Genomic DNA, 136,697 nt, shown 5'->3' with positions numbered 1-136,697 from the left:
TTTATTTTTTATAAATACATGACTGTTCTTTCAATGGGGTTATGTACAGGAAACACATTGAAATAATAAGGTTATTCTTCCTTTGTTGTTTGACGAAAAAATATGGCAAAATTGGAATGAAACAGAGCATGGAGAGCAACACAGACAAATAAAAACACTTATCAAACAAGAGTTTGTAACAAAATTTGTGCGTAATAAGACGATCATGAGATTTATTATTGTTTCCACATTTAAATTTGACCAAGATTTTGTGTTCAACACATCATAATTAATGACCACCAAATTTAAGACAAACATTATTAAAGGAGAAGTTGATTCCCCCGAAGTTTTGTTAGATTTGGAAGAAAATTGTTTGCATTAGCTGGGTTGACTTAGTGGATTACCACAGGAGGCCATGATTATTCAGATTTTATAACAATTTGGGCGGGCAGGAGGCTGTGGGGAGCTTGCCACACAGTGATGTCGCCCGCACCTTTGTTGCACATTTGCCGATGCTATAGCTGTCATTCTTAATTGGGTAAATTATATGCTGAATATTAAAGCCAGCCAGCCGCCATTCAATGCTACCACGAGTGTGCTAGTCAGGTTGATGTGATAACCCCTGTGTACCCATATGCATCAGAAACCCTACGGCCTTGGTGCTGGATATTATAAGTGAATGCGTACACATCTTTCTCTCTCCTGCTGCATTCATAATCAGCAATTTATTACACTCCCGCGTATTTCTCGCCATTACAAAGTCACCAGCCTTTCCCCGACAATCAGCGCCACTGAAGAGCCAAACAGATGGAGGAAATATATCATCAAGAGGTTAGCCAAATTTCTAGCGGTACAAAGGGGCGATTTCATAACAGGCAGACATGAAATTTGAAACCGTCATGGATCTCAGCGGGATCAGACAACAGTCGTTAATACACCACGCACACCAGCACTGCATACACACATTGCACGCATTGTATGCATGCAGCAGTTCAATAGCGCTGACACAGCGAATAGCAGTGATGGGGCGTGGCTTATTAGTGGTGGGAGTGTACCTGTTTGTGATTGGCCAACGGGGTTGTATCTCATTTCGCAGGAGCGGTGACTTTTAGTCAGAGCGGCGTTTGTGAAACGACGGACTGGAATTAGAAGGGTTGTATTCACTAGTGCACGTAGAATGACACATAAATAGTTTTATTTATAATACTGGGATATGGTTAAATGTTGGGGTTTTTAAGTGTGAACTTCTGTACTACAACTAGAATGCTTTTTATTTACACGAATGATTAATTTTTAATAAATAATTATTGGCCAATATCGCATTTTTATAATAATATTCATGTTTTGTTTTGGTTTTTTTCATTCACGGGGGGGGGGGGGGGTACTTTGTAAATTTTCTCTTGGTTGAAAAAAAAATAATCAGTGACGTGACTAAAACTATATTTTTGAACTGCAGTAATTTGTTTGACTTGAAAGCGACCACATTGCGGTCAGGTCACTCACAGTGGGTGTTTGTTCAAAAAAGCACTCTGCAGTGACCAGATCTGTCTCACAATGAACTTCAGTGGGAAATTGTACATTTTTGAGTGGTCATGAAACCGCAACTAAAATCTTTTGTATGAAGATGTAAATGCCTTGTAGTCTTTGCTCTATGCATGGAGGTAGCTCTATGCTTGTAACAAGCAGGTAGCGATGGTCACTGCACTGGTCGTCATCAATTTTGAGTCACATGTTTGCTCTGCCCACAAGGAGCCCCCCCCCCCCCCCCCCCCCCAGTGGTGAATGAAAATTATTGGAGGCGTGGTGCGCATGCGTACAATATCTCCCCGTCATTGTATAAACTTGACAGTGGCTTGAAGTTGAGAAGATACGCGGTCATGTTCCTAAGTGTGACGTCATTTCACTGTAAGCCACACCCACTTTACACAAACTGGCTCAAACGATGACCAGAAACCTATGAACTGAACTAGTTTTTTGTCTGTTCTTTTAATGATAAATGCAAGAAATGTTTTATGTTGACTTGGCTTGTATTAAAGCATGTTTTAAGACTTGAAATCACTATTAAACTTTAAGTCATAGACAAATTATTTTGATGGATTTGTGGAAGACTTTTAGCAAAATGAGGCCTGCATCCCGAATGGAAGAAAAAAACACCCTTGTTGTACAAATTGTGTGCTTTCGGAGACCTCAAAATCAAAATTAAATACTGAGGTCTCGAAATCAAATTCACTAATATTTTTGTGAGAAATTACTTCTTTCTCAAAAAATTCGTTACTTCAGAGGGAGCTGTTTCTCACCATGTTATATTACTACCAACAGCCTTTACTCGTTACCAAGAAAGGTTTTTATGCTGATAATTATTTTGAGTAATTACCACTAGTGTCCAGGCCTTTAACTGCAGAGCTAGCAGCATGTGACATAAATGATTTCGCCAACCAAGTGGCGCGTAGAAGGATGACAAACGAGGGGCAACCGTAATAATATACCACCGTGCATGCCCAGGCTTCTGCATGTCGATTGGATAGATCACGGCTCGCCCCTAATCAATAGTGAACAAATTAAAATACTACCCCGAGTACACAAGTTTTACTATCTCCAATTTGATTGCGGCGGTGAGCGGTAGGGGCAAATAAAGATTGCATGACAACTGGAGCGACTACCGATCGATAGTCAAGTTACGGTGACGATGCACTCTTTGGGGACAGGGTTTTTTTCTTGCTGGGAGTTTTCTCTCGAGCTCTGTATACCACCTTCTTTTCTGTCGTCCTTGTTTGCGTTTTTTTTTTAGTAATCGTGTAGACCTATCGAATACACACACACACAAAAAGACGATGGACAGAATTAACTGAAACTGAGCTTGGAAACAGAACTCTATCTTGGGCAAACATTGAGCACCAATCTGATGAAATGTTGGAGCGATCGATAAGTTAATTTGATTCTAGTTTTAAAATAGCCTCTATTTTAAAAGAAAAATCAAATTATTTCCTTTGAATGGCTTGGACGTAAAGTTAATGTCAAAATGCTGATTGACTGAATAGTTGTGCATAATGTACATAGGTCCACCTCAGTGTTTTCATGTCTTTGATTGTGTCGAGTTCCGTGGTGAAAACAGGGGGGGGGGCTAAAACATACCCAATGTCATCACCGCTCGTCGGTATTATTGTAACGACAGCATCGTGTCAGTCTATGTTGTGTTGGTCTAGTGTTTATATAAACGCAATCGAAGATGTTACAAGCTCGCGCATGCGCCCAGCCTCTTTAATCTGCTGGGGAAAACTAGAAAGCGCTAATTCTGTGGGGAAATTTCATCTAAATTCAATCAAATTTCATTCCGAAATCCCCGACTGACAGGCAGGATTTTAGAAACAACCAGCGCATTTCCTGTTTCGCGCTGGGGAGAAACAAAATTCCGCCCGAGGCCAACCATTTTTTTTTTTATAACCGAGGCATCAACTTTGACATTTTTCCCCCCGTCGGCCGTCAGGCGTTGTGAAATCACGGGAGACGAGGAGTCCCAACTTTACACAGAGAGCTGCCGAATAGTAATATAGATGAGAAATTATAGGCCTACTCACCCGCAGCCTGCACTAATATTAATATATTTCCCGTGTGGGGTATATTTCTTGTCAACTTGCAGTAATTTTTTTCATCTCCTGAAAAGACGACAATGCATTTGTGAAGCGCCCTCAGGGGTCCATCTTCGTACAGCTGCTGCTTCTCTCCTTCTTTTGCCCGCTGGCGACTTGATGGCGATAAAAACACGATTTTGTAAAATAAGAAAATATGACTTGGATATAGGTTTGGCTTCTCGGCCCATGGGGAACTCCTTCTTAGGGAGAATTGGAAGGTGGATAGGGCATGGTGTTTAGCTATTTGTTTAAAGGAAACTTCTACAGCAGCGGGGACAGTTAAAAGAGAGAGAGAAAGAGAGAGGTAAAAAAAAGGAGAAATTAATGACAAATGATTTTGGAAAGGTTAAACTCGGCCCATGAAACTCCTTTTAGGGGATGTAAGATTTGTGGGCCATGTTGTTCAGCTGTTCGTATTAAAGGCAACTTCTTTACAGCAAAATCCAGTTAAAAGCGCATTGAAGTGGTTTGAAACTACCACAGTTGATAATAGAAAGGTATAACAACAAAAAATATACTAAAAACGAAATGAGGAAATATGAAGAAAATAAATAAATAGTAAACTTACGGGTACAACCATGAGCAAATATTTTACACAAGGAAAGTACATACATGTACATGATTGGATTAAAACATGCCAAGTAAAGCTTGTTTATTTTTTCTCTTCTTTGTTTGTGTGTGTATTTAGTAAATTAATCGCTCATGTTGTTGTTTGTAAGTTGGTTTGTTCCCATTCATACGTTCTCCGGTTATCTTGTTTCTTTCTGTCCATAGGCTGATTACTGCAAGCCTTTTCTTTGACTGATACGCTATCACATTGTGTATGCATTCTGTAATGCTGTGTTTTTGACTGCAGGCCTATGTATACAATGTGAATTTAATTTATTTTCCCCAACGTGATTTGTCTAAAAGAAAAATTACAATTACAGATGACTAATTGGCACTCGTCATGTACTGCAGATGTACCGTTATTCATTGTAAAAAGTATTCACAGTTCCTTACAAAATAAAGAGAAATACACACAGAAAGAAAACAATAGTATGTGCTTTCTTTCGCCCATTGTCGTCCTTTTGAATTCGTTTAACATAATGAAACCTTTATTCAACTTTTGGAACCTAATAATATTTACAATGCATGCGAAACCGATCAAGCTAGAAAACCCACCTCAATGTTGAATAAAACCACATAAAAATAATATACCATTCCCCCCAAAATCCACCAACAACACTTTTATGTTTCATGCATGACTTACAAAAGATGTAATTACAGTTGGATACAAAAAACGGTCCCAGGATGTGTCTTTTTTTGCTGGTACCTTCTACTGTTATTTTCGTTTTTTCCCCTACTGTTTTGCAACGCAGTAACTAATGTTCCACGACATAGTCCATTAAGTTATCAGACAGCCAGTGATGGGGTCAAGAGTCAGTGTTTTGTTTTTCTTCCCTTGAAGTTGAGTGGAACAATGTTTTCTGAATGGTTGATTTAATGGTAGAAACTTTTATGCCATGGATCCACAGCATTATGCATTTCAAAAGGTAATGGACCCTATTGGTAATTACACAAAATAAAAACTTACTCGGTAACGAGCATTGGAGAGCTTTGATAGTATAGTGGGAAAAGGTGATTGTATAGCCCACACCTTGAGGTGCCTTGAGGCCTTCAGCCAGGAGACTTGCATAAAAAAACACACATAATGAGAAACGTCTCTCAAGTCATGTAGTTTTTGAGAAAGAGGTAATTTCTTACTCAAGATTAAAAGACTTCAGACCCGAAGCCTATTTTGGCACCTGCTGAAAGCACACAAAATGCAACAAGGGTGTTGTTTTTTCGTTCACTATTCTCTTGCAACTTCGATGACCAAGTTGGGTCTAAATTTTCACATTTTTTATTTTATGCATATATTGCGGGAAACCAAGTGAGAATACGTGTCTTTGATAATTACAAAAAGTGGCCATTGCCTTTAATATCAGTTGCAAGTAATAACGATAAATCCCCGTTTTTTTTATATTGCAAGATTATAGACTTAAAATCTGACTTTGCTTGCTTCCCAGATATTTTCCACAGACCCTTTCAGGTATAAAGCGGGAAATTACCATAAGTGCAAATGACACCTTTCAAATAAGCCAAAAGATCGATGGCTCTCTTATTTGCAGTAGGAAGTGATGCGTCTTGCTCGGGCAATAAACAATACACGAGTTTGCAGAGGTATTAGTACATTGCCATGGTAACCGTTGGAGCAAACTATCAATTGACCACAGAAGTCCTGTGATCCGACGCGCACTACAGCGGCTACCCATCACTAGACAAATAGCAGGGGGAAGTACAGAGCGTGGCAATACAAATATTTGTTATTTTGAGAGTTTATGGCTGAAGGTGGGCTTGTATGTAAGATGATAGCGCTTGCTGATATTACTCTGTAAGGTGAGATCCAGCCCACCTATTTGGTTTACCTCTTCGGGAGTTTTAAAAGAGTACATGAGGAGCCCTTTGAATGATATATGATACCAAAATATCAATGAAACATTTGCATGTACCAGATCTGACAAAGGGGTGGGGAGTAAAGCACGAGAGTGCGAGCGCGGGGAAGAGGAGGTAAGGTACAGTACGAGGGTGGTATCGGTTTGTCATCGGGGGGGTTGGGCAAAAACAATATGGGTTGTTGTATCCTGAAGCTGTTCTCTTGCTGATCCTGACATCTGAAACTCTGTATGCAAGAAGAAGAAAGAAGAAGACGAAGCAGAAGAAGAAGAGGAGGAGTAGGAGGAGGAGGGGAGGATGAGGAGGAGGGGAGGAGGGGGAGGAGGAGGGGAGGAGGGGGAGGAGGAGGAGGAGGAGGAGGAAGAAGACGACTTGTTTTTGACTTTTTAACTGGAACTTTATTGTCTAAAAACATGAGCTATTCCACTGAATTTATAACGACCACAAGAAGGGGAATTGAAGGGGATGGAGGGAGTCTATGATGGAGTTATCAAGTGAGGAGGTTGCCAGAAGAGATAGAGAAAGAGAGACAGGCACAAACCTGACAGATATTGCTTTTTTATTGTGATATGCGCCGGGAAGCCATTTGGTAACCGTAAACAAAATAGAAACACCACCGGCGTTTCCCCGCCGTAACCATGCGGTGCACTCGCAGTGTTTTCTCGGTCATCACCGGACACTGGGTAAACAACAAGTCCGGGGGAAAAATGGGGGAGTTATATTAATAACCAAGCCAGGGTTTTAAGTTGACAACCTCAAGGTATTTTCCCATTATCGTCTGACGTGTCCCTTTAGGTAATGTGTTGTCAGCTTGGGATGCGAACGACAATAGGAACACATTAACAAATTGGTATAGATTAGTATCGGGTGATACTCTTAATTATATTGCACTGGGCTGGGGTAGGAAAATAATGCACAAGTGGGAAATGAAGTATAAACAAAACAGCTTTACGCCGAGAAAGCTTTTTGATTACCAAAATAATATATTGGATATTACTAATCACAGTATCTGTACTATCTGTATATATCAAATGTCAAATTTGTATGTAAATTTTTCACTGTAGTGGACATCTGTAAAAATATTCTATACAAACTACTTTTTGTTTACAAAGCAACGCTAATAGTAATAATTGCTTTAGAATCTACTGATAATTAGCAAACAAACAGGAAGATTTGTTAATGGTTGCTTAACTGTGATAGGAAACTAATTTTAATATACTACGTTAATTTTAGACACAAGTCTTACGTCATCTTGTATATCAAACTGGAATAGATGCAGGTATAGGATTTATGCGTGTAAAGATGATGTGTGACCTTTGACATCACATGTTTACAAAATAGCCACAGAGCCCGGACTTCATAACAGGCAGGATTTGTAAATAGCTCAATGGATGAATACATTACATTTTAAAGCACTGGACATTATTGCTAAATACTCAACAAAATGTTAGCATAAAAAGCCGTTACTTGTTATCGAGCAATTGAGAGCAGCTGTTTAGTATAACAAAAACATATTGTGAGAAACGGCTCCCTCTGAAGTAACCTATATAGTTTTTGAGAAAAAGGGAAACATTCTGACGCAAATATTAAAAAACTTTAGGCCTGAAGTATCTTTTAAGCATGGGCTGACACAAATTAATGTTTGGGTTTTTCTTTGTACACGTACATTCCCAAGAGGAATTTGGCGTGTTGACTGAATCATCGAAATTCATGAGATGACCTAAAACGTTTCTGATAGAAAAAATGTACAGACTGAATGTGACATCAAGTTTTATGTTGTGAAAAAATTCGCACTGGGAGGTATGAAACATACTGGCATTTTACACCATTCTAATGTGAGGTTACATCAGACCTTTTTCCACACTCAAAAGTCTCTAAATATTGGAAATTGAGTTCATCTCAAAACTGAATTCGTCCTTGTCCTTTCATTTACATATTAACAGCTCCGTGATCATTCGATTGGTATAACATTTTTGCGTATTGGGGCGGTCTGGTTTTACGAGCATTTCAAAGCTAACAGAACACCTGCAAGCTGTGGTCGATAAAACCAATTAGAATATCCACCATTGTCTTTGGAATTAATGTCATGAATGACCGATTCTAAACAGGAAGGTACCAGCAGAAAAATAGGACTTCTAGGACTTCTATACCTGCATAATGATCTATTGATTCTTGAATAGCACTGTGTTATTTATAATAATATTCGGGCAAATAATCCACAAATGCATCCTGTATACAAACCTATAAAATAAAGAAGAACATATAAAAGTAAAACAAAAAAGGTCGCAAAAAGGTCTGTAAAGTAGAATAGTCAAACGACAATGTCAGCAAGTAGTGCATGGTGAAATGGTGTTTGAAATGACAATAATTGGATCAAACATCTTCTGCAAGTTGACTTTCAGGAATATAAAGTAGAATGTACAACGTTATTTTATTAATTGAGTGAGAAGTTACCTCTTTCTAAAAAGCTACGTACATAGGGGGAACCGTTTCTCACACAGGGGGAACCGTTTCTCACAATGTTTTATGCCACACCCTGAGCTCTACATTGCTCGTTAAGTTTTTATGCTAAACAATACTTTTAGCAATTATCAATAGTGTTCTGCCTTTATACGCTACTTCTGCAAAACAAAAATCAACACGGCATTGATTGTTGGATTCAGCCTGCTTAACATCGAGGGGTGGGGTGAGATCTATAGTGGGAGTGACAATTACTAAAGAACACCTACTAATACCAAATCCATCATCACGCATGCAAATCGCTCCGTCTCTCCCATTACTGTGCTGTTTCCTCACATAAAGAGCTAGAGAAAGCGAGGTGGATGGGACGGATGCATTCACAGTTTAAAGTGCGCCATTGATCCTACCGTTCCATTTCGAGTGGTCATTACGTCGGCATATCGTGTGCTTGTTCACAGGCGGCACGGGAAATCCGAGCTTAAGTCAACACCGTTATGAGAGAGGGCCCCGTACAAAGAGTGTGGATGGATGGCCATTGCTTCCGATCCGAGCACATGTTTCATGCATGTATGTAAATTGATGTTTCTAGAATAATCATAATAATGAAGAACAAAATACAGGCTTGCTGAGTGTGCTCGGTGGTCAGACCGGAACAAAAGAAACGGCGACGACGTGTGCGAGTGAGAAATTTAATAATCCCTATACACATCTTGTGTTGGTTGCTTTATACTAGAACCAAGGATTCGAAACTGTAATATTTAACAAATTAGGACAAAGAGTGATTCATGAATGAAAGTGATCTTCATGTATCACAAAATGAATTCATTCAAAGGCACTGGACACTATTGGTAATCACACAAAATAAATTGTAAGCATATAAATTACTAAGTAGCGAAATTATTTCCATCCCTCAAAGTATTATTTCGTCCCTCAAAGTATTATTTCTTTCCCTCGAAAAGTTAGGCGTTCCCAGGGAAATTGTTTTGTTACCTCAAATTGTTTTTAAAAATTCAGGTAAACAATGTTTGTGCTTTGCTGCTTTTTGTCTGCTTAAAGACACTGGACACTATTGGTAATTGTCAAAGACAAGTCTTCTTACTTGGTGTATCTCAACATATGCCAAAAATGACAAACCTGTGAAAATTTGAGCTCAATTGGTCGTCGAAGCTGTGAGATAATAATGAACAAAAAAATACCCTTGTCACACGAAGTTGTGTGCTTTTAGGATGCTTGATTTCTAGACCTCAAATTCTATATCTGAGGTCTCGAGACCAAATTCACGGCAAATGAATTCTTTCTTGAAAACTACCCCACGTCAGAGGGAGCCGTTTCTCACAATGTTTTATACGATTAACAGCTCCCCCATTACTAGTTACCAAGTAAGGTGTTATGCAAAAAGAATTATTTTGAGTAATTACCAATAGTGACCACTGCCTTTAAGCAGCTCTAAGAATTGGGTCCAGGATTATCATTGAACTGATTGACTTTTCAGATTTGTTTCAGGACATAGATCCATTTACAGACGTCCAAATAGAGAGATCCCATCGTTAAGCTGCAGTGCTAACAAGATTTGACATTAAAACAACACCATCCCCCGTTCCTCCATCTAGAAATAGTTGAGATATAAAAAGGTTACATTTATTAACTCCGAACGGCGTCATCAATAATTCAATGATAAAACCCAATGGACACTTCATCATTCTGCAATTTGTATCGGCTTAAAGCCATATTAAGTATATTACCAACCAATTATGATATCTGGTAATTCTATTACTCAAATTTCTCGCCAACGTACACAGGATTGGTATTAACTATAAAAACAAATTTTAATATAAAAAAAAATCCAAATTTGATACACCAATCCTCAAGAGAAAGGTTTTCAACGAAATCCTGTTATTGTCAAGAATTATAGACTCTAATAATCAGCATAACTGCAATTGAAACAAGTCCTCAAGGAACGTGCAAAAGTCCAACCCAAATTATAAACCAGTTACTGAAGTTTTCACAAAAATTAGACCTCGCTAATTTGATGAAATTATCTGGTTGGTTGGACGTTAGTTTTTTAAAGTTTTTTGTCTAGTTTTTTTTGCAAATACGAGGAATGACATCATCCAATCAACTCTCCTGCAACCAACTCCTCTAAAACAACATGTAGTTTTTTTTTACATTAATAAAAACAAAAACAAAAATATACAATAATTAGCTTATTAAATCATTAGTTTAACTGCCAATTAGGGCTTACTGTAAAATTTAGTTGCTGAGAGATAACACACTAAGTACTAATAAGTCATTCCAAACGATAGTGACGATTATTTTTGGTTAAAGGGAAGGTACACGTTTGGTAATTGTCAAAGACCAGTCTTCTCATTTGGTGTACCCCATCATGTATAAAATAACAAGCCTGTGTAAATTTGGACTCAATTGGTCATCGAAGTTGCGAGAAAATGATGAAAGAAAAAACACACTTGTGTGCTTTCAGATAGGAATATAAGACTTCTAGTTCTAGGGGAAGAAGTATTTTATTATTGTATTGATAAATTACCTCTTTCTCAAAAACTACGTTACTTCAGAGGGAGTCATTTCCCAAAATGTTTTATCCTATCAGCAGCTCTCCAATGCTCGTTACCAAGTCAGTTTTTAAATTAATAATTGCTTTGAGTAATTAACAAACGTGTACCTTCCATTTAATTCAGTGACCCATTTCCCCGCAACTTCCGCTGAATGACATCGGCCTGTTCTCTTCCAAAGCAATGTTGTCTATTACTTCAATAAATAATACAGACAAACAATACAATTCCAATAATTACATTATGAAATCAATTATTTGGTTAGCAATTAGTGCAAACTGTATGATTGGTTGCACTGAGAGATAAGACATTAATAGGTATACTATTAGAAATTGCTAAACGATATTCCTGATTATTTCTGATTAATTTTATGACCTTTTTTCCACACAGCTTCCTTTAATTTTGTAAACAAGAGGTATGACTTCAACCTAGAGCAATGGTGTCTTTTGCCTTTTAATATAAAAACAAACAACAATTCCAATATATTACATTATGAAATCAAAAACTCAATTAATTATTACTGTTATAAGAGCGATTGCACTGGGAGATAAGATAAATATTAATTAGTCATTACAATCGAAAATAATTCATATACGATTTTCTGATTAATATTATGACATGTTTTCCTGTAGGCCTCTACAATTTCCTAAAAAATATACAGTTTCTCTTTTAAGTAGCATCACGTCCTATATTCAAGTAATACATATATCACCGGGACAACACATTACAATTCATATAAAATGGACATGTTTTCCACTTTAGACGGCGTGTTCATTATATATAGCTGCCCCTTTCGCCAGGCCGCCGGAAAATCGAGCGTTTGACAAACATCACTTGACAACCTTTCCCCGCAAGTGCCATAATGTGGCTCTAATATCCAGAACATTTAATCACAGCAAGTCTGTAATGCATCGCGCACTGATCACAGAGCCACACTATTTCTGTGAGTGACTACAGTGAAATTGATGATGGGCCCGAGCTTTTGTTGTTCCCAGAGTCCCTTTTTATGCTTTTTCGTGAAGTGGCATTCCTCGGTGAGCCTAGTAACCAGACCACAGAAACCTCCAAGATGAATTTCTCTCTTTTGTGTTTGACAGGGAATTAATCGCTGTTACATTTTGCCAGGCACAGATGGCATGCTTTGTCTTGCTCCTTCAAGTACATGAATAGAGTGCTCCGGACACAAACAAACACACACAACAAAAAAATACTTGAAGGACACGAGTTCTTCGTCGGGAATGCAATTCATTTTTAGAGTATTTATAGAATGTCTCCCACACATTATCTGGTCGGAATTAAATGTGTTTCGTGGTAAACAATCTTCGACGACAAGGGATTTAATTCAGTAATACCCCATGGTAACACGGAGCGATCTTCGAAGAGGTGGTGGGGGAGGGGGGGGGGTGTAATTTCATTGGTTTGAATGGTTTCATTGCTGTTTATGGATAAATTATATCAATCTGGCCAAGGATACTTTGTCTATTAGTATATATATATACATACAGAGTGTACCATAGAACATGTAATAAATATTGATAAGAGGTTTGTCAAGGCCATCGCTGATATCATGTGAGAATAGAGACTTTTGTTAATTCTCCAAATTTGGAAACATGAATCTGTTATCAATCACTCCATAAATATTCTTTGAGACAATTATTTAGCTATAAAACAGAAAAGAAAAACATCATGGTCTGCCAATGGTAGTCCATAGCGTAACAAGATGCAGGTTGTGCAAATAAGTAGGCCTAATTATCGTGTACACAATGTACAGTTATGAACCATAACTCTAAACACAAAAAATACGATGCAAGTATTTCTATAGAAAGATGTGGCTGATTTTTCTAGAAATCATTGAAATATTATAAAGCATTCTATCCATTTTATCACTTATGAATATGTGTGTTTTTATATCGAACACATCTGTACACAAACTCACACAACCCTCGCCATCAATACACACTTGAAAGTCAGGCCACATCAACGGCGGTAGGTCTCTTCCCGCGTTAAATAAGCTGCTGAATATTCATGAGCAGAGATCCAACCACTCGTCGGACCTGACACCCCTCCCGTCATGTACTCCATAATGCTTGAGTAACGTAGAGGGCACTTTACATGCTTTTTAAAGGCACTGGACACCTTTGGTAATAAGACCAGTATCCTCACCAGGTGTATCTCAACATTATCAATAAAATAACAAACCTGTGAAAATTCAGGACTCAATATTGGTCGTCGAAGTTGCGAGAGAATAATGGAAGAAACAAGTTGTGTGCTTTCAGATGGCTTTAATTCAAGACCTCAGCTGAGGTCTCTTTTTAAATTAAAATAGTTTAGTGATTTTTTAAAACTTCTTTCTCAAAAACTACATCACTTCAGAGGGAGCCGTTTCTTACAATGTTTTATATTTTCAACCTCTCCCCATTACTCGTTACCAAGTGAGGTTTTATGGTGACATTTACCTTGAGTAATTACCAATAGTATCCACAGTGCCTTTAAGGTAGCGATACGCCTGGCCGGAGTCACCTTGTTTCGTTTTCATCACAGTGCTCTGCCCGCGTCGTCATTTTCTGTGTTAATCTGCTGAGCTAGCTGGGCATGACTTTGAGCTCCAGTCATCCGGAAAGTGTCGTGGGGCGTGCAGAAATGGTGATGGATTTTTTTGCTCGCTGATCATGTCGGGAATTTTTCTTGTTTTGTTCTTCTTTATATTGGCGGGCAAATCAAGTGTGAATTGAGACAAGAGCGACGACATCAGATTTTTTTTTGAGGAGAATTAGTTTTTGGGGTGTGAAGGTTTGGTCATGGGGTTGGGTAGCCTGCAGCAAGGCCAACCTGTTAAAACATTGTACCGTTTGCATCATAGAGCAAAGGCTCCATATACGCCAATCCCCGTCCTTGCTTGTGGAAAGTGAAACAGGAAAGTAAAATAGATTTTAAGTTCTGCTGGTGGTCTCATGCAAAGCAACAATGCAACATTTAAGTTAATCTCCCACACCATGCATGGCAACAATTATAATGAAAGACACCTCTGATATTTAGGAAGGCCGTCTATAGATCTTCCCCAAGCTTCTTCAAAAATTAAGAATTCCCCCTCCGTGAATAACTTAACATAACAAAACAACTTAAATTTATATTATTCCATGAAGATCATAGCGCACATCATGAACGATTAACACGGGAAAAGGTGTTTTTTTTTTAGAACTTTACGAAGAATGTAGATATACGCAACAGATTCCCCAAATGACAGTAGAAACATTGTTCCTACCATTGGAATTTGGAGAGGAGGGGAAAATAGTGGTGGATTTGTTCTTATTGTTTATGTACTTTTTGCCTAATTGGTACATTGTTACGCCATCTTTGTCAAAAGAGAAGCAACACTGCATTGGGAGCTAAACATGTGCTGAAAAAACAATCAGCGTATAAACATTGATACAGACAGAGCCTTGATGAAGATTATTCAAACACCTGATGACACATTTGCCCTTCATGAATATTCATGTTGGTTGTTCCTCAAGGTGGTGGGGGGGGGGGCTTGTGTGATGAGACATCTGCTTGTTATGGTATACTGGTGATTTGGGTCGTTCTTCATACCTTGATGTCACTCTATAAACGCGGGGTTTGAGGTTTCATGGCGTGTGAGGCTTGCGAGAGCAAGCCCTCTGCAAATACTTTAAAGGCACTGGGCACCTTTGGTAATCGTACAGACATGTATTCTCAAACCAACTGTGATCGCAACCCAACGTATGCGTAAAATAACAAATCTGAGTAAATGTTGACTCAATTGGTCATCGCAGCTGCTAGAGAATAAGTTACGAAACAGCCCCTGTTGCACAAATTGGTGTGCTTCCAGACGCCAAAAAGGGGCTTCAGGCCTGAAGTCAAATATTTGAGTGAGAAAATTACCTCTTTCTTAAAAACTACATTACTTCAAATGGAGCCGTTTCTCACACATTGTATACTATCAACAGCTCTCCGTTGCTCATTACTACAGTAAGCTTGTATGCTAATATTATTTATTTTGAGTAACTAGTGTCCAGTGTCTTTAAGGTGAGTTTAGTTTGCATTTCAGCAGAATGTATTCGTCCAAACAGTTTTGTTATCAAAGGGTCAACAAACATTTTCTAGATCATCTGAAACCAAACAGAGGCCAAGGGACCATCGCCGCTTCTGCCCTTGTCTTGGCTTTAATTAAAATGTTTTTCCAATGGAAGTGCCCTTTGCTAAAATGGATATGGCCTCAGGTCTTAAATGCCTCATTACTTTGTCCCACGCGATCAAATGACAAACAAGTACAAGATATTAAAAAAAAAATAGTGGATAGAAATCAATACTTAAAGGCAGTGGACACTATTGGTAATTGTCGAAGACTAGCCTTCACAGTTGGTTTATCTCAACATATGCATAAAATAACAAACCTGTGAAAATTTGAGCTCAATCGGTCATCGAAGTTGCGAGATAATAATGAAAGAAAAATAAACCTTGCCACACGAAGTTGTGTGCGTTTAGATGGTTGATTTCGAGACCTCAAGTTCTAAATCTGAGGTCTCGAAATTAGATTCGTAGAAAATTACTTCTTTCTCGAAAAATATGGCACTTCAGAGGGAGCCGTTTCTCACAATGTTTTATACTACCAACCACTCCCCGTTACTCATCACCAAGAAAGGCTTTATGCCAATAATTATTTTGAGTAATTACCAATAGTGTCCACTGCCTTAACACCTCCTAAGAGACAACAACACTGGCATGGGTCTTCCTGTTCAGGGATCGCCCAAAACAAATTGCTGGAAACAGGACATGATCATTTGACTTGAGAGGTTTGACACTAATGAAGGAAAAGTGAATTTGTCACAATATTCTTTTTTTTTGTTCCATCAAAGGCTTAACTATTTAAGAAGAATATCAACTCCTGCCATCAGCTCAATTGTAATAATTGCATTTCATAATGTTTTGTCTTATAGCCAGTTACCAAAGCATTACTGGCAAAATTAGCAAGTTACAATTTACATAAAAACAAGTGTTTTGTTTTGCTCTGAGGTGCTTGCATTATTGAGAAACGATTGCGTAACACAAATGCAAATTCTTGTATTTTCTTTAATTTTCTTTAAATACGTCGACAGAAGACAAATTTTCTACGTCTGTTATTATACAATAATTTTAAAGTGAAGTATTTATTATTCTGGCAGATAACAGTAATTAGATAACCGCATACAATAGCGTCACCGTATCCCCGGCATATAAACAAATAAGTATGATTGATAAACAAAATGAACAGATAAACAAAAATAATGTTTATTTGTTTAAACAAAATGAACAGATAACAAAATGTTAATTTGTTTAAACAATTGAAAAAATTACCAGTTGACAGAAAGAAAAAAAATCAAGGGAACAAAACAAAGGGCAGATACCTAAATAAATACAGCTGTTGTTATTTACACCCGTCTGTTTAATGTTCTAATTGTCTGTATCTATTTTTCAAAGTTTGTTATGTACACTTACATAATTGTTGGCATATTAAATAGTAGGCCTGAACATGGAGCGATAAATGAACAAAATACGCCCCAATGCGTCTAAGAATAAGAAGCATTCAGTTTACATGTTGAAAATTCCTGCTGTGTCCCTGTACAGTCAAAAAAAAAAAAAAAAAAAAAAGGCTCATTGGGCCATTAACCACTACTGGCCAATGGGGGCATGTTGGTTTAAGGGATACGTGTGTGTGTTTGTTCGCATTTCGGAAGAAGAGCGTTGTGGATTTAACCTAGTGATCTACATTACAGTCAGTCACAGCCTACACACGTACTACTAGCAGTTTGTTTTGTATAGGCGTGTGTCAACGAGGGGTATTGCAGTGGCTGTGAACGGGGAGTGTTTATTTGAACGCTACCGGGCTCGATTATTTTCTCTCTGGTAAAGAATTGCCATTCTAAAAAAAAATGATTTTGATTAAAGGATTCCCTTTTTTGAATCGATTTAGAAAGAATTAAAATCGAAATTCCCAGTCGAAAAGCACTAAGACGTTGGAAATTTTCATATACAGAAACAGAACTCCATATTGGGCTTCTGTGTATGTGTAATTCTCAAAATATGTCTTATTTTTTTCTTCTTAAGGATTCCCTTTTTTTTGGTCGATTATGAAGAAGAAAAATCCCCATTAAAAAGCACGACGACAGTGGCAAATTTTGTAAAGCAGAAAAATAAAAATTGCCCACCAGGCGCTACCGAGCTTCTGTGTATGTTTGGCTCCATTTGCATACAGGGCCGAATTTCATAGAGCTGCTTTTAAACACAAAATTCTGCTTAAGCAAAATAATCCATGCTTATTAAAGGCAGAATACCAGCCAAGACTCCACTCAATTGTTATGCTAAGTAAACAATAGCTCAATACCAGTCACAAGCAATGTATATGGCATGAAATTTTGGCCTGTAACATGTGTAAAATGAGCAAGCTATTTTCGCACTTAACCAATTTTATTTTGCTCTCTGAAATTGGGCCCAGATGTCAAGGAGCTAGACAAAGCACAACATCTGCTTTGAATGTGTAAATTGGTTTGCTGCTTTATTTTAGTTATGCAGTCAAAATATTCCTGGTCCTTGGAAGATTTTTTACATACACACTAGTGAATGGTTACATTTAAATGCAGAAGTCAAGGAGCTAGACCAAACACAACATCTGCTGGGAATGTCGGATGCGCTGCTTATTTACTTTGGCTATTTATTTGATTGATTTAATTGATTGATTAGCCAGTTGCTGTTATACACATGCAGTCAAAATATTCCTGGGCCACTGATGATTTTCACACACACACTTAAGGTAAAATGCCCGAGCAAAACAGGTCATCCCAAATACAAGATTTTTATTTTCTATTTAATTCTACACAACTACCACATCTTCTTTACTTTTTCCCCCATCGTTGGATGTTTGAGTTTTTAAAGGACTTTTACATGTAAATGGTGTAGCTGCTGAAATCAAGAAACTCGTGTGCAATCAAGGACATTTAATGTTTTCATGAAATAAAAGATAGGAGAATAAAAGACTAAGAAATGGGAAATAATCAACAGCAGTGTCACATTCTTTTAAATGTCACCATCCATTAGAGTGTCTTGAATTGAAGTAAAATATGAAACTATTTCAGAAAATTGAACAATGGTATATATTTGGCAGTCATATGCCTACATTTAGAGGGGCATGTTAACCAATTCTATGAAGGGCCATCTTTTAATGAAGACTTGTCTTTTACTCAAGGTGAAATTACCAGAAAGAGAGCATCATTTAAAAGACATTTCCCACACCACAACGTTTCTTTTTATCTTTCTACGAATGAACCAAATTTGGAGAAAGGTACGAGTGTGCAGAACGAAGCCAAGGTCAATCGTGACGGAGAAGGAAGTATTTTTTCAAGACATCAACAAAAGGTTTGTGTGAACAAACGTGTCGTGAATAGAAAGAAATTAAGCAATTTAAATCAAAATTTGTGAATATTTAAAGGGCTTGCAAAAAAGACGAACTAGTTAATCCGAAAACGGACTTGGCACACTGCCAACTTCAAGTGGTCAAATTGGGTCTTAACACTGATGTCTAGTTTTGAATTAATATTTTCATTTATTTGTCTCCGTAAAAACTCTGTATTATGATTGAATTCCCCTTTTTTTCCACAACAGAATTTCATTATTGTAGGGTCCAACACAGCCCTACATTGGAACTAATTAAGAGGTTGACTTAAAAGGATATAATTGGCTGACCTTATTTTAAAAGAAAATATAGAATGACGTAAAACTGGTTACTAGGAGCCTTTGGCAGTCTGGACCTTGGCCTTGATACATTCAAAAATCTAGATTTCTTTGAGACTTTGGGTAAAGGCTAATTAAATCACCATAAAAGGCAACCCCATTAATTTTCCATTTCTGTTTGTATAAACGGTTGCCTCAAAAGCAATGTACGTCGCTCTCTCAGGGTGAGGACAAAAACAAAGCAACTAAATAAATTCCCCAGTGGATTCACGCTATGCGTGGTTTTGTCCCAATTCCAAAGTAAACTAATTTACAGGGTATTTGATGTTTCAAGACGTGATCATTTGACTTGAGAAGTTTCAAAGTATGAAAGAACAGTGAATTGGTCACAATATTTTGTTTCCAACAAAGGCTTTATGCTTATGTTGACAACTGTTTTCATGATTCCATGTGAGAGAAATGATTGTGGGGCTCCAGCACGTGACAAATCTATGTGATGTTCAAAATCCCAGGTCAGAATTGACCCGGATTCTGGTCCCAGGGGCCAGACCTAAGTTCTGGGTCAACGTGACCCAGAATCCGTGTCATTTTGAACTGAAATTTGGTTGAAAGCGGTGATTTTAACTCGGATTCCGGTACACATTGACACGGTTTCCGGGTGCTTGGACCCAAATCCGTGTCAATTCTTTCCCGGAAGTTTTTAGAGTGTGAACCAGCTTTTCAAAACTTTTCTTGTTCATTGTTACCCCGCAAACATCTAGACTTCTAAATGTTGCTTGATGTACATGAACATTTTTTATTCTTTTGTATTCTTACGAGGCACGGTGGTTTCTGAGCACCAAAGGTTCCAAAGGGCGTACTGAATGTGTCCCTCAAACCTATAATATATACGCAGAGGATTGGATCAATTCCTACCTTCAGCTCTCCTGTGTTTCTGTCATCTTAATATCTTCTTCCTGTTGCCCCTCATCAAAATTTGCCTTTAGCCTTGTTTGTGGCCAATTTGCATACCAAAATAAATAAATAAACACAACTCAAACGGAGATATTTGTTCATATTCATTTTCTGTTACCACTCACATTTCTATGTTTCTGTAGATGTGGTAAATGCAAAGTTGCAGACTGTGAAGTGGTAATTTTCTAATCAAGTTGAACCACGGTTGGACCACTAATTTCTAACGCCATGGTTGAAACATGGTTGTGCTGATAAATAATATTGGAGACACACAAGAGTTACTAAGCTGTTCACTCAGGCATGAAGTGCCCTCTGGCCATCATAATGGAAAGCAGATCAGCAAGCTGTGTAAGTTGGTCAAGTGTGACAAACACATTCAGCAAAGCTAATGTGCTATGTAACGTACACGTTTCAACTGGCATGTTAATTGAAACGGCCAGTGTGGCCTCATATCAATGCAGAATCATTGAAAAACCCTCTCTCTCTCTCTAGAACGAAAAACTATAAATAATAGCAAACATGCGGGTACAACCTAGTATTAGGTTATCTGAATGATTTATACTAATTTTTAATTATGTTTTTTGGGCGGCAATTTTTTCACTGCCGTTTATCTGCATAATGTGCGCTTTGTCTATTTGTTATTGTGTAGCCTTCGTGGTTTTAGTGTGGTTTTAGTGTATTTTTTGTAATTTGAATGTTTTTAATACTCGCAAACCAAATTGAATTTCATATGTGAATTATATGTCTTTGTGACATTAAAACAGAATGAATGAATGAATGTATGATACCTCTTCTGAGTGAGTGTTGGAGCTCTGAAAAGAGCCGGTTTGGTCTCGACGTTTCGAACAGTACACTCTGCTTGTTTTCAGGAGACAAATTAAATAAAATGGAAGGACTATTACGACTTTACGTTCAGTTCGTATTTTAATTTGATGATGTTTCTCTGTTGGAGTTGGCAAAAAATATACATGTACCTGAAAACCACAGCTGGACCTCTTGTGTTGTAAAAGTCAAACCGACATGGAAGTGACATTGGTTAAATTGGTTAAAGGCAGTGGACACTATTGGTAATTACTCAAAATAATTATCAGCATAAAACCTCACTTGGTAACGCGTAATGGGGAGAGGTTGATAATATAGTTTAAAATAATGTGAGAAACGGCTCCCTCTGAAGTGACGTAGTTTTCGAAAAAGCAGTAGTTTTCCACGAATTTGATTTCGAGACCTCAGATTTAGAATTTGAGGTCTCGAAATAAAGCATCTAAAAGCACACAACTACGTGTGTCAAGGGTGTTTTTTTTTTTTCATTCATTAATATCTCGAAACTTCGACGACCGATTGAGTTCAAATTTTCACGGGTTTGTTATTTTTATTCATATGTTGAAATACACCGAGTGAGAAGATTTGTCTTTGACAATTACCAATAGTGTCCAGTGTCTTTAAGGGTTAGATTGGAACAAATTGAACAGCAATGTCTTTGTCACTCACAGACAAAAACGTGACAAAGATCGAGATCCAGAAAAAAAAACAAGTTTTATGTTCAATGTGGAAGGATAATTACTTCTCGACCACAAGGATACTGAAATAAGGAGTATATTTTCAGAATAAAACAACATCCAGCATGTCCTCGACATATTTTCACTTTACCGTCACATTACACTTTTCCACGATTTCTCTGATTCACACTGGATATTACATTCAATTTGATTGAATGTTCCCCGAGCAAACCAAGCTCTGTGTCAAAAAGCTTTCATTGTAGCTGGGCCAATGATTCTTCATATCTGTCAATCGGGAATCTGTAATACTTCATCTACATTTCGTAAAGTTCTAAAGACTCACCTTTCCCATGTAATTGCTTTCAAATGATCTTTATGAATTAGCGCTTTATAAATTGTTATTGTTATGTACTTGTACATGTATGTCTTCAATACAAAGGAAAAATAATATAAATACCAAAACACATGTCCATGTAACTGTATGGCTAATTACTGGTGCAATAAACACATTTGCAACAATGTTCATTCGACCAATTTGGCGATTCGGGTCGGTGATCCTTTCATTGCAGCACTTTAAAGAAAATACAGAAATTATACTCATCTCGCGAGATTGCAATTAACAACCCTGGTGTTGTTGTGGCGAGCCAATGATCCGTGCCCGGATTCATTTTGTGTGTAACATGTGCATGTAGTTCTTTAAGGAACTGGACACCATTTTGTAATCGTCAAAGACCAGTATTCTCACTTGGTGTGTCCCATCATTATGCATAAAATAACAAATCTGTGAACATTTGGTCATCGAAGTTGCAAGAGAAATGAAGGAAAAACACCATTGTTGCACAACTATGTGTGTTTTAAGATGCCTAGAAAAAGGCTTCAGGCCTGACAACTTTTAATATTTGAGTGAGAAATTACCTCTTTAGAACTATGTTACTTCAAAGGAAGGAATTTCTCACAACGTTTTATACAATCAAAAACTCTACATTGCTCGTTACCAAGTAAGTTATTATGCTAACTATTATTCTGATTATTAACCAATAGCGTCCAGTGCCTTTAAACTGACAATTGATGGCTTTAAAACGGACAAAGTGGCAGACTAATAAACGCACGTTGTGACTTTTTCCTCACTTTACATCCGGATGCATTAAGCGGGAATCACCATGGTAACGCAGTGGTGGATGCTTACAGCGTGTACAACAAGCAGTCAGGCGTCACAGATGAGGAGGTGCCTGCCCGATTCTTGTCCCCATTAATACATGCTTTCGGAGAACCCAAAGATTACACAGCATTATATTTTTGTTAAAAGGTTACAAACAAGAGGGAACAAAAGCTTGACGTTTTAAAGGGGTTGTACAGCGTAGATATTCGGAAAAGTTTTTATCACCGTTTTTTTTTTAAAGAGTCTGAAGTTAAATGAGGGAGGTTAAATTAAAAAAAAAAACTGTTAACATCAAATGTTTGTGTTTAATGTTTACAAACAAAATGGTGTTGTGCTTATTTATCTTGGTAAGGGTAAAGACGATCCTGTTTATTTATCATTTTGATTTACTTTTATGATCTTTTCCAATGGTCTTTTTTTAATATATTTGTTTTTTACAAGGTTTGTTTATTTCTATTTTGATTTTTTTGTTTGTTTATTTATTTGTTTATTTATTTATTTAGTTATTTATCAGCTTAATGATATATATTTATTTGTTAATTTGTTATGTATTATCAAACCTGAATTAGCTTGCCGGATTACATCAATTTCGATTGACGTCAAGTCAATTTTTTGTTGAGAATTAAAGTTGAAAACAGTCCACAATTTTAAAGTGGTTATTTGTCTCTGCATTTTCAGGTTTCAACCAGCCCCAACCTAACTCAAACTGGTTGCAAATTGGGAGGATGTGTGGTACTGTCTGTCTGGCAAGTCTCCCCCCCCCCCCTCAACTGTCCTGAACGTTGGGGGTCTGTGACAATGAACATTCATGATTGCCTCCAAGAAAACCGAGCTGAGGGAAAACAGGAGGAGGGCACACAGAAAAAGAGCACACTATGGCTTGGCTATTATCTATCTAGGTCAGCCGCAGATCAGTCCCCGCGAAAAGCAATCAAAAACTGTAACACTCGGGGTGACGCTATTACATTACGGCTCTCGGTGATTTATATATACACAAGATAGGCTTACAGGCAACCGTGGGTTTGTTTTCGGCCTCTGATCTGCTTCTTTGCCAGGGCAGGCGACCTTATTTTTTCTTGGCTGTGTTTGTCCAAGGCAGCTGCTTGTGTTACGCGCTCCCCCCGTGGTGCCCGCGGGAGGCAACACCGCTGCTTCCCTCCATACGTGGCTTTCCATACATTGCTGGATTAGAAGCTAGAACCCGCTTGTCGTTAACGGCTTTCTAGTTGTGTTTGCTCCGTGGAGCGCATCGCGATTGATTCAGCGATGGAGAAGAGGAGCGTCCGGGCGGCTGGTTTACTCGCCACAGCGTAATCTGGATCAGAGCTGGATATTTGATATGTTGGCCTAGCCCTGCACTGCGTGTGTGCTGCTTGGCATCTAAAATGATGTGGGTGTGTGATAAATATATAATGTTATAATGGGTTCCTTTCTTGACTCCACCCACACCCCACCAAGGAGCAATTGCTTCATGATGAAATCGGGATCCTTTCTCTATGATCAAACCAACCAAAATCCCGATTAGGTGGAACTCAACCACGTGTTTCACTACAATAACAAGCAAACCGGTTAATATGGGTGTCTGATTCTTACATGGATCCGTTGCATGACGTCATGCCCACACAACAGTCGATGAAGAGCTATCATTGGTTGAGAGTAGTGTGCAGCGCGCACAGGCGTGCACGTTTCCATGACCACAGCGGTGGCTGCCAATGCTGGGGGTCCATTGTTTAATGGCAAAGATGGCGGCCAGTGCAGGGGGTTCTATTGAGGGGTGCATAATGCGACGTGGTGCCTACCTACGCCCCTTCCCAAATCATCGGCCAATGGAAGGGAGTCCATTGTTCGACAGTTAAGATGGCGGCCGTTGCACTTGCAGGGGGTTCTATTGAGGGGTGCATAATGCATGCAACATGGGTGCCTTTTCCCTCCCACTTCCACACACTTTCTTTATGTATAGCAGCAAGACCATTGTGAAAAAAACAAACCCAGCTAAACAAATTGTACTTTTGCAAACAGTAAGGCAAATATCAATTATTTTCCATCACGGAGAGGCCCGGGCCCAATTTCATTAAGCTGTTTATCTGTAAACAAACATTGTGCTCACTGTAGCCTAAAAATGCGCGTAATCAAGCATAAATGTATTTCAACATGATTTCTCAAGTTAGCGCAAAATTTCTAGGCGCGCATGCGCGTTCACCATGTATTTGCTGTCTTGCGTCACCCATGGTGCTAACCGCAGGTGGGGGGGGGGGGGGGGTTAACCAGCATTTACCCTTGCTTTACGGTACTACAGCTTTATGAAATAGAAATTCTGCTAAGAGCAGTTTGTAAGCATAAACCGGCTGCTTACATGTTTTATGAAGTTGGGCCCAGAGAACACATGTAAACTGAACCTGCTTCCTAACCATCCACCTACAGATAATATGCAAACAGTGAAATAGAAATCCGTATTGTGTACACAGCGTAACAGGTAGACCAACAATGCATATTCGTTTGTGGTTTGAGCGGAGTGCTCAGCGATCAGCATGAATCACCCAATATCATGAACAATATTTAAACGTAGCAGAAGAAAGTCGTTTGCACACAATGCAACCGCAGATGGTGATGCGGATTTTCTTGTTGTTTTTTTGTCTTTGATGGATGATGTAGGCCCTATGCAGCATCTGCTGATGTGTGGTTTCAAAGTCGCCCTTCAAAATTTCAGAAAAATTAAAAAATAACAAAAATGTCTTTGTTTGAAGCAATTATGGCAATAGAATACCTAGTTAGCAAAATATGTTTTAGGAACTCCTCATGTCGTCAGCAGGCAACGCATATAAAAATAACTATTATACAATATAATAATTGGATGCTTGAAAATTAGAAAATATTATAACAGGGTGTGGAATCTGGAGTATTCCCACCCAGTGAAGTGGAAAAGCCAGATTTCAGTTTTCACAAAGTGATTATATTCTGCAACAATGCATGAACGAAATGCATTCAATATTAATTGCTAAATTGTGACCCACACATTGATGACATTTGTCTCTCAATAAAAACAGAAAAGACACGAAAACCCATCAACCCAACACTCTGAACCTAAAACAAAACCTTTTAAATGCACTGGCAAGACCAGTGCAGTTTTGGTGCACCCCAACATTTGCATAGCATAACAAATCTGCGAAAATGTTGACTGATTGGTCGTCAAAGTTGCAAGATAATAGTAAAAGCAAAAACACCATAATCTAGTTGCACAAATTGAGACTTTCATATTCCCAATACAATGCTTCAGGCCTGAAGTCAATCATTGTGGGCGTCGGTTTCCCAATGCAAGTTACATCATGGAGGTAGGATTAGATGAACACTGCACATATGACGCGCACGGTAGAGACGCACTCCCTTTGTTTGCGTGCAATTTGACCCAGTCAAAATGGCCGACCGTTGCATGCATTGCATTAGACTTGTGAACAAGTCGTTAAATGTCTGTTGCGGTGATAGCGTTCCGACTCTACCCGCGATATTCTCCTACTGCTGTCACGACTACGGTCCCATTTAATGGGGAGTAGAAGTCAGCAACCAGCAGTTCGCCCCAGAGCAGTGACAACTCGTTTATTTTACCGCGTGGGACCATTAAAGGAACACGTTGCCTTGGATCGGTCGAGTTGGTCTTTGAAAAGCGTTTGTAACCGTTTTTTATAAAATGCATATGGGTAGAAAGATGTTGTAAAAGTAGAATACAATGATCCACACAAACATGCCTCGAAATTGCGTGGTTTTCCGTTTACCTCGTCGGCTAACACGTCGGCCATTTATGGGGGTCAAAATTTTGACTCCCATAAATGGCCGACCGTGTTAGTTCGCACAGTAGAAGGAAAACCACGCAATTTCGAGGCAAACTTGTGTGGATCATTGTATTCTACTTTTACAACATCTTTCTACCCATATGCATTTTATAAAAAACGGTTACAAACGCTTTTGTTTTGACCAACTCGTCCGATCCAAGGCAACGTGTTCCTTTAAGGACTTGTCCACAATATAGCATTGGATAGTCTGAAGAGTGATATCAATACAAAGGGGGGGGGGGGGGTCTATATTAACTGATGGGTGAGCGTCATTTTAATCCATGTTGAATAATTGGAAAGAAGCAGTCAAGATATAGGGGTGTGGTTAAAACAAAACCCACTAATTTGACCCCAAAATGGCCGACCATTGCATTGGTAGGCTGCAGAGTGACGTAAATACAAGGGGCGAGTAAAATTATTCATCCATTTTGAATAATTGGACAAGGGAGAGGCAGTCAAGAGTAAGGGTGTGGTTAAACAAACCATGAAGCACTTATATTGATGTGAACAAAGATGCACCACTGCTGTAGATTCCATTATACAACTACATCATTTAGATACATTAAAATCGACTCTGAGTGAAATACTAAACTCCATCAATTAGTGATTCAAATCAACTGTGAGTGAAATATTAATGAGAACACGTCCACGACCCTCACTTTGCAAAAGAAATCACAGAATAACAACTAATCACTTTGGATTAGCCCAGAAATTATAATCTGAACAAAGATTTGACGACACGTGTGTGGCATGGCCCCCTTCATCACTTTGACAAATGAACTAGAAGCAAGCAAAGCCTGCAATCTCGCATAATGTCAATTGACCATCTCAAGCAAGCAAGACGACGCCGTCTTTCTCTCCGGACAAATCTTGCGTTTTGACGGCAGGAGTAATTACTTTTTTATACCCTTCAAACTCCCGAGACCGTAAAATATGTTGGGATAAATCTTCTGGCGCCAAACCACAGAGACCCTTTACTTACGCACATTTTCTCTCACAGTTGAGTTCATCAAAAAGGACATGTATTTTAGTTTCTTGGTGGGGTTGACTGTGGAAGATATTGTGCGTTTTAAAAATTAAAGGGATGATAAAAGTTAGTATCTAAAAGAGTTAACTTATGAATATGGAAACATACTTTTAAAACTGTTACAAAATTAGTGTTATGGATAGTGTGTTGCTACATGTTTTGTTCGTAGTACTTTGAAATTATGTTGTCACTATGCATAGAACCAATCTTAACACAACATGTCCATTAGAAAAGTGATAAATTTTCATTTCATTTCATTGACACATTTGTTTTCATTGCTGCCCTACGTTTGTCAATTAGATTCAAATTAAGAGCAGTTCACAGTAATAGATAGTAACTTAGGATATGAAAAACATATTATGAAAGTTCACCTGATTGATATAAAAAAAATATGCCCTTGATTGATTGATTGATTGATTGATTGGTTGGTTGATTATTTTCGATCGTATTAATGCTTTGCAAACCCTTTTACTTTTCGTGTCGTACTCTTATGATGATACACATGATTAACATCTCTTATATCGTTGCAGTACCCGCTGCCAAAACATAGGATTCGAACTGCCTCTAGCTACAGGGCCATCTCGGTAGTCTAGTTGGTAAGACACCGCTCTAGAATTGCAAGGGTCGTGGGTTTGAATCCCACCCGAGTAACATGCCTGTGATATATTTTTTCACAGGACTCGGGAAAGAACTAAGTATACAGTGCTAACACACATCGGTGTATGGGTGAAAAAAAATTAACATCTCTTATAATTATGATATTATTATTATTGCACTAGGATTGCTCTTTTCCAATGCATGATTCTGCTCTGAGAGAGTCCCCGGCTTTGATTCAATCCAGAGAGGCACCTCAGGTGGCAACCTGACCTTTGACCCAACCCTTGTGGCAAATGTTTCAACCGCAAGACCACTGAACTTGCCCCATGACGAAAGGCCAGCTTGCTTCCTGTAATTAGTTCGGGGCTCCTTAAAGGCAGTGGACACTATTGGTAATTACTCAAAATAGTTATTAGCATAAAACCTTACTTGGTAACGAGTAATGGGGAGAGGTTGGTAGTATAAAACACCGTTTCAGCCGTTGCTCTCGACCAATATGAATAAAGAAACTGTCTTATAAGAACAGGTGCAAGGTCGCGTGTCACGCCCATGAATTAACACTTTTTACCGGTCATAAACAAAGGTTTATACACACCCACGTGACGCGCTCTCCATCAATAGGAATAGCAAAACTGGCTGAGGTATTTATGAATACATGTTTAACATGCACTTTCAAACCATTTTTGGGAAATTATTATTATTATGTTTTAAAACACCGAGACTTATTTCATAAAACTGGAAATGTGTAGTATCGATACCTGAATGGTAACATCACATCAAGTCTAAATGCGGAATTTATCGTTCATATTGCAATTTGCTATTCAAGCCCACATATTTCCTATAGATTGAACATGAAAGATACGACTTCTTGGCGCTATTCATTCAGATAATTATAACATACAAAAAGTGAACCCCAAACCACTAATCAAACATCCTTCCACAATCTTGATTAACATAAACTCTCTGTCCTCTTCATCAGTGCTATTTGACATAATTGTGTACTGCTATTCTCCTCGCTACATGTAATACATGCATCACTCACGTACCCTCGATGGCCAATAAGTGGTTTACACACAAAGGCAGCGCGTGCGTGCCTTTAATATTCCAAGCCGACTCCATATTTGTGTTGTCAAACTACACCATAGATCCTACCTTCGATTGCTTCAGTAACCTACCCAAGCTCCATTGACTGAAGGCCATCACATTAAAAAAAATGAATAATGATCTTTAAAAAAATTACACGTACACACGTAAAGACAAAACAAAATTATACGAGTGTTCGGTCTTATATAGCATGGCCACCATACATGCATTATTGACATAAATATTGCTGCTATAAGCTTATAACATCCCTCACGCCTCCCGCGTGCATACTCCCCCCCCCCCCCCCTACCTCTCTCCTCTCCCCATCACAAACGAACGTAAGAACATAATCCTGTTGCCTGGGACAACCGTTGTGGGATCATACTTCATTTAGGGCCTGCACAGGTCCTCCCCGCAATAACCAGCCAATATATCAATTTGCTATGCATTAACGCTGAGTCGATAGACTCTGAAAGCTTGTAATTTCCAGTAATATCCGAGTCAGATAGAATTTAGAGGTGGGCGGGGGGGGGGGGGTAGCAGTAGAGATGTGCGCAGGGCGTCGGTGTATTAAGACGACGAATGCGAGGGAACTGTGAATGACATTTTAAGGCAAGGCATGTAATTCGAACACTCGGGCCGGCCATTTTTACTTCATGCTTCATGAACCGTAATTACGACGGAGAGAGGCACGCCGTCTGATTGCCAGTGGTGACTGAGCCGTGTAATTGTTTGCCGAGTAAAGTTGCTGTCACCAGATTGAAAGTGTAGTACCGGCATGATGCAACATTTACTGTTGTTCTGCACCCCCCCCCTCCCTTTCCCCCGGTTTCCCCATTTATCTGTATTATGTTTGTAGTCCGTTTTGAGGCTGTTGATGGCCAAGATAATAACTGCATTTATTGATGAATATGAAATGTAATTTTGGAACGGGTTGGAAACAAATACTTGCAGCACTTCTTAGAAAGTGATGAATTTCAAGAAGAGGTTATTAAATCTACACTTAAATTTGGTAATTAATGGCTTTCTCATTATTTGTTGATGATTTAGGTTTTCCTGACTAAACACTCTAGAATAAATGTTTATAGATATATTTTTTTTAAACAAAACCTCCAAAAGAGAAAAACCTTAATGACGCACATGTAAATTATTGATAAAAACAATTAAAGGTAAAACTCTTTTTGTATTAGCACTTACTTTAAAAAAAATGTTTTCAAAACGGTAAATTTTTTGGAAATTCCATAATCTTAACGCGGCACTCATACCGTTTCCAATGAATTTTAAATTTATGGTCACCCGAGAAAAAGACCCAAAATAAAATAATAGGGTTAAATAACCACTGAACAAATTTATGTAGGCCTAACCAAAAAAAAAAGTATTTGTATCCGGCCACATAAACTGTGGCATTTTTAAACATTGAAGATGCCGTGGCAGTAAAATTCATCTCTTTATAAGCGACCCCAACATAGCCTATCCCTAAAATATCTCCTGCTAAACGAAAATTCCTGAAAAAAAGAAAAAACTTCCAAACATTTGAGATACATCTTTAACGAGCCAATTTGATTTATAAATAGACCGTATAAAGTAAGAAAAAAAACAGCAACAAAAGGGCCAGACCAGGATTAATGAATTCATCAATACCCTTAAACAAATCTACGCAAAATGAGACTATGCATTAATTTCAATAATTAGACTCTCAAGGAGAGTGCATCGAGCTCAGGTCACTTCTATGGATAATTGACCATGTGAGCAAAGGCCTTGGATACAACACAGACAAGACACCCCCAAGCCATTAAAGGCACTGGACACGTTTGGTAATTGTCAAAGACCAGTCTTCTCGCTTGATGTATCCTAACATTATAATGCATAAAATAACAAATCTGTGAAAATTTTGACTCGATTTGTCATCGAATTTACAAGAGAATAAAGAAAAAAAAAACATTGGTGCAAAAACTTAAAAGGAACTTTTTTTTGAAAAGTTCATAAATCCTATAAACCGCACATTAAATGTTCAAAGTCTGCACACCATTGACAAGGTCTTCAAAAACCGAACTACCGCTACCACTAATGTGACCCAATTGACCTTGGCTTCCGCTTAAAGAATTGAAGTTGAAGTTCATGTGCTTCATTCAATCGACAATTTGATGATATCATTCAAGAAAGTAGTTTTGTAATTAACAATATCTAATAATTAAATCTAACTGTTTATTTATTTTTCGAATTTCAAGTGTGTGAAAAATTACCTTTCTTTTACACTCCATCACGTAAAAAGGGTGTCGTTTTGAACAACGATTTGTAATACCAACAGCTTCCCATTGCTCTTTACCAAGAAATTTTGTTATTTTTGAGTAATTTCTTAAATGTACGGTACATGCGTGCGCACAGAGCAGTCACTTTAGGTAGCCAATCAGCGCTCCCCTTCCAACGGTCAGTGACGATAGATAATATCGGCGCATAGAATAGAGCCAGCTTTTGAATAAGTTATTTGATAAAATTTTCAAATAAGACCGACAGCAAAGTTTTGCACAATTCCCTCTGTCAGATTCTGTCATTTGAAGTGAAGTACCAAGGCCGTCCAGACGGGAAATCAATTTGACAATCAATTCTAAAAAAGTCCACAACCTTCTAAATCAAGAAGGCGGGAGGCACGCTGTCAGGTTGTTGTTTACCACTTTTGGAAGTAGGTCTCATTTAAGGATATTTATAGCCGCCAGAGAAACATTACAAAGAGCAGTTTGAAGAGGGTCATACCAGGGCGAGAACAACATTTAAACTCACAGAAGATTCATTTCCAAGGTAAAGCAATATCATAAACTATCATCTGATTAAAAATTCTTATGTTTTGAAATCAAAATAAAACAACAATTACACCAATAGAAATTCAACTTATTTAAACTCTCTCTCTCACCCGTTTCCTAAACAAAGGACAATACTTTTCTAGTTACGATGAATTTTGTAAAAATTAAAATGTTTTGAAATCTAAACAAAACAAGAAATTATGCCAATAGAAATTCGGATTATTAAAAAAAAATCGTCTAACCTTTCCCTCCACAAAGGACAACAGTTATTTTCCAGTTACAGATGATTTTTGTAATAATTCGGACCGGGCACGTTTGTACAGTATTCTCACTTGATGTATTCCAACATAAGCATAAAATATTAACAAACCTGTGAGAATTTGAACTCAAATGGTTATCAAATTCACAAGAGAATAGTGAAAGAAAAAACAGCATCGTTGCATTACTTTGTGGGCTTTCAGATTCATGATAAAAGTCTTTTATTATTTCAGTGAGAAATTCAAAAACTACGTTACTTCATCAGAGGGAGCTGTCTCTCACAATGTTTTATACTATCAACAACTCTCAATTGCTCGTAACCAAGTAAGTTGTATGCTGAACAATATTTTGAGTAATTACCAAATATTGTTCAGTGCCTTTTTTTAATTATGACATTATCCTGATATGGGAAGGTATCTTTAAACAATAAACCAGATGTGTGCATCTGCTTCTTGTTGTTGTCGCCGGAGCTAGTGTTCACCCAATCCTTGTAATAACATTTCTCCGATTTCTCTTTGGGAATAGAACTGCAACTTTTGTATCCCTGTGACTCATCCAGTATCTGTCCTGAACACTCCCCTCCTCCAAAAACACAAAGCCAGAACCCTCTCGCTTGAAACCTTTCAAAGGCCCACGAAGGACAGAGAAATGAAAAATACACTCCCTATACGGACGAGAAGGCATGTACATGTACTTGTATACATGTTGACTTGTATGTGTGTACATGTACATGTACAATACATGCGTACTCTGTACCACTGTACACACAGTTGTGCATGTTAAATAAAAGGAGCCTTATAATTCCAGTCCGTCGTTTCGCAAAGGCTGATGCAGACCACTGCCTTCGCAAGGGACTGTCTCTGATTGGCTTGTGATCACTGAAAGGGGGTGGAGCTATCTAAACCACTGTAAACGTACGATGTACTATGTACATGTACAAATACACTATCTATTGTACATTATACATGTACAGAGCTGATGCAATAACAGTGGCGCGGCAACGTACAGCGTTACAAGCGGTAGGGGGGAGATAACTTTCTTGTACACAGCAACATAAAAAAAGGAGAAGTTTGCATTATTCATGGGGTAAACTAGCTGTGGCTGGCTTGCACAACCTTTCCAATCTCCTTAATTACATAGTGTGCAGGCAGTGGGTCTGATGGTCACAGATTAGTTTGCCTGGGTGCCTAATCATTGACTGCTTGTACAACTGCCTGACCTATGCACACATAAATTACTCCGTGTGCAAGGACCTTGGGTATATGAATTCATGCCCAATGCTTGTGGTGGCGGCGAATACTCGACTTGTTTGGCTTGAAATTGGGGGCCAGCTGGAAAGAAAATTATGTTTCTCAATACTTCCGATTGAGATTATTGTGACATCAAGTCATGGGCGTTTACTTTTTGAGAATATTTTTCCCCATGTAAACTGGATCACCATCTGGTAAACAACTCCATGCGTGGCACTTGTATTTCTTAACTAGTAACCGCAATACTTTAAACAAGTCAGGAAGACATTTTGGTTCCACCATGGATCTAGGCTATGGTCACAAGCTTCAATTAAAAAACATAAATCAACAATTTATTTTGTGAATTTACATCGCCACACTATCTGCACACCACATTGCATTCCATTACACATGGCGTCATACCACAAACACAGTCATTATACCACTAATTACATTTGCAAACCCACAAACCATATATATTGTAAATATTAAAAATAAAATAGAACATTTTTTTTCTTACACCCCGCAATTCCAGCTTATATGGTTAATTATTCAACACACCACAACAATTAACATCAGGGTCCAATTTCATAGAGCTTTGCTTGGGCACAAAAAGTAGCTAAGCACAACAAAACATGCTAACCAGAATAAGGTTACCACCCAAACTACCATACCACATGTACAATTTGTGCCTGGTTTCCTGCTCATTTCTGCTTAGCAAACACTACTTGTTAAGCAATATTTTCTGCTTAAGTAGCTCTATGAAATATGGCCCAAGTGACCAGTCACTAAACCAGATAACAAACAGATGACTGCGCTGCCACCATTACGAAGCAAAATGACCTTGTACGCAACTAGAAAACTCAGCAATGCATGGCAATAACACAACACTAGTTGGGGACTTCAAAAGGGAACACCGCTGCCTTCTTGTGCCTTTCTTCTTTGCCGGTCTAGGAAATATTGGAATGGGCAGCCATGCATCTTATCCTTATTATTATAACAAGGGTTTTTTAAGACTACAACAAGATGCTCGATTCTTTTTTTTATTTCCCTCTGGTATTTGGGGTGATTCAATGCAAGGGATCTCTGAGAATGGAAAATAAATTACAGAGGAAAAATAAATAAAAAATTAGACAGATGACAGTCGTTTATTTTCATGGAGGTATAGGTTTTCATTATTATGGGCAATGGTCCTTGATATATCGCCATGGATGTTATAGTGGCTAGAAAAACTAATACTGTTTGTGAACTCACAAAACCGTAACAACGATGAGTAGGCCTAACAAAAGAAGGCAAATTACATTTAGCAAAATACAGCTCCATGCTGAAATGTTAAACTATTTTATATTTTAATTTAAAGGCAGTGGACACTATTGGTAATTATCAAAGACTAGCCTTCACAGTTGGTGTATCTCAACATATGCATAAAATAATAAACCTATGAAAATTTGAGCTATCAGTCGTAAGAAAAGACACCCTAGTCATACGACGTTGTGTGCTTTTTGATGCTTGATTTCGAGACCTCAAGTTCTAAACTTGAGGTCTCGAAAACAAATTCGTGGAAAATTACTTCTTTCTCGAAAACTATGGCACTTCAGAGGGAGCCGTTTCTCACAATGTTTTATACCATCAACCTCTCCCCATTACTCGCCACCAAGTAAGGTTTTATGCCAATAATTACTTTGAGTAATTACCAATAGTGTCCACTGCCTTTAATTAAACTATGTTTGAATTCTAAGAAGAGCCCCAAAATTTCACATTGGTACAGGGCCAGTTCCCTAAATTTATATGAAATCACAGGAAATTCCAGGGAATTTAACACTACACCATCATGTTTGTTTTACACCTTGGGGAAAAATAAACACTCAGTATGCTATCACTGGGCTTTAACCTTGCTCACCAGCAGGGGTTATAGCTCCATCCCCGCATCCAACCCCTTCCTTCAGCTAATGACCTCGTCGACGTCATCATGCCATCATGATTTTGGAGGTTACTGATGAAACAATGGAATGCATGTTGCCTTTGTTTCAACCCACATCTTAGTTTCATCGGCTCTTGCGAGGGCTTCGGGCGACTGGAGTGTACGCCAGAGAATCGAAGTTGAAATTACGAAACGCGGGCAAATGTATGAAAAAAAGTATGTATAAAAAAAGTAAGCAAATATATAAATAAAAGAAATAAATTAGATTCAGTTCTATCTTGTGGTTTGGGATACCAAGGTATGTCACATACCTTTACTATAATGGTATCTTCCATTAGCCTACTAACTGTATACTTTTCCCCACAAAAACACCAACAAAAAAGAGACTTGTATTAAAACAGTCCGGCCCTAAATAATTTAAAAAATAATCAGTTCCCATATTATTTCATTGGCATTGGCACACAGGGAAACCAAGTAAGCTTTGCAGTCTATTCACTTGACAAAGCTCATGTCCGCAATTCACAAAAGCAAACAGTGTATATGGTGATACCATTAAGTGCAACATTCTTGAAATAACAAGAAAGTTCAAGTGCCCGGCAGAGAATTCTCTTCAGAGCTTTTGAGATCCCTAAAGAAAATGTTAACCAAACAAGTTCAACATTTGCTATGAATGAAACTTGCAACCCCAAAGACTAATGGCAAACATTCCAGACCTTTACACAAGCTCTTCCCAGAAAACCAAACCATTTTTATAACCCTCCGTTGACTGGTGTAATCATCACTATATCGATTATGGCCAAATCCTTTAATCAATATGCCACCACAAACACACGTATTGTAACCGTCAACTCTAGCACATCCCTCTAAACCTTGTGAATCGATACGGATTAACACTCTTCCCTTTTTCGATCGATCAAATCCAGAGGTTTACCGGGCAGTGAATAATGTCGAGTTATAGGATAGACTCAAAAGTCTATTAAGGGACTTAAAGCAGACGGATTATTTTGTTCCCTCTTTGTTTTCTTTTCCTAGTGCGGTATTGATGAGTAAAGCTGTGGATTTTTTCTTTGTTGTAGCAATGTATGAATGCCTTTATTGGCGATGTGTTTGTGAAGGGGAATCAATTGAAAAATAATACTGCCGTAATCAGTCAATACAAAAAAACAACTCTCTCTTAACAGTGTCAGTCGGTGCTTCAAACACGAAGTTCAGTTTGCTCAGCATACTTTTGAGAAGTGAAAACATACACATTTATCGACTGGACTTAAACAATTCAATTCAGCAAACAGTTATCTATAATTCGAACGAAACGGAGATAAGCCGGCTCAGCTAAAATGTTAAACGCTGCAGTGGAATAAAAAGGGTAATTTTTTTTTCTTCCCGAAACCATGCACACAGCTCATCAACCACAAACCGTATAGTTTCAAACTGAAAACATCACCAGCCCATGCATTTACTACAGTTATTAGCTTGTACTACCGTCACAATATTGTAATATCGTACTGCAGAAGAAAACCAGAAGAAATTGCTGTAGTATCTATTGAAATTTATTACCGTAAGTAATGTCCCAAACAAATGTCATAGCTCGAGCGTCGAGTCTTTTATTTACAAATCTAATATCTGCTATCACAAGGAGCTGAAATTTGAAGAAGAAAAAAAATCATCAAATAATTTTTTTATATTAACTGACTGACAAAACAATATTATTCCATGTCCATGTAATGAAATGTCAATACCGAGTGATTGATCCTCGCCTCCTCCCTATACTTGTATTTACAAATCTACTATCCATGGTACCTCAACGATTTCATCGATTGGTCGCCCAGACGACGATGTTATTGTAAAGACTGGTCAATTGTGAGAAAGAGGAATTGACGTGTGTGGTGCTGAGTTCATGAGTAGTCTACATTACATGAGCTGATGTGCAAACAAACATTTGTGAATTAGCATAATAGCACGATACACAACAAAACTGCACATTCAAATTCACCTACGACATGCTATCAATTCTGAGAAAAGTTAAGACAACCTTCACACACTTAATAACTATAAAGAATGGAAAAGGGCTAACTGAGGTCTTAGGAACATCGTGCAATAAGGAAGACCCCTGAGAAATCGTAAACATGGTATCAACATCTAGCATTTTGACACTTGCCCTGCCAGAAGACTTTAAACGGGGCAATTAAGATGGGAGACTCTCGTAACGTTAGGTGGCAGCAGATTCACCAGACAGCTCAATCTTTCTCACAAATGTGCGCATGCTCTGAATTACGTATTAACAATTTAAATTTAACATGCACTCTTCTGCCACCTATAGTATATCGTTCCATGGTCGTGGTACACGACCTTTTAACAATTAGTATTTCTGGAGAAAAACATACACTGAACTTCAACAACATTTCACTAAATAGCCCGAGATTGAAGACTAACTATCGTGCCATTTTGTGGAGTGAAAATCTTGTCAAAAAAAAAAGCAGACCGTGTTCTGTCATGAAGTTACACAAAACCACACTGTCATTCTTAAGGGATACAGATTTATTATACTCTACTTCTAACATGATCAAACCATGATCAAACCATGATCAAACCATGCATTTCATTTAAACGCTTTTCATTATCCAAATCGCCGTATCCTTAAGATTTGAATACAATTTGAGATGCATCTCTCAGTGTAAATTCCATGAGAAAAAAATACATCTTGTTCCAAACACGGAGGAAGGCCGCCCCGTCTGATCTGGCAACAGTGTACCCCATCAAGGTTAAGGGGTGAATAACTGCGATAGTCCCGTGACAGCTTAAGCCATTTAAACTAATTCCACACTAATCTCCATTCATTGAAACAATAATGGGTTGATAGGACTTTAGAGCAGCTTAAAAGTTCTTACAGAGATAAAAGCCCTGTCTGATAGGGCCATCAAAGAGGGCCTATTATTGACTGAGTACTGGGTTTAAGTGCTGGCCTAGAACTGAGTGGCTAGAGACAGGGGGTTCAACCCCTTTTGGACACCCGGGGTGCATTGTGTCTGGTTTGGGGGTTCAATATGTTTGTGGCATCCACAGTGATGCATTCTGTATTATCATCCTTGGATACATTTAATTGTTAAAGGCAGTGGACACTATTGGTAATTACTCAAAATAATGTTGAGCACAAAACCTTACTTGGTAATGAGTAATGGGGAGAGGTTGTGCATGGTAGTATAAAACATTGTGAGAAACGGCTACCTCTGAAGTGGAGTAGTTTTCGAGAAAGGAGTAATTTTCCACGAATTTGATTTCGAGACCACAGATTTAGAATTTGATTTAGAATTAACTCCTAATATTTTGCATAAAATATATTTTATTTCAAGAAATATTGTTTAATGAAGCTACAACAATCCCGAAGAAATGTTTTACAGATAAGTTCCACCTGATCTTGGACCATTGCTTCCAATAATTATCTTCAATAGAGAAATTGTTTCCCTGATCAATTCCTTTGATGTTTTTCTAGAGAAAATAAAAGAAGAAACAATCCACCGCTTGAACTCTCTTCACAGAATTACGAAGAGCGTCCTTTTTGAAACGGCAATATTATAAGCGTTTGCCACTTCAAATTAAGTTCAAGGCTCTAAAGCAAATTAGTTCAAAGTGCATGTTATTTGTCCTAGAAGACCTTCAGATTTAATCTGATGAAATGGTCAAACCAACCACGCAGTAAAGTGATTATTGTACATGAATTGATTTCACAAGGAACTTGAGTAAATTTACACGAACGTCTCAGGAACAATGAGATAATCAACTTGGGACTTGGGTGTTTTTGTGGGACCTTAATGATGTCACAGTTGGTTGAGATTGCTTCGGTAAAAATGTTGAGGATTTAAAAAATGTTTTAACCCACCCATTCACCACAAAATGGTGATGTATATTGACTGACCATATACATCGAAGAGCAAAGTAATGCCTTAAAATGAAGGAATTGTGTGCCTTAAAATGAAGGAATTGTGTGTATAGATAAAGGCTTTCCAAAGTCAGGGGGGGGGGGTGGGAAGGGGGCGATGTGAAGGGGGTGATGAGGGAGGGTGATGGGAAAAGGTGATGAGAAGGGTGATGTGAAGTAAGGGGTGATGGGAAGGGAAAGGGGAGGTTTGGAAGGGGGAGGTGTAGCCTTGCTCAAGGCAGTCGCATTATTCGCTCCGAAAAGACCCCGCTGTAAACCCACCCGTATACCCTGTGCACGGTGTGTGCGATCACACCGCATGACCCACCCGTATACACACTGTCACATCGTACGAATACTGTTCACACAAGTCATCGCACTCGTACCACTAACCGAATGCGGAGGCCGTCAGGCCGACAGCCTTGTCGGGTCCGTAACTTCCGGGTTTAATGTGTTGTATTGAAAAATTTCCACAAGTGGACGAAAATGGGGGGGCTCTCGGATATGCTAGTATGCAGCTCATGAATATGTATATCGTTCGTCAGACCTATCAGACAACACAGGATGTGAGGCAAATGAATTATTCATTTTGACGTCCAATCACGCACTTCCCTTATCACGACCTTTGGACCCTGCTATCATGCTCGTGTGCGGTGTAAACATGTCTCGTCTTTCGCGGGCATTATGGTAATGAACTGACCGTGGGAACTCTTCGGTTATTATAGTAATGAGGTCAGTGGCTTCAACACAGACCCTACAAGGCTGTCGGCCTGACGGCCTCCGCATGCGGATAGTGTACGGGAGCATCGTGTCGTGCGATGTTACGCACAGTGAATACGGTTGGGTTTTTATACAGCGGCGGTCTTTTTTCGGAGTGAATAATTCGACTGCCTTGAGCAAGGCTAGGGGAGGTGGGGAGGTGGAGGTGGGAAGATGGTCTGGTGCGAAGGGGTCTGGTGGGAAGGAAAGGTAAAAATGGGGATGAGGAAGGGGTGATCAGGAGGGGTGATGGGAAGGGGGAGGTTGGAAAGGGAGGCGGAGAGGCGGGAATGAAGTCTGGTGCGAAGGGGTCTGGTGGGAAGGGAAACATGGAGATGAGGAAGGGTTGATGAAAAGGGGTGGTGAGAAGGTGTGATGAGAAGGGGGAAGGGAGAGGTGTGAAGGGGTCTGCATTGTGGGAAAAGAGGGATTGGGGGGTGATGAGAAGGGGAAGGGATGATGAAGGGAGGGGGTGGGGGAGAGGCTGATGGGAAGGGAAGGTACTGTGGTAAGGGGAGGTAGGGAAGAGGATGTTTGACAATAAGGCTATATACTGGATCTGCCCATAAGCTGTAATCTCAACCATGCAAGCCGATCACACTCATCTGACTATCGCTATCAATCACTGCTGATGCTACAGAAATAATCGCAACTTCAATAATTTGTTGCATCCTTCACTCCAGCGGCGGGTCAGAAGACTCAAGATTGATTTTTACTGACTGCAGTTGCCTCTAATGGGGAATCAGGGACTCCTTGTCACCATCAAATGCGCCATTTGCAGATTACGTTTGAAAGGTCAAGAAAGAGAACACCGATGATTGGCTCGCATTGCACGCGGCTCTAAACTAATACCAGCGTCGTTTTCCCATGAGAGGTCATTTTCACAGTGTATCATGACAGCCTGAACGTCTGACGTCACACTGCGAGGCTCGTAAATAACGCCAGATACCTGCCTCACCGGATGCTACCATTATGTACCTTTGACCTCACGTTCATTTCACGCGGAGATTCACAGGTAATGCACACGTACATGTACAAGTACAGTGTACATGTACATCAGTGACTAAAGTGTTACACAGTGAATAAAACAACATTACATGATGTACGATCGAAGCTGGCATGATGCAAGCACCTCGGACCAATTACAACACAGAACCGGAAAGCTTATACGTCACTGCACGTTTTATCCAATGATTGATATCCAACTAAGTCGTTGGGCCAGATAGACCACAGTGCCTGTCTTAATCCTTGCGGGAAAAGACAGGGGATCAGTCTAAGACTTATTTGACAAATTTGGATCCTAAGCCTGATTAATTAATTTCGTTTGTGCATGGTTTGCAAAGCGGCAAGGTCGTTTTCATTTGCGAGGCTGGTACTGTTATTTTACGCTTTCCGTGCTCAATAGTTAGCTGCGAGTGTGATTTTTAAGTCAACCAGTTTTGTTCGTGTTTTTTCTCTTTTCTTTTCTTTCTTTTTTTGTGGGTGGGGGGGGGGGGGCTATCACGGAGCTTTGGAAATACTAGCCGACATGTTCAGATCCCCAGATAAATATTATATAAATTAAATATTTTGTTTGGATGAACTACCCGCATCGCAGATTCTATAAATAGCATACTTCTCCTTTTAATTGACACGTCATTAGGTTGTATTTGGCGCCAAAATAACTGTCTGTAATTCTATAAAGAAAACAACTCTATCCTAAATAAAACAAACACGTTACAAAAAGACGTGACCTGTTTTTACAATTCCACAGGCGTTCTTTTATGTAAAAGGTAACCCGTCGCCTAGTGATGTTTTGCTTAATTTGCTCGTTCTCCTGTGACTTTTGACGATGAGTAAAATAATGCCATCCCCCGCATTTTCATCTGCTGGCACTCTCTACCTCGTCAGACCTCTCAACGTTTTTTTAATGCTCAAAGACAAAAAAAACTGAATCTAGCAATATCTTTCCCCTCGGGCACTCATCTGGCGAAATGTCACGACTGGTGGTTCGACAAGATCCATTCTGATTAAAACCGTTCATGGCTTTGTCGCACGCGCACTCTCATCTCCGACCCCCCCCCCCCCCCAACAACGAGTCTCCATAATATAGGAAACAAGGCCACCACACTTTGAGCATAGGGGGAGATAACTAACACATCGGGACGTAAGATCTCCTTGTCTGTTTTCACGAGCCCGGGCCCCCGTCAGTAGCAGGTAGCAGGGACCCCGGCACCGACCGGACAAAGAGGGGAAATGAGATTGCTGAGCAAGCCTGCAAGTCACAAAGGCATCTTTCCTGCTAGGGGAAATTTCTCCATCACCCAAGCAAAGCCCGTTCAGTTTAATGGCCTTCATTTCCTCTCTCTCGGAATTGTTTTCCACAAAGTAGCGACAGGAATCTATTTTTTATCCCTCGGAGTGATCAGGTGAAATCAGAGGCTTTTTAGGCAAATCAACAGCAATAGCAACAACCCAGGGAGATAATTTGTTTTCTTCTTTTTCTCTTTACTGTTCCAGATGGGGCTGTTAACTATAGCTGACCGAGCAAACAGCTTGTTGTTGACCAACTGGAGAAAATCCCATGTAAGGGATTTTTAAAAGCACAGTATTGGGTTTCATAATATGTAGCCATTAGACGATAGGGGCTCATTTAAGATGTGAATTTTATTAGAAAGATTTTTTTGTTATTGAACGGTTGAAGCAATAAGTGCTGACTGTTTTTTGTTTTTTTGGTTTTTTTTTTGCATGTGAAACTTTTTTGCGTGTGAATTATTAATGATACCTCGATGGAAGCTCACATTAACTTCAAGGTTATTATCATTAGGATAACAATTGGCACTAAATTATTTCAACGTGTATGTCAAAAATGTGGACATTCTGTCAGCCTAGTAAAGAGAGTATAAACAATGTTTAAGGAAAGCAAATTAAATGATAGGCCTATATAGGCTAGCTCAAAACGAAGGGTTTGTAATTACTAAAAATTAGAACAAACTTATAAAGGCCAGGCCTATTTGTTTTCTCTTTTGCGCGACAAGAACACCCCACTTTCACTAAATAAACCAGCATTTAGAAAACGATGCATCATTAAGAACCTTTATTTCAACACGGAGTGGATATAATGTGGTCCACTACACAAATGGAATACTAAATTTCCATTGTTTGTGTAGTTCAGAGCATGCGCACATGACAAAGAACGGTGGATTTACCAGGTAAGTCTGGTTCTACAGTCTGCTGCCACCTAGCGTCAAAGTATTAGTGGGGCACGGTTACTGTGACAGCATCGAGTGTATGGTGCAAGGTCAGTTAGTTTTGCGTCTGGACATTCTTTTATTGGTTTATAATCAACGGTTAGAGACACTGGACACCTTTGGTAATTGCCAAAGAACAGTCTTCCCACTTGGTGTATCTCAACATATCATGCACAAATAACAAACCTGTGGAAATTTGAACTCGTCGAAGTTGCGAGATAATAATGGAAGAAAAAACACCTTTGTCACATAAAGTTGTGTGCTTTCAGATGCTTTGTTTCGGGACCTCAAAATCTAATTCTGAGGTCTCGAAATCAAATTCGCGGAAAATTACTTCTTTTTCGAAAACTACGTCACTTCAGAGGGAGCTGTTTATCACAATGTTTCATACTAGCAACAGCTCTCCATTACTCGTTACCAAGTAAGTTTTTATGCTAACAATTATTTTGAGTAATTACCAATAGTGTCCAGTGCCTTTAAGCATAGTATGCCCCAATTTTCAAACCAGCTACGTTACCAAACCAAGGGGAAAACAGGAGACAGATTTTAACATCTGCAAGAGAGCTTGGAAGCAAATATACATCAATGAAGAACAAGAAAAAAAAAACAATCAGGAAATCAGAAATATTACAAGCCTGAAAAATACTCACAGATAGCTTGATATCAGAGGGATTATATTTCAGGCACCAGGAAATGTCAAGATTTTCAGAGTATCTCTTCAAATCAATCAATCACATTTTCTTGTAATGTCTTGCTTTTTTTCTTCAATGACGAGTGACAAGGAAATTACATACTGGGTTTAGAAAATATACGAATCCCACAAAGTTCCCCATTTTGAAAATAAACACACCACTTCGTATAGTCAAGATCAGTGATTAACATTAATTGAGGAAATGTTTATGGAGTAACTTAATTAGAAAAGGAAACATATAAAAGATGTTTTTATTTATTGATATCCGTATTTATTTAACTGGTTTTACTCCCTCTAACTGTTGACAGTATCAACATATTAATTTCTCCTTGGGTCGGGTGGGTGAGTTAATGTCAACTCTAATTTTGAGCAGTTTGTGACAATTCTATACAGTGAAAGGTGGTATACAGGATTGGCGAGGATAACAAAAATCATTATTTATTTTAACTGTTTCTTATTCCCCTTCACTGTTGACACGCGTCTCAACAAAATTAAAATTAAAAATTTCATACTTGGGTTTGGTGGGTGAGTTGTTATCAACTGGGCAAGTTTTATGAAACTTCTTGCAATGATCAGCTCTAAGTACTGCACTCATTTCAAAATGCACCTTACAAAAGGTCGTATCTCGGTTTACAACAAAAAAGTTGCTCTCCGGCACAATGATTTCCTCACTAATAGCCAAACTGTACTTTTCCTTCGACCAATTTTGTCTTCTCTAATAAGATTTCCATATTCCACTCCAAGAAAGGTAGTCTGATAATTTATACAAGATATTTCCCCTTTAACAGGAAATATTTTACAAGGTTAATGTAGTCAAACAGGAAGGCAAACTAACGCTACGGTTACACGAGTTGGTTTGCTTCGATAACATTGGTGAAGCGTTTGGTACGCTCAAAGCTATTTTTAGCCAGTGTCCATTTTCGATAAAGGCTGTTGGTCAACACAAATTAAAGAACTGTTTCATCTGTAGCACCAAGAACTCTGACACTATGTTGGAGCAAGCATTAACAAGAAAAGAAAAAACAATAGCACGATTGATTTAGGACTCTGCTTTTAAACACGAAAATAATGCTGGTTGGGTTCGATTCCCACCATAGTTACAATGTGACTCACAATAATTCTAAACGCTGGATCTACACCGGGGCAAACAATACCAAATAGAGGTGCTATTAATCCAAAGCAAAGAAACACATCATAGGTTCGTATATCTTGTTTGTTATGTCTTACAAAAAAACTAATGCCAAGGGCTCTTTTTCACAAAATACTGCTGGTTCGATTCCCACCAGAGTTACCTGAACACTGGATCTACATCAGAGGAAGGCATACAGTGAAAACCAGGTAGGTCTAACTGTTCTCATGTCTCGAGTTACATCATTAAACAGCATAGTTAAGTGGGACAAACAGTCCCAGGACTCTTAAACACAAAATACTGCTGGTTCGATTCCCACCAGAGTTACCTGGACACTGGATCTACATAAGTGGAATGCATATAGTAAAACCAGGCAGGTCTAAGTGTTCCCATGTCTAGAGTTACATCATTAAACATCAAAGTTAAGTGGGACAAACAGTCCCAGGACTCTTAAACACAAAATACTGCTGGTTCGATTCCCACCAGAGTCACCTGGACACTGGATCTACACCAGTGGAAGGCTCATTATGATAATGTGAAAACCTGGTGAAAACTAGGTTTCCCAAGGTATAGAATTACACCATTATGCAAGTCATATACCTTTGTGGTTACAAAACAGTAACAGTTACAAAACAGTGCAAGGGCAGGTCATTGGCACACTAAGCCTTGGCTGAATGACCTGTCATCAAAAATCCTTGAATGCCATTCATCACATGGCGAATTGTCACGTGGAAAGAAAGGGAGTACATACAAATGGTTATAAACTGCATTATAATTACAGACAAAAAAGAGGTTAAAGATTCATAGACAACCGGGGACAGAGATGGTTATCTTATACCACTGGAGCGGAGGGGAAATGAGCCAAACATCCGCCTTGGCAAACACTACTACAAACTTGATGGTATAAAATAATACAGGAAAATACAGAATGCCATTCAGGAAGTGCTGTGTTGCTTTGTTTGCTTGACACATCTCGAAAAGAAAGCGATCTGTTAGCACTTTTGGAGAGCCTTCAGATTGGGTGTGATGCTCTCTCCATTTTGCACTGTGAGTGGAGGTGGTTGAATGTTAGAGGGATGTTTGTGTGGACCATTATATTCTAATAGCCCAAAAGCGCCCAATCCAAATGCAATGAGCAAGTTTGAGCAGTAGAAATCTTTCTCTATGATGGTTTTAGCAAGGGACTAATTTATTGACCATTGGGCGATTTCGCCGGTACCCGGGACGTGTTGCATACACAGGTCACCATGGGAAATTGACTAGGTTGACAAAAATGGTCGCTGTTCGAACTTGGCCATAGTTTCCCTTTAAATGCGTCCACCACAATAATCACAATTTTGCTAAGTTAGTGTGATTATTGAAAACTAGGGGATAGAAGTTAATTTCATTTTCTCCAAAATACAAATTTGTATCGGTGCCAGGAGTGTAGTTTTGTTTTGCGGGAATGTCCAGGGGTTTCACACAGCACCCACCAGGCACTGAGGAACCTGCGGTAGAGGTTGTTTAAACTTGGTTAGCCAAGGCCACCTTGCGGCCGAACCGCAAAAGGATTGCCGAACTTTTCTCTCACGTGTGGGAAGATATAAAGATACATGACACCTTTGTGTGGGTTTTGTCAACAAAACCTGGAGGTGACTTTACAAAAATTCTCCCGACCTTTTTGTATTAAGTACCCAGGTTGATCCTCTCTGCTATTGGTATTCGACCTTTTTATTGCAACGTCACAGTCCGAGATTTTGCCAACCGAGATTTGAAAACTATGGAAAGCCATAAATGCAAAACAGAAACAGATTGGCCACAGTTTTTAACATTGTCATCTGTAACAATATCAACCAACTATTCAAAATTAGTGTTGAATTTGGAAACAAAACAACAAAACTTTGGACCGAGATATTTGTTATTTAATTGAAAGTTGGCAGACGATTTTGAATTTGGTCAGAACATCTGATAAAAACACCAAAAGCAATGGAAAGCCATAAATGAAAACAAACAAAAAACAGAAACAGAAAGCCACAGTTTGTAACAATGTCACGCAAATTTTCAATAGTGTTGAATTTGGTTTATATTGAAGGATTGCAGAAAATGTTGCGGTTGGTTAAAACATAGCTTAACACCATTATTGAAGGTTTTAATAACATTCGGCCGTCCCATGCCAAACAGTGCGGTTTGTTTTTCAACAAAATAAAGGTCTTTTACACAGGGTGTGGTAGCTTGGTGTACGATTTTTTCGAAACAGAAAGAGAAAGTAAAACCACACAGCCATGAACACAAGCCTAAGCGACCTAATCACATTAACAGGTAGAAACAAAAACAAAACAAAAACAAAACAAAATCAAAAACAATACCACCACAAAACAAAGACAATAGGAAAGTGAGAGAAGAGACGAAGCTCATAACCTTGACATAATCAAAACAGCTCTCACAATAGATAAATAGGGTTAGGCCCAATGTTGTTTACACGTGACATGTTGTTTTAATAATGCCTTTGCCATCAAAGTAAACTCTAAAGACAATGGTTAAAAAAAAGGCTTTTTAGAATGAAAGTTAGTCAGCCATGAACCAGCTTATCCAACTTTGTTTTAACCTTTAAACTTATCTTTTAAATGAAGCATTAATTGCATACAGTTGTTTTCGGAGTTTTCTAATTGTCTCGTTGTATTTTACATGTGTGAGTTTGAATTTTATGTAACATTATCTTGTACGTTTTAGCGCCACTAGCGCTTTTTGTGGATTTGTGCATTTCATAAAGGTTCATTTGTGTCTATTATTATTATTAAAATTATTATTATTATTAAAGACAACATGAACAGTTTTTAAGGTAAACTCAAGACAAGTTGATCACCGTTTCATTATCCCTTGATCATTATACAATCTTCTTCACGATACTTAATGTGATTATACATGGCATTTATATGTGGCATTTTCCATCAATTGCTAATAAAAATTAAAAAATAAAGTGTTTTATCTTTGCATAATGACAGATTATTTGATGTGGATATAATTGCCAGGAGAGCAACAAAGGGACTCTGAATGGAGCGTGGGGGGGGGGGGGGGGTTGTCTGATTACCACTAGTGTTGGCAAAAAGGCATTAGCAGCAAATCGACTCACAGTGAGTAAATACCATTTATCTCCTCAGCTTAATTGAACTGTATTGATCTTACAGGCATTTGTAATTTTACGAAAAAAGATACAACACAGGTCTTATCGTGTGGTTTAATCAGGCGTGGTGCTCGTAGGCTGTATGGTTTATAGGCACCACGGTGACAAAAGGCTATTGTACTACGGTGTTGGTATTAGACTGGTGTCTGGCGCTTTATGTTGTAATAACGTCAAGTGATTATAATATACGCACCATTACTTGAATGAAGTATTGTAGTAGGATTAAAACAAAATGAAAGCTTACTGATTATCAAGTTCCTACAACTAGAACAATTAATTCTGTGAACAATTTTCAAATTCCAAATTTTGAATACTTGAATACATTTTGAATACTTGTTGCAGGTGAAATTGTTTACAAACTGTGGCCATATGTTTCTGATTTGCATTGATAGCTTTCCATATTTTTCCACCTCGGTTGGCGAAAACTCGGGCTGTGACGTTGTGATACAAATGTCCATAATATTGTATGGTACATGTGATACAAAGGTCCATAATATTGTATGGTACATAATATTGTATGGTACATGTGATACAAAGGTCCATAATATTGTATGGTACATGTGATACAAAGGTCCATAATATTGTATGGTACATGTGATACAAAGGTCCATAATACTGTATGGTACATGTGATACAAAGGTCCATAATATTGTATGGTACATGTGATACAAAGGTCCATAATATTGTATGGTACATGTGATACAAAGGTCCATAATATTGTATGGTACATGTGATACAAAGGTCCATAATATTGTATGGTATATGTCATTTGTTTTGTCTGGGCCCAATTTCACCACAGAGCTGCTTGACTAACATGAGCAGAATACCAGTCAACAATGTACCTGTGACATGGTAGGTTAGCTGGTAACCTTATTCTGTTAATCATAATTTTGCTATGCTTAGCTACTTTTAGTGTGCGCAGCTCTATGAAATTGGGTGGCATATGATGGTCATAATTTTACTGTATACAATTGGATTGGATTTAATAGTGGATAAGGGTTGTGGAAAGTCACCTATGAGTGTAATACTGTTTGGGTTGGGAGGTGAGGCTGGAATAGCTGTTGTTTTCAAAGGAAAAACAAACAATCCAGTTGCTCAAAATAATGTTCAAACTTCAAGACAGTGATGGCTTTGAATCTATTTGGGCACGGCTAACAAGAAGCAGTGACTATGCAAATGAGAAGGCAGGGCCTAAACCCCACTGCTTGGTTGGGAAGGTATTGTCCACTGCGCAACCTGGCCTAGTGCCAATATGCAAATGTATAGGCGGAGCCTAGATTGGTACACAGACCATACAGACAGGAATGGGTGGTCCAATGCCGACATCAATACGGAGTGTAATGAGGCAGTTTAGGTCCAGAGAGGGATGATAAGAAAAGAAAGAAAGAAGAAAAAACCTGAGAAGGCATGTGACACTGCCATCACCAACCCCCAGTGGTCTAGGGACATTGTTTATGCTATACGTTTCACAAGGTGAGCCATGGGGTCATGTCCTGATATTCTCTTGCCAAGCAAAGCAACCAATTTCCAGCCCTCCAGACTAGAAAGGTCTCGGGGCTTTTTTTTTAGTCAGGCAGTAAATTGCTGAGGCCCCTGCACTGCTCTGTCGACGGGGGACTGTTTGGTTTATTGTTGTAATAAGTCAAGGACTGAGGGTGGACTATAAAAGAAAAACACGTAGAATGTGTTTACTGCGGTTTATTTTTCACCGGCGCTAGCTGCAGTGGATGCTCCAAGTAATAATAAAACCTGGGGCAATTTTGTTACTGTCTGTTAGATGTAAAATACTGCAGTTATAATTTTAAAAATAGAACTCCAAATGGACATGCACAAAGCACATGTCTAGTTATTAAAGCAAATTTTCTAATTATCACTGTTACCCAACATAGTCAACAGACAATTACTTCTCACAGTTCCATTGAAGAGAAAAGCCATGCAATTTATTCTACAATTTAATTTCATGCATGACAAATACAATCGAACACTTTTTGAATAATTTGACACTATAACAAAACCGTACCTTTTTTGTTTAGACATGGTGTACACTTGCCTATAATATTTAGGAGTGAACTGTTTGGTTTGGGCATTTTTGGTAACAGAGTCTGTTCTGAGATAATTATTTACCCATAAACTTATTTAGTGTCATAATAGTGCTGTGTCCGCCATATCTCAATATGGCTTTATGACCATTAAGACCTCTGCTGTTTACATGAACCTGTCATAAAAACAAAGGTTTTAGTTTTAAAGGTACAGGCAAAAGGACGGGTAGTGCTGACAATGCCTTATCTAGGACAGTGCTATTGTTGTGTATGATACATCATAAACAAGAAACAACAACCCTGCGAAAATGTGTTGTGCGAGCAGTCTGGGCCAAATGGTTAAAAACATCCAAAATTTTAAGCATGTAGGCCTAGCTAAATCCATTAACCCTAATTGTGGTTGCAACAACTGAATCCTTCGAACATATAGTTGTTTTGTCAAAAAAAAATTGTATGATTGACAACAGAACTGTGTCAACTTGGCAAAAATGAACTGGTATGTCATTCCACGACGAAGCAAAGCTTGAAGTTATCAACTATCTCTTCCATGGGAAAGTTCAAACTATAAGGGTATTTGTTGTGACACTAGATATTATTGCGTAAAATAAGACACACAATGAGGCAGGGCATGTCAAAGGATAACAAACAACAGTTGTCTCGTCCTGAAATCACATATTTTACAAAATTTCCCCCAAATGACTTCCCAACATGAAAACAAGAAACCACTTCATGCTGTCCCCAAAGAGCTTTTTATGGGTTTAATGGTTTGATCCTTTCGACATTTCCTTCCTCCACACCAAATAGTTTTTTTTTTCTTTCCCTCCTTTTCTCTTGACTACAATGACTCAATTATTGTTCCCTCCAGGGCCCAGTCAGAACTGACAATCAGCCCCATGATTTATTTCAGAGGAGCCCATCCCACCATGATGTACTGTACACTCATCACCTCAAGCCCAGCCGCCGCCCCCCCCCCCCCCCCCCCCACACACAGACCTAATTCATCAGTTCTGATGGGAGAAAATTGCTGCCAGTTAAAAAAAAATAAGAGTCAAGGTAACCATAACAAGTATGTGTGGCCGGGGGGGGGGGGGTACACAGCGGCTGGCTGGGTAATAACCAACCGAAGATAGAGAAGGTCACATGACTGTGGTATGTAACGCATACATAATGGTAAATCGGTGTTGACAGCTGGTAGGTCACAGCAGGCATGGCTGATGGGTCCCTCCAACTGCTTGGAGAATGTTTCACTTCATAAACATAATATTTGTGCGACTCCTGGGTCATCTTACATACACTAATTTCCTGTGGGATTCTTCTCCTTTATAAGCTGCTGGAATGGATGGCGCGGCTTACACTGCACTAATGTTTCTCAGATGCATGCCAATCCATTTTTATTTTATTAGTGAGGCAGACGTGTATTGCTTGTTTTCCAGTGCTGCAGTAATGTTGGGTTTTATAGTTAAACCACACAGGTTTTTAATATGCAGATCATTGGAATAGTCTTCTTTTCAAGATACTAATTTGATATCAATATTTACTTGCTCGGGTTCTAAATAACTAGGAAATCAACAGAGGGAGCCCTTGCCTTCTAATGTAAGACATGGGTAATACAACAAGAAAGAAACGCCATTGTTGCCTGAAGATGATCAGATGATCATTGGAATAGTCTTCTTTTCAAGGTGTTCTTATTTGATATCAATTTACTCACTTGAATTCTAAATAACTCAGTAATCAACAGAGGGAGCCCTTGACTTATAAGGCAAGAGGAATAAAATCTGACAGAAAGTGAAGACGATCAGATAACCATTAAATCAAAATATCAGTGAAGAGAAAGTAATGGGTCACATTTCAACCGAAACGAAAAAAAAAAAAAAAAAAAAAAAATCTCATCGCGCACCCCCTTGAAAGAAAAACAAACAAACACTCCAATAAAGAGTTTTCCCCAAACCTCCCCTTTAAGGGCATAGATAGTTTTCTATCACCAGCTCAGTTTTTGTTTTTGGATTCATGGATACTTGAATATGATATGCCCTTTTTGTCAATTGTAGTGAAACCAGTCCTGTAGAAGAACAAACATTAGCCAGCACCAATAACTCCCTTGCATATTTGATCCAAACCTTTTGTACTGAAAACCCCTACGCGAGTAGAGTGAAAAGAAAAAAAAGGTTGCTGTTGTTGATTTGCCTTCACCACTGACAGGAAAGAGCAAAGACAAAAATTGAAAAACAAAAACAAAACACCTGCGAAGGAGGCGGATACCTGTAACCTGAGCAAGCCACCCCATTGTTGTGCAGAGTAAAATGAGATGCATGCACAGTCAATGGGGGGGTCGAGGATACATGATGAACATTCCATTTAGACAACAATAGAAACACAATACCCCAAACACATACCCAAGGTTGTGTGGAGCATAGGAAGAACCCCTGGTGTAGGTTTCCTTTGCCCTGTTACCCCCCCCCCCCCCCCAAAAAAAAAAAAAAAAAAAAAAAAAAAAAACCACAAAAAAACACACCATGCCAATAGTGATGGAAACACACCTGGATACAACAATTTCTTCTCTCTAGAATAAACAAGCACAATAGAGCTTGGCTGTATCACCTTACTGTTGGTTTAAACATGGCAGTAACCTTCTTTTATTGTACAACTCATCTGGTTCTCCTGTTATGGGGGGGGGGTATTATGTTGGCTATTGTTGTAACTAATATCTTGAATGACCTGGTTAACATAAATCACCTTAAACACACTCTAGGAATTCTAAATCAGTTTGATCAGTTCATTGCAATAATGTATAGTATGCTAAAGTTTGAAAGTAGGCAGAAGAGGATAACAACATTTAAAGAGAAAGTGGACGGTGACTTAAACCACATTCCCTTGAAGGGAAGCATTTCTCAACATGTAAAGCCCTTTACAATATGTCAACAGCTAAAAATGCTTCTTACCAAGTAAGTTTTTAAGGCTAGCAATTTTTGAGTAATTACCTAAGAATAAACCTTTCCATTAGAACAAGTTCAATTCTTTTTTGTATTTAATCAAAAATGAGACTCAGGTGTCACAGTTTGTCTCCTCCGAACACCAAGGCTGGTCAAACATTCTAGATATTTCTCTGAAATGCTCTCCTCGATCAAAGGTATACACCCTCCCTCGATGCCTACCCAATAAATAACTCCCAATTTACAAAATTGCTTATAAATTTACATCTGGGATGAAAAAAACAGCTTCTGGAAACACTTCATCACAAAAATTATTGACAGGCCCAGAGTGAATCAAATTCCAGCTTGACTCAACCATCAAAATGCTAACCTTGTAATGTGAAGCTTCCCTGATAGGGGGGGGGGGCTTTCTTTAAAGGGAAAGTTGCAGGATCATATTTACAGAGTCCGGCATTTCTTCTGATGAAATAATTTGAAGAAACACTAAAGTCACATCTAGGTTACAGGAGACAAACATTGGGGTTATAATTTATAACATGCCTGGTATGGGGCGAAGGCTTTTCTCCCCCATGTTCCAATAAAATAAGCCCCTTTCGCATGACAGCAATTTAGCAAGGGTCCCTTGCTAAATTGTAGCATGGTTGTAAATAATGTTACAAAATGTACCTCGTGTGAAAGGACAAAAACATTTCCCCTACTGTTTAAGTAATCTTGCAAACATTGCTACATTTTACAACCATGCTAAAATTAAGCAAGGGACCCCAGTTAAATTGCTGTCATGTGAATAGCAATATACTCTTTTCCTCTTGTAAATAAGTCCCCCCCTAGAATTCCTGAGATTCCAAGCACGCAATGAAGACACAATAGAGGGGGTAAACAATGCCCCCATACTGAGCACCTAATGGATTGTTTACAACAATAGCATATGAACTTACTGTCAATAATTACACATGGTATCAAACCATGATCAAAAAAAGATGGCTGCCATTTCTTTTTCTTTTTTTTAAATGTTACATTATTTTTGATACCTGAGAGTCCCCGACATTCCCTTTAAACAGCCTAGGAGTCAGTTCTCAGCACTGTTGCTACTTGTTGGTATTTTATTTCCTCTTTTAAGGGTCTTGGTGTTGATTGAGGCAGGAGGACACAAGGGGAATAGGTCAGATTGGTTCACATTTCCAGGTTTTAGTCTGCGCTGGGTGTGCAGGCAGTGCAGCAAGGGGTGTCAGGTGTTATACCGGGATAATAACTCATTGGGAGTGAATGAGCAGGCCTGGGGTTCATGACTTGGCACCATCCTGGAGCTGCCATGGTGCTACATTACCAAGGGTGAAAATGTTTACTAAGCATTGAATCACAGGCAGCAATCTATAGGCCCAATGTACCAGTGGTGACTGTTCTATGATAATCATCACCCCTTTGTTCAGACACCCTGTTCGAAACCAGTATGTTCCAGAAAAAATCAAATCTGGTAGTTCACATGCTAGGTAGGGTTAGGATTTAGCCTATATAGGATTATGGTTAGGAATAGGAAAATACACTAGGTGTGTCAGAACATAGGAAGGTGTGTTTCAGTACCAAATGTACGATGCTTAAAGACACTGGACACCTTTGGTAACTGTCGAAGACCAGTTTTCTCACTTGGTGTATCTCAACAAATGCACAAAATAACAAACCTGTGAAATCTTTAACTCATTTGATCGTGGAAGTTGCGAGATAATAATGGAAGAAAAAAACACCATTGTAACACCAAGTTGTGTGCTTTCAGATGCTTGATTTCGAGAACTCAAAATCTAATTCTAAGGTCTCAAAATCAAATTCGTGGAAAACTACTTCTTTCTCAAAAACTACGTTACTTCAGAGGGAGCCGTTTCTCACAATGTTTTATACTATCAACAGCTCTACATTGCTTGTTACCAACTAAGTTTGTAAGCTAACAATTATTCTGAGTAATTACCAATAGTGTCCGGTGCCTTTAATATTGAGTACCATCAACAATGGTACTCAAGTATATGAGTACTGAGTGTAGGAGTACTATATTACTAAAGAATGAGTAACATCACAAAAGGTTCTCAAGTAGTACTTGAGTAAAAGTATCAAGTAGGAATACTACTTTTTTCCCAGGAAACATTCTCGTGGTTTTCTCCCACATCTAAAACTGAAACTCCCTTATTTGTCTTCATTGGGTTGGCTAGTATAGTGATTAAGTTCCCTTTTCTGAAAGTCCTTGGCTTCACAACCAAAAGAAATTGTATGAAATCTAGTCCAGCTTGTGAATCAGGTTGAACTTCCCATCTAGTTGTCATGAAACTTGGTTAGGCAGTTTCTATCTGCACTTGAACAAACATTGCATTGTGGTCACATACCTTTTTAGTTTCTGTCCATGGGTAAAAACAGTTTTGAGGATGTGAAAATCAGAGCATGTAATGGAAAGTAGGTTAGGCTATCATCAAACTGCTACACCAAAACAAGTTCACAAAGTGATTCCACAAAGGTTCATGGAAACTTAATTTACTGGATCAATCATGAAAACCACTGAAGTATGACCAGTTCAGTCACCTTTGACCCTTAGCACCCCAACCTATCACTCAAAACACTCAACTGGGTTAAAGGTACCATGCATCATTGGATTTAGTTTTGAAGAGTGAATCTATCTTATAATGCAGTCTAGTTTATAAACACCTTCTCTGGTAAATTTTCATGCTTCTTCACTTTGCTTATACGCTTGAAAAAAAGATTCATTCTATCGGACGACATATTAGTAGTAACACTGGCACGTCAAATTCGATTCCATAAGTATTTAATATTCAAAGCATGGGAAGTAGTCACCCAGTCATGTGACCTGAACTTGCTGCTGGCATTATTGCCCTCCCGCAGAAAAAAAAACTCAATGTGCTACAATTTTAGTTTGACCAGGCAGGGCCTAATTTCCTTCTACCATGGTTTTACCCAGTGTATGCCCTACTGATCAAACATGTGGGCACTAAACTGCTCATTGTCAATGCGTGATCGCAGTCATTCTGCGTTAACTTCCATTTTTCCCATTGGTTGATTTGGTATAAATGTTGCCATACAGCCATATCACACTCTATGTCCAACACTGACCATAGAGGGTGCTCACAGCAGACATGAAAAACAGCAATAGACCTTTCGCATAAACTCACTGCGCAAGCGCTAACTGTTGAATGAGGTGCATGCTGGTCTAGCTAGCCGTCATACGTGATCGCTAGCTAGACCAGCATGCACCTCATTTCACCAAGTATTTGCGATAAGGTCAATCCGCTCAGCATTCTCCGTGTTCCATTTCTACGCGACATACGCATGAGTTGAACAAGCCCGGGACCACTTCTAAATAGGTGGTCGTGTTTTTGCCAAAACAGCAAAAACAAACTTGAGTTTTGTACACTAGATTTTGTGCCAAGGTTTTTCAAGCTTTAAACTCAAACATAATATCCCTCTGGAATGGCACAATGGAATTGTGTCTATTATATCAGAGATAATGAAACAAATCTAAGGTTTGTTCGCATGAACTCCTTCAAAAGAGGGTCAAATACAATCACGTATCTGAAGTGTTTTCAACACAACCACAACAGCACCTTTAAAAACAGACTTTTTTGTACTAAAGAGAAACATGATTTTCGTCTGGCATACCTTTTTAAACCTATCATGATTGATGGATATGAACACTGCATCTGTAAAGGGTGTGTACACAATCAGGGCATATTTAGCACTGGGGGATTGTGATTGGCCGGGTGCCAGACACAGGGTACAGGTAAGATTGACCAACCACAGGGCTGGGTTGGAGCTGGGTCACTGCAAGGCAGCCATCACATTATAAAACAATGTTTCTCCTACACATCTGCTCGGTGTTTGCATTCTTTTCTTTTTTTGCCAAAGGGTAGGAGCTGGGCTCACTGCAAGCCAGCCATCAGATTATAAAACAATGTTTCTTTTTTTGTCATAACTGATTGAATCAATAATAACTATGGGGCCACCATCCAATAGAAAGGACAAGAACATCATTAAGAATAACTATAAATATAAATATGAATAGTAAACTTGCGGGTACAACCGTAAAGAAAAATAAAATCTCTTCTGAATTGAAGTAGTGGTGGCTCTGAAAAGAGCCGGTTTGGTCTCGACGTTTCGAACAGTATACTCTGCTCGTCTTCAGGAGAAATGTTATACTGTTCGAAACGTAAAGACCAAAACGGCTCTTTTCAGAGCCACCACTCCTTCAAAAGAGATTTTACTCATGGTTGTACCCGCAAGTTTACTGTTCATATTGATATGTATAGTTACTCTTATTCTCCACACCATGGAAAGCTTCAAACACAATTTAAGAACACCATTCTTGAATAGATTCATTTGGAAATTAAAACTTCAGTAAAAATGTTCGTTTTACCAATTCCAATATATGGATGAAAAATGGAGAACAAAGAAACACATTTTTGAGTGACAGGAACACAATGTTTAACACATTTTGTCAGATAGCTGAAACAAAGTGTGCTCACCAAAAAATATAATAAAAACAATAATAGTATTTACAAAATAAATGAAAAACAAGCAAATAAGTACCAGCAAAAATGTCATAACAGCCTATTGGATGCAAAGTAAAAGTCAACTTAAAACTGGAACTTAATTACAATGGAGCACTTAATCACAAACCCGAGTTTACAGAATCTTGCTGAAAAAAAGGCTTTCAGTCAGGACCCAACATAAACATCCCCACAACCCAACCGAAGCTGATCATTTTGCAATAAAAGTTACCCATTATAACGACAGGAAACCAGCTGCAAATAATGTATTCTGGTTTGGAACCCCATTCACTAAATGAAACTTTCGCAACTGTGCCAGATAATTTAAACTGCTAAACCAGGTCAATTCTCGGTGTCACCACCAACCCCCTATCCGACCCCCACCCCAATAAATAAAAAAAAAGTAAAAATAATAATAAAAACAGAAATAAATAATGACAACTTTGCATCCTTTAAATAACTCTCATGATTTATTCACAGAGGAAGACATCCATCCATCATTCTACGTACACTTATATTTTTTATAATAACTCAATAAAGAGGTAATTTACTCGCCCGTTCTATTTGGGACACTTCACGCTCCCGCACCCGTCCGCCTCGAACGGCCATGAACTAAGTCGGGCCTTTTGTATTTCATTAAATCGTTTTTATTACAGAAAAGTTCTTTGATATCAGTTGACTCAAACCCAGTCAAGTGAACAGCGTCAAAGGGGATTTTCTTTTTTAATAACTGATATTTAATATCCCATGCATCAATGTCACTTGCAATTTTTTTTTTAAGTTTTGACCCAGAAAAAAAATCAGCCTTATCCCAGGCCGTCTGCTTTATTTTTAAACTGACCCCAAAACTATTACGATAAAATTGGAAAATCCAGCTACAGTATAAAATGTCAGTGGGTATGAAACCACTAATTCAGACCACATTTTACTCCCATACACAGATTTATTATAATCGCTGCATATTACAGCGGCTCCAACCCAACTTCCAGCCCACCCTTTTAAAGGGTTTGATACCTTTGTACATCAAGTTTAGGGACATAACATGAATCCCTACTTACTGTGGATGAAGATGTTTGTAATATAAGTTACCTGTAGAAGTTTCAGCTTCACTAGTTGTCAAAACTACAGAGCAATGTTTTCAGAATAGCGAAAATCCGATGTACATAATTTTCGTCTCACTCAAACAAATTATTTTTGTCTATGTTTCAGCGTTGTTTCCTAGAGCCCTTTTCACACCACAAAGTCAAACTAGGGTCCTTTGACTTCAGCTTCAGTTGTCTTGACCACGGACGCTGGTCAAACTCGAACCGGACCTTTCACACCGCGCAGAAACAAACGTCCCATGTCACAAATCCTTTATCTTTTGCGAATGCGTTGTAACTCTAGCTGAACCATGGTCCTTGGTCTCTTCGGCATGCACGTGGGGTGTTCATTCGCACCGCATCCACAGACGGTTGTAGTGAATTATCACAACGTTGTGTTGTGTTGTCGCTGGTCTCGATCACAGTCAAAAAAAGACAAGGGACCTGTGCTTGTACAGAGCGGAGGTACATTTCACCTGATGTGGACTTAACAACATTTTGTTCTTACGACCATGGACCACCTGCTTATTTCTCTTCAGACGGCAGCATGATGATGCCAATGCATAAGGTCCATAACAACTTTTAAAACTTAATGAAATAACAACAAATCAAAAAGTATTTAAGAGTTACCTTTCTATTACTATCGTTGATTGTGCTGTTCTTTTAGATTCACTCATCATCAACTCTGCGAATTCTTCCATGAGTCGTAGAACTCGGAGGCGTTCTCCACGCGCAGACCTCTCCCCTGAGCTGTCTCCACCGCGCCAAGCGCTGGCTGAGATGCGGCCAGCTGACCTGGCCGGTAGTCTGTCAGGATGGTCACCATCCCGTGGCTATCGCTACCTTGGGAGGCTGATCTCTGACTGAAGTAGAGGCCGCATTCGATGATGTGGTAGAGTGTCCTGTGATGAGTTGAATGTAGAGTCAACGCTTTCAAAATGTCTGACAATTTCTTGTTCAACAACAAATTTATTTGACTCCGACAATTTGGCCTTGAAGAAATACTTTGTAAGGGTCGAAACGTCAGGCCACTTTAAAAAATGTGCATTTATACCATTGGTTGGTAAGCAGTTTACAACGGCATTATACTTTTTTTTAAAATAAAAATTAGACAAGAATAAGTGAACAGAATTATTAGATTTTCACACTTAATGTGCCACTACATTTATCTTAAAATATGGTTTACTTACTTAATAGACTTGTCTTTGTCCTTTGGTTTTTTCTCCTTGTCAAGTGAGACTACTTCATGCGCTCTCTGGACTCGGATATGTCTAATAATAAAGGTAAAAAACATTGCAGGTAGCTTGTGCCTTGACATTTATCGGGGCAGTTACCTTCATTAAGCTGTCCATCAGAAAATGGTACTTAGCCTGTTGTTTTCTTCTCACAGAATTCAGAAAAGTACAGAGTTACAGTGCTTATTAATACACATTGATGTAAAGGCTGGTTTATAGTTGGTGGCGCGATGGTCGCACAATGGAAATCTTGACGCGCGATCCACAAAAACCAGTTTATAGTCATCACTGAGGCATATCAACTGTGTTTTTTTATGATCGCGTGTCAAGATTTCCATCGCGCGACCAGCGAACGAGCGACTATAACTCCGGCTTAAAGGTTAAAACAAACTTATATGGTTGAAATTGTTAACATGCAATAAGGTGGACAATAAGGGTGTAGCTGAGTAAGACATTGGTCGAGATGGATTTATATGATTGGCGAGCAGACACAATATTGCATCTTCACCTTAAAGAGACTTCCAGGCACTAGACACGTTTGGTAATGATCAGTGTTCTCACTTGGTGTATCCCACTTGGTGCATAGAATAACAAACCTATGAAAACTTGGGCTCAATTTTGCATCCAAGAAAATAATGAAAGAAAAAACCCTTGTTGCACAAATTTGTGTGCTTCAGATGCCTGAGAAAAGACTTCAAGCCTGAAGCTCTTCTCAGATTCAAATATTTAAGTAAGAAAGTACCACGTTACTATTCTAAAAAATGATGTTACTTCAAAGGGAGAGTCGTTTCTCAAAATGTTTTATACTATTAACAGCTCTCCATTGCTTGATACCAAGTAATTTTCTTATGTTACTGTATATATTTTGAGTAATTACCAAATGTGTCCTGTGCCTTTAATCATCATCACAAAGAATATTTAATATTTACATCACATGACATCCAACCATAACATGACATTTCCAGGCTGCGCCTCACAAACATGGAATTTAAAAAAAAACATGAACCAGGGTTTATTGGCCTTCAATGTTTTTTCACTGATTTCAGGCCCCCGGACTCGTCTCACTAACCTGCTTCCTTTCTTGAGGATCTGCTCAAGGAATCGACTCGCCTCTCTGGCCTCAAAATGCTTCTTCTTAAAGTGGTCTAAGTGACCCACAACTGAACAACAAAAACAACGACGAGGGGAAAAACCTTGGGTTACAATTAAAGTCAATGCATTTCATTGTTGAGACATGACTGCAAAGCTTTTAGAAAACAGGCAATCCCAGATTGCAATCAAAAACTAGAAAACAAAATAAAAATAGAGAATAAATTTCTTTCAATGCCAGTTATGTGATCAAAACTGTTAACGAAATCAGATAAGAACTAAAATGTTTTATATCACCGAAAACATGGTAAAATTTCCATAGTCTGTCAAAGCAAAATAGCAGTGTCCGACAGGTTGTGTTGTCAACATTAAGAACATCAGGCCAGAAACCCGTGGGTCTGCGTGTGTCGTGCGTAATGTGCAGTGAGCAATGTAATGTGTCGTACATAATGAGTAGTGCGCAATACGTAAAAAATAAAAACACTCGGCAAGCCCATTGAACAATACTATGTATCCGTGTTTCGTACTGCATTATCTATTAAAGTGATGCACATTGCGCACTACGCATGACAACGCATGAATTTCTGGCCTGCTTTGCCTACCAATTTGTACCAAATTGCCAAATATGCAAAGAGTCTACCGAAAAAACTATATCATGACTAGACTTATTCATTAATATTAGTTAAAAGTCAGTGGATGTCAGTTCTCAGGACAGAGAGTCCACTTGAGTCACAGACTACTGTAAGGAACTTGCATACATATTTGAATAAGGAACTGGAGTTGAAGTTGGAATAAGAGATATAGGTAAGGAACTAGGGCAAGGAACTGTGTAGTAGAAGTTTGAATAAGGAAATGGAGCTGATTTTGGAATAAGAAACTTAGGTCAGAAACAGAACAAGTGCCAGGAACTGGAGTGAAAATTTGAATAAGGAACTGGAGTTTAAGTTTGAATAGGAAACTTAGGTCAGGAACAAGGGTCAGGAATGGAGTAGAAAATGAAATAAGGAACTGGGGTGGAACACGGGTGCTAGTAACTAGGTCCAGGAACTGGAGTAAATCACTGGGATTCAGACCCTGGTTGTCAGAGACTAGGGTCATTGGGGGGGGGGGGGGTTCTGACCTGCATAGGGTACAACGATGATGAAGCGCTCACTGTCTGCTAAGAGTTGAATGAGACCCAGGTGGTTCATGAGAGCATTGGCGTCGGGGACGAGGTAAGGAGAGAACTGTGTATTTGCTGCTCCATCCTCAACCTGATCCTGAAGCTGCTGTATCTCATGCTGTGTAAAGGAGAAGACCAACTCATTACTAACTCAATTTCCTAACGCTGTTAAGTAGAAACTTCTGCTAAAGCAGAAACTTCTGCTGAGCAAAATTCCAGTCTGTCTTCCAAAATCTGCCACAAAATGCCAATATTTGGTCACTGTGGTCCCCAGTGGTTAGACTGAAGGACTTGCAATCACAGGGTTATGGGTTCGAATCCTACCAAGCTAACGGCTGATTGCACAATGACTAAGTATTGTCGTCTAGTTACTGAATCACAATTTATTAATAATAATAATAATAATAATAATAATAATAATAATAATAATAATAATAATAATAATAATAATAATAATAATAATAATAATAATAATAATAATAATAATAATAATAATAATAATAATAATAATAATAATAATAATGGTGTGTAAATTATTGTCAAAGATATTAAACCAATGTTTGTTTGAGAGACATTGGCTGTTCTATGGGGGGAGTTTGCTGAATTCCCTTCACAGGAAGATCAACTAAACAAACAAACAAACAAACAAACAAACAAACAAACAAACAAACAAACAAACAAACAAACAAACAAACAAACAAAACAAACAAACAAACAAACAAACAAACAAAACAAACAAACAAACAAACAAACAAACAAAATACATTTGATTTTGAGCATGAATCTTACCTCCAGCCAGCGGACTGCCAGGTCCCTCATCACTTGGTTACGCTTTTCATCTTTCTCAACCTGAAGACAATAAAACAAACGAATGAGAAATTAGAGAGCTACTGCAACCGATGGAAGAAGCCTCAAGGAAAACAGTACAGCTCCGGACCATTACACAACCTGCAAAGAGGAACAATGTCAGCACATGGAAACCAAAGGATGCCTCATAAGTGAACTTAAAGGCAGTGTACACTATTGGTAATTACTCAAAATAATTATTAGCATAAAACCTCACTTGGTAATGAGTAATGGGGAGCTGTTGGTAGTATAAAACATCGTGAGAAACGGCTCCCTCTGAACTGACGTAGTTTTCGAGAAAGAAGTAATTTTCCACAAATTTGATTTTGAGACCTCAAGTTTAGAATTTGAGGTCTCGCAATCAAGCATCTGAAAGCACACAACTTCGTGTGACAAGGGTGTTTTTTCTTTCATAGTTATCTCGCAACTCCGACGACCAATTGAGCTCAAATTTTCACAGGTATGCATTTTATGCATATGTTGAGATACACCAAATGAGAAGACTGGTCTTTGACAATTACCAATAGTGTCCAGTGTCTTTAAGAGATGTTTAAGGCACATAGACGATGTGAACAAAACAATAAAAACGCAAACCTTCCCTTTAAGCTCCTTTTTTTCTTGCATGGATGCTAAATTATAATTAAATCTGCTATTTGCTTCTTAATGACCTGTGCCTCATTCAGTCTGACTTTACAAGAAAGCTCACAATTACAAACCAACAGCTCAGGGCGTTAGTTAAAGGAACACGTTGCCTTGGATCGGACGAGTTGGTCAAAACAAAAGCGTTTGTAACCGTTTTTTATAAAATGCATATGGTTGGAAAGATGTTTTACGAGTAGAATACAATGATCCACACAAGTTTGCCTCGAAATTGCGTGGTTTTCCTTCTACTGTGCGAACTAACATGGTCGGCCATTTATGGGAGTCAAAATTTTGACCCCCATAAATGGCCGACGTGTTAGTCGACAAGGTAAAAGGAAAACCACGCAATTTCGAGGCATGTTTGTGTGGATCATTGTATTCTACTTTTACAACATCTTTCTACCTATATGCATTTTATAAAAAACGGTTACAAACGCTTTTCAAAGACCAACTCGACCGATCCAAGGCAACGTGTTCCTTTAACAGTGAATGTCTTCACTCTGTGAGTACAGCTAACGTTCCACTCCTTGGCAGAGTAAACACAATAGTCTAATTCTAGAGCTTTGTAGTAAGACTGCTGCCAGGGCAGGACTTCACCTCCTTCAACTCCCAGCAAACATGCTATAAACACAGTTTCCTTTATTGTCTGGAGAGTGTAACATTACATCTCTTGGCTCACTCCCAAAAACATCCACCATTCCTTTAAAGGCACTGGACACTATTGGCATTTTTCATACTCAAAATAATAATTAGCATAAAAACTAACTTGGTAACAAGCAATGGATGGAGCTGCTGTTGGTATAAAATACTGTCAGAAAAGAATCCCTCTGAAGTGACAACGTTTTTTGAAAAAGAGGAAATTTCTCACTCAAATAATTATTTTAAAGACGATAGGCCTGAAGCCTTTTCTATTAATTCATCTGAGCGCACACAAAGTTGTGCAACAAGGTTTTATTTTTTAAATATTATTATTCTCTTGAGTCAAAACTTTCACAGATTTGATACTTTTTGCATATGTTGGGATACACCAAGTGAGAATACTGGTCATTGACATTTACCAATAGTGTCCAGTGTCTTTAAAGGTTCAGCACACCTTTGATACTATAGGATCTAATTAAGGAGAATTCTTACTGCCTGAAGCTTTAACTTCATTAGGAAAAGAAATCACATTTTACATCACTCCTTGAGAGGGAGTGAGCTTTTTTACATTCACAAACTCAAAATGTAGTTGATTCGGATGTCATACCATTTTCTTTAATACTTCCTTCAATCAAGATGTAAAATATAAAAAACTAGAAATTGGTAACCCTAACTCTATTTCCGCGACCTAGTTTGGTGATCTGTCTAATCTGATTAAACTTGCTGTCTTTAAAAGAAAACAGTTTTTTTAGAAGCATTGTGAAATTCAATTTGACTTTTGTCTGATTTAGTGGGGATAACACCAGCCTGCGGGAAAATGAACTATGAGGGAGTTTAACACCCATTGTTCCTTCTCAATGCCATTGGAGTGGGGAGATGGTAATGAAATTAAGTTCATAAACTTCTGACCTGAATAAATAAGAGTTAACGAACAAAGAATTTGAGGGCGGCATAATTTTCATCCAAGAATGAGTTTCGATAAAATGGCTATAACACTCCACAACAAGATACCCTAGATAGGATTTGAGGCATTGCATGGTGAGGTATCAATGTATAATTATTTGGTTTGCGGTAACAACATGTGTGTATCTACTTGCCAGGTAGAGTTTGTTTTTAAGAGAACTGTCTTGCTTTATTCTACTACCGCGGAGCAGATGTTCGGGGGTTCGGAAGACTTCTCAGTTCTGAAAAGAACTGTCCTGCTTTTTAACTATTACCCGGGCGGATGGTATAGAAAATAGGCTAGAACTACTACTTTAGCTTTATAGGATAGTGGGGTCATTCCGTGTCAAATCACCCCCAAAAAAAGACAATTTTAAACCCTACCCTCTTCAAATTTGCTCAAATTTTTTGTATGGGGTAATAATGGCTCAACAAGCTCAAATTTCATTTTTTAGCTCTATCCGATAAACGGTTTTCGTGCTACAGCATGCTCTTTCTCAGTGATTTGGGTCAAAATGCGCCTGACCTCTGACATTCAACAACCATAAATCGGTAACCATTGGGTCAAATTTGTTGAAATTGGTGTCTTTGGAAAGGAAATTGCATGGAGCTGAAAATTTGAAATTTGAGCTTGTTGAGCCATTATTACCCCATAAAAAAAATTTGAGCAAATTTGAAGAGGGTAGGGTTTAACCCATTGGGTGATTTGACACGGAATGACCCAGTGGTTAACTGTACTGCTGCGGAGTCGGTTCTTAAATATCACATACCCTAGGTCATCCATGGAATCATGTAGTTCCCTATTCAACAACTTATCATATCAAATAGTCCGAGTCTACACATCAAAATGATTGCCATCAAAATAACTCAACTAAATACTCGTCAGTTGATGTTGTTTTTTTTTTATTTTTTTTTCACTTTTTTTTTTTTTTTTTAACTGCACTTTGAGCTACATTTGTTTGCAGGGTTGTTAAAATATACTGGTAGGCTGAACAAACAAATGCCCTAACTTCTGAAGGGTTTTCAAAACAAAATTTGTCTAAATGTATAACTTGTGAAGGATTGTTAGGTGTGTGTGTTTTCCCCCTCTTGTTGACTTAGCAATAATGACCAAGCTGATTAAGTACAGGGTACATTTTGCACAATCCATGGGCGGAGTCTATCATTGTGACAACACATAATCCGCATTTGTATTTTTTAAATATATATTTGTAAATATTCTATATCTGTAATAATTGTCCTAATTTGGCTCTGGCTGCGGATAACATTTCTATCAATAAACCATTTCAATTTAATTAAATTCCATGAAATAACAAGCAAGTTTAAGTCAACAGCATTTTACAGCACAAGATGACTTTTCACATTTTTTCCTGTTGAATTTCCAAACAAACAGTCCATGCCAACATGGTCTTGTGCTTGTACTTAATGAATGCATTTCCAAAAATAAATTCAACCTTTTGATTTTCACTAACCCTTTTGATAACCCTACAAATGGAATCGTTTCGTTTTGCGAGCGAAAATAAAAGACATTTGCTCAGCATAATTTCGGTCATTTGGCCAATAACATTCCTCTAATCTTTCTCAGGTCCCTGGGGCGAATACAACCTACAGAGCTCCAAAGGCTCTTTCCATACACAACATCAACCTCTGCCCCCACAGGTACCCATTTATACCCCTGGATAAAGAGGCGCAAAGTTAAGTATCTTGCTCAAGAACACAAAAGTGTCACGACCAGGACCCGAGCCACACCCCAATGACTTAACCACCAGAACTTAAATTTGATGCTCTTAGCCACTCGGCCACGACACCCAGTTTCCATTCTATATTTCACAAATGAGATTATCAGCAACTAATGATGGGGTTATCTTGAAGTACAACAGTTCAGCCCCTAATTTTAATATCATACTAGAATAAACCCCCAAGTAAATATCAATTTAGAGCTTCCTTATCACTTTGAGTGGCACTGCCGGTATGCTGTGAGTATAAATATAAGATAAGTCAGATATTTTTGAATCCCCAGTTGAATTGAGCAAACATTCCAAATACTTCAATGGTAATATACAGGATTGGGTAGGATAAGAAACACATTGTTAAGTTTGTGTTAGTCTGAACGCTTACTGATTATGAAGTTCATATTAAAGAAAAATCTTGCCTTGGATCGGTCAAGTTGGTCTTTGAAAAGCATTTATAACCAGTTGTTATAAAATGTGTATGATTAGAAAGATTTTTTAATAGTAGAATACAATCATCCACACAAATTTGCCTCGAAATATATGAGACACTGAACCAAAACATCTGACATTATCCCAGGCTACCAGCAGAAACCTACCAGCAGTAACATCATGATTTATTTTGAGAGATAGCCTAACATCAAAAGACCTGACAGTGACAGGCACTTCAAGGTGGGGCTAACACTTAACTGATTTGGGCTATGGACCCAAATCAAATGCCATCATTGGCCCGTTGCCACCTACTCCTAGGGCTAAACAGGGTTACCCCATTTACAGTCCGTAACGATGTTGGCATGGGTATCATCCACTAGGAGCCACCTACTCCTAGGGCTAAACAGGGTTACCCCATTTACAGTCCGTAACGATGTTGGCATGGGTATCATCCACTAGGAACCACCTACTCCTAGGGCTAAACAGGGTTACCCCATTTACAGTCCGTAACGATGTTGGCATGGGTATCATCCACTAGGAGCCTGGCTGGTACAGCAAAATGCACTACCTCCTAAACCGTTTACGAAGCAATTAAGGTTACCTGCCTTGCTCAAGGGCATAAGTGTCATGACCGGGATGTGAACCCATACTTTGCTGCTGACAACACCAGAGCTTGGGTCCGGTGAACTAAAACACCATGTAAGAACAGTTTGCAGGTTACAGGGTTTTTTTGTGCACTCTTTGTGGCATTCTCTGAAGTAAGTTATGTTCTTTTTTTCTTTTTTTATCTGACACATCATCATCATAAAAATTTCGTTTCAGAGGTAAATGTAAAAATGCTTTGGTCTTTCTGCGAAAAACAAAAAGGGCTGATGCAGCGATAATGACATAAACACCATGGGTTACATTTGCCGACTGAAAGAGCCACCAAAATCAAACAATTACAAGGGAAAGTGGCAGATCGATTACAAGGAACTGAAAACCACACATTAAGTTAACTTGCACTCGTCATTTTGTGGCCCACTTTTACAGACACACTTCTAGGAAAGTTCAGTTACACTGCGGGGCACAATAATTTCTCATCAATTCACAACTTGTACACAGCTGATTAGAAGATCATGCATACAAACATACATTTTTTGGAAATTGCATTGTACAATTATTTTTCTGCAACTTTTGATGTGAAGAGAGGGGACACATATCTCAAATCTTGTTAATGTTTGTCGTTATTTTTTACATCCTTTTATGTTACAATGTGAAATTATTTCTCATATGACTAGTGTAGTATTTTGCCTGCCAGGAAATGCAATGGAATGTAACAATACAAAGTAATAATAATAAATCTTAGAAAGCGCTGGTATCTAGAAAAAAAAAATATTCACTGCGCAATGTACAATGCCACATGTTGTATTGATTCTCGAACCTGAAGAACTTTTAACTTTTCAGTCAAATTTCCCCCCTTTTTTATCTTACTATAACCACATCCACACCAGGCTTTAAAAAGTGTACAGGGAACCAGACCTGTAATACTTGAAGACATAATTTGTTATTGGGAATTTAGCAAAATTTTGTTTTTTGTTTAAGATTGCAGAAGAAACACTGTGAGTTCTGTTAAGAACTTGAAACTGTAAGTGCAATGTATCTTCTTGAAACACTCTACCTGAAATGGTGGCACTTCAAAACAAGTTTTATATGGGTAGGCAACAAATCCCAGTCTAGACATTTTGGAAGCTTCCCTGTCGAGCCCAAACTGCTGAACATGTAATCCTAATGTTTCAAGAGACTTTTGCCGTCTGCCGTTGAGCCTTAGCACTTAACACAGTACGACTATAGACACTATCAGTTTACCAGTTTAAAACATCATTACTTAATGAGCATCTTTTCAGAATCCAAAAAGCTGACTCCTTAAGTTTTTCTCTCAAAACAAACTCATATCCCTCATTCCTAAAAGCCATTGGACCCTTTCGGTACAGAAAAAAAAAAAAAAGTTCACAGATTTACAAATAATTTACAGGGTTTACAGAAGGCAATGGTGAAAGACTTCTCTTGAAATATTAGTCCATGAAATGCTTTACTTTTTGAGAAAACGGTAAAACAATATAAATTTTCGTTAACGAGAATTACGGATTTGTTATAAACACATGTCATGACACGGCGAAACGCGCGAAAACAGGGGTAGGTTTTCCCGTTATTTTCTCCCAGCTCCGATGTCCGATTGAGCCTAAATTTTCACAGGATTGTTATTTTATATATAAGTTGTGATACACGAAGTGTGGGCCTTGGACAATACTGTTTACCGAAAGTGTCCAATGGCTTTAAAGGCACTGGAAACCTTTGCTAATTTTTAAAGACCAGTATTCTCACTTGGTGTGTATCCCAACATACATGTTATAACAACTCTGTGAACATTTGAACTTAGGTAGGTGGTCATCAATGTTGCAAGAGAATAATGAAGAAAAAACACCCTTTTTGCACAAATTTGTGTGCTTTCAGATGCTTGATAAAGGCTTCAGGCCTGAAGTGAAGTACTTTAATATTTGAGCGAGAAATTACCTCTTTCTCAAAAACTACGTCACTTCAGAGAGAGCTGTTTCTCACAATGTTTTATACTATCAACAGCTCTCTATTGCTCGTTACCAAGTAAATTGTTATGCTAACAATTATTTTGAGTAATTACCAATAGTGTCCACTGCCTTTAAACAAATAATCCCACAACTATCTAAAAACAATTGATGAAAAGATTCAGCATTCTTCATTTTGGCAACTATTTTAAGTCACTAGTGGGTTTTAAAAACAAAACTATTTGGCTCGAATTTGCCAATTATGCACGCCCTTGGGGACACAATGAATGTAAAGGATTGCGATATAAACACCTCTCTTCATAAACGAAAAACTATGGAAATCCATTTTTCGTTTAGAAACTCGATCTACGCTTCGGCAACCGCTCAGATAACGCAAACTAATTTGACTGCTGATAATATTACACAAAGCATGCCCCACATAATAACCGATCCATTTTCTTCACTCACTCTTGTGGTGAAAGCAACATAATATCTGGGCATTAATGCCCTGACAACTAGGCCAGAGCTTCTGCTGATAAGCTCGGCACACTAATGCTGGCCTCAGCTACTTGAAATTTGAAACACTTGAGCTGTTATTGCTGTGCTTGTGTATTGATCTAATGATGGAATGCCTGTACAAGGGCCCACTACCTACCGCCCCCCCCCTTTCCATCACACACACAAAATTGACAATTATTAATCCATACAGCCTTCTTAAATTTAACATGAAATCATTCTTTATGGATGAAACCCTGCTCCCCACAAAGTGTTTCCCATGTCAATTTTGTCTGGGCGAGTTGAATTCCAGATAAAGCCCCAAAGCAATCCTACTAAGAAAGAGGGAAAAATCTATGATACTACCACCTCACACATTCCAATTGTTGTAAGTGATTGATATAATGCTAGGGTTCCTAAGACATGTTTAAACTATTGTCTCAAAAACCCATTTCCCATAATGCCCAACGCCCTTAACACCCACTCCCAACAACACCCACTCCCAAAGTCACCCACACCCAACAACACTCACTCCCAACAACACCCACTCCCAAAGTCACCCACTCCCAACAACACCCACTCCAAACAACACCCACTCCAAACAACACCCACTCCCAACAACATCAACTCTCAACATAACCAACTCCCAACAACACCCACTCCCAACAACAATTGATTCTGAAATCTTCAATTCCCAAAACCTGTCCTCTCATCTTCATGTCCACCATGGTGCCCATGAAAAGCAAAGCCCAAACCCATACTACCCCCCCCCCCTCACCCCCCCCCCCAAAAAAAAAAAAACCTGTCACATTTAGAAGATTGATTTGTCACCAAACGATTCTCAAGTGTTGACCTTTGTATGAGCAAGTACTGGTAATAGGCAAGCATTTTCGTAAACAACTTGTTGAACAAGTAAGTGCAGTTGAGGGTTAGACTTGCAAAAAAAAATGCAATCTGATGAGTGTTTGATAAAAAAATACTGTTCATTGAACCACAAGAAAAGGGAAAAAGGGTATTTGTTTGTATATTTATATATTTATTACTATTTGTATTAACAACGTTTGCTCATCAGTAGTTTCTTTTCCTGCCTTTAGTGGACCCCACTTCGAATCCCACTTTAGAACAGAGCCTTGCATGCGGATTGGGTCATCAGTCCCTACCCGATTGCGTGGGTTTTCCCACTGAACTGAACGAACTTATTCAGTTTCCCATTAGCAACTTGTACCTTTTGACAATATTTTGGCAATTTTTCCTAAATTCTTTGCCAAATTTCCTCACACTTTCAACCTACCTAGCAGAGTCTTTCTCAATGGCTAAAAATACTATTAATACATATATTTATTTTATACAAAAAAAAAAGGTAAAGAAATAACTGTGGCAAATTTCTTTCAAAACTTTTCTTTTTCTTTTAAAAACTGTAGGAAGTGCAACAACAGTTCAAAAGAAAAAAGCTACAATCGTCAACGACAATGAATTTAACAAAGACAAGCTAAAGTGAGAAACAAAGTGGAGAATGGGAATGATAGAGTGCTACATGATGAAGTATTTTAAAAAAATATATTACTGTCAAACATCTCTATTTCAAGGAAGTCACCATCACATTAAAAACAAAATTACCGTAAAAAAAAAGATTCATGCAGAAACACTAATGGTAAAATGCTCAATTTATTATTCATGTTTTTTGTTTTGTTTTAAAGAAGAAACCCAAACCTCCCGTGATGATGGTGATATAACTCAGTAGATGTTTCTCCTGGAGATAGATCATATAAAGAATTGTAGACAAGCTACATGTAGGGTAATTCATGAGCATCTTGTGTGGAGGTTTAAAGCCATTGGACCCTTTCGGTCAAAAAAAAAAAAAAAAAGTTCACAGATTTACAAATAATTTACAGGGTTTACAGAAGGTAATGGTGAAAGACTTCTCTTGAAATATTAGTCCATGAAATACTTTACTTTTTGAGAAAACGGTAAAACAATATAAATTCTCGTTAGCGAGAGTTACGGATTTGTTATAAACACATGTCATGACACGGCGAAACGCGCGAAAACAGGAGTGGGTTTTCCCGTTATTTTCTCCCGACTCCGATGTCCGATTGAGCCTAAATTTTCACAGGTTTGTTATTTGATATATAAGTTGTGATACACGAAGTGTGGGCCGTGGACAATACTGTTTACCGAAAGGGTCCAATGGCTTTAAAGGCAGTGGACACTATTGGTAATTACTCAAAATAATTATTAGCAAAAAAACCTAACCTGGTAACGAGTAATGGGGAGAGATTGATAGTATAAAACATTGTGAGAAACGGCTCCCTCTGAACTGACGTAGTTTTTGAGAAAGAAGTAATTTTCCACGAATTTGCTTTTGAGACATCAGATTTAGAATTTGAGGTCAAGCATCTGAAAGCACACAACTTCGTGTGACAAGTGTGTTTTTTCTTGCATAGTTATCTCGCAACTCTGACGACCAATCGAGCTCAAATTTTCACAGGTTTGTTATTTTATGAATATGTTGAGATACACCAAGTGAGAAGACTGGTTTTTGACAATTACCAAAAGTGTCCACTGTCTTTAATTAATTTAAGTTTTACAATGTGGTTTCATCTAACATTGGCAATTGGCAAAGGATGCTGGCAGAGTTTGTGTCCTGCCCCATTCTAACCAAATCACTGACCCCTGTTGGTTGACACCCCTCTATGATATGTGGCATAGTCCATCTTAGGATATCATGGTTTATAAGCTGACCCATGCTTGATTTCAAGACCTCAAGTTCTAAAACTTGAGGTCTCGAAATCAAATTCGTGGAAAATTACTTCTTTCTCGAAAACGGGGGTATAAATGGATACCTAGGAGGGCAGATGTAAAAAGCTTTCTGAGCGCCACGGCAGGCCAGGGCTAAGTACTCCCCCAGGGAGCTTAGAAAGATTACAGAAATGTTACTGGGATGGCCCAATGACCAGAGCACTAATGTATTAAAGAGCATTGATACAGTTATTGTAAAATGCGCTACAAAAGATATTATCAAATATCAAAACTTCAGCATCGTGCTGATATCATCCTCTTTACCATGTTCAGAGGATTACAAAATATTCAAACTAATCTGTGTGTGCAACACCAAATGCAAATACCTGAGATAACTTAGAAACATGACTGAACATTCCCTTCATTGTGTTTTCTCCCTTTGGGCGAGCTTCTGGCCTCTGCAGTAACAACACTAAATAATGTACCTCTCCAGTGGGAGTAACCCAGGTAGAACGTGTAACATACGGGAGGCACACCATGTGCAACTAATTCCCAATGCACTTTCTCACCACTAGAGGGCAGTATGTATATTTACTAGGGTGGGCAAGCAGACCCTGTCTTTCCATGAAAGGTTTTGTTTGTTTGTTTGTTTGTTTGTTTGTTTGTTTGTTTGTTTGTTTGTTTGTTTGTTTGTTTGTTTGTTTGTTTGTTTGTTTGTTTGTTTGTTTGTTTGTTTGTTTGTTTGTTTGTTTGTTTGTTTGTTTGTTTGTTTGTTTGTTTGTTTGTTTGTTTGTTTGTTTGTTTGTTTGTTTGTTTGTTTGTTTGTTTGTTTGTTTGTTTGTTTGTTTGTTTGTTTGTTTGTTTGTTTTTTGTTTGTTTGTTTGTTTGTTTGTTTGAATGATCTTCCACTCAAGGGAACTTGGCAAACTCCCACAAAGTGGTATAAACACTAAGCTGGCAACAGTCAATCTCTTGAGAGGCTAAACAAAATACATGTAAATTGCTGAAGTCATTCTGACAGTCATTCAAGAACAAACAAAAGAGAAGAGACGATTAACCTGCAACGATGCCACTTTATACAAGAATAAATTGTATTGTAGTTTTAAATTGTAAACTTTGTAGCCATTTAGCTTCCGGGCTACAAATACATTGTTTTTAATAAACCAGAAATAATAATATGACAAAAAATAGGCCAATACATAAAACCATCATCAATGGCTGAAAGCATAATCCATCCCTACAATATGCACATGAAAATAAATATATCAATTGTCAGAAATACATTCGCACTGAATCAATCTCAGTCACCAATCATGCACCATCCCTTCTATAAGGCCAAATAATAAAAAATACCGGTTGATCATCCAGATTTTTCAAAAAAGAGGATGAGGGCCCTTTTTTCTCTTTTTTTTCCAAGATGGCCGCTTAGTATTTCAAACCAAACAGGCCACCAATTCTTCAGTTTGAACCCACGGCAAACTTCTTTTATATATATTTGTTGCACGAGGACCCGTGTTAACAGAGTCGGATTATTACACTAAAAAGATTTGCTGGTAGGCATTAACTAATTTTGTTTTATGAAACAGAAGGTTACACGTGTTCGAGAGCATCACAGTAGATTCTGGAAAAGCTCCTAGCCAGTCCTTTTGAAAGGGTGGATTACAAAAATAAAAAAGGTCACGGGCGAGGACAATCAACTGTTTTTGTTTTGTTTTGGGGCCTAATAGGTATGGTATCTTTTGCACACACATTCCTTGAGTCTCATGTTAAGTCATTCAGATGAATCTATCGACAGGCATTCAGACAAAAGTGAAAGTAGGTAATTGAATTTAAAAGCATCGTTTACCCACAGCAAACAACAATTTACCACAAGATTAAATTTTCTAACAGCAGAATAATAGTCATGGTATCTATCTACACATATTCCTTGAATCTCATGAAGTCATTCAGAAGCATCTATTGACAGGCATTTAGACAGAAAAGTGAATGATGCAAAATTGAATTTAAAAGCGTCATTTACCCAGAGTAAAAAAAGAAAAATTGTTACCGCAAGATTAAATTTTCTAAACAGCCGAGAGTATAGACATCCTGATTAAGTTTCCAGTTCTCGATTACTTAACAGACGACAGTCTGGGGAATTGTAGAACTTTTCCCCTCCCTCCCCCCTAGACCATTCCTCCTCCGACTCCGTTCTCTCTCGCGGAGGTCTCACGCACGCGCATCTCACGTTAAGGGGAAACAGGGGGCATCTAATTTCAGTGGTACACATGCCCCGTCCGGCATGATCGGTCTCGTGTGTTATCAGGAAGTACATGACAGGTACAATTACTGGCAGGTGAATTCAGTTTAGTATGTCTTGGGTCGTGTGTCACATTGTAAAAAAAAAAAAAATGGGAAAAAAAGAAAATAATAAAAAAAGACTGGCTGTGAGTGAAACAAGGGGAAGAAAAAAGAACTTGTTTGTTTGGGGGAATTGGGGGATACATGTCCAGTAGTTTGACAACTACATAATGTTGGAAGTGTTTTTGAAAACCTTGTAAATAATGTTTCTGGGTTTTTTTTGTAAGCAGCTTTGGTACCCTGGTTTTATACACTATAGTAATAACCCAGTTTACGGTTAATGAAACAGTATACATCATGTGTTTGAAATCGAATATCTCCAGTCATGTTTCGGACTGATTGTTGAGATGAAATGTTATATTCATGTAGAGACATCTAAAGTAGATCAACGACCCGGCATTCGTGTTAATATGAGAACAGAGTTCCTGCCAATAAAACAAGTTTCTTTTTTGGTTTGCCTTCCTTAAAGGCAGTGGACACTATTGGTAATTACTCAAAATAATTATTAGCATAAAACCTTACTTGGTAACGAGTAATGGGGAGAGGTTGATAGTATAAAACATTGTGAGAAACATCTCCCTCTTAAATAACATAGTTTTCAAGAAAGAAGTAATTTTCCATGAATTTGATTTCGAAACCTTGTAATTTTTGAGGTCTCAAAATCAAGCATCTAAAACTAAAAGCACACAACTTTTTGTGACAAGGGTGTTTTTTCTTTCATTATTATCTCGCAACTTCGACGACCAATGGAGCTCAAATTTTCACAGGTTTGTTATATTTTTATGAACATGATGAGATACACAAAGTAAGAAGACTGGTCTTATAGTGTCCAGTATATTTAAAAGTGCTAAGATGAAAATGAAATGTATCTAAAGGATGTGAAACAATGTACAGTTTGAAAAAAAGAAGAACAAAAATCCAGAAATTAAGTTTTGTAGTAGCACCTTGTGATTTTATTAAAATATCTTAAAGACAAATATGAAATATTTGTATGCTATTCCTTAAAAATATGTACTAAAACATAAAAGTGGTTTTAGATTAACCCGAACTAAACTTGTTTTCCCCTCTGCCAATATAATTCAATCTATCCAGAGGATGAACTTTGACCTTTCATTAAATTAGCTAGCCCTGCAACCACCCAAACAAGATATAAAAAGAGTCAATATTTGACTAGTGTTTCCTAATCTCTTCGCAACTCTTTTTTATTATTTTATCGGGTTCTAATTCGGGGCAAAGCTTAAGCACTGCGATAAAAAAAGACAATAGGATAAAAAGTCAACAACAAATGTGGCACTAATCTTAGGGGGGGAGTAATAATAAATATCAACTGATGATTGCTACAATCTGACAATGAGTTGAGTGAGAAAATATTTGCATTTAGTCTGATTATCGGAGACAAAACAACTTTCTTGTTGGTAGAAGCTCATCGCTGGAAATAATACAATAAAAATGGGTCAACTGCCCCCCCCCAACTCGGGATGCACTTCAAATACATATCAAATACATTTCAAATACACATCATCAACCGTTGGTCTTTATTGTTTTTTTCTCAAAGGTAGAACCTGTTGTGTAAGGAAGTATTTTTAAAGGATCCAATGAATAACATAACAATCAGGTAAAAATAATAAAAGACTTGTAATGCGCACATATCCACTCTGCATGCTCTGCCGGTAGTTCAAGGTGCAGTGAAACAAAAAACAAAACGAAAGAAAAACAAACACAACAAAATTAGTCCTTGAAAATATGTGACAAAAGATAAGTTTTGAGAAGAGATTTGAATTTTGTGGTACAATAACAAGGTAGGGAAGAGAGTTCCAGATGCATGGCGCAGCTGAAGAAAGCGACCCGTCACCCCAGGAGTGTCGAGACTTGGGTTCATTGAGGAGAAGTATAGACTGTCCAAGATTGGTTTAATTTCAGGAAACTTTCTGCAGATTCAGGGAGAGTTGGCAACTTTGGCTTAATAACCAGGTCCTTCTGATTTTTTTGGTTTACAATGTATGTTCTTCATTTCGCGGTTTTGCAAATCAGATTTTGAGGTCTCAAACCCTTAGGTCATAGTCTTGGTCTAGGACCTGTTCTTCTGAGTCACAGTATCGGTCTCGGGTCTCACCCTGAAACTTCTAGGTCTTCGTATTGGACTTCTTGGAGCTTATTCGACTTATATGAGAACAAATATTGGTATCTGAGAATACAGCCAATGTATATTTGGTTTGTGGCAATACCATGTTTATCTACTTGCTGGGTAGATTATGTTATTTTGAGAACTTGTCTTGCTTCACATTCTACTGCCGTGGAGTAGATTTTCAGACTTCAAGAGACTTCTCAGTTCTGAAAAGAACTGTCCTGCTTAGTAACTACTATCTGGGCAGAGGATAGGAAATCAGCCGGGACTACTACTTTTGCTTTGGATCAAGGGGATTTCTCGCTATTAGCTTCACTATTGCAGAGTGACTTCTCAATTGGTCTCAATGTTTCGACTAGCTTGCTCTAGTCATCGTCAAGAGACAGCCAGTTATTAAAAAAAAAAATAGGGTTCTCTTTGGAGTACTCATTTCACATTCAAAAATGGAACTGGCAGTAAGAAAGACATTGCCAGACACTTTCTTATTTCATGCAAACAACAAACATTTGGCATTCTTCCAAAACTTGAAAAAGTGAAACCTAATATTTTGAACGATTTCACTAGCCAAGGATTCGGGAAAATATTGCTATCATAGCCTGGTTTGGTATTGTACCTGTGCTCAAAGATACAGTGGGCGTCCGACCAGGCTGGGTTTTAAACAAAATAGGTCCACTACCCCATTGCCTGGTATCTACTGATAACCTCATACTTCTTTCCTTTAAACAACAGCAATAATTTCCACTTCAACTGAATCAATTGTATCGCCAAAGACAAATTGGGGAAGAGTCAGCAGATAAAAAAGAAGAAAAACAACCACACAAACACACTCAACAATGGCACTCCAATCTCGCCAAAAAAAAAAAAAATGCTTTCCAACTGTTTACCGCCTCTCAAAAATTCATAACCCAGTTAAACACCTACTCGACACACCAAGACCAAAGTTCACTATTTCTGTTGAAATCCTGATGGTTAATTAATCAGACTGTAGTTGATGTACTACTAGACGATATTTACTGCAAACGGCAGTAGTGTCACGCTGTAGAATAATCGTAGTACAAGGAGGCAGCAGACTCAGGCATCATGGAGGTACTTGTACTGTGACCCCCGTTATCAGTAAACTATTAACAAATACGCTGTTTGACAAACACACCTGTATGGGACAACAACACTTAAGCCTATTTGCCAAGGTTTTACCATGAGCTCCTACTTAGCACTCCAGCTATTATCGCTGTGTTAATATTGACTGTTGCTAGTGTAGTTAATATAACACCCCCCCCTCTCTCTCCCAAACTCCTTTACTTAACAGAGTTTGGCTATTACTTAGTGATGATAAGATAAATGATGATGGGATAACTGTGTTAAGTCAATGTAACTGTCCCCGGTGTGTGTAGTGGAGATTGTGTCTCCGGCAACAATAACAAAAAGAATATGTCAGTCCGGTTGTTTGATCAACCCTGAATAAGTTGTGAGTAATGTGTGTTTGGCAAATAATCTCTTGGAGCGAAACAAACAAGTGTCCGCACCCTTCAGAATGTGATACCTTCCCAATACAAATTCCAATTATTGTTGCCCCGGTTTGAGTGCTCGAAAAATTATTCTTTAACAGAGTGCATGAGTCTGTTTCCTTTTTTTTCTTAAATTGGAACGGTTAAAGATTGACGTGAGCATCACATGATACTGATTAGAGTATCCAAGAGGAATAGACCGTTCTTTGTGTGTAAAATTGTGTGGTGAGCTCAGCGTTCGTGTACCGTTTGGCGTTATGAAAGGGGTCTATTGCAACCCTTAATGGCTCTGTCCCTACCCAGATGTTATCACCGCATCAAATGTTGTAATAATACTAAGTTAAATAGTACACATGCTCCTGAAAAGTACTATAAAATGATGTATTTAGAAGATAATAATTCTGTAAAGAGGAGGTAAAATGTTACAGTCTCATGGCTGAGCGTGTCAAGGCCGAGCGGTTTTAAAAAGAGCACCAAATTCGATCTTTGGTGTTTGATTAGCAGAGTGTGGGTTTGAGTCCTGGTAATGACACTTGACCTGTAAAATTGAGGAGGTACTGTAGCTATTGCTCACTGCTCTACCAGCCAGACTTCAAATTGATGATACCCAAGCCTACATCCATATGGACTGTAAAGGCGGTAACCCTGTTTCAGCCCTAGGAGAAGGTGGCAGAAAATTGTTCAGCAATTCTTTCTGATTAAGCAGCTCTATGAAATTGAGCCCTTGACTTTGACAATTACCAAAGGTGTCTAGTGCCTTTAACATACATAGTTGTTCTGATCTTGAAACATAAACTTACTGGTTTGGTCTCAGTCCCAGCTGCCTCAGAACTAGCTTCAGGAGGGTGGACATCTTCAGCATCGCTTGCCTGAGCATTGAAAAGTTGTCCCTCTGGATCAAACGAGAAACTCAAACCTTTCACGTTGGTGAGAAAATGGCCGAATTGATGGAGACACGTTATTCGCAGAAGTGTCTGAAATGAGAGAAAGAAAGTTTTGTAACAATATTGTATTTAAAATACTTTTGCTGTGGTTAGTGGAAAATTGCTTGGCAAAACTTTAATTTTTAAAGCTTGCAAACTTTTAGGATAACTTTAAATTGGCAGCCCTACCTACATGTAGTTATGTTCAGAACACTCTGACATGCTCTCAACAGAAATAGTACAGCGAGAAACATTTATACAAATGATATAACAATGTGCATAAGATATCACAAAGTGTTTTGAAGTAGTGACACTCATTTGAAGAAAAAGAAAATCGAAAAAGACTGCTTAAGTCGAAACGTGAGGATATTAACAATTTCAGTATCTATATCAGCAGTACATGTAATTTTGGTTAGTGTAAAGCAGTTTGCAACAGTGTTAACTTATTTTTATTTTTTGTAATTCAAATCTATGGATTTATTCAAAGAAATGTCTTCGCAAATCCTTAACTATCGCTAAAGCTATATTCCGACCAAATTGGAACATTGGTGCCTTTAAGGAAACAAAATGGTAGGTCACTAAAAAATATTATTTTTTAGTCTGTCTATCTGGGAGCCCAACGAATATGATCAAAGTGCAAAGAAGTCCCGCAGGCCGAGTCTAAATTGATATACTATAAGATGACTGCAGCATCAATCAAATTGCACTAGCAGGGAAAAACAGGAAATGTCTGCAGAATGTGGTTTCAATTGATAGTATGAGGATCCAAACGGGGAATGACTTGGGGCAAAGGACTTTATAGATTTTTTGGGGAGTATGAGCGAGCTTAAAGTGATAACTAGGAATTATAAAGGCAGTGGACACTAATGGTAATTACTCAAAATAAATAATTAATCGCATAAAACCGTACTTGTTAAAGAGTAATAGGGGGGCTGTTGATAGCACAAAACATTGTGACAAACGGCTTCCTCTGAAAGAACGAAGTTTTTGAGAAAGAAGTAAATTTCCACGATTTTGATGAAGCTGATGAAGGGCATTGGATAATTAGTCGTTCATTTCGGTGATTAATAATTAAATACAAAAAGGCTTTTGGATTTTGTGAATTCAGTGTCAGGTGGCTGGAAGGCGACAAATGATAATCAATCATGTGGGTGGGGGGGGGGAGAGAAGGGCACGAGTGGGGTAAGGTCTTGGGTTTCGCTCCTCCCATGCCATGAATGATCACTCTCTTCCTGGGACAACGAAGTGGGAGAAATACTGACAGACTAATACATGCAATGCCAGAAGTAATTAGCTACATTGTGACATATCTATTCGCAGGGGTTTCTCTCATCTCACATTTTTTTTCTCTCGGCGTATAACTCAGGTTTGTGAGTCATTGAGACTAATTCAGCGTTGATTCAAGACACAAATCTGTCATATTCTTTATTTTGTCTCTTAATGAACATGTTTTAAAGATAATAATAAATGTTTGTAATGTAGTTTTATAAGAAATGGGTTTCCCAAGCATGCCTGTTTCCATCGAGGATAATGAATATTAATTTTGTTTTTACTCTTACGCCTGTGTTTTTTGTTCTTCACCCAACTCGAGAAGGTATCGAGTTTACAGTGCTAACACTCATCGGTGTAAGGGTACACTCAAAATTAATCACCCTGTAAAATGTTGGTGCACATTGTAAGTTTTTATGACCACTTTGCGAACACTTTTATATTCATATGATAACCTGTAAACTATCGAATACCAGGGAACTAGTCGTGGATAAATGGAAGCATTCCAAGTAATCCAACTTTTCTCGTCATGAAAACTTGCCACAAATCCAAGGTTTAACAAGACAGACAAGTTACTCATTTCCAATTTCCACCTCCCCCCCCCCCCCCCACTCCTCGCTCTAGAGCAGACCCCTCTTGCCTCAGCCTTGACAAAATATGCAATGGGAGGTGGGGGAAATTGCAGTTGATTTCAGTAGCCGCAACGCACACTGACTGAGTGAAATCACCGGGGCGGGTCCGGTTGGGTGTTAACCGTCAGGAAGCTGGCTTCATAACCCTTTTCTCTTTGGGGGGTTCTGATCACTCCAAACGTACTACGGTACGTACCTTGATGGTGACTGATGGAACCCTATGAGAGGTAATAAAAGGAAACCAACCTTGCAGGCTTTCAAAAAGGCTTGGGTACTTTTTGTACAACGCAACATGAAAACGTCCACAAATATACATTAAACTTACACGGTTGAATGATAATGATGGTAGAAAGACCACCTTAAAATTTTATTTGTTGAGGTGCTGTAGTTTTTCGAGGAAATGAGTTAATCATTTTCATGAAAATAATGTTTGTCTCAGTAACACAACAATTATTTTAGCATGTGATTTTTTTTTCTTTTCAAAAACGTGTCTGCTAATGAAGCTAAAACTTTCACAGGTAAATTATATTAAGTTCATCTTTATTCACAGAGAGTAGGGAGTCATGTCATGGCCAAAAAACTTAGTTTGCATCGTTCTTGAGTTTGATTGTACAATGTTGAACAATCCTGACAAGTTACTATTGGGGTTAGAAGCCTGGATATGTTTCGGATATCGCTGGCTAGCTTGTTCCATAAGACCAAAGAGACCATAGAGAAAGGACCACATGATAAGACTGAGGTGCGAAAATAAGTTATGGTTGCCATTATGGGTACGAGAAAATCTGTTTTTATACCTAATTTAAACCCTCGTCCATATTAGAATTTTATGTGCAAATTACAATAATTATATGCAAATGATTAGAGTCCAGTTTAGATGACATCCTGGAGGAAATTTTCTCTTTTCATAGAAAAAGATTCCAGTCTAGACACCTCGATTACCTGCTTAGCCTGTCCAATGTTCCAAGCTAAACTCGGCAAACCTGCTGGCAGTCTCCCAAAATGTCTATATCATTCTCTTCTGCAGGCGCTTTAAAACATTGACAAACGTCTAGTTCCTCGTCTCTAGAAATAGCACACACAATGCTTGAGGCCAAAGTGTGTCTGGCATCCATGTTATAAGAATAACTGGAGCATGACTTAGCTGAAGGATTTCATCTGAAAAGGTCTCGTGCTATGAATATTTGGTGAGAAAATATTCTTGCATCAATAATTCCAACAGAATGATGGATTTACCTTTTAAGGAGTCAGACTCTAAAGTTGAGAGTGGCGCAATTGGGAAGAAAAAACAAGGTTTGGGGGAGGGGATTAGAATATCTGAGCAAGTCTAAACAATGTCAGAATAAAGAAAAGTCCTTAAATAAACGTTCAAAAATTGCCTGCGTCGGCAAGAAACTCCGAGTAGCCCCCCCATGGTTTGCCCTTCCTCGATCTCGAGGGGGAATTTCAGGCTTCCTGCATGGGGGTCCCGCAGGGGGGCTCCTGTCGCTCATTTCCCCCTCCCCAATAAAGCTGATCCCCCCTTCCCCCATGAGTAGAAACCACTACTTTATCACTGTGCTAATTTCCTGGGCATACTGCTGGGTCGATACGAGATAGCTGGGGCACCTTGCAGACTTGGAACCCCATGGGGCAGCAGACTCATTTTTTTCCTTTCATTTCTCAAGAGATGGCATTTGAGCCTGCGGGTGAGGTTCAACTTCCCTGCCCCCCCCCCCTCCCTTACTGCTATCCTCCCCACCATGGGGGCTTAGACTTGAATCTACATCCTCAATACTGATTAGTTAAGCCCACCATCAGTACAGGAGGGGGGGTAGACTTACCTCAAACTCAAAAGGTGTACAATCTCTTTGATCTGTTTTTTTTCCTTCTCTCCATTGAATGATTGATTACATTGTACTTTAATACTTCAAGAGGGATAGATCGTTATTATTCAAGTTGCACTTCATTGACTGGTGAAGAACGGCAACTGCAAAGAGGCTGATTATGATGTTATTGATCATACAGACTTTACACATTGAAATGCGATAGGGTTGAAGTTGACAAAATAACTTTATCTTTGTGTGCGGCGGGGTGGGGGGGGGGAGCTGCCTCAGGAATTGGCATCCAGCCATGAGCTGTGTCATGGGGAACCTGTATGGGGTTACATCAGGCCTGATCCTTCACTGAGGCAACAAAGGCGATTGCCTCCATGCCCCCTGGTCATTGCCTTAGTGCCCTTGAAATGATACTGTAGAAATTTACAACTTCCTTGTAGGGTGCCCTTTGCCAAGGAGAAAATGCCTTGGTGCCCTTGCCCTTTCAGAAACGAAGCATACTGAGGCCTATGCGTACATTATAATTATGATTGCTGTTGCACTGTGGTTACAGTTTCGTGCGGTTTCTAAAAGCTGAAGACACCACAATTATGAGGTTTCAGATTTTCTCAACCACAGAGAGGAAACAAAGTGTCAACATACTCACTGTGACAGTACTAAGACAACCGTAGTCTTGGCCAAAGACGGCAGTGATCAATAGCCGATAGTCAGGCCTGATACTTCAAGGAGGCAATGAAGGTGACTACCTTCATGCCCCCTGGTCATTGCCTTGGTGCCCTGGAAATGCCATACAGTAGAAATTTACAATTTCCTCATAGGGTGCCCTTTACCAAGGCCTTGGTGCCCTTGCAGTTGTAAAAATCAAGGCTTACATGCCTCGATAGTGTACTGTGCTTGATTGTAAATCGTTATAGTACGCCCTCTTACTGCAAGATTTAACCAACTTGACTGATTAAAGATAGCCTGCGACAATTACCAAAAGTACACCCTGCCTTTAATTCCAAGGAAATGAATTGTCATAATACTGAACCATTTTCTAAAAACGGTCAACACACTAATTTCTTACAAACGCTTCAAAACGTACGAGGTTTAATCTGTTTTTTCCCATCTAGCCCCATTCCACTAATGGCTGAAGTTTTGAGAGCTTCATTGGCGAACGGGTTGTAAATATTGCTTTTTAATTAACGGATACTTTGACCTCACGGTGGGGCACTCCCATTTCCTCCTCAAATCCGCACAATTCAGCAGTGCAAATGATTAATTGAGCTGTCATCATTACTTTTCTGAAACGTCATTCAACTATTTTTGAGGTTTGATTTAATTTTTTTTTTTTTCAACTGCCTGCCCTAGAACTTGATATCTTAGCTTATATCTACAGCTGTATACTGTGTTTCCTCTTTGGATTATAAAAAGATGGGGATCAAATGGGGCAGAATGTCATATCAACCCATATTTGAAGGGGGGGTTAACACCCTAGAAAAGGAGGAAAAGGGGGCTCAAAAATCGATTCATACAGGATGAATTTTGTGGCGTGTCAAGGCCGAGCAGTCTAGTTCACCGAGCTGAAGCTTTGGTAATGTCAGCAGCAGAGTGCGTTTACAAATCCCGGTCATGACACTTGTGCCCTTGAGCAAGGCATTTATAACCATAATTGCTTGTAAACAGTTGCTCTACCAGCCAGGCTCCCAGTGGATGATACCCATGCCCACATCCTTACAGACTTACACCCTGTTTCAGCCTCATGAGTAGGTTTCAATGTGCATGCAGTGGCAGGTGATTTGGATTGACAGCCCAAATTAGTGAAATATAGCCCTTACCTTAAAGTGGCAATCCGGCCTTGTGATGTTAGGGCAATCTCATTCAATTTTGAAGAACAATTGACTCGAAAAAAAACACCGCCAAAACAGAGGCAAAGATGTAAAGGAGGTTTGCAAAACAGACCACATGGCCCCTGCCTCTGAACAAAGAAAAAGGGTACATGGACACTATTGGTAAATGTCAAAGACCAGTCTTCTCACTTGGTGTATCTCAATATATGCATCAAATAACAAACCTGTGAAAATTTGAGATCAATTGGTCGTCGGAGTTGCGAGATAACTATGAAAGAAAAAAAAAAAATCACCCTTGTCACACTAAGTTGTGTGCTTTCAGATGCTTGGTTTTGAGACCTCAAGTTTAGATGCTTGATTTCGAGACCTCAAATTCTAAACTTGAGGTCTCAAAATCAAATTCGTGGAAAATTACTTCTTTCTCGAAAACTACGTCACTTCAGAGGGAGTCGTTTCTCACAATGTTTTATACTATCAACCTCTCCCCAATACTCATTGCCAAGTGAGGGTTTTTGAGTAATTACCAATAGTGTCCACTGCCTTTAACAATAGATAGAGAGACAAAGCCTGTGTAATATCTCCACAAAAGGAGGACACAAGGTGACAGCCTACATCCTGTGACCTACATGGAGCACCTCCAGGGGAGGAGACATGCTTTGTGTCAGGCACAGAAACATACAAAACACATTATCAAGAAACTGTAAGTGTTTGATGGCATCAATTGAATTATACTTAATCCAGAGGTATATACTGAAAGTCATGTTTTTTTACACAACTTTCCAGATAGCCCACAGCCCATACAAGAGATTGTTTATTGTAGTGTTACCCACAAACTTTACCGGCCGTTTAAAATCTAAATTAATCTTAAATTGGTTTCGACTTCAAGTACTGTAAATAAAAATTCCTATTTTTAATTTACTAATGCACCTAAACACAAACACTGTGAATGAATAACAACAGAAAATGAACACAGTTAGGCCTACTGATTGAGCAAGAAAGTGAAGTGTTCCTGAACACAAACACATAAATGAAAAACCACAGCTTTATAGGAATCCAAAAAGGAATCAGTTACTGATTGGGCAAGGTAATGAACCATTCCTAAACACAAATGTACAACTGAATAAACCACAGCTTTACTCCAAAGTGAATAGGCCCACAGTTACTTATTGGGCAAGATAATGAACCATTCCTGAACATGAGTTTACACATGACTGAATAAACCACAGCTTTATACTCCAAAAAAGAACTCAGTTACTGATTGGGCAAGATAATAAACCATTCCCGAACGCAAAAACACGACTGAACAAACCACAGCTTTATACTCCAAAAATGAACTCAGTTACTGATTGGGCAAGATAGCGAGTTGTCTTTGGCAAACAATCAAGCTCTTTTACTACTCTTCCCAGTGATATATCTCAATCATGACTGACAGTGACAGCCCATTGTGCTGCTCAATAACAGGTCCCTGTTGTATTGAAGGGAAAAGTGAGAGAGAGAGATGGGGGGGGGTCTCGTAAAGCTCGGCAGGAAGCGTATCCCCCTGACGCACCACGTCAGTCAGATTTTGGGGGTGGCCAAACACAGCTGTTTCGGTTTTGCCGTTAATTTGTGATTCACCCCATGTTGGCAGATAAGGTTTGGAGTGGAAATGAAAACATGTGAATACCGGAAAGGATTTGGGAATTTGCGCTGACAGACGCTTCAGGGGGAAGACCTTTGAGTCCTGATGTCATGCGTCGTCGAGAACAACCCCCTCCCCCGTCTACTTTTTATTTTATTTTTACGTGGCTGCTACACGCTCTCTACAAGCATGAGAAGCCCTTTGCAGGTCGTTAACATAATTACTACATTTGGTCGTAAATCTCACTGTTTCTGAGCAAGCAATGGTCATACAAGCAGTGTTTTCGATTCTACACCAACACCCATCAATATCCTGACTACGGCTTTGACTGTTGCAAAGGTGTTGCTAAGGACGCACTTCTCTTTAACACACGATCCAGTCGTAGCGGTAGCCACCAATTCAGACTCAACCAGAGGTAACAATGAGGGCTTGAAATGAGAATTGATGACCAGCCCCAAGTTCATGAAGAAAATAAGCAGAAATGCACAACAAATTTCTTTGCTAAGCTAAATAAAAAGAGTGACGTACCATGTGTATTAACCAAAAGTTGTTACAATTTGACCAGTAACCTATTTCTGCTTAGCAAGTTTTAACAAATGCCTAACAATTTTTGCTGTTCAAATCTTTTAGAAATTGGAACAAGGAATTATTCGATCCTGACGTACACGTATTGCCCTGAATCCTTTCTCAGACTAAAAATGTTAGGTGAAATCTACCTCTCTCTCTAAAACTCATCATCATCATCATTCTCTGAATCCATCATGGGGGATGTAGAGCCGCCCAACCAATGCGATCTGATGCGTAAATTGCCACAGCTGCCGTGCCTGAGACTCAAAGTCTGCTTCCAGCTGACACACCCAGGTGTTATGAGGTCGGCCTCTTGGTCTCTTCCAGGCTGGACTGGGGCGGGATCCTCCCCAGGCAGGGACGCTCAGCTTGAGGGCTACATCACTTCAAATGGGCTTCTTTCTAACAATCTTTTAAAACACCAGCAACAACGTTTTGTTTTCACAACCCTTTCTGTCCCCTGCTCAAACCCTCCCAGTCATCTAACACACATTTACTACAACCCCGAATAAAATCCATAAATTATTAAGATAACAGTTCGTTAGCCTTTTTGCTTGGCCATGATGCACGACCGTGACTTGTACCGCGTTTAATTGAAGACGTGTGTCTCTGGTTTAGGAAGATGCTCGTCCCTTGGATGACGATCGCTACAAGACTTCTGAGATCGTTTGTCATCACTCAGCTTATCTTTGCGGCAGAGGCTCCCCCTAATCCTTAAGTATAAAGTCTCAAGTAATAAAATTAACTTGTTTCTTGCTATCTATGCTCACTGTGTGTCAAGACATTTCAGTTGACTGACCTCAAAATTAAGTAGGAGTATACATTTTAAAGGCATGATAACCCAAAGGAACCTTCGTAGGATTGTGGTTTATATTAAAAACAATCTGTCAAAATTTCTTTCTATTGAGGATTTTGACCCAGGGGTTTCTCTAAGGGCCATCCAAAATTTTCAATATTTTCAGGGTAGTAAAAAGACTATGGTGGGGAGGAGGGGGTGGGGACGGAGACCATGTATGAATGTAAAGGTTGTGTCAAATGTTGATATTTCAATAATTTGCATACATTTTGAAAGAATTCTTTTGAAAAGTACTACTCTTGGAGACGGGATTCTCAAAAGTAGTGCTCTCCTGTATGACCTGAAAAATTATTAAAACTTTGGAGGGTCCCTTAGTCCACAAGTTAATGACCATACAAACTTAAAAGGTAAAAAGCACTGGAGACCTGGGCCCAATTGCATAGAGCTGCTAAGCACAAAAATTTGGTTAGCATGAAATTTCTTCATTGATAAAAACAGGATTACCAACCAAATTTTCATGTGATTTTCAGGATATCTTTAAGCAAGCAACAGCTGGATACCAGTAACAAGCAATATGCAACAAATGGAAATTTGGTTGGTAATCCTGTTTTTATCAAGGAGGAAATTTCATGCTAAGCAAATTTTTGTGCTTAGCAGCTCTATGATATTGGGCCCTGTTGATATGTTGAATACCATACATTTACCATTTGACGCAAATGGTACCCCACTCAATTCTATACGGGTACCTCCTTACTACAGATTGAGGTTCTGAGTACCACTGTACATTTGACAACCAAAGTACATGTACATGTATGTTTGTATAGTGCTGTACTGTACATGTACCCTGACTTTAAGGCAATTCTCCTTGCAATGAACCGTCTCCCCTGTCAAAGACTCAAGACTACAAGCTTCTCTATTAGCCTCATCATGTTTGATAAATGCCTCCCCTCTGGGAATTTCGAAGTTTGCGGCAGCGGCATGTGACTCAGGTCATGTTCGCGGTCGATAAGGCAATCGCATAACTGAATTAAACATACGAATGTCTGTGGTAATTTGACAGTACAATTCCACTAGATCAATTGGGGGGGGGGACTATGAAGCAGACGATGGGCTGTCACGGAGAGTAAAACAGTGGATTAATGCTTAATTTCATGAGGAAGTTGTGGTGAAATGTATTACTTAATAAAATCATTTTCTAAAGAAAATAAAATTACGTGTAGGGCACCAGTTGCACCGGTGTCGACTGTGTGGCCTTTTGGCTGGTTAACCTTAGCGAGGTGTTGTGCAAGATCATGGGCTCGGAAATACATGTAGGGCGTTGTGGATTCTACAGCAAGCCTGGATTTAAATTTTTGAACATGTTGAAAAGGGCAAGGCCATTTTCATTTTGCAAAGGGCACCTCCATTGGAAAATCTTTAAGTCAATGGGAATCCTTCGAAGGGCACCAAGGCCAGGACCATTGACAATGAACGCCCCCACCTGCATTTCCACACCTGTAATTCCAGCCCTGCCACAGTCAACCCACAGCTCAAGAGATAAAAATATATATTAAAATTAGCATTATCAAAATCTTTCTAGCAATGAAACTAACTATGGTGCTCTCATATTCGGTACCTTCTGGAGTCAAAGGACAAAACAAAAAAGGGAAATTAAAAGGACTCCATAGGGAAATTCCACACGCAATTTTGTGTACAAAGTCTATGGGAGCATCTTAAGTACAGGGACAATGGAAAGAACAAAAGATGTCTCCACAGGGATGCATATTTGAGAATGGGTATTTGGAAAGTGACTGGCAGTGCACCCTAGAGGCCAAATGATCACCCTCTTTTAAAATAGCACACAATTCCACAGGCTAAGCCATACTCTGAACATTATTGAGAGCTGCTTCGGCAAACACCTTTTGCATCTGACTCCAAGATCAGTAAACCGAGGTCTGTGACCTTTCAAATGTATTTATTTTCCTGTCTCTGCCGAGATCACAGCGTTTCAATAATCAAGTCAAATTTAACAAATCACCATTCGCATTAACACCTGTGGAACTGTCGCGCTGGGCTAATTACGCTGAGGATTTGTTTATCACCGCACATGTTTGAAAATGATGAGACCGTCTTTTCACGAGCAGCTCATCACTCCTTTATGAAAAGAACGGGGTTTTTTTTGGCACCCACTTTCACACTCTTTCACTCCTCTATAAAAGAACTGTCTGCAAATTTTCTTTTTTTTTACACCTACTTTCACTCTCTCACACTCTCCCTCTCCCGCAATCGGTAAACCTTGCCGGGGTAAAGCGACCGATCACTCATCACCAACGGTAATCTCTGGTGAAAAACTTCACACGACCTTAAGCCCTTCTTCAATAAGAGACCGAAGTGTTCCCCCTTCCCCCCGGGGGGAAAATAAGGGGGGGAGGTGAGATTATGATCTAACCAATTACAACCAATTCCATTCCTTCTGTTCACACTTCGGCGCAACCTTCTCTCATTAGACCATGGTAAGGTGACCTATTTTGCATCAACACATGCCGTCCGGCCCCCCCTTTTCAAATTTACTCAGACTTGTATTATTTTGGTTGGGGTGACTCCTAAATCCTGAAGGTGTCAGTTATTATTTTCCTGATCAATTTTCGAAAGCAGGAAGAGCCCGATTTGGTTACAGTTTACACTCCCCTTAATCTAATTTACACCCAAAATCCTACAGGGTCTGCTCTCATTACGCCATCAATGACTGCCGTCAGACTCTGTGATCCGTGATTCAGATTCGTGTTGATAGGGTCGCCGTGCCGATTTAGAACGCCTCTGACATTTCAAATATATGTTTTTCAGACGCATTCTGAGCTGTATGAATCAGTTATTAATGAGGAGTTAGCCACCTGACATGCCACCCTCTAAGGAAAAGACGAAAAAACTTCTTCCTCAGCACCAAAGTTGACTAAGAGACCCGAGGAAATCGTTTCACTCGTCAAACGCCGATAAATACTCCCTCAAAGGAGCCATTAACAAAGCTGACAATTTTGTTTCAGCAACCGTGGCAAAACAGCTCGCCGCAGAACGTCAAAGAGGCACACGCCTGAGTGCGCCGACTGCAGGCACCATTAACAATGACGGTAACCCTTGAAAGGCGTAATTTCCTGGGGCCTGGGCTCCCTTCCTTTTGTTCGCTGACACACACAGGACAAAGGGGATATTAGGCATCTTAGTTTGAAACTTCCTAATAGGTTTACACGGCTAAATCCATTACAAAAACAACAGCGCGCCCAAATTCTGGATGCTGTAATTCCTCAAGAGTTGAAAAGCGGAGATGACAGAATGAGACCGAGGTAATTGAAACGACTTTTTCTTTAGTTTCGTATTGACAGCTGAAAGATACGACTCAGATGGAAAATATTGTTTTTGTTTAAGACCTTACACGACGCCTTCAAGGGGCACTTTCTAAAACAACCATCCAAGCTTATTTGCTATAGCTGATTCTGTTAATCCGGCCTTATGCAGGCCTGGAATTACACGCCGGACATGGCCCTCCTTGCTCCTAGTCTTGGCCTTGGTGCCCCATCGAACGTTTCCCATAGACTTTAAGATTTTCCAATGGAAGTGTCCTTTGCAAAAATGAAAATGGCCCCTTTCAAAGATGAAATTTCATGCCAACTTAATGCATTCTTGAAACGGTATAAACTCCTTTGAAGTATGCAGCATTGGAAACCAAATGTGCGCAAAGGTTTTAAATCCTTCAGATCACCAATGACTATCCCTGAAGTACATTAGAAATCTACTCCTAGGGTAATTAGAAGCAAATAGTTATTAGTGTCTTGCCAAAAGGTCACAAGTGTCATGACCTGGCCTCCCAACCCCATACTCTGATTACTCAGAGCTTTTCAGTCCGACGCGGCGAATCCTAAAAAGCCAACGTGGACACCTTAATTCAGTCGTCTAATTGGGAAACCTGTCCAAGGTCGCTCGTTAACTGAACAAGAACAAACAGGCTATGAATGCGGCCAGGAACAGACAATGGAACACCTGTTAGTCTGCCTGCTCCATGCACCCAAGATGACCTGGAACCAACGAACTGCCCTGTCAGAGCCTGTGTGGAGCACTGGACGCTACTTGTGAAGTGACCCGATAATAATAATAACCAGTTATTAGGGCGTCTCAAAGAGCTTCCAACATTGTTACCCCTGGTCACTGGGCCATTTAATTCATTCCTTAAACCATCTCAGCTCCCTTGGGAGTAAACAGCCAATGCAAAAAATATGCGCCACTAAGCTAAATCAATCACAAGAACCGTCTCTCTGCCCTCACAGGTACCCATTTACCCCTGGGTGGAGAGAAGCAATTATAGTTAAGTGTCTTGCTGAGGGAGACACAAGTGTCACAACCAGGAGTCGCACCCACACTCTGCTGAACAGAAACATCTGAGCTAGAGGCCAATGATTTTATTGCAAAAAAAATTGCTCAATTCACAGGAAACCCAACTACCAAACTGGCCCAACCAAGATTACTGTGGTGTTACAGGGTTTGTCCTTAGCTTTTGTAGTGAATAACCAGCAGGACCCATCAGTTTGTAATTTCACTAGCCCGCCAGCTTTTTCACTGGTCCATATATTCAAATATTGTCATTAGCGTGAGACTTGTTATTTGAACTGATGTGAAGCGGTTTCCATGTAAGGAAGGATGGGACTTCAGCAATTAGCAAGCCTGCAGGACTAGTTGGAAAGAACTCTTACTAGTCCTTAGGTGTCTTAATTAGCATGAAGTTAATGGACCACTGTTAACTATTTTTAAATTTTCTACATGTAGTATTGCTTCAGATTTTTAATGTCTGTTAATGCGCTTTATAAATGGTGGTTATTTTTATTATTAAGATAGATCACTGTGTGATGACGTCAGGTAAACTGGGTCAATAAGGGATACACAAGTGTGAGGTTTCTCCTGCAAAAACAGTGCAATTAGTTTCTCGATCATCAAAGGCAAATGAGCACAACGACCGTCCTGTGTGGTGAGTAAGACATATCAGTCATATCTTGTAAGACATCCACGCACCAATTGTGCACGAGCCCGGGACAATTTTAAAGACTTACCTCATCTCTTTCGTTTAGGTCGTGGTTCAGGTGAAGGTCAAAGGTCATGACCTTCTGTGTGTCACCAAGCGAGGGCAGTTTCATCACGGCAATATCCTCCGTTAATGGGATAATTTGTTGCCAGGAGCCGTCCGATGTCTGCAGACTGGAAGCAATGGACTCGAGTGCTTCGGAAGACTTGCACCATTCTGTTGAATGTAATAAATAAGAAATAAAAATACAAAACCAGGAAGTGAGTGGTGCCAAGTTAACATTTGATTCGGGAGGAATCCTAAAACTGATGCCATTTCAATTTCCTATAGAGGAAACACTTGATTGGGACTAGGAATTATGCTACAATTTTTTTTTTTTTTTGCAAGTCTGTTTACTTCAGATTTTCTTTTTTGACATCTGCAATAAATTTTAAAGGGCAAGTAATTTTGGCAATAGCATGATTTCGAAACTAAGTATTGGAAAGTTCACAGGGTGTAAAGTTGGCAGAGGTACCGTGTTTTTTTTCTGATGTTTTTTCAGAAACAAACTCAAAAAGCAGATTTTTAAATCATAACTTACCCTCAGAACAAATATCTGGTACCGGAGGAAGTTGATTCAGAAAAATGGCGAGCCTGGACCACAACATCTGGGTATTCTGATATTAAGAAAATCAAAATAGACAAACACGTTACCAAAACAAATTACCCTGTAATAGTGAACACAGTTCATGGAGCATTTCTGGCTGCAAAATTTGAATTTCTTCGGTGAAGGACTGGGTAGATTTATGGATAGAAACCATCAATGGAAGATTAAGCAGACCACACTTTTCAAAATGTCGAAACTCAACTTTCTCTCTACCTAAGTTCTTCTCAGAACCAACACTTCTTCCTAAAGTTTGCGTTTCATAGAGGAAGGTCCTGTTTCAAGTTTTAAAGAGTACCGAATACAATAGCATTTATTTGAACACCATTTTAATATAGGGTTAGAGACTTGTAATTTTTAAGCAAAGAACATAAGGTATGCATTTCTATAATAAACTAGACTCCTCAGAGGTGTGCTATTTTCAACCATGTGAGGGCGCTTTGGGTGTTACAAAATCATACACATAACACAACAAATTATGTGTCTCAGAATTAACCAGAATCCACGGAGGTAGGCCATTTTCAACCATGTGAGGGCACTTTCGGAGTAACAGAATCACACACAAATTCTGCTTTTTTGAATAACTGTCAAAGGTGCCAAGAGACACAAAAAAATGTACTGGGTCAAAAGAAATTTTCATTTTGAACCCTGACCTCAGCTGTTGTAGTGATGACATCACTGTTTCCTCTCAGCCAATCAGTGATGAGTTTGATGGTGCACAGAAGTCTCTCTTCATTCAACACCTTCACGAGAAGCTCCAGGGGGTACGGTTTGTTGTCAGAGTCACCTCCTGAAGAGCCACCGGATTGGCCAATGGTTTCATCACCTAAGGGTTAAAGCAATCGCACAACATCGGTAAACAGTATTGTCCAAAGGCCCACACTTCGTGTATCACAACATATATATAAAACAACAAACCTGTATAAATTTAAGCTCAATCAGTCATCGAGTTGGGAGAAAAATAATAATGGGAAAACCCACCCTTGTTTCCGCACGTTTTGCAGTGTCATGACATGTGCAATAAATAAATCTGTTATTCTCGATATCGAGAATTGATAATTGTTTTAATGTTTTCTCAAAAAGTAAAGCATTTCATGAAATAATATTTCAAGGGAAGTATTTCACTAATACTTTCTATAAACCCTGTAAGTTATTTGTAAATCTGTGAACTTTTAATTTTTGTTCTGTTTAGAAAGTATCCAATGGCTTAAAGGACTTTACGCAATAGTAAAGTGTCATCACTAAAAGGCTTGCTATTCTTTGGAGTAAAATTTTTAACTCCACAAAATGGCCGACTGTGATAGTTCACAATTTAAAAGGAAAACCACGACATTTCGAGGCATATTGGTGTGGATCATTCAATTCTACTTTTAAAAACATCTTTCTAACCATATGCATTTTATTACAAACGGTTACAAACGCTTTTCATAGACCAACTCGTTCGATCCAAGGCAATGAGTCCCTTTAAGAATGATTACCGACCGTATATCTTTCCTTTAAAAACTAATACCTGATTTTCCAGCCGACATGTCACCATCCTGTGCTCCCCCGGTCTCTCCTGCTTTATCCCCCGTCTGGTCGTCGGACCTCTCCTTGTTGTACGCATCAAAGCTGGGGGCAAGGCGGATGTTACGCTTCAGAAATCCTGTTGGGCTTGGGGCGAGGAGCCTTGAAGAAAGATCTCGGAGGTTCTGGGCGAGGGTGCTAGGACTCGTAGATGACCATTCCTTGACTGAGAAAAACAGGAATGGGATTTTTAAATCAATACATTTTGTTCTAGTATGGTTGGATGCAGACATGTATTTTTTTAAAGAGAACGTTCTTGACGGCTGTTTCAAAGAAGTTACCTTTATCTGATTGTGATGGTTGGTCCTTTGCTCCGGGCGTTTTCTCTTTTCCTGCGTCTTGTTCTTCCTTGAGTTCTTTACTCTTCTCTGTTTGAATAATGCAATTCAATTTAAACTCATCTTTAAATGTTTCCATGATGTAACAAGAACAGAGACGATGACTATTTATCAAGGACTAGATCTTGTCTTACAATGTCTTTGAAAACAAACAACATTCTGTGCTTTCAACTAAGTGCTAAACAAGAACTTTCTGGGAACCAGTCATGTACGGTAAAAATGACATGGCATCTCAACTGGTAACCTGTTTCTTCTAAAAGCAGACCAATCATAACATGGAAACTGGAAGTATGAACAGTGCTTAAGTCACCTACCTGGAGATTTTTCTTCCTCTTGGTCCTGACTGTCCATCAAATAGTCACTGTCGGACAACGCCAGAAGCCCGCCCTCGCTTGATCCCTCCCCAGCGCTGGAGCTGAAGTCGGATCCACCGCTGGCACTCAGGGCGCCTTCGCTGAGGTCTGAATCATCGCTCTCTGTACGGCCAGACATAGGGCGCCTCCTACGCCTGTTTAAGGCTTTACGTCGCTTGTCCTGGTGAAACACAAGAGTAACTTTCTTGTTTCTAAGTAGGATTTGAAAACTTTGTATGGTGGAAGTATAACTAAGAGAAGTTTGCTGTAACACCATGTGAATATCTCTTTCAAAGGAACATTACAGAACTGGTTTTGCTAACAACAAAATTACTGGCAGTGTAAGCACTTTATGTAATCCACCATACACATAAACTGACAAATCTGTAGAAGTTTGGGATCGATCCGGGTCACGAGAAAATAGTGAAAAACCGATTACACATTTTGCATGACATTGATGCAAACAAAAAAATGAATAGAACGCTCACTGAGCCATAAACTCCAAATGCGAAATTAGATTATTTATTTCTCATCAAATATGACATTTCAGACAGAAATACTTCAAGGGATGTTTTCAACTACATGTATCATCATCATTAGACTGTGTAAGTTTTATGTAAATCTGTGATCTTCATGATTTTTGTTTCTTACCAATTCTGTAACGTTCCTTTAACAAAGAACCACCGGTTCTTTTCATAACTAACTCTACTTCAAGGAACGTTACAGAATTGGTCAGAAATTGGTCAGATGGCCGATCGATCTCGAACTTCTTCAGACAGGTTTGTCAGTTCATTAAATGGAGGATTACATAAAGTGCTTATATGCCAACAACTTTTTGGCTAGCAAAACCAATTCTGCAATGTTCCTTTAACCCTTAATTAGTACTGAGGAATTTACTTTTTTTCCACTACAACGCCAATGGAAGACAGAGGTCACGAGGAAGAGGGGAGGTAGGGGGGATGAATACCTTTTTTGGGTGTGGACGTTTAACCGTGCCGTCACTGCATGTACCAGAGCTTTCTACTTCCTGACTATGTGTTGGGGTGAGGGTGCCTGCGATACTGAGACGTTCATTCCCCGACTCGTCAGTCTGGCTACTGCTCTCATCTATGAGCAAAAAAAGGTATAAAATACGAACTCACTTTTACGAACTCATTTTTAAGACCCGTCTACTACTTTGTCTTCATTTATTTGCTGTATAGACACTATGTGAAGTGCCGCCATCATGGAAGCCAAACACCAGGTCCCAATTTTACAGAGCTGCTTAACGGCTGATTTTGTTCTTAATATTTAAGACTCCATGTCATAGCGCTGCTAACTGAAGCACCCAAAAAGGCATGCTTACCTTCCGGTGCTTTTTGAATGAAAATGAATGACGTAACCACGCAAATGTGGTGAACGGCAAGGTGGCCGCTTACTTTTCTTGATAACCTGTGAAAGACACTTATACTGTAAGTTTTTCTGCTACAGTTGGCCCGAAAATTTGCTTACCGTTAAGCAGAGCTATGAAATTAGCCCCAAGCTATCTCACAGGTTCATATGTCACGTACAGCTCTCAGCCAATACTAAATACCAACCTCCACCCTCGCAGGTACCCATTTAAACCCCCGGGTGAAGAGAAGCAACACTTCTTGCTCAAGAAAACAAGTGTCATGATCTGGACTCGAACCCACACTCTGATGAGTTAACTACCAGGGCCCAATTTCATAAAGCCTGTAAGCACAAAAATTTGCTTAGCATGAAATTTCTTCCTCGGTAAAAACAGGATTACCAACCAAATTTTCATTTGTTGCATATTTCTTGATACTGGTATTCAACTGTTGTTTGCTTATCCTGAACATCACGTGGAAATTTGGTTGGTAATCCTGTTTTTATAAAGGAAGAAATTTCATGCTAAGCAATTTTTTGTGCTAACAGGCTTTATGAAATTGGGCCCTGAACTTGAATTTTATATTCTAAACCACTCGGCCATGACAATAATATTGAAAACCACAGTGAATGATACTTAAAGGATCATAAGCTGAAATAGTGGCACATTAAATTTTTCATACCTTTGTGCTTGTATGTTGTATTGTTTCATGTTTGTGTAAACTTGAGCATTGCAAACAAAAAATAAAAAAAATATAAAAAAAGTTTTTCATACCTGAACTGTCATCAGATTCCTTGATCAGTTTGGGATGCTTGGCCTCGTATAGAGCATTCTGGATTCGTTCGTTGACGTGCGTTAAGAGATGAGTGAACATGGCCAGCATGAAAGCAATGGACGCCGACACCCACCTACGCTCTGGAGAAAGAAAGTATAATATAACCAAGGTATTAGTCAATCATATATCTGTAAAATATTATTAAGTGTTTCATCTTATCACAGAATGCAAAAGAAAGATAAAAGTTTTGTCATTTGTTTGTGGTGGTCACTCTTTGAGTCGGGCCCTCACCTGGGCCCAATTTCATAAAGCCTGTAAGCACAAAAATTTGCTTAGCATGAAATTTCTTCCTTGATAAAAACAAGATTACCAAACTAATTTTAATTTGTTGCATATTGCTTGTTACTGGCATTCAGCTGTTGTTTGCTTATCCTGAAAATCACGTGGAAATTTGGTTGGTAATCCTGTTTTTATTAAGGAAGAAGTTTCATGCTAAGCAAATTTTTGTACTTACAGGCTTTATGAAATTGGGCCCAGGACTAAAACCCCCACTCTGCTGATCAGAAACACCAGAGCTCGACTCTGCTGCTCTTAACCACTCAGCCATCCACGACACGCCACAATCAATCATAGCTTTCACAGTTCTATAATTGCACCAAAGCCATTTTCATTTAAATCAAACTTCTCATGATATGTCCAAGAATATTCAGATGACCTCAGCCACTGCTGATGAAGCCATTAATTTAGACACGGCCTCAGACAACATTTGGAAATAAAAGTCCGTCCCCATTTTGGTACAATTAGAATCATTTGTTACTGCTAATGCACACAGGGAACAAGACAGTGGTGGTGGCCAGAGAGATCAAAACAACATTACCTTTCTTCTGCAGTTTGTACGTCGTCATCAACATCATGACAAAGATCTTGAACACGAGATCATCCGATATCGTTGACTCTTTCAGGGTGTCCCCTACTCTTGGCAAGGTGGCAGTGGCCTTTGGAAGTGGCATCGTCCGTCGATGGGTTCCGGTGTGGTACATGCACAGACTGAAATCGTGGACAACCGTCTGGCATAGAGTGGCCAGCTGCTCCTGGGAGGGCCAGGCGTTTGGTTGCAGTAGTTCTTGAAGGTACAGGAACTTGATCAGGAACTGCTTCAAATCCCTGGGTCTGTCTCAGCAATAATGACATCAGAGAGAAATCAGTGAACTCAATAACCTAAGTGTTTAAGCACTAGGTACAACGTGTGGACCTGAGCACACAAGGCCTCCACAGGACTTAAAACACTATGTGGACTTAAACACATCCACATCTGAGATGCAAACACTTTTTTGGACACTCTTGTGGCTTGTGCACATATCCTTCAACACTGTAAAAAAACACTGTGTGGGCATGTGTTATTCCACATAGGGTTTCGAGTCCCTACATTGTGTGGACCGCTATTGTTCTAAGGTCCACACTTGGTACAGTATGTAACACTTAAACAATGTTTGGTACAGTGGCCCTAGCAGGGAATCAAACCAGGGCCACAGTGGTGATGAGAGGCGAGCGTTTTTAGTACAAGCCAACCATGACAACCAAATTTATTTTATTTTTTATTTTAAGGAAATTGTAAATTTCTACTGGAGAATTTCAATGGCACAGAGGTAATGACCAGTGGGCATGGAGGCAATCGTCTTTGTTGCCTCTGTGAAGTATCAGGCCTGAGCTTGCTGGATGGATTACCCTCAATAAATATGGCTAAAAATAACTACTTGAAATGATCTGCAAAAGGAACTCTCACCTTTGCATGTCTGGGGGAAGGTCACGGTTGATCTGGCGAGGAAGCTCAAGATATCTCTTAGTGTTTTGTTCCAACGTTTTCTCCAAGTTATCAATTGCCCCATCAAAAGGTATCTCTGACAACCAGCTACAGGATCAAAAAACAAAACATGATTGTTTTTTTTTCTCAAATTTCAATCGACTCCATTAAAGAATGTTAGTTTACCGTCATTTCGTCATTATCTCATTCATGGTACACACCTAAAAAAATGGCCTGTCATCTCAAAGTGATGTGGGCTCACTTTCAAAGAATCTGCACTTAGCGAAGCAGAGAATTCCGTGCTTACCTCAAGCGTATTGCATGGGTTAGCAGGAAATTTTTGGTTGTGCGCGTGTGTGCTCTTCACTGACATACAGCAAGAGCAGGAATTTGGCGCTTGCACAGTAAGCGTATTATGGTGATCATAAGTACAGAATTCAGCAGTAAGCAGAGCCATGAAACTAGGCTATGGTGGTGAGCAGTCGTTAAGCTCAGTATGCCACAACTAAAGCTATATGTACCGACAGTTGAAGTAAATAACTGTACGTCACAAATTTTGGATGCATTTGAGTGCATTGTCACATAATATAATCATGAAATGGCAGCTGCCCATACAATCACCATTCTCTGCTTACTGTGCAAGCGCTGAAAAATCTGTGCAAACTTCGAAGCAAAGATTACATATGATGAGTTTCCCCGCAAAAAAAATATACTCTCTCCTTTGCCAGTGAGACCAAGAGTTGATAGATTATAACATGTATAATAATTTGCCCCCAACAACTGTATACACACCATCTGAGGTAGTGGTAGGCACAATCCAGTCCCTGATGTCTGTTGCCTGCCAGTGTGCCCAGCTGATTGTGAGGCATTCCCATTGCGGGGTTCAGCAGCAGGGCTTGGTGGTAGAATCGCTCTGCTTGCCGACAGCTACGGAACCCATCAAAGTCTTGTCTGTAGCGAGCTGGGATTTAAAGTGTAAAACTTTTCGATAATGATTTTTAAAATGTAGTTCTTCTACAGTGTTTCATCAAAATCTATTGGGCATCTTAAGACACTCATTAATTTGATGAAATGTGAGACCCATTTACATAGCACCTTATAGGGTTTACAAGGTGATACAGAACAGTCTAAAGGCAACCAATACAGAAACATTGGGTCAAATTCCCTTTTTTTCAAAGGGATTGCATTCCCTTGGCAATTACTCCCAAAAAAATACCCAGAAGATTAATTACCATAAAACCATAGTTGGTTAAGAGCTCTGAAGAGCTGTTGATATTTTAAAACTATGTTAGAAACGTTACATTTAAAGTGATGTAGTGACATAAAGAAGTATTTTTTTTCAGATGGTTTGGAAGGGTTCCTGTACAATCGACAAAAACATGAGACTGCTGAAGACTTGCTCACCAAGATCTCCCAAGTAGATGAGACAACGATGGCAGGCTTTCTCAGACCAATCTCTGGCTTTGGCTCGCTTGCTACCTGGCGGCGGTAAAGGACCTAGGAATGAAGACACAAGAAGAATGAAGAAAATAATTTTGAGGAAGTATAGACTAAAGTATTGATGGAGAGTTAAGCCTGCGAAAACGAAATGCGATATGAATGTTGACGTCACAAATTCACAACAAATAATTTGCATCAGTTTGCCCTGTACTGAACTTCTGCGAAACACTCGCTGTGAAACCAGCCCCAATCTTGTGGGGGCTAATAAAATATCTGAAAAGGTCACTTGCAAAAGATACACAGTGTAGTCCTTGTTATATTTGAAGCTGTCAGTTTTTACTTGTGCCTTACCTCTACTGCTCCAGTGATCTCCAGCATCAACAAAGTCCACAATACCGCGTAGATTCAGTCTGTACTGCTGCTGTAACCTCAGTAACAGGTGATGGTAGAAGCCAGTAGCTGCCAGCAGGTGGGTGTGGTAGGCACATTCCAGGGAGGATCCTGGGCGTACGTGCTGTCAAATAATAATAATAGACAGCATTTGCATAAGGGTTTTGATACCCTTTGTAGATCAAGGTTTTGGCAATGACATGAATCTCTACTCACTGTGAATGAACATGTATGTAATATAAGTTACCTGTAGAAGTTTCAGCTTCATTAGTCGTCAAGCTTTTTGAGAAAAAAAGTGGAAATCACAAAGTAATGTTTTGAAGTTGCATAAATCAGTGTACATGCTAAAATAATCTTTGTCTCCTGAGACGAAAATCACTTTCATGACATTGTTATACTAATTTCTCAAAAACTAAAGCAGCTCAGTGAAGGGAAGCTTTCTATCATCATCACTATCTTCAAGCCGTGTAAATTACTTTTTTGTTTTTCCTGACGACACTGATGACATCATAGTAGACCTTCCTCCATAAAAGTTCCTCTGCTTTGCGTCCGTAGTCAACTGGCTGGAGAAACATTAACCTCTCACAAAGGTCCTTCAGTCTGACAACAAAGACACAGTCACAGAGTTATTATATAGGTGTTAAAAAGGCCCTGGAAACTAATACTATTGGTAATCAATACTCAAAATAGTTATTAGCAGAAAAACTTACCTGGTAATGAGCAAAGGAGAGCTGTTTATGTAGTATAAGACATTGTAAGATATCGCTCCCTTTGAAGTAGCGTAGTTTTTTAGAAAGAGGTAATTTTTCACTCAAATATTATTTGAAGCTGATAAAAGACTTCTGACATAAAGCAATTTTAAGAATCTGAAAGCGTACATGTTTTTACAACAAAAGGGTGGTTTTTCTTTCATTATTCTTTTTTTTTCAACTTTGATGACCATTTGAGTCAAAATTTTCACAGATATGATATTTTATGCATATGTTGGGATGTATACAAGTGAAAACACTGGTATTTGACAATTACGAAAGGTGTTTTTAGTACCTTCAGTGCAAAGATGGATGATATTGAATGGTCAGATGGCAGGATGATTAACAAAATCTGACAAACAATAATGTTGATACAACTAAGCTACCTACTTCATGCGGAGTTCAATAGCATCCCATTCAAAGACACTGCGGTAAGGTTGCCTGTGTCTCAAGATGTTGTCTAACTTGGCAATGATATCCTGGGCACCCCTGCAAAAAAAAATAATCAAAAGAGTTTTTAGGGCCTACTTTCAAGGTTTATTGCAGAGATAATTATTTGGAGGTCAGCAAATGTTATTCAACAGTCCTCTAACTAACTCAAACCTAATCAGCTTATGTCTATATGAGAAACGGATAACTTTCCTTATGGCGCCACCACTTTTTCAAAAAGGGACATTGAGATGAGTATCTAGGGACTGTTTACATCGCGCACAGAGAGGTAAAAGATTTGCCACGATTTCAGGGACACCTCGAAAACAGGACCTCCTACGAATACGATACAATAGGCTATTATTTCATATCGAATGAAAAAGTGGTGGCGCCATACGGAAACTTTTCCATCTACTCATCAAACTTTCAGCTTTGGGCCTACGATCAAAACGCTTTTGTTTACTATTGTTGTTTACGTTTTCTAAACACCGTAAGAACCCAGAAGAACTCCCCCTGCTGCATCCATGAGCGCGACATCACACTTTCCCTGTCAATCCCCCTCAGCTCCATGGTCAATCATTTTGCGTAGTGTTATTGCTTTTGGACAAACCAAAATCAAAAAGAAACGGGGCAATTTTTGTCATCATGCACTTACCGATAAATCCGTTTAATTTGCTGTAGTTTTTCAACTTCTGGCTTCACTGTTACTTTGACTTCTTCTTGCTCCATTGTAATTTATTGAAACATGTATTCGTGACAATTTATGAACACTTTTTGTAACTAATTAATTGTCCAACACATGACAATATGCAGTCAGTGTGCACAGATAAAATAGAGACAGATGTCGGTTTCAAATGAGGGCGCTGCATGCTTGAGTTTAAACTTGTGCAAGTCCTTCTACTATTGATACTGTAAAAATTCTCTGTATCAACTTTCAAAGCGAACTTTAGTCTCCCAAAGCTTTATTATAACAATTATGGATATTAAAAAGGGAAACAGAAGTCAATCAACTCGTACCATGACATGGGGACGAGTTGACCTGGATACGAGTTGACCCGGGGACGATTAAAGGTACAGCTCCAAATTCCACTATTTAAAACATATTATATGGTGCAGTGATATTATGAACTTCCTAGTAGGTACCATGTGACATAATCAGATTGAACAACTCACAAAACACTCAGTAACCTAGTGCTTATCATTCTTTAAAAAATAATGAACTTTTATTGTGACAAATTCAATTAACATTATTACATTTTATTATTATTATTAGAAAATATATTAACCATTAATTTTACAAATTGGTATCAGGCATAACCTTTATTATACACTGCTTGCATAACATTAAAAACAACCAAGGAATACATATCAAATGTTGAAAGCTGATTGAAAAGGTGTTAGCATTTTAAATAAAAACAATTAGTATACATACTTATTAGTGTAGACTAAACCCTGAATTTCATAAAAAAGATTATTATTTAATAATCAGCTAAGCAAACTATTTGCAGTGAGTCATTTGTTCAGTAAAAATAGATCTTTTGTTTAAAATTGTGTACAAAACAATAAGAGTTATACAAGATATTTATTATTATTAATGAGGCTATTGGCAGCAATTTAAACCTACTGCTTGTGATGGTGCATGATATTTGAGGCAGTATTAATAATGCACAGGTTGTCTGCTCAGAACTGTAAGGTCACTAATGGCAATTTCATATTTGTAATGATCAAAAGGTCATTAAATGAAAAATGCATATCAATTTGAAGAAAACAAATTGATCCGAATCAACAAATGTACGTTCTGCATAGAAAATTTATGAATCTTTTTGCAAAACAGTTACTTTGAAGACCACTTTTGTTCAATACACCCCAACTACCAGGAGCTCCAAAATATGCAAAAGGAATTTATCAAACCCTTACAACTTGCACTAATGACCTTATAGTTCTGGGCAGTTGAGGTATTGTATTGAAAAGGGGACAAAGACATAAATAACTTTGAGTACTATAATGGTGCACAAATATTACTGTATATAATGTATGCTAGTTACATTGCAGCTATCTCAGACAGCCCGATAACCAATTTAAGACAGAGTATCTAATGAGTCAAACATTAAATTTACTTTCAACTTTAATTCAAAGTTAATGACTAGTTCATCAAGTCCAATTGCATAAATGAAACTTAAAAGCAGTGCATATATTATTTGGCATTATCCCTAGCTTTGCTTAATTTTGTTTTTATAAAATTAAATATAATACTTCATTTGTAAATCTTTCACTCCAACTAAAAAACCCACTGTAATTCTAAAATAGAGAATTAAAGTGTACCAACTTGGAAATCAGAAATGAAAAATTGACTATTCAGTTATTTCATTCCTCGATCACACACAGTGCTGGATAAATAACAACAAAACATCAGAATTGAAACATGATCGACTAATAATCACTTAAAGATAGACTTTAACTCTAATGACTGGGTTGGCCTGGGTTCAAATCCTGTTTAAGTGACACTTGTGCATATTTTTAAAAAGACATCTGACCCTGATTGCTCCTCTTAACCCAGGAGTGAGTGAACACCTGTGATGAGGGTTTATTGCACAAGGTGTATCCTAGCAAGGGAGCCATGACTCCTGCAGGAAGGAAATAACTGGCCAGTAAGAGAAGTAAATGTCCATGTGCATATTGTTGTTTAGCAGAAATATTTTAAGCAACATTTTCTTCTTCTTAAGCAACTCTATAAAATTGGGCCCAGGTATGAGTTTTGACAAATGGCTTTACACCGTTCCCCTCTTTTTCTAAACCTGAAACCTCCTAGATGTTCCCACAATTCAATTTGAAATCAAAAGAGTTGAAAAACTCTGTGAATCACCATAAAATAATGTAAAACTATAGGTTTTGGACCGAATGAGGACTGTTTCGATCTCCCTTTTGTGACTGCTTCACTTCTTTCAAATCAATTTAAAGGCTCAAGGTGACTTTGAGAAGGTCCGGCAATCAGGGGGAAAAAACCTGAGAAATCAAACACCGATATACCGATAATGACCAGGGCCCAGTTTCATAAAGCCTGTATTTTGCTAAACACAGAATAGTATTGCTTAGCAGAATCAGGCTACCAGCCCATTACATGAAGTTTGCATTGTTGCGACCGGTGCCCAACTCGATTTTTGCTTAGCAAAGAAATTTGTCGAGCAGTATTTTCTGCTTAATAGCTTTATGAAATTGGGCCCTACAGATGGCGATGAGGAAGTTGGTGGAAATCTCAGTTATAAACATGGGAGGGAAAAACCCAGAGTGGGGTATGGAAAACCCAGACTGGGGTAAAAAAACACGCAATCAGCAAATAAGACTGAAAGAAAACCCAATCCACATGAAAAGGCTCCAGTCCAAGGTGGTATAAGCTGTGAGGGTGTAAACCCGCAACCGCCAAGAATCGTCCACTTATTCAGCTTTAACCCTCTTTGCCTTTGATGGATAGAACCACAGCATGTAGTACTGAACCAGCCCCGAGAAGACTCCAGACAAACTTGGCAGCTGCATATGGAAAGAAATAATCCAGGTTTGTTAAAAGTAAAACTGTCTTGGTTGTTTAAAATCAATTAGCCATTTGCGTGTTAGATTTCAATATTGTCTGGTACAATGACGTGCTTGGTCACAAGTTACGACTTCAATTTGTATTCCTCAGACTATTTAGACAAAAATTCAAGGCTTATCTGCTTTTGATCGTGTAAAATTTTACCTTAACTTTTGACATAAAAGCCAGGCTTACCCATCCCCTTGAAATTTTATCAAACTTCCCCCATCATTTTAAAAATGCAATGCAATGTGTCTCACACCAGACAAAAATCCATGGAAATCCTAAAGAATATTTAGTGGGCATTATCACCCAAGCAAACTCTTGGGAAATATACACATTCTGGTAACTAGTTACCTCTGCTTGTGTGAAAGTAAAGATAGTCATAGTCATACTGAATATTTTTTTCCTCAAGAAAATTGCATCAAGTGCGAAATGACCACATTGTTAGGCAGTAGTGTTACAAAGCTGCCAATATTTGAATCCAACATTCTGAGAGATTTTTGTACCACAAGAAGGGAGATATTTAAAATTACATCCAATATAATAGGGGATAACAATTCCATAAAGGGAGGTTTTCAAATTTGTTCATCAGAAAATGGAAAGATTGGTTTATTTTCAGGGAACTTTCTGCAGAGTCAGGGAGGGTTGGCATCTCTGGTGGTAAAAATCCCCAGGAATTTCCTGGGGTTCTATCTGGTGAAACTAGTGTGAAAAGGGCTGTGGAGGGTGCAATGCAACTGAACTCACAGTAAGCACAAGGTCATCGACTGCTATACCGTACAGCACCCATAAACAGGACGTAACAAAAATTGCAGTGGCGATGGAAAATGACAGGCCCTCGCTTGACTGCCTCTTAAGCATGTCGCCCTGTTGGATACAGACAACATCACAAAACAAAAAGCATGCAAGCAAACATAAGAAAGCAACAACAAAAATAATACTACAAAATAATTGCTAAACTTCAAAACAAAATTTCATGCCAAGACAGGAAGGTTGTCGTATAAGAGGACAGCCAAACAAAGAAACACAAAGAAAAAATGAGATCAGACTTCAGAATGTACTTGTTAGGCCTCTACAAGCAGAACCTCTTTAATTATAACAGTGCTATTTATTACAAAAGCTGACTGTAATGGGATTAAAAGCAAAATATTAATTGTTTTTTTCTTCAGGCCTGAAAGTACACAGAGGCCATGAATGCTGTTGCCCCTGGTCATGGCCTTGGTCCCCCTTCAAAGGTTTCCCACATCCTTCAAGATGTTTCGATGAATATGCCCTGTGCAACATGAAAATGGGCTTGCCCTCTCAAAGAAAAAAAAAATTCAGGCCTTTTTATGTGTCACATCCATTGTATAGAGACTTACCACACTAGCTATGGGAGCAAGATTCATGCCAGTTATAAGGACACCGACAACGAGGCCGAGTTGTGCCTCAACGGAAGATGGCTCACGGACGAACCCTGTCAGATAAAAGTAGAAACTGAAAATGGCGCCACCTGAAATCATCAGCTGGCGGGAGGTTTTCCCCTACAATCACAAGGGTGAAAAAGAACAAAGATTACTACCAAAATAATGAAACATTTCTGGGTCTGGATTCTCATTGCTCTTATTAGAGCCAAACGAAAAGAGAAAAGACAATTAAGAAATTTAAGTTTTAGATGTGGGAGGAAACCCCAGGGAATTTTCCCAGGGAAAACCCACGCACACAGTGCCCCTGTAGGGATTCAAACGGGGGTCCCAGAGGTGGAAGCGAGGCAAGACACCACTACACTTAACTGACTGCTGTATCATCAACTTAGGCATAATCCCACCACCTACCTAGGCCTACCATATGAACGTGGCGTGTTGTGGCTGCGAGCAGTCTAGTTCACTTGACCCAATCTCTGGTGTTGTCAGCAGCAGAGTGTGGGTTCGAATCCCAATCATGACACTTGTGCCCTTGAGCAAGGCACTTATAACCATAATTGCTTCATGATAGTTAAGGAAGGTAGTACATTCTGCTCTACCAGCTCCTAGTGGTGGATGATACCCATGCCTATATCCTTACGGACTCTGAAGGGGTAACTCTATTTCAGCCCCAGGAGTAGATGGCAATGGCAAGTTCAAGTGTTGCCATCACCTTTTCTATCATATTTTCTAGCTATGCAAGAATTAGACCGGTAAAAAAACCAAAATAAAACGTACCACTTCACTACTAAAAAAGAGAAAGAGCGAGACGTAGATAGTACTCATGGTGATTCCAACACCGCTTACAGTCAGCAGAACGCTATCAGCCCTCATCATTGCATAGCATATGCCACCTGTATTACTGAGAATAAGAGTAAAAAGAAAACCTCAATATCACAAGAACCGCTAAAGCCAAAATTATCGCTCACAAGTAAAAGTCAAATCCCAAACCTGCCATGGCTCCTGTTGCCCCTGGTCTTGGCTTCAGTGCCCCTTTCAAAAGTTTTCCATTGACTCTTAGTTTTTTTTAATGGAAGTGCCCTTTGCAAAATAAAAATGACCTCCCCTTTTCAAGGTTGAAATTCCAGCCCTGAGAACAATCATTCTTTACTACGATTACAAATGATATTTCATTAAATTTGGCAGTTCTTCATAATTTGTTAGAAAAGAGGGCGAGGCAATTTTCATTTTGCAAAAGGGCAAATCTTAAAGTTTATGGGAAACTTTAGTTAGACGCTCACCAAGTTTCGTTTTTACGTGAAACAAAATTTGGAACATAGAAAAAGGAACATATAATATGTTGAAATATCGTTTTCAAGGGGTTTAAATTCAGACAAAACAAATAATTTTACCTTACAAAGCCTGCCAAAAAAGGTAAAAAAGGCACAGAATGGGTACTTCCTTTACGGATGATGTCCATGAAGACGGGCCTGTATTACGAAATTTAAAACGAAGGAACAAAGCATTTTAAACATAGTATTTTGTATTCTGAATACAGTCAAGAGGTTGTTGTGAAAACTAAAGGAAACTTTTCGTATCTTAGCTGCCACCGCTTTTTCACAAATTTTTAAAAAAAGGAATAAATAATATTCTATTTCACATTTTATTTCGAAATGAAAATGGCAGAATACAGAAACTTTTCCTCCTCAACTCAACCTGATTTTGGTAGAATGCCATATGAATGTTGCTTTTCTAGGGCAGAAATTGGTGGTGAGGTCGTAAAAAAATTCGGCTCTTCCTTGCATCAGCATTGCATGCTCATTACAAATGTTGACATTTATCATTATCAAATTAAATTTATTTCAAATTAAATTGCAACTCTTCTTTAAATAAGTAGGGGACCATAATCTCAGTTTACCCACCGGCCCAAACCAGAAGTTGCAGAACTAGAACCTCAGCTCCGAAACCCCAACCCAATGTTATCTTTCTTTTAACAGTCATTGAAAACCTCCATGTTGAAACTGGGAGCTTAATTTTATAAACAATAATTATTTGAGAAAATAAAATCAGACCTTTTATAATTTATTATATTTTAAAAATAAAAGTTTACAAAAAACAAGCCTCATTTCAATTGTTTTAAACTTACATTCCTCCAAAGTTGCTGGCTATTGTTACACAAATAGTAACTCTGGACAAAAGCAACACCCAATCCATTTTTTGTTTTTTGATTTTGTTGGCGAACTGGAGCTGCAGATGGTCAACAAGTTTTTACGCACGCACACGTGGAATCGGATGGATGTACATGCACGGTACATTTACATGTACTTCGCATGCTGTGTGGATGAGCGTGTGTCAAAGGGAACATGAGAATCCCGGGCTTGTAACACTTGGTGGCGCTGTCCTCGGAAAGAAACATAGGTTATGCTCCAAATATTGTCTAACCCCCCCCCCCCCCCCCAACACAACTAGCTACTTTTATTTTGCCCTTCAACATTGGAGAGAAATTCCAAGTTCTTACAATTTAATTAGCCTTTCGGAAATGAACTTCCAGTTAGAAAAAAAATTCCTCCCCACGAGCATAAATATTGTTGTGTTTATAAACCAGAAGTTCTTGTGTTGATGTGCTCGGAACTATCTTCAAAAAAAGGGTTGAGTTTTACAAAAATAACATACATCTGGCCAGCACAGAAATTTCCTTATGGAAGGCTTGTTTATTAAAAAGAAAATCAATAAATAATATTTTAACATTACATTAATAGTACATAATTTGGTAGACAAAACTATCAATAACAAAGTCTTTTTAAGAACTTTAAGTGCAGGAGGTAAATGAGTTGGGATTGTTTTTTTAGTTTTAATATACACCAGTCTTCTTTTTTCCAGTTTTTCTAAATCTTCAAGGATCTATGCCTTTTCATGGTGTAATTCTTTCTAACACTAATAAATGAACCCTTTGAATTTGTTTACAATTTTATCTTCCTGCCAAAAACCGTCTACAAGACATGGTTTTAACCAAAACCATAACTCTTTAATAAAAAAAACATAATTTAAACATCTTTGGGGGAAGATAAGCAGAAAATGTGTTTGCTACATTAGACAAACAACACAAAAACTGTAAACACTTTATAAAAATGAGCACTGTTTTCCTTTTTAGCTTTGTTTTAAAACAAAACAACGTTTTTTTTCTGGTATTTTGTGCACTCTGATGTGCTTTGAATTTTGTGAAACCAGAGTAACGAACGAGTGTTTGGTAAAAGTTTATGGGGTCAGGTCCAATAAATGGAAATAATCCTCCAAAACAAAGGGTCTAAACTTATTGATGGCTGCCAGTCGTTATTTTTAACCCCGAATAGCAATATACTGGACCAATTAGTAAACTTTGAATGCATAATATAACTTGACTGCAGTTATTTTTCCCGGACTTATAAAAAAAGATTTTATTTTAACTAAAAAATGCCGGATGGTGCAGTAACTGCATTCGAGTCCATAATTCTACACGAGCTTGAAGGCCCAAAAGGACCGCTATGATAAAATAGATGAAGGGTTTTACACATAATTTAAAGTACATGTAACTCCTATGGGTCAATGACCATTAGCTCTTTTGGTTATAATACAAATACAAGGCAAGGAGCACCAGAACAAAAGCCAGCCAGAAATCTATGCCTGGTTGCAACGAGAAAACAAGCTTGGAGAGGACCGTGTTGACCACCATAGCGCAGGAGATGACGAAAAGACGCAGAATGTTACTGCCATGTTTCATTATGACAGACATGATCAGGCCAATCACTGCCTGAAAATAGAGAAAACAATAAAAAACTTCTTTTTTATCATGCCATATATTATTTTGCTTACAAGTATTGTTTATTAATTTTGGTTTTTACCCATACACCGATGTGTGCTAGTACTGTATACTCAGTACTTCCCGAGTCCTGTGAAAAAATATCACAGGCATGTTACTCGGGTGGGATTCGAACCCACGACCCTTGCAATTCTAGAGCAGTGTCTTACCAACTAGACTACCGAGGTTGCCCGGCAGCTAGAGGCAGTTCGAATCCTATGTTTTGGCAGCGGGTACCGCAACGATATAATAGATGTTAAATTTGCATCGGGGATAAAGAATATTAATTTTGGTTTTTACCCATACACCGATGTGTGCTAGTACTGTATACTCAGTACTTCCCGAGTCCTGTGAAAAAATATCACAGGCATGTTACTCGGGTGGGATTCGAACCCACGACCCTTGCAATTCTAGAGCAGTGTCTTACCAACTAGACTACCGAGGTTGCCCGGCAGCTAGAGGCAGTTCGAATCCTATGTTTTGGCAGCGGGTACCGTATTGTATTGTTTGTTTGTACCGCCTGTATCAATGCACTGGTTTTTTTTTCATAATGCAAGAACTCGGGAAAGTCACAAGTAGAAAGTTCTTAAGCCACATCAGTGTAAGGGTAAAAGCGAACTATATTGAGGACATACAGGATGAAAAAGTGATGGGCAAACTCTGCCAGGCCTACCTGGGAGATGATAATAACGAAAGTCCAAGTTGAATAGCCATCGAAAAACCTCACGTCACTGGAGCCCCATGTTGAATAGTAAAACGCCACTAGGTTAAACGTAACACCATACAGATACAAGTGCAGATTTTGAAGATGCAGTGAGGACTGAAAGAAAAGTCGAAGGTAAATAAGGTAAATATTGTATAGTGAAATAAAAAATAAATATAAATAGCAATGGCTAGGGGACGATCGAAAAGTTCCAACAATTTCAGGGTCGTAAAAAGAGTATGACGGGGAGGGAGGGGTTGGAGACTACAAACCAGGCCTGAAATTACACTGAATTATCAAAACAACAATTTTCTTCAAAGGGAATCCCTTCTGAACAAATTTTATACTATCAACAGCTGCAGTGCTTCTTACCAAATTTTAATGGTAATATTTTATTTAACGATACAAATCTGACCACTCATTTCTGGCTCATAGTCCGAGCACAGTTTTGTTAACAATCTTATGACGAGAATTTATGTTTGGGAGGGAGTGTCTTTTATCACTCTCTAGTGTCTGCAGGTGTCAGATACATTTCAAAATAAAGAGCAACAGATATTTTTACAGTTTTTGTTCATTGCTCACAAGCATTTTTATGGCTTGAACCTTTCGATAACGCTCAAATGAATGATTGTAGACTTTTACAATGGTTTGAAAAAACATATAATCCACAAACATACCTGTGAATGCCATTTGAGTATAAACTCAGTCGTGATGCCTGCCGCTCCCGATACCACACAGTACACCGCCATTAGCAGGATACCGGTAAAGGTAACAAAGACCTCCCTTGTGTTATGGGAACCAGTAGAAGATTGTTGAACTTCTGCACCACTGTAGCTGGAGATACAAAACAGAACATTTATGAGCGTAAGGCGCATTTCAAAAGGACCTGTGCCTGTCCAATTTCAATGTAAATTTAAACAATGCACCTGACGGGTGATATTATCAGATCAATAGGTTTTTCCTTTATTTCTAGAAAATCATTCCACAAGGTTCAGACATAATATTTGACCCTTGGAAAATAGTGGGAACTTTTTATTGAGTACAAGCAAGGGCTGACCTAAATGTGGAGTAGGCTTTGATAGGCATTTCAAGTCATTTCATACGTGTACAAACTTTCATGAGGAAAAAAACTTAAGAAATCACAAGTATCTTCATTCAACAGGTTAAGGAAAGTTCAATTCTATATAAATCTGTCTTTCTTTGCACAAATTTTGCTTTGTTCAACCCAAAATTATTAAAAGTTTACCCAATCAGTTTCCTTTATTTTATTTTTTTACTTGATATTTCTTTTTAGCAATTGTAGCCAAACTCACCACATTCCTGCAAACACTAATAAACTAACTGCAAACCACTGTCTCCAAGCAAACTTCTTCTTGAATATTAACCGATAAAAAACTGCCGTAGTGACGATCTTCATGTTACCGAGGACCTGTAATTAAGCAGCAGAATGCAAAGAGGGATTAGTGAAACATTTAAAAGCGCTGTCATTTTGGACATTAAACCCAGAGTAGAACATCCCAGGATTGAGTTAGGAGGACATAATCAATGATCTTATGAGCCCAGGAAGGGGTGGAACCGAAAGTAGATTGTGTGTTCCCCACATACCCCATTCCAAAGAAAATTAAATTAGGATGCATCATTCAAAATAGCGTTCAAAGTATCAACATTGCAGCCATAGGTCAGAGGAAGACCTATTATCCGCTGAGAGCAGGCTTGGAATTACATGAAGGCCACAGCCTTCATTGCCCTTGTATTTGGCCTTAGTGCCCCCTCAAAAGTTTCAGAGACTTTCCAATGGATGTGCCCTTTGTAAAATTAGAATGGCCTTGTGCACTTGAAGATGGAATTCTAGGCCTGTGAGAGTTGTAAGTAATTGTCTTACCTCAGGGCCTACATGTAAATAAGGAATCTACTACAGTCCTTTTCCTTTCCTGCCCAGGCCTGATACTTCAAGGAGGCAACAATGACGATTGCCTCTATGCCCCCTTGGTGCCCTTGCCCTTTAAAAAACAAAGCATATATAGGTCTGCTGCCTGCCATACCTGAGAACTTGCAGGGTCCATATGATCGGGGACATGGACGATGATGTTGTTGTTGATTCCATACAGCACAGCTGGCATTGCATAGAGGAGACTGTTAACCCAAGTCCAACTTTGATGATCCTTGCTCCGTTGATTCACCATTGGTGAAGGAGGCTGGTGAGTAGCTCCAAAGTACATCATCAACGACAGGACTAACTTTTTTTCATAAGAATAAAGAATAGTTTTAACCGATAGACACATGTTTAGTAAACACTTGGCTAAACATGGCGAATTAGACTTGCCCATGAAATCGATGCTAAATTTAAGCATACATACTGCACATTTAATTGGTTGGCAAACAAACGCCATTGAGTTTCCATATAATGCTAGACATGCATTGATGAAAGTATTATTTGCCTCTAGTTTGGTAATAATTCAACAATTTCTTACTCAAGTAAACTAAAAAAAAACAAAAATTATGGTTTTGGCCGCATGCCCTAAAAAAAAGTCTCAAGAGTCTAATTTACCTTTACTGCTTCAATCATGACCACAACTGAGGTTGACTGGAATGGAATCTTGCCATCTACCTTACACAGGTTCAATAAAATCGAGTGTGAGCCATAAATTAACACCCTGTAAATTGTAAGAAAAAAAAACAGAGTGTCACTGTCAGGTAAATAGAATGCCTGAAGTATCTACTAGATTTGTGGACAAATAATGTTGCGAGAGTTGGCCCTCGTGAGACTACTGCATGCTCTGACAACTATGGTCTCATCAATTCACGAGCAGTCTGGGGGCTACTCCTAGAACTATGAGGTTTGTTCTGCTATCGGACAATAGCGGAACGAACCTCATACATGTAGTTCTAGCAGTATCTGAGAGCCAGCAGTCTCACGCACTTTGAACTATACAACAACTTTTCGAAATCATCGCAAAACAACATTTTGAGGTTTCAATCAGCTGCTCAGTCTGTACAATGTAGTTCCTTTGCTTTTCGCATGAGATGGCGAGAGGGAGAGTTTCATTTTTGGAATTTTGGGAGTTTTCCTTTTTAATCACAATTAACACAGTAACACTTTCTTCCTGCAGGTACAAAAACACCAATTCCACAACTCAAATCAAAGGCAAGACTATAGCCTATTGTATAGGGCCATATAGGCTATATGGCAAAAAAAACATATTTAAAAAAAGGAAATATTAAATATATTTATCTTAATTATAACTACTTCTAGAAACTATAAGGCTCCCAGCTCTCGGGGGAGCCTTGTTTCTAGAAGTAAATTATAACTATACGTATTATTTATATATAAAAAAAACCAAATATATTTTAAACTTAAAGTCCAACAGCAACACCAACATTAATATACACGTAAAGTTAAACAATTAAAAACATCAAATTCAGATAAATCCCTTTAAAAAATAGGTGGCCGGATGCAGAAATTTCATGCTTGTTGATATATTATTATTACTCAGCTTGAGTGGCCTAGCTCTGAATCCTTGAGCTTGGTCAGCCACGCCCACACCACACCACCACACATTCCCACATTCACACACTGGTACCTTGGTCCTGGACGGTACTGTTGTTGAGTGCATACTTTCAACCATTACCATGCTTCAACTCACTGTACTGAACACTGTGCTCCTCGACTTCTTTTTATTTTAAAAAACAAGACAACATAAAAATTTATTTCAGTTTCAACATTACAAATCACTTACCCAACAACAAGCAGAGCTATCCATGTAATCTTCTCTTTTGCTTTCATCACCAACTGTAGACCCAGTAACTGGGGCGCTGTACTCCTTTTCAACAATTTTTGACTTTATCTGTCGTACTAGTACGACAGATAAAGTCAAAAATTGTTGAAAAGGAGTACAGCGCCCCAGTTACTGGGTCTACACCAACTGAGGTTTTTCCCTCACCCTCACACCCATGGCGTTCTCACAAAAACGTCTCACGATGTTCTCACAAAAACGTCTCACGATTACTTTTTTTACAAGTTTTCAAATGGGGGCCTACAATTTGTGTTGAACCTCGTGTGCAGTATAGTCTTTATGGTGATCGGACCCACGTACATTTTGCGCAGCAACTTTGAAGAACAAACATCAACCCGGATGCAAAGGTTGAAGGGGAATATCAAGTATGAAACCTGGACGACTGATTAGTTGTGTACGGTCATAGATAAAGCAAACTGACCGGACATGACGAAATGGTTACCATACTAATCTAGAAAACAACACGGCGCGCGCCAGAGCAAAGTTCAGCATGAACAACTCGCACAAAAACCGAGTTTGTTAGCTAAATGCAGTAAGTTTTCGTTCTTATAATGTCGAAATTATTTTAATTTGTAAGTTGTCTTTTTAAAGAATGCGATAACATATATTTTGAACGTGTGAAACATTTTTTAGCTGGTGGTTTCTCTCGATGTCTTTTTGGTGACACCTCCCCCTCTGACGACACTCTGACTCTCTCTGCTAGGGACCGCTGAACATCTGAAGGAGGATGTTTCAAAAGAGGGCGCTGTCACTCAGAAGTTGTTTGTAAACTCTGCAACTAAAACAGTAACAGTTTGCCGTATGGGAAGTGTCACACTGAATTCTGAGAGCCATAAAATGTTTTTTTTTAAATAATATAGGAAATTTGACACAGTTTATTTGGCATAGTTTCAGGTCAGATATTGATTTTGTATTATTGTGTTGTATTGTATATGCTGTTTTGAAAAGTAAGTATTTTGTTGGAGCCAGCTTCTGCGCAGTTAGTGAATCGTGAGCGTTATATTGACCAAGACTTGACAGATATCGGCATGTTATAAAAATATAAGTGTTCTTATTGTATGAGTTATTTATACAGCAATGACGAAGTCTGAAGTCTTGACTCCAGCATGGATGGAGAGTGTTGTAGTTGGGGCTGGACTGGTGACCATAATGCTGCCTGTATCAACACAACTGGAGAATATTGCTGTTTTAGCAATAGGTAAAAATACTTCTCTTTTGCTTTCATTTTGTAGCAGAACATCTTCCAAAGATAGTGTTCCTGTGTGACTTTTAAGCAATATCAACATGCATTGGATTGCATTCAGCCCTTTCTAATAGTAATATTTCATTTTCTGTAAATTTCCAGTTTTTATTCTCAGTTGGTATGTCCAAGAGGTTTTGAGGAGCAAAGGATTTGAGCAATCATCGGAAATGAAGTTCAGGTGAGAGGGAAGAGTCCAATTGTAAACTTAGCTTGGCAACATTTGGTTTTCCAAATTAAATTGAAATTTTCAGTTTGTTCTATCATTGCAACAGGGCACACACTGAACTTACCACTTCAACTCTTTTTAACATTGCATTCAGCTCTATGAAATAGGGCCTTGTTGTCATTTGATTTTTGGGGGCAAAATATTAAAATCTCTATATTTGCCTTTGACAGACCACACAGCTGCTCTGGTTTGTTGATAGGCAACCTTCTGATCCCCATGGTAACATCATCTTCGTTGTCATCCTCCACCAACCAAGACACGCCTCATTTCAATGTACTCTTCCAGTCACTAGTCCTTTACGTATGTGTCCTGACTCCATTGGTGTTACTCGGCTGTATGTTTTTGAAATTGAAACCGGCCACAGAGTACCGCTTCCATCATCATTTGTGGATTCTTGCTGTTGTTGGTCTTCTGGCATGGGCGCTTTTTCAGCCGAGGTACAATGTCGCCACCATCTGTATTTTTCTGGTAACTGTGTCTCTTACAGGTAATTAGATTTTGCTCTTTTAGTTAATTAGGAAGTAATTACAGACCCTTGCATTCTCTGCCATCTTTGATGACAAACAATGGAAATGTGTACGTGCTGCGCACGACTCTCTGACATTTAATAGCTCTTCAAGCATGCACATTTCATCAGCTATGGTGGTCAATGTAAGGGGTCCCTGGGCATAAATAGTGCATTTGCGAGTACAACCGTGTGTAAGTCTCTTACGAGAGGAGTGTTGGCTCTGAGAAGAAGCAGTATCTTAACATTTCAAAAAGTGTATTAGGTTTGTCTTTGAGGAGGAGTAAAGGCTCATGGGCAGAGCTTCTCACGACGACAAGCAGAGCATACTTTGAGCATTAAAGTCCCCAACATCTGCTCTTTTGAGAGCCAACACTCCTCCCATACAAGATTCACACACAAAGAACACCTCAGAATGTAGTTACTTCAAAAAGAAGAATGGTTATTATTTGTCCACTAATCTGATCGTCTTCTCTTCTAGTTTATTTCTTCTTTACAAGGTTGCTGTATTTCCTGCCGGGGAGTTTCACTTTGGGTGAAGCAGTATTCGTTTCAGAGTCGTTGACTTTACTCACAGCGCTGTCTGCTTCCTCGTTGATGAGGCCTATCACACACCTGTTTGCCTGCTTACAGGTGAGTGGGAACAAAATAATGGCTGCATTAAAGGTAGCGACAGGATTGGTAGAGCTGTCCACGTAGTCACAGACAGTGTTTATGTTCTTGTGTGATCAACTATCAACCACATACATGAAATAACAAACCTGTAAAAACTTTGGCTTAATTTGTTGTATTCCTCTTTACTCATGTACAGATGTACCCTATCCCCTAAAACCCTCTAATATTTCCTGGAATTTCCAGAACAAATTAGGGGGGAAGGTAGGGTACACCATGCTACTACTCGTCAAGCCAAAAATGAAAAAGCATGTTCTTATAATGAAAGGAATTGAATACATTTTGAATTTTTTTTAGACTTTTCTGAAACTGTTTGGCTCCTTTCTTTTAGGTCTTAATCTTAGGTTGTGTAGTTATTGGTCTTGCAGTTATTCCAGTGGCTTACCAGTTGCTGAAGCATCCTGAACATCACCCACCTTGTGAAGGACAAACACCCAAAGGCGTGGCAGGGGAATCTGAAATAAGGTAAAAGTACCTGCAGCTGCATAGTCCAATTTTTTTGTTATCACTTTTTTTTTCTTGTTCCACTTTTATGCAAGTTGCCAGACACACAAGGACTAAAGGCCACCTCAAGAAGTGGGCTACAATCAACAATTTTTTCCAGGGGGCGTTGCCACCTACTCTCGGACTGAAACATTTCCATACTTTACATTCCAAACTAATGTAGGCTTTGATATCCTCCATCAAAAAAGCACTACCTCTCTAACTTTACGAAGCAATCATGATTAAGTGTCTTGCTTAAGGATACTCATGTGTCATGACCGGGACTCAAACCCACACTCTGCTGATCATATCAGAGCTCCAGTGCTCTTAACCACTAGGTCACGACATACCACAGTTGAGTGTAGTTTGATTTATTTCGATCTAGTGTTACTGCTATTTTCTTGCATTATGCTTGAAGTTTTGTAAAGGTAGAGCAGCTGAAATACTTTATGTGTGATTTGGTAAAGCATAATGGAACAGAATGTAAACACCTGCCGACAATTTTAATCATAGTACCGTTTTCTTTGGAAACTTAAATGTTAACTTCCGACAATTTTTGTTTTTTTACAGAGCAGATGATTGGGCTTATGTAAAGTTATCCTTGTATTTCTACCTGTGCGTAGCTTCAACAATAATTCTGATATTGCTGCCATGGCTCGGTTACTTCCTTGGACAGCAGCCGCTTCTGTGGGGATTATATTTTGTGACTGCTACAAGACTAAGGGTATGATTTCAATCATTTAAAGCTCTGGAAGTGCCATCCGACATGTTGATATCCTGAGATAGGGAATACTGCACGGTGGTCAAGTTTGGGGTAGTGGTTTCTTTCCTCACTTTCCACTTCTAGTACCCCGTAGCAAGAACTAGTTCATCAGATTCAATGGGATTGGTTGGGGAGAGGACAGTCTTAAATCAAAGTACAGTCTGAACTACTGTGTAACAAGTCCTTTTACAGTAAGTAAATTTGATGGTGAAACGTAATACATGGCGTGTCATGGCTAAGCAGTTAAGAGCACTGAATTCAGGCTCTGATGTTTCTGATTCTGATCAGCAGAGTGTGGGTTCGAATCCCGGTCCTGACACTTGTGACCTTAAGCAATGAGACACTTTACCATGATTGCTTTGTAAAGTTGGGGAGGTAGTGCTTTCTGCTCTACCAGCCAGGCTACTGATGAATGATAACCAAGCTTTAAAAAAAAATACACAGTTTCTTATTGATTTCGTTTTAATCTTTTTCAGATGGCGCTTTTATGTGTGTGGGCGGTTCTGGTGATGGGTGCAGTGGGCGTGGTCTTGTTACACCAGTCCTCTTCGACCATTGTCAGAAAGTACTTTCACATCCTTGCCATATGCATATACGTCCCTGGTATCCTGTATGATGTAGACCTGCTTTACCTTGCCTCAGCTGGTACCGTTTTCATTTTTATTTTGCTGGAGGTATGTGCGTGTTTCTTTTTTATAGAAATTCACGTTCATGGAATCCCTTATTATTAACTAGTTGTATTAGCACTAAAAACTTAAGCTTTTAAACTTTTTGCCCCTGGCCAAGCATAACTGAATTTAGGCAAAGCCAGGGTGTGGAATTTTTAGGGTTTGAGGTTGTAGATGTTTGGGAATGAATTTGAGTGAAAATTTGTCAAAACACCCTGTTTAAAGATTTATAATAGTAATAATAATAACACATAAAAAGCAACTTTTTTCTAAAGGATGCAAAGCGCTCAAAAAATGACAAAAAAAAAAAAAAAAAACAAGAGTCCAGGCTCTCTATGATGTGTACCTGGCCAAGTTGGACAAACTATACAGATTTTTAATAAATGTACCTTGAGTTTTACACTTAATTTTCATTTAATTTCATTTTTTGTTTTCATTTCGTGTCTTTTTGTGCTATAGTATGAAAGCTAAGGTAGAAAGATATTCTCTTTTTCCCCAGATGCTGAGGGTGTTTAGAGTGTGGCCAGTGGGTGGCAGTTTACACAGTGCCTTCTTAGTGTTTCTGGATGACCAAGATAGCGGTGTGGCCATCCTAACACATATCTACCTTCTACTTGGAATGTCAATACCGGTGTGGGTTTACACAGGGACTGTAGGCAATAGTCACCAAGGTACAGAGTTAACAATTTACATTTTTCACATTAAAGCCATAGGGCACTTTCGGTAAACAGTATTGTCCAAAGGCCCACACTTCGTGTATCACAACTGATATAAAAAATAACAAAGCTGTGAAAATTTAGGCTCAATCGTTTCGCCGTGTCATGAAATGTGTTTAAAATAAATCTGTAATTCTCGACAATGAGAATTGATAATTGTTTTAATTTTTTCTCGAAAAGTAAAGCATTTCATGGAATAATATTTCAAGAGAAGTCTTTCACCATTACCTTCTGTAAACCCTGTAAGTTATTTGTAAATCTGTGAACTATATTTTTGTCTTAAAATGTTTGCCTTTTATAACAATAACATTGGACAGTAATATATCACTGATATATCTGCCAACTTCGATGCTGACGGCTCATCAACATTATTACCCCAGTCACTGAGCCGTTTATTTAATTTCCTAAACCAATTCAGCTTCTTGTAAGCCTGTAATTTTTTTTTTTAAATAGCCTGGCTGCCAATATGCAGTGCACCTTCACTGAACTGTCTCTGCCCTCTCAGGCACCCGTTCACCTCTGGGTGAAGAGCTGCAATTATAGTCAACTCTTGCTTTAGAACAAGGTCGCACAGTCTGGTCAAATTACCTCTTTATTTACGGTTGATTATAAAAAAAGGACCACAAAACAAAGAAACACAAATCAGAAATGAGATCTGAGGACTATGCAATGTACTCTTTATAAGCAGATCGCTGTTTAACAATGTCTTTATAACGAGGGTCGACAGTATAGTTTATTACTTTGCTCATGGACAAAGTGGCATGACCAGGATTCAAACCCATGTCTTGGGCCACCATATCTTTTAGACCACTCGGCCTTCATACCATATTTTTTGCTTTGGTTTTAAGGATCGTCTTTGGCGCTGTATAGCGGCGTTCTCTCACTGGGAGTTGGCGACACTGCAGCATCCATTTTTGGCTCTCTTTATGGCAAAACAAAATGGCCAGGTATGTTGAGTTTCCTAATTGTTTTTTATGTTGGGAGAGTTTGGGGAGTTCTGCTGCAGCATTGGTTGTGTCAGCGAAAACGGTTTTGAAATTTTTGTGTTTGTGTTTAAAAATGAAAATAATTTGGTGTTGAACAAAGAAAAAATTGACTAGAGCGAGATTTGAACCAATGACCTCAGGATTAATGTGTTTTTATTTTTTATATTTTTTTACCAGGCAGCAAGAAGACAGTTGAGGGGACATGTGCTGCATGTATGAGCCAGCTTCTGGGCTGTTACATCCTCCACTGTCTGGACCCTCGGATATCCCCTCCATACGTCTCGTTGAATGTGGTTTGGGCAGTTGGTCTCATCTCCATCTTAGAGGCCGTAACAACACAGATAGATAATTTAGTATTACCAATATTTATGTATGCTTTGCTGATAAGATTATGATAATTGACCTGGGTCTGATTTCATAAAGCTGTTTAGCAGAAAATATTTTGCATAGCAAATTTAAAAAATGGGAGGGGCACCAGTCACATCACAAGTTGACCATAAGCACGTCATCTGTTTATATAATCAGCACCAAGCTGCTCTGAATAGCTTGTAGTTTGGTTTGTCGATACAATCATGCATACTTGATGTAAATTTTTACCAATTCTTCCTTAAGGAAACTTGGTATAACTTATATAATCTAAAACATAACATGTTAAAATCTTAGACATTTGGCCCTGTTTGACTGATCATACAATGTCAACATGCCAAGTCGGATGTACGATGTTTCAAAGTTTGATACTGGTCCTCTTTTTTACCCCTCAGTCCTAAAACCCTTCAACCCCATCATTTTGGGGGGGAAAAGTAGTTTCTGCATTCTTTTAGTTTCTGTAGTTTTGCCTTTACCTGTTGCTATTTGTAATTTCGAAACATTTGTTTGCTAGTTTAGGGTTATCAGTTATATTGACATGAAATTAGTATGATTAGTCCGTATGTAAATACAATTATTTATTTTTATTCAATAAACTTTAATCAGATAGAAATCTGATCTAAGAAGATATTGATAGATGCCTATTGAATTTATTTTTGAGTGGATCTATCAAATTTGTCGAAAAAGAACTACATGTACACTCATTTGAGGGTGCCAGGTTACAAGGCGCCGAAGTGACAGGCTAGCACACTAAGTGTTCACCACCCCGCCCCCCCCCCCCCAACCCACCAAATTCCATAACTCAAGTTAATCGACTTGCTCTCTATGAGTGAGTATGATGTAACCATTGTATAAAAGATTCTTCTGCTATGGTTTTGCGTTTTTTAAGTTGATAACTTCTATCACTTAGTTTAAAACAATGTAGCTGCCTGCGAGAGATGCGATTTGTAAAAAGATATTTTTTTATGGTGCCTTTTTTGTTTTGTGTTTGGCCACGCCCCCTGCCCCTACCCCTACGTACCCCCGGCCCAACACCGATCGAGGCCGACACACTTCCGGGTGGCAGTGCCAACTGAACCAACTGAACTAGTTACATGTAAATGGAGAGATCCATTTGTAGTTTACTTATTCGTATCGTCTTTGTGGCTTAAAACAAGAAGGATTCTTTATCGAAATAGATTATTGTACAAATTCATTACTTTCTAGTAAATTATGACGGAAAGTTATTCGTGTGCTCTTTAAAAGGCGTGACAAAATTACTCTAAATATTCGTACACCCCCATTTTACAATGGAACAGACCTAACAACAACAACAAGCGTCATATGATACAAGATGGCGGCGCCCGGGTGATGTGACAAGCTGAGTGTTTGTGCTTCTTTCTTGGTAATATTTCTAATTATTACAAATCTAGCCAATTCGATTCCTAAGGATTTGAAGTAGATTGGTCCAATTTTATTATGGCTAATTTCGCTTGTACGCTGGCATAATCTGTATTTTAATTCAGTCTCTGGACTGCGACAAGCAGATGTTTTTACAATAAACCAGTTGAGTAATAAATACAATAAAACAATGTGTAGGCCTATGACTGACTATGCGTAATCTTTTTATTTATGCCTTTGTAATTTTGTTGATTTGATTAAGTTGAGGTTCTGCACCTGCTGTGCTACTTTGCACCTCACCCAACGTGCGAGGATACTCCAGAGGAGGTTTCTGCACAGTATAGGAAGATGATGATGATGATGATTGCATTGGTCTGTTGTTGGTGAATTCTTTCCATTGAACACAATGTGAAAAATCACTGAAAGACAGTCTGACACTAGTGACTGGCACCCCTACCCTACGTCCGTGACAGTGACGGCCCCTGACCATGCCCATATATGCTGACCACCTTGGTATTTTTTTAGTATTATGGTATTACTTTTTGAAGAATAGGACTCGGCAGTTTCTGCAAAAAAGAAAAACTGATAAAAAATTACAAACAGGTTCTAGAAGTAGAACTAAAGTTGGTAGTAATTCAGCAAGCATCATGTAGACCAAGTAGTGGTAGTAGCTAGGGCGCTGTACTCCTTTTTTTCACAAATTTTTATTATTGAAATTTCAATAGAAAAGGAGTACAGTGCCCCAGTTTCTGGGTCTAGTAAAGCTTGATAGTTTTAATACAGATATTTAAAAAAAATCAGAAACTTATTTTAAAATCCTAGTAATCCCCCTTGTTTTTAATTCTCAAAAAGGTCAGTCTTGGTCTCAAATTCACCAGTCAAAATGAGTTCAACAAGACCAAAATCAACGAGAACTAAAGTACCTCAAGCTACAGACGAAACCCCTATTGGTTCATCACGTCCAAGGACTTCGGGTTCGGGTAGCAGAGCCAAGCCTCGTCCAGGGTTGGCGCCGACGGAAACTCTGCCTTCACAGTCGGCCAGAGTACAACCCAAGTCAGCTGCTCGAGTTGGGACCAAGGCTTTAGTTCCTCGAGGCACTCGCCAGGCATCACGTCCCCTGGAGGCACTGAAAAACCCTGACAAGAGACTTGTGATGAAAAAACACAATGGTTTATTGCATCCAGAGGGTAAGTTGAGTCTGTATCTGATAAAAAAAATCGAAAACTTTTGTCTAAAAGCTTTAAACAAACTTATAGCTAAGTTATAGCTTTATAACTTATTATTATAGTGGCTTCTTATATAGCGCTCATATCCGTCACTCAGTGAAGCTCAACATTTAATATTTGTCTGCAAGGTATGTGGGACTGCGTTTGAAATATGAGACCTACTCTTTTTACATACACATAGCACCACTGTGGTTTACAAAGTGCTTTGGCACAATATGCTGCCAATCAAACCAGGAACACCAGGGCAAACCCCTCTTTTAGATAAGTGCACTTGGTTCTTTTACGTGCAATACACAACACACGGGACCAACGGCTTTACATCCCATCTGAAGGACGAAGCATCATGGTTAAGTGTCTTGCTTTTAAAAGGACACAGGTGTCACGACTGGGATTTAAACCAACACTCTACTTATGAGGTTCATACTAGAACCATTCTTTTTCTGTGATGTATTGCCCCCTGTGAAATAAAGTATTTTTTTCTGGTCTAGGCAGCACAATGTTTTTTTCTCAGAGTGCTGGGCAAAAATTGTGAGTTCTGGGCGGATCTGCCCAGCACTGTCCACCATGGCTACAACACCGCTACTGACCAAGTTTGTGTTTATACATCAAAATAAATAAATAACTTATTGTTATATTTACAGGTTACTCCATGAAGCCAGTGATTCCTGCGGAGAAGGCTGAACTCATTTCGGTAGCACGTGCCATGAACAGGGAGGAATTTGGTCCTCGTCTGCAGAAACTATTCCACCCTGAAACTGAAGCAGCAACTGATGCAATACAATCTGGTAAGAGTTGAGCCCAGTTCATACTGGGTTCAATGATGGGGTTTAAGTTTAGATTTAAATTGAGTTTAAATTCAGTTTTTAACTGTGATACATGTTTTAATAAACCATTTTTGATTGAATTGAATTGAATATACAAGAACTGATTATTATTATTTTTATCAATATAAGTTTCTATCAAAATAACACATCTATTCCTTGTGTGTGATTCTAAGGTGTCTATATCGGCTGGCGTTGTCCGGAGTTCACTTGGGACTGTATCAGAGTAGGCAGAGAGTCCAGATGCTTCTGTGGACATCTTCTGAAGGAGCATGCTCCTTATAATGGTGATTATAATAGTGGCTTCTTAAACAGCGTGCATATTCACTCAGTGACGCTGAAGGTGCTTCAACACTCAGTATGTAACTTTGAGTTATGAGACCTTCTCCTTTTACATAGCACCATGTAATGTACTTTGGCGCAATATGCAGCCAATCAAACCCCCTTGGGCAAACCCCCTTCTCTTTATGAAAAGTGAACTGGGTTCTTTTACTTGTGCTGCACAACACACAGGACCAACGGCTTTACATCCCATCTGAAGGACGAATCATCATTGTTAAGTGTCTTGCAGGCAGTGGACACTATTGGTATTTTCTCAAAACAATTATTAATTATTATTAGCATAAAAACTTACCTGGTAACAAGAAATGGGAAGCTATTGATAGTATAAAACATTATGAGAAACGGCTCCCTGTGAAGTAACATATTTTTCGAGAGTGAAGTAATTTTCATTGAATTTGATTTCGAGACCTCAGATTTAGAATTTGAGGTCTCAAAATCAAGCATCTGAAAGCACACAACTTCTTGTGACAAGGGTGTTTTTTCTTTCATTATTATCTTGCAACTTCGACGACCGATTGAGCTCAAATTTTCACAGGTTTGGTTTTTTTTATGCATATGTTAAATTGAGTGAGAAGACTTGTATTAGACAATTAACAATAGTGTCCAATGTCTTTAAGGACACAGGTGTCATGAATACGACTTGAACCCACACTCTGCTGACCAGAAACATATCTGTGAAGTTTAGCCCCTGTATATCTGTGAATTTAAGCCCCTGAAGTTTCATGCATTGATTGTTTGCAGGCCGTAGTGTTCGAGTACCATGCAGGCAGTGTCCTTGCAAAGCCTTTGCATTTATCCCTGGTAGGCCTGAAGACATTGGAGAGTTCTGGTTTCAAAGACGCAGAGACTTTGATCCTACGACATGGAGAGCAAAGTGTCGCTGTAAACACACCCACGAGGAGCATGTCTGCACTGGCATGAGGAGGTGTAGAATGCGAAGTAAGTTATTATTATTATATATTTCATCAAAGATGCCTCATAAGTGAACTTTAGTCTCTGTAGCTCGCAAGCCTGAGCAAACCTGTAAACAAGGTTGCTTGGTACATGAGCCACAAATTTACACCAGGGTTAACCCCTATTCTTCTACGATTAGTGTTCTTGGTTATTTTGCACTAACAATTAGTACACAGGATCTACAGCTTAATGTCCCAACCGAAGGACAAATCAATTTTGAAAAGTGTCTTGCAGGACATGAGTGCCACAACCAGGAATCGAACCTAAACTCTGCTGATCAGAATAACAAGAGCTTGAGTCCGGTGCTCTTAACCGCTCGGACACATCACGCTGAGATTGATCTTTTATCACTTTTTATTGGTTAGCAAACTTGAATGTCATAAACTCATTATACAAATCACTCTGGAAGTATTGACTCTGAAATACTCATCCTAAGATGAATCCTGGTGCTTGCTGAAATCAATCCCTGGTTTTGAAGCTGATTGATTGTTACTGATTACTCCATAGGTTGTGGGTGCGGAGTCTTCAATTCCAATTTCTTGTGTGCAGCTTGTGACCGACATTGGGAAGATCACGAAACAGTGTTTGAGACTGAATCTGAACGACACGACAAAAAAATCCCTTATGGTAAGTGTAGGGTGGGAGGGGGGGCATAGAGGATCAAAGAGGGACCCGTCTGGGCCGTATTTCATAAAGCTGTTAAGCAGAAAACACCGCTTGAAATTTGAAAGGCGAGTTTATTTGCTTAGAAAAAATTGAGTGGGGCATCAGTCACAACAATGTAATTTTGTAAGTTAATGTAATTTTGGCTGGTAACCTGTTTATAAAGCAATACTTTTCTGTGCTTAGCAAAAGTTTCTTTATGTGTAAGTGATATTTTCTGCAGGTTACACCCCTAAACTCAAATTTAATTTTTGATAATTTGCTATGCTTATTTTGCTCTGTGGATGTAGTGCTTGTTTGCTTATCAACGTTTTTAATTTGTTCAATCACTCTTTGTTATTGTAGGTGAGGACTATCTTCCCTTTGCCGAGATGCCAGACCTACGCAACATGGCGCTGACCGGGGTGGACAGTGACCCGGGCATCTATAAAGCTCTGGTTGAGGGCCAGGGTAATATTCCACGTGGACAGCGTGCCATCGGTCAAAATACACCAGTCAAGCCGCCGCCAAAAAGTGGATTCAACCCAGTGTGGGACTGACGATACTGGGTTACCTTTTGTGTGCATAGGTTTAGACCCTTGCACAACCACCATCTGCTGTATAGGCTTTGACAAGTAGTTGAATAGATCTGTGATGTCATTGACCTAAGTAAGGGGACTGTTTTGGGCATGGGACATATAATTCGCAAGGGGTCGTCTATAGGTCTACCTGTTCACCCAAGACTTGCAATAGTTCAGATCAGGTCTCATATTATATGGCACTCGCCCTTAAATATACTCAAGTGGAAATATGTTAGATAATAGACAGTAGACCACTTGCCTAGGTCTAGGTTAAGACCTTTGCAATGACACCATCTTTGTTATCAAACAATGGAAACGTGCGTGCTTGTACGCGCTGCGCATGACTCTCTGCCAATGAAAGATCTTCATTTGCCTCAGTAAGGGGACTGTTTTGGGGCATGCAACAACATCATATGCAAGGGGTCTACAGATTTACCTGTTCACTTAAGACTCCACTAGATAATGGCACGTGCCCTTATGCTTAAGTGAACACAATAAACCACTTGCATAGAGTGCTGCAGACAAACTAAGGAAACATGCACTGGTGTCATACAGCGCACAACTATTGGCCATTAATTGGGGCTGTCAGGTTGGCGAAGTGGTATTTTTTCTCAGGCACCTTCCGCCTTTGGGCTCCTGTTTCGAACCCAACTTGGGTCCCCATATGATTGGGTTTTCCATCCCTGCCTGATGGTGTGGGTTTTCCCTGGGTATTCTTTCTGGGGTTTTCCTCCTGCACGACTGAAACTTCTTTGTCGTCTCTCCATGGAGTTCTTGGCTAGTATAGTGATTTGGATTTTAACTTTTCTGAAAACCCTTGTCATCAAAACCAGAACCAATAAATAAATAAAATATAGGAGAGGGAGCCAAAAGGGGAGGAAACAAAATGGAAGGGAGATGGAATTTTTTTAAACCTGTTGTTTTTGGGGGTAAATTTTATTTTAAAATGTTCAACAACCCCATTGTTTTAACAGACTTTCACAATGGTTTAATACTAAAAATATAAAACTACAAAAAATCATTTTTCTCTACGTGTATATAGTTTTTGAGGCATTGCATGGTGGGGTATCAACGTATTTTCGTTTTGAGTTAACACCATACTCTGCGTATATTTTGTTCTTTGGGAACTAGGTCTTGCTTTTTTGTTTGTTTATTCTCCCAAATTCCAAAATCTACCCTGTTTACAAAGAACAAAATCAACCTTATAGCAAAATAGATGTACACATGGTGTTACCGCAAACCAAATATACAAAAAGTATTTCAGAAAGATAAACTTTTAGCTATAGTTTAAAAACACTAGGAGTACTATTTTTACAATGAGTAAGCATGATATTTGTTGGATAAAGACTTGTAGGGATAAATTTTGATCAAGAAGTATGTGATTCCCAGTATAAGACTTACTTGTCAACTAAGTGTTCGCAAACATTAGATAAACGTTTTCATTTTTAATTGAAAAATACAATACTAGCTATGGATAATATTATGTTTGAAATATTTCATGTATATAAACAAATTCTTTTACTATATTTATGAGTTGGAAGCTTTTCTACACAAAGCAAATAGGTACTATTAAATTACTGGTATGTTGTTTTAAATAATATTGTGCCTAAAAAAACTGGGTATGATTTCTAGTAACTACTTGTTTTTAAAAGATGCAACCATAGTTTGAATCTAAGAAATTAAGTTTCTGGATCAACCTGACCCAGAATGGGTCAGACCCCCTCCTGGGACCAGGACTTCAGGTCAATTTTGTGGAGAATTCATTAATTGTTTGTCGCGGTGATAGCGCTACGACTCTATTCCGAATCTTCCCGTGATTCCCGAGGTATTCTTGCAAGACTGCTGGCCCCGCGAGACTATTGCATGCTCTCACGATCACGACTACAGTCCCATGTAGAAGTCGGCAACCAGCAGTTCACGCAAGAGCAGTTATCTCGCGAGAGCAGTACTCGATCATGGAAACTTGAACCCGATTACGACACGGCCACAACTCGGCATAACGAATTGTCCACAAGTCTATTCTGACCCCGGAGTTGTAATAAGAGTGTACATCTACATCACCACAGTTAAGACACAGGTGATGAGGAGACATATGGTGTCATATCCTATGTTGACAAGATATGTGGACCAGCCTTTACCCTCATATGTATTATGAGGGATCTGCAGAAGGGCACCAGCCACAGAAACACGTAGGGCAAAGTGGATAGCCTCCTCCACAGTTTGCACTCCAAAGAAGGGTCTGGAGGGAAAACAGAACAAGTTAACACCTTTTTTTTCAAATTTTTTTTTAGGGTAGAGCTATTTCGAAGAATATGGAGACTCTACCCCTACTCAACACCTTGGCCAAGCTTCAAGGAGCTGCTTATAAGCAAACAATCCTGCTCAGCAATTTGTTTTCTTAGCAGAAATTAGTGGATCAAAACCCATGTAGAGGCCTAATCATCAAAATTTTACATTTTAGAAACCTGTGTGGGACTCAAAGATTTTAACCTTTAATTTAGATCAAAATGCATATACCTCAGTGTGTTGGACATAAAGACTGATAAGGCAAACATTGCAATCCCTGACAATACTAATGAAGTATGTCCCATGTTCTTGAAATCCTTGTGTTTCTTGCCAAGACCTCGCATCCATGGCTCTGAAAGAAGGGTGAACCAGACTCCACCGAATACTTGCGTTGCTACAACTGATGCTATGACTGATGCGATAGACATGATGAAGGACTGTACATGTAATTAGAAAACACCATACCAAAATGCAGAAAGTTTTCATGTGTACAAATGCATGCTAACATGGCTAAGACAAATACATTTACAAACTATGATTACAGTCTTTTGGGTCTCCCTTCACAGAATTAGTGCTGCCCACGTGCCATCTGTGACCTGAACGTTTTTGCCGTTTTAAATGTGTCACTATGAGCATGCTAAGAGATCATTTTCCCGCCTTAATTTACCATGTCGGCATCGTGCAGCTATATAGGTCATGAAATGTTGGGTTATGACAATGATACGTTCACGTCTTTCCGACCTTTTATACGGCAATACAGTGTGGAAACTAGAGTTGTCGTCTGCTCATAGTGAACAGGGTGAGATAACTTTCCCGCCCTAATTTACCATGTCGACAACGCCATGTGCATGGGTTTTGAAATGAAGGGTTGTAAGACTACAACTTACCAAACGTACTTTATACGCCAATACAGTGGAAACTTGGTATAAGTTGATCGTCTGCTCATGTACTGAACAGTCAGATAATTTTCCTGCTCTAATTTACCATGTCTGCATCGCCATGTGCAGATAGGTCATGGTCATGAACTAATGGGATATGCGATCAGAACTTACCGAACGTTTATTCGCCAGTGACAGTGGATGAGTTGTCGTCTGCACAGTGTATGCCAACTGAAGAGTGTTGGTAAATATGTCTAACCATGGTCTAACCTTTCTCAATGGTCTATACTCTGTAACGGTGCTGACAAGCCTAAAGGAAATAGGTCACTGGTGGCGATATGATGCAGTCAAGCGCAAGCAGATTTACTATGTCTTTTTGTGGAATATCAACACAGCGTGTTGCACGAACGCAAGCGACCCTTTAGAGTGCCAAAATTCGACTTTGTTGCCAGCAAACATTGGGTGCGTTCGTTTAGCTTCCCCAGGTCGACCCCGGTGAGTGGCTTTTTTTCCCCAGGACAAACGTGTGCAGATAATAACCCACGTTCGTCCTAAAAAAGAAAACCGCCACACACCGGGGTCGACACGGGGAAGCTAAACGAACGCACCCTTTAACTACCACAGGTCAGGGGCCGATTTCACAAAGCAATAACATCGTTTACCCTTTCTGGGTCTAACAAGCATGTTGGTGAGCTGGAATGATTTGAAACAATCTTCGGAATATGTTTGTTTTTAAAACTTCGTAAAAGGTTTTTTTTTTTCAAGACTCGCCTCTTATCCATGTGTATCAATCTGTTTTGTGTTCTATTATCTAGATGGAATTCATCATCAGTCATATCAATTATAATCGGGCAGTTATAGAAGGTGTATGTCCAGTGGCTTCAAACAAAATGTTCCAATTATGCAAAGGTTTTATGTAATCCAATTGGCCTCCTTTAATTACAAAGATGTCAGATCATTTCAAAAGTTAAATTGATCCAGGGACGACATACAGAACTTGGTCTTGAATGCATCGCTGTGGATGTCACAAACATTATTTGTTGTTAAACCTTTAAAAAAACGGACACAATGCACACACAGGACGATGAACCCCCCTAGTTAACCCAGTACTAGGTTAACAATAGACCCTAAAGATGGCCCCATGAGCACTTCAGACAGGCTTTTATCTCCTCAAAGCGTGCAAAGAGTCATATCAACCCTTTATTGTTGCATTTAATGTGTTTGGTGAGGAATAGTTTAAACGGCTTAAGCTATGATGGGATTATCTCAGCTACTCACTTCTTAACCTCAAGTAACCTTAAAGATGAAGTGAAATTGCCAGGGCCCAATTTCAGTTAAGCAGAAACATTTTTTCAACAGTTTTCTGCTTAGAAAAGATGAGCAGGATACCAGTCAAAATTGTACACACATTATGGTAGTTTGGCCGGTAACCCTTTTCTAGTAAGCATAATATTGTTATGCTTAGCTACTGGTTGTCCCAAAATAGCATGAGTCTATCCTACAACTCGGCATTAATGATTCCCGGTATCTTCATTGGATTTATTGATCGAAAAAGAAAGAGTGTTTTATTTGTTTTTGATTCCAGGGGGTTTTGGGGATATGCTGGAGACGACGGTTACAATGCGTGTGTTTGTGGTGGCATATTGATTAGAGGATTTTGCCATAATCGATAAGTGATGATTACACAAGTCAACGGGACCCTAGTATTCAAACATGCCTGGTTTTCTGAGAAGAGCTTGTTTAAGGTCTTGAATGTTTGCCATTAGTCTTCAGGGTTGCAAGTATCTTTCATAGAAAATGGTAGACTAGCTAATCTTGTTTGGTTTACAATTTGTTATGTAATTTCAAATCTCGGGAAGAATTCTTTGCATGGCACTGAAACTTTTGAAGGAAAACAACAAACGCAAGCACGACCCGGAAGTATTAATGTTAAACGAATTTGTTGTTAATTTTTCAAAATAATATTGCCTCAGTCTTGAACTCTTTTTCAACTTTAAAACAATTTTACTCAATACCTGATGACAACATCATGACGTCATCAAGTTTGTGTCGTCTTGATGTTGATGTTCAAATTGTCTGATGTTTTCAAGAGTCATGATTAAATTCCAATCTTAAGTTGTGCTGCATAGAAGAGTTTAGCGGAAGGGGGACACAGAGGAGAAAAAAACAGAACCAAATCAAGATGCATTCGTGTCCACTATACATGAACACTTAATCAGAACAAAATCACAGAAGTGTTTGTGAAAATTGAACGAACACCTCATAATATTGATCAAAGGTTGATACACAACACAATATGGTCTGGAATTCATAGCTCTGGATGCCACAAACAAATTTGTTGAACTGTAAAAAACAGACACAATGCATCCAGGAATTCAAACTGGTTTGAACCCACCTAGTTACATCCAGCTGTTTCTAACCCGTCCCCGGTACTCGGTAAATAATGGACCCTTTTTCTTAGTGGCACTATCAGTACTCCAGACAGGCCGCTATCAGATTATGTATTGGACCTTAGAAACAATTCCAGATAGCGACTGCATTTGATTTACTGATTTGCTCGCAAAAGTTGCCTTTAAAATCATGACTCATTATATGGCTTTGCATAAATGTATTTAAAAATAAAATCAGGAAAATTAAGTAGTGCAGGTCATTGAAATGTTTATTTGGCCTTTACCACACTTAACTCGGCGTTTTGCTTTGTATGCAGATTCGGAATACAATATAGTATTCATAAATACCTCGGACAATTTCGCTATTCCTGTTGGTGGAGAGCGCTTCACGTGAGCGTGTTTTTAAACCTCCTAATGATATTTGAATTTTACTGCTTGAGATTCACAGGAGGGGCGGTGGGGTGGGGGGTGAGGGGGAAAGGGGCACCGTAGCAACCACTGTGTGCCGCAGGTAGGGGAAGGGGTGGAGGGTCGGGTTCATCAGTGTGGCTCCGATCTTAGGGGATGCAAGCCTAATATTATCAATAGACTTATCAATGATTGGACATACCTAACCAAAATCCTACATACCTAACCAACTTCACAAATTTAATAGATGGAAATTTGCGTCGGGGTTAAACAATATTAATTTTGGTTTTACCCATGTACACCGATGTGTGTTAGCACGCCTCTCTAGCTACCGGGCAATCTCGGTGGTCATAGCTTGTAAGACACTGCTCTAGAATTGCAAAGGTCGTGGGTTTGAATTCCACCCGAGGAATAGAGCCTGTGACTTGTTTCAACAGAGCTTGGAAAAGTACTGACTACCGTATGGTGTATGTGATGGGTGACACCAAAGTTAACCTGACTTTAAATGGTTCAGACAATGATGAGGGTCAAACCAACACCGTAATAAACTTTGGACGAGGAAACCAGCATGTATTTCAATCTTAACTCCATGTCATTTTTTTTTATTCGATGAAAATTCTCACTCTCTATAAATTTTGAACTGGAATGACTCTATCCGTATTAACTGCTCGATCTGAGTGACTCCCTGCATATCACAATGAACAGAGGAAAGCAGGCCTTTTCTATATATCTGGAATTATGGCGCTTGCATTCATATTTGGCGATTTGTTAATTCTTATGCTCAGCTTTCGCGGCTCTTGCATGCCGACTTACAAATTCTTAATTGTTGTGGCTGATTACTTCTGCTCCCGGTCCTCTCTCCGGAACTCAACTGGAAGCAAACAGCTCGACGAAAGGCGCATGGCTGCAGCACTTCTATACCTTTTCGGCTGCGTAATTTTAAGGATATATCGCACTAGGTCAAACTCTGTGCATTACAGCGTATGCATACAGCCGTCGATTTCACAAAGAGTTAGGACTAGTCCTAGGAGATATACAAATTGCATGGATAGTCCTAAGTAAGGACGAGTAACTTGTCCTAACTCGAGATAAGACTAGTCCTAACTCTTTGTGAAATCCACCCCAGGTCACTCACACTGATCAACATTGTACAGTTTTCTTTTTTACGTGCAATCACTAATTAGTGCACACACACGCACACGATGTGTAAGGCATTATGTCCTATAATTATTATTTAAAAAAAAATTTATTAAAGATGCTATGTCAGATTTTTGGCCAAAAACATAAAAAAAAATAGATTTTTTTGAGTGAATGGTATTTCAAAGAGTATCACCCGCTCTCACGAAAAAAAGTTTAACTTTTACTTTTAATGGTCAGGATCCATGACCAAAATT

The 136,697-nt window shown here is 38.9% G+C and overlaps 6 protein-coding genes across 12 annotated transcripts; 2 read left to right on the top strand and 4 right to left on the bottom strand.

The window, feature by feature from the left end:
* Positions 1 to 58,043: 58,043 nt before the first annotated feature.
* LOC139942239 (nonsense-mediated mRNA decay factor SMG5-like) lies at positions 58,044 to 104,299 on the bottom strand. The gene is made up of 22 exons (XM_071939026.1): positions 104,138 to 104,299; positions 103,444 to 103,542; positions 102,781 to 102,904; positions 102,266 to 102,428; positions 101,879 to 101,971; positions 101,267 to 101,435; positions 100,457 to 100,582; positions 99,551 to 99,843; positions 98,673 to 98,813; positions 97,497 to 97,636; positions 96,491 to 96,710; positions 96,120 to 96,206; positions 95,783 to 96,004; positions 94,926 to 95,098; positions 94,210 to 94,285; positions 93,658 to 93,845; positions 79,935 to 80,108; positions 62,928 to 62,987; positions 62,097 to 62,256; positions 60,957 to 61,047; positions 59,843 to 59,923; positions 58,044 to 59,554 (listed from the first exon to the last, which is right to left on the bottom strand). Exons 1-22 carry the CDS (start codon positions 104,209 to 104,211, stop codon positions 59,332 to 59,334), a joined length of 3,177 nt encoding a protein of 1,058 aa, XP_071795127.1. The 5' UTR covers positions 104,212 to 104,299; the 3' UTR covers positions 58,044 to 59,331.
* A 431-nt stretch (positions 104,300 to 104,730) lies between these two features.
* On the bottom strand, positions 104,731 to 110,715 carry LOC139941602 (sugar transporter SWEET1-like). Its single transcript, XM_071938176.1, has 6 exons — positions 110,579 to 110,715; positions 109,845 to 109,922; positions 109,231 to 109,354; positions 108,412 to 108,573; positions 107,798 to 107,917; positions 104,731 to 107,007 (listed from the first exon to the last, which is right to left on the bottom strand). The coding sequence occupies exons 1-6, from the start codon at positions 110,644 to 110,646 to the stop codon at positions 106,915 to 106,917; spliced, it is 645 nt and encodes a 214-aa protein (XP_071794277.1). The 5' UTR covers positions 110,647 to 110,715; the 3' UTR covers positions 104,731 to 106,914.
* A 416-nt stretch (positions 110,716 to 111,131) lies between these two features.
* On the bottom strand, positions 111,132 to 117,011 carry LOC139942155 (probable UDP-sugar transporter protein SLC35A4). Of its 3 annotated transcripts, XM_071938888.1 has the most exons (8): positions 116,897 to 116,971; positions 116,708 to 116,763; positions 115,519 to 115,624; positions 115,013 to 115,207; positions 114,284 to 114,399; positions 113,648 to 113,804; positions 112,941 to 113,087; positions 111,134 to 112,219 (listed from the first exon to the last, which is right to left on the bottom strand). In XM_071938888.1, exons 1-8 carry the CDS (start codon positions 116,921 to 116,923, stop codon positions 112,022 to 112,024), a joined length of 1,002 nt encoding a protein of 333 aa, XP_071794989.1. In that variant the 5' UTR covers positions 116,924 to 116,971; the 3' UTR covers positions 111,134 to 112,021. The 3 variants fall into 3 exon arrangements, with proteins under 3 accessions (XP_071794990.1, XP_071794991.1, XP_071794989.1); XM_071938889.1 differs by lacking the exon at positions 116,708 to 116,763 and having other exon boundaries at positions 111,132 to 112,219; positions 115,519 to 115,574; positions 116,912 to 117,011; XM_071938890.1 differs by lacking the exon at positions 116,897 to 116,971 and having other exon boundaries at positions 111,132 to 112,219; positions 115,519 to 115,574; positions 116,708 to 116,726.
* A 204-nt stretch (positions 117,012 to 117,215) lies between these two features.
* LOC139942154 (uncharacterized) lies at positions 117,216 to 123,907 on the top strand. 3 transcript variants are annotated; one of them, XM_071938885.1, is made up of 11 exons: positions 117,216 to 117,296; positions 117,840 to 117,962; positions 118,110 to 118,185; positions 118,404 to 118,720; positions 119,220 to 119,371; positions 119,742 to 119,875; positions 120,464 to 120,617; positions 121,133 to 121,330; positions 121,824 to 121,995; positions 122,889 to 122,987; positions 123,204 to 123,907. In XM_071938885.1, the coding sequence occupies exons 2-11, from the start codon at positions 117,842 to 117,844 to the stop codon at positions 123,419 to 123,421; spliced, it is 1,641 nt and encodes a 546-aa protein (XP_071794986.1). In that variant the 5' UTR covers positions 117,216 to 117,296; positions 117,840 to 117,841; the 3' UTR covers positions 123,422 to 123,907. The 3 variants fall into 3 exon arrangements, with proteins under 3 accessions (XP_071794986.1, XP_071794987.1, XP_071794988.1); XM_071938886.1 differs by having other exon boundaries at positions 117,235 to 117,296; positions 117,828 to 117,962; XM_071938887.1 differs by lacking the exon at positions 117,216 to 117,296 and adding an exon at positions 117,561 to 117,658.
* A 794-nt stretch (positions 123,908 to 124,701) lies between these two features.
* On the top strand, positions 124,702 to 129,320 carry LOC139941781 (protein FAM221B-like). 2 transcript variants are annotated; one of them, XM_071938401.1, is made up of 8 exons: positions 124,739 to 124,776; positions 125,035 to 125,285; positions 125,625 to 125,962; positions 126,643 to 126,786; positions 126,999 to 127,109; positions 127,906 to 128,103; positions 128,626 to 128,745; positions 129,127 to 129,320. In XM_071938401.1, exons 3-8 carry the CDS (start codon positions 125,656 to 125,658, stop codon positions 129,318 to 129,320), a joined length of 1,074 nt encoding a protein of 357 aa, XP_071794502.1. In that variant the 5' UTR covers positions 124,739 to 124,776; positions 125,035 to 125,285; positions 125,625 to 125,655. The 2 variants fall into 2 exon arrangements, with proteins under 2 accessions (XP_071794501.1, XP_071794502.1); XM_071938400.1 differs by lacking the exon at positions 125,035 to 125,285 and having other exon boundaries at positions 124,702 to 124,776.
* A 2,067-nt stretch (positions 129,321 to 131,387) lies between these two features.
* On the bottom strand, positions 131,388 to 132,985 carry LOC139941782 (uncharacterized). 2 transcript variants are annotated; one of them, XM_071938402.1, is made up of 3 exons: positions 132,680 to 132,985; positions 131,859 to 132,064; positions 131,388 to 131,580 (listed from the first exon to the last, which is right to left on the bottom strand). In XM_071938402.1, the coding sequence occupies exons 2-3, from the start codon at positions 132,053 to 132,055 to the stop codon at positions 131,394 to 131,396; spliced, it is 384 nt and encodes a 127-aa protein (XP_071794503.1). In that variant the 5' UTR covers positions 132,056 to 132,064; positions 132,680 to 132,985; the 3' UTR covers positions 131,388 to 131,393. The 2 variants fall into 2 exon arrangements, with proteins under 2 accessions (XP_071794503.1, XP_071794504.1); XM_071938403.1 differs by lacking the exon at positions 132,680 to 132,985 and adding an exon at positions 132,515 to 132,665.
* Positions 132,986 to 136,697: the final 3,712 nt, after the last annotated feature.

This window comes from Asterias amurensis, chromosome 9 (assembly GCF_032118995.1).
Source record: "Asterias amurensis chromosome 9, ASM3211899v1".
In the NCBI taxonomy this organism is placed as follows: Eukaryota; Metazoa; Echinodermata; class Asteroidea; order Forcipulatida; family Asteriidae; genus Asterias; species Asterias amurensis.
This window is presented reverse-complemented; position numbering and strand designations above follow the sequence as displayed.

Bases quoted from the DNA above. Each gene is read 5' to 3' on its own strand.
- LOC139942155 (XM_071938888.1), bottom strand. From the start codon at position 116,923: ATGGGTGTGAGGGTGAGGGAAAAACCT. The intron at 113,805-114,283 runs GTGAGTTTGGCT...TTGTATCTCCAG, and splicing joins TTAGTGTTTGCAGGAATGTG to CTACAGTGGTGCAGAAGTTC. The intron at 113,088-113,647 runs GTATGTTTGTGG...CTTTTCTTTCAG, and splicing joins TACTCAAATGGCATTCACAG to TCCTCACTGCATCTTCAAAA.
- LOC139942239 (XM_071939026.1), bottom strand. From the start codon at position 104,211: ATGGAGCAAGAAGAAGTCAAAGTAACAGTGAAGCCAGAAGTTGAAAAA. The intron at 101,972-102,265 runs GTAAGGCACAAG...CTTCATTCCTAG, and splicing joins AGATCACTGGAGCAGTAGAG to GTCCTTTACCGCCGCCAGGT. The intron at 96,005-96,119 runs GTAACTTCTTTG...TGTTTTTCTCAG, and splicing joins ACCATCACAATCAGATAAAG to TCAAGGAATGGTCATCTACG.
- LOC139942154 (XM_071938885.1), top strand. From the start codon at position 117,842: ATGACGAAGTCTGAAGTCTTGACTCCAGCATGGATGGAGAGTGTTGTA. The intron at 118,721-119,219 runs GTAATTAGATTT...CTTCTCTTCTAG, and splicing joins GGTAACTGTGTCTCTTACAG to TTTATTTCTTCTTTACAAGG. The intron at 119,876-120,463 runs GTAAAAGTACCT...GTTTTTTTACAG, and splicing joins GCAGGGGAATCTGAAATAAG to AGCAGATGATTGGGCTTATG.
- LOC139941781 (XM_071938400.1), top strand. From the start codon at position 125,656: ATGAGTTCAACAAGACCAAAATCAACGAGAACTAAAGTACCTCAAGCT. The intron at 126,787-126,998 runs GTAAGAGTTGAG...TGTGATTCTAAG, and splicing joins AACTGATGCAATACAATCTG to GTGTCTATATCGGCTGGCGT. The intron at 128,746-129,126 runs GTAAGTGTAGGG...TTGTTATTGTAG, and splicing joins CGACAAAAAAATCCCTTATG to GTGAGGACTATCTTCCCTTT.
- LOC139941782 (XM_071938402.1), bottom strand. From the start codon at position 132,055: ATGTCTATCGCATCAGTCATAGCATCAGTTGTAGCAACGCAAGTATTC. The intron at 131,581-131,858 runs GTATATGCATTT...TTTTCCCTCCAG, and splicing joins TTTATGTCCAACACACTGAG to ACCCTTCTTTGGAGTGCAAA.
- LOC139941602 (XM_071938176.1), bottom strand. From the start codon at position 110,646: ATGGATTGGGTGTTGCTTTTGTCCAGAGTTACTATTTGTGTAACAATA. The intron at 107,918-108,411 runs GTAAGTCTCTAT...TGTATCCAACAG, and splicing joins TTGCTCCCATAGCTAGTGTG to GGCGACATGCTTAAGAGGCA. The intron at 107,008-107,797 runs GTGAGTTCAGTT...TTCCATATGCAG, and splicing joins TCGATGACCTTGTGCTTACT to CTGCCAAGTTTGTCTGGAGT.